Here is a 144,179-nt window from a genome sequence, read left to right as displayed (position 1 = left end):
TAAATTAGGATATTTTAATATTTCCCTCATCAGTCACAAAATTACTGTTTTACAAGACTGCATTCCCTACTTGCAGATTAAAAAGCCAAGTTGCATTTGGTTAAAACACCAGTATGTTCTCCATAATTCTAAAAATTGCAGTGAATTTTCCAGAAAAACTGCAGTACAATTTATATTTCCCTTGCTTCAAAAGACCATAATTAGCTCCATATGTTATTTCAGTAGCATTTATAGATGCTGGAGTCAAACGTAGCATATTAAAAACACTTAAATGAGCTCTAAATTATCCTGTTGAGCAGAGGGCCATCTCCTAAACATGGAGAACTGAGTGATACTGACATTTTGATCTGCTCTGAGTGTCATTTCAGATTGAGATGTGTAGCCTAAATGGAATTTTGGGAATTATCAATTGGTTGACTGTTTAGATAGTCTCAGAGGGTTTGGCCTGTTAATCAGCTAGACTGTCCTGATTATTATTAGAGTGAAAGATCTGATGAGCACCTGAGTATCGGCTTAGAAACTTGCATTATGCCTTCTAGCAACTTTATTTTTTTTTCCCTTCTCTTTCTCCCCCCACCGTGCCCAATTTATCAAAAACTGTAAGTAGGAATATTCCTAGCAAAAGGAAGTATAGAGGGATTCAAATCAGCCATTGCTGAAGGGTAAAGGAAAAGATCCACTTTAAGGAGTCACAGGAAGGAACACTGCTTATTTTTAAATGGAACAGTCTAGATCAGGGGTCAGCAACCTTTCAGAAGTGGTGTGCCAAGTCTTCATTTATTCACTCTAATTTAAGGTTTCACGTGCCAGTAATACATTTTAATGTTTTCAGAAAGAGACCTTCTGTAAGTCTATAATATATAACTAAACTATTGTATGTAAAGTATATAAGGTTTTTAAAATGTTTAAGACGCTTCATTTAAAATTAAATTAAAATGCAGAGCCCCCCCAGCTTGGGCCGGGACCCAGGCAGTTTGAGTGCCACTGAAAATCAGCCCGTATGCCGCCTTCGGCACGTGTGCCATAGGTTGCCTATCCCTGGTCTAGAGCAAGATGTCTGAAGTGAGAGATGAGCATTCCAGTGGTAGAAGGGGATAGGACATGGTGTTGGGTTTCACATGTTATCAAGAAAGTGATATGGCACTTGCTCAATATAAAAAAATAATTGAATGTGTTTTTATGCAATTTCTTTGCTATAAAGAGAAAATAGATTCCTCAGCAAGTAGTCTAAAGTTGTATCCAGTGTATGAATAACTTCTATGAAATAATAAGATTGAATTGTTAATATGAACAAAGGAATCTTTTTCTCTGTTACAGTACATTCCATTGATTTTTCATGGGGTTGCGTAGGTGTATCTGACAACAGATTATGACCCAGATATCTGCTTTAACTACTTCTCACTGCAAAAGAATTGCCTGTTAATTACCACACAGTTTATAGAATGTTAGATATTCAAAATCAGAAAAAGCAATGTTACTAGCCATTCAGCTGAATTACTGTACCCCTGTTTGTGAGTGCCGGAGTTCATATTTTGGGTAAAGATCAGGAACTGTGTTCACTTTCTCTTAAATGAAGCTAGAGAGCCCAGGTTTATTGGTGAGCAGTGAGCATAGCGTGTGGATACAAATGGATGTGGATAAAGGAGCAACAGCAGCACCAAAACTGAGCAAGGGCAATGCTGCTGCAGGACCAAGAAGTGCCCCAAAAATTTGGCTGTGAAAGTTAGAAATGCCTTTGGTCCACTTTAGCTTGTGCAACTGGCTCTTACGCAACACATAACCCCATCTGACCCTGACCCTGCCAGTGTTTGTGGAGCTATATTTTTACTAAGATTAACTTTTTTTTTTCTTGAACAGTTTCTCCAAACTACTTAGTACAATCTAGCTTTCAGCACATGTGTTCCCTTCAGTCTATTGTGACCCGTTCAGCTACAGTTGTCCCCGGCTGTTGGATACCTTGCTGTGGTGCTTGTTGACCTGAAGAATTAGCAGTCCCTACATGTCTTATTTAAGTGTTTGTGCAGCTTTGAGTGCAAGGGGCCCCTCATCCCTGAATTAACACAGGAGTAGCTGGGTGCTTCAGTACCTAGAAAGATCACCTCCCGTGGTGCTGAAACACCGTCCTCTCTAGGCCTCAGCCGTTCTCTGTTTACAGCTGTACTAGTCAAGAGAGGAAGCAAAAATATCCTTCACTTCAGTGGGAATTTAGAGAGGCAACTGTAATCTACCCAAGGAAAATCTGACCAGACTGCTGGGATAAATTCATAAGCCTAATAGCCACCAGTACTCTGGGATGTCACCTCCTACTGGACTGTACCCCTCTAGCACGGACATGGGACACTCGTTCAGTGCTAATCGTGCCGCCTACTTCTGTCTGAGTTCCCTAGTTTGACAGAATCCAAGAGCAGTAGTAGAGGGAGAGGGCTCAAGTACGTGTGCCTAATGCCAAAGGAGTAACTGATAATGTTAATGATTCACTATCATTTTTCAGTCACAGAGATTAAGGCCAGAGGGGATCACCTGATCGCAGTCTGCTCTCCTATACATGCCAGGCTGCCGCCACCACCACCACCCACCCACTAAACTCAACAACCACAGTTAGACCTGAAGTATTACAGCTCCCAGGCACCTAGACTTGTCTGCCACAGGCACAGAAAAGAAACGACCAAATGCACCAATGCCTGGGGCCCCTATGGCAGGGAATTGATTTGAGCTATACCCAGATAATCCTGGCAAATGACCTGTGCCTCATGCTGCAGAGGAAGGTGAACTTCCCCAGCCCCACCCCTCAAGGTCACTGCCACTCTGTCTTGGGGGAAAATTCCTTCTCAACTTCCCATGTGGCAGTCAGTCAGACCCTGAGCATGTGAGCAAGAACCAGCCAGCCAAGCACCCCAGGGAGAATGCTCAGAGCTTTGGCCCACTCCACCTCGTGTCCCATCTCCAGCTGTGGCCATTCCTGATGCTTCAGAGGAAAGAAGGGGAAAATGGCCAGAGGGGATTAGACATATCCACAGTCTGACTCTCTTTAGGAACGCTGCAACATCCTCATCTTCCAAAAACATTTCATCGTAGCATGAAGGATGTACACAACACTGCCTTCTATGCATCCCGCCCATATAAAATTAAACCTGAACCAAATCAATCAAAACAAAAATACCCCAAGTGGAGTTTTTACCCTAAAAAGGGAGAAGTGCCAGAAAGCCCCCAGAGTCCACTGGGGCCTTCACTAGTACTATTGATTTTACATGATTTTCAGAAACTCTACTGATTGGAAGTGATATAAAACTTAAGATGGATAAACCTTATGACAGGGACACCATTCCCCCACCCCCTTAGCATATGAAAAACTGGCTCATACTCTTTGTTCTACTGCTGTAGGCCTTACAGCATCAAATGTCAAGGGAACAATTTTTACAGCACCACAGGAATTAGTATTGGCACAAGTACTATGATAAGATGATGCTCCCGTCACACAGCTGATCTGTGTCACTGTACAGTCAATAGCAAAACTTCCATTTACCTCAGTGGGAACACGCTGAGGCCCCATATGCAATGAAACCAATCTATTCTTGTTCACTCTTTAATAAAAAGAATCCAGCGTCCTCGGCCTAACCTGCAGCTGCTCCAAGGATGTTAAAATGCACTGCCAATGAAACGAAAACTGTAGTCCTCCTAGGCACTCCCACAATATAAATAAAATATAATAATAGTTGAGCAAGTAGAGCTGACGTTATCTGTCACATTGGTATTAGTCAGCACAAGCTTTTTGGGCATCAGGGGGAAGGGCACAAGTTGAAAAGAAACCAAAAACTGGAGGAGCAGAATCAACCAAAGCAAACTCAGCCTCCTATGATTTAAATTCATTCTAAAATTAGGCCGAGACCAGTTGGGCTCTAGCAGAGGTATGGGGTTCAATAATGATACGACATTAGTTTATGTATAGAAATACCCACTTCTGCTTGTGAATATCGCTGGTTCAATGATGCAATGCTGTTCACAAGCTGATAAGGAAACCAGAACTTTAAATCTGTTCCTAAAGTTAAATTGAGGGAAAAAATCAACTGCTTTTCAACCACAGCTTTAAAGTGGCAATATTTTAGCTTGTCCCCCATGTCAGACATTTTCCTTCTGGCTAAGAATCTCTTTGGTGGCAGTGCAGCTTTTAAATGGCTTGTTTGTTGTTGGAGAGTGAATCAAAGTGCCAGGCAAATGCCAGCAGCTGGGCTTAAACCTACAAGCTGGTGGTGAAGACTTTTCTAATTGTTTGGAGAAAATTGTCTTCAGAGGAGGATCTTTCTCTGTGTCTTCTGCACCCACAGGAGAATTTCTGGGAGGTCTGAGGTTAGAGTGCCCTGCTGAGAGGTGGGTGAACCCCTATTCAAATCCTTTGTACCTCTCAAGCGGAGGGGGATATTGAGTCTTGGTCTCACACATTTCTTGTAAATGCTCTAACCACTGGACTAAACGTTGTAAGAGGCGGCCTCTGGAATAGGCCCTGAAGGTAAATGCCTATCTTTCCTGAGTTCGTGGATTGTTCTGGGGCTGAGGCGGGAGATGGTCATCCAGATGCCTAGAGGGAGGCAGCAGTTTGCATGGCCAGAGGCAGAAACTTAGGCATTGAGGGAACTTTTACAGTGAAAATGTAGGGACCAAGTGAGTGTAGGCACCTAGAGTGTTCAGTGGGAGTTGTGTGGATCACACTGGAGCATAAAACTGGGCCGTAGGCTCCTAAACTACAGGCTTAGATACTGAAGTCTTGGGTGTAGGTGTCTAAATACCTTTGTGAATTTGGATCTAAGTATCTTATGAACCCAAGTACCATTTTCAAAAGTGGCTTAGGCACTTGGGAGCCTAAATCCCACTGACTTTCATTGAGACTTCAGTGCCTAAGGCTCATATCTTCAAAGGTATTTATGTGCCTAAATGTATTTCAGTGGGAGTTAGGCACCTATATAGCTTTGAGGATCTGGCCCTACATCACTTTTGAAGTGCAAGTTAGTTGCCAAAATCACTTAGGTGTGTTTGACAATGTTATCCAAGAGATGCTCTAGCTCAACCACAAGCTATGTGGCTTGGTGCAGGAATCAGGGGTGAAATTCTATGACCTGTGTTATGAAGGAGGTCAGACTGAATGATCATAATGATCTCTTCTGGCCTTAAAATCTATGAAAGACTGTACTCTTACCTCTTGGCTTCAGGTGTCTCATATGGCAGTGCTAGCCTGTCTTGCCTCATCTATCTTCTTGTTAGGTCTGTCATTGGAGGAAACAGCTTTATACTGTTTCATCAGTGGAAGAAGAGTTTCTATAGTATTGCACTAACTTTCTGAGAGTTTAAGTTCAGCTGCCCTGAACAAGATAAGAGAGGTTCAAAGTAGTTTGGGATAGAAAGCACCTAGGTGATCAGGAAGTCTATCCCCCTGCAAGGGCAGGAGGGATTCATCTGAAAGAGAGAATATTGGAAATTAAATTGATACTATGCAACATCTTAGCCAATAGGTCAAGAAATAATGATATTACAGCTGAATCATTTCATAACCCATCGACATTTTATAGCACAAAGTTATAGTAATTGTAATATTAAATGCCATTTTCCCCACTCTGCTTTCCAAAGCCTCAAACGGAGCAAAAAATCTGAACATGTTTTTTTCTTTCCCCTAATAAAATATGCCACATGTTGAATGTTGCTAATTCAGCAAAGCCTATCAACAAGAAATAGACATTGTGAGGTTAATTGGGAAAATATTAAAGATGGCAAGTGTAGTTCCTTTGGGCTGTTTTGATACAACAAGGTAAGGAGATAGATTGCAGAGCTTAGTACAATGTTTTTTGAAGGGAAGGCTAGGAAGGGGTTCACTGATTTTTGCCCTACACCAGTGAAGACCATGGAGCAGGGCTGATAATTTAATTTTTCTCTCTTTGGAAGCATCTGGCCTAACTGTGTAATTTGGATGCTGCATAGCACAATGAAATTCAATCACGCAACACTTTCTTTTTTTGGCATGGTTGCTCTCATGGGGATTGATCCTGCTCCCACTGAAGTCAATGGCAAAACTCCAATCACACTTCTGTGTAGCAGTATCATGGCCAGATTGTAAGTGGTATGGGGCTGAGACTGTCTTTTTGTTCTTTCTTCGTACAGCACCTAGTACAATGGGGACCTGGTCTCTGACTAAGGCTCCTAGGCACTACCATAATATAAATAAGAATAATAGTCATACTTCCTTGGGCAAAGACTGAAATAATGTTGTGTGAATAGTGATATTATTTAGCACATAGAGCATTTCACATCTTCAAAACAGTCTGTAACCAGAGGTTGTATTTAGTAACCGATGCTCCATATAAACCTGACTTGTTAGGGAGTGTGATTGTTCTGCAATGATATGGTAGACAGTGGTGAAGGTGGGCCTGGAGAATGGTTTCCTGTGTCCAGTTTTCTTCATTATACCTCATCATTTTTCCTGGCATATTTTAAAAAATCGACTGTGTAACACCTGCTGACTTTGAAGGTGTGCTTGCTCAGCATATTCCAAGTGAGATCTGCTCACTTTAATTACAAATAAGTAAGATTTTAACCTTTTACTCCTGGTCAACTGCAGAACTAAGGCACCTGCAACAAAGTGAACTGAACTCCCTTCTGGCTTGCGCATTCTCAACAGAATTGTTAACCAAGTTGCTATAGTTCAGGGCTACATGCACAACGTACCAGTGACGCCCACTCGTTGATACACGTGCAGTCCAAATGAAGGCAACAGGATTGCACAGATGTAACGAAAGTGATAATTTGTGGACAATTGGGTTGCACAATATGACTCAGAGCAGCATTTGGTGCTGGTATTATAGCTGTTAATGTTAGATTTACTAACACCTCTCTACCCCCGAGATTTATGATCTTCAGCTGCAGCTATGTCTAAAAATGTGTATGCAAAATTCTCAGGTAATCAATCATTTGGAAAAATCTGTTATGAAACTGTCTCTGTCTTATTTCCTTAGTGCCTGAACTGACTATCCTGTACATGTATAGACAAAGGTATTTAAGTCCGGCAAAGCAATCTTGTGCCTTATTCTCTTTTTTTTATTAAAAATTAATTCAGTGTTTGAACTTTAAAAAAGAGAGTGACTTTAAACAGATCAGACTGTTGCATGAATGATCTGTAGAATCATGTACATAATCAAAGTGGAGATTAATCTGTATTCTTTTAGCATTAGGACTTCTTATGAAATCATAAAACGTGTTCTTCACCATGGACATTTTAGAATCGATTTTAAATGTGACATTCGCTGCAGATTAATACATATAGGGTTATAGCAAAGGCTATAAGGAGTACAGGTTTTGTGACGATTGTCTACAATCCTAACACTTTTTTCCCCAAGTAAACTTTTTTTTTTAAAATGTCAAAGCATATTACTTTTCAGTTGTTGTAGTGAAGAGCAATAGTGGGCAGCAGTAAGGTGACAAATAAGAGAACTCTGTGTGCAAAAATAATATAATTTACTGGCTTTCCGGATCTGGAAAAAATGGGGAAAATTCAAAACGTTATTAGACAAAAAGCTAAGAGAGCCCTTGTTACTCACCAATGGAAAAAAGATAGATGCTGCATGAAAGGAGGAACAAAAGAGGGGGAATTCCAAGCACATGAACCTCTTGTGAAAAATGACTACTTAAAGGACATGGGTAGCTCCACAATCGATCTTGTTTTAATGAGAAAATATTTTAGAAGTTCTTTGGCTTGCCACATTTAAAACCCAGGAAGGATCAGAGCGTATGAATGGACGCTGGGACCTATATTTTGTTATTTCTTAGATGTAAAGCTAATTTCAGGGGCAAATTTCATAAACAGTGCCTGCAGTGGTAATGCCTAGCACTCACAGTCCTTTTGTGTGTTCAACGCACTGTACAAACACTAACCAGGTCTGAAAAAGCCCACTGAGGTAGGAAAGGAAGTACTGTCTTGGGACAAACTAATCAAAGCTGCTGCAGGGGGAGGTGTAAATCTTGCCCTCCTGAACCAGCAAAGCCCATAGAACCCTATGAAAGTAGAAGCGCTTTCTGACTCTGCCTTTTGGCAGGAGGTTGAATTCTACCCAGAGTACTTCTCCCAGTAAAGAGCAGTATAACAGGAAGGTGGTGGTTGCCTGAAACTTCCCATCATTTTAGCAGGTGTTGATTCAGCTGGCAAATGTTAAGTGGGTTCTACTGACTTACTCATGTAGGTGGTTCGTTATTCCACTTGGACAGAAGGGAGGTGGAGGTAGTTGTCCTGAGGAGCTAAGATTTGGGTTGAGCTACCCAGGGGAAGTAAACCTACAAGCAGCCAAGCCTGGGGAGACTGTTTAAGCTGAACTTCACCTTATTGTTAATTACTGTGTTGATAAAACCAAATCCTAGGAAGGGGGTGAGTTTGGACTCCACATAAGGTCTGAACTATCTGAGAGTAAAGTAGTAAAGGTTCATGTCCTCAGAGAGCCATGGCATCAATAGACTTTCTGGCTACCCTACCTACACCCTCCTTGGTCTACTTTTAGAGCCGTGTTGGCCCCTCCTGGCTCCTCCCCGAGTATGAGGGACATTATGAAAGCTTTGTGCCAATACAACCTTCCTCCCCTCTTCCCCACCAGCTGCAGTTTACACCAGCAAGATCCTCTCAAACCATTAATAGCGGCATATAATAGCATTGGCACATAACCTCCATTTTATAGAGAGGAAATCTGAGGCAGAGATGTGCACAGACTTGCCTCAGCCCCCTAGTAAGTCAATGGCAGAATCAAGATAGAAATTCGTGAGTTGTCTACTCCCAATGTGGTTCATTCCTCCTGATGAGGCTGCCTCTAGCTTGGGGCATCATCAGAGGGCATGATCCCGTAACAGGAACTGCTAGCTTGGATCCTATGGAATCATATTGAAGTCAGTGCAGGATTGGGCCCTAAGCCACTTCTTGCCCCGTCTTTTTAGCGATTTTAGCACAATTTTAAGATTGCTCAGCCTGTATCAAGTGCAGTATGACTCCCTAAAGGTTTGGAGTATTCTGCCTCCCTAAGGTACAAAATAGCCTGAATTTGCTGACTTTCTGGGTGTGCTGTAAAGCCCATCTCTTTGTGTGGGCCTTGGTGGAGGGCTGAGGCCACTTAGAGTGGGATTTCTATTTAACAGGAAAGTGCAATGGGGGATTTAAGTGGTGTTGGTCATATGACTGGGGATCCAGATTTGTGTGGTACAGAGAAGCAGTTCTGCTTTGGTTAATCTTTGCTTTGTATTTCCTGGTTGTGTTTTTAAATGTCTGTCGAGCACTCAGAACTCTGGATGGATAACCTTTGATGTGCAGTGTGTATAAGACCAAAATCTAGATAGCTAGATAAAGGGGTAACACTTGTATATTTTGAGAAGAACCAGCTCTATCTTGGGTGGGTGCAGGGTGCGGGGACAAGTGCATACACAACATAAATAGACATTTCTCAAACTGAGGTGCCTGAACAGCTGCAGGGTAATATATTTTTAATATTTATACTGTGAAAACATGAAAAGGATTAACTAAAAGAAGAAACTTTTGATCTTGTACACTAATAACCATATCAAAAGCTCTTTTCAATGCCTTTTGTTGAAACATATAAAAGTCATGAACTCCCAAGCTCCTAGTTAAATACATCACAGTTTATGGGTCAAATTATTGCCCATTGTAAGTAACACCAAGTCTGAATTTGATCTATATGTTTAAAGAGATGTTCGTATCATCATAGCTGCTATAGGTTCCAAGAAGAAATTGGATGAACATGTTTAAAAAACTGTGAACACCTTTGAACAAAGAGGCTAGTCCCCAAGTAAGGTAAACATTACCATGCTAATTACTCAGGGAAGCAGAGGAGTGAGACACCCTGGATAATACCTTAGATGGAGATGTTATAAAAAAGTCTTAATCGGAAAAAAGATATAGATGAACCCTTTCTAAATACTTAAAATTATCTTTTGGGATGTGAAATTTCAGTTTGCTATAAACATTCAGCCTTTGGTTTTAGTGTTTATTCAGCCCAATATGTGGTTCTTTCCTTATACATGAAAAACACCCTCCAGTTATTATTATAATGGTAAAACTTCAGTGTCTACTGAAAACAAAATGACACACACACAAAAATAAAAATAAAAAACCACTTAATTCTCTCCTCCTGACCTGAACCAAAGGATTCAGATCTGGAAAGAAAAAGAATTTTCCTACCTTGATGGTTATTTTTTATTGTAGTTGAGTGACTCTGAGAAAGGCAGGACTAATGTTATTATTGTTCCTTGTATTTGTATTATGGTATTAGCTCGAGGCTTCAGCTGAGGTCAGAGTCCCATTGTGCTCCATGCTGTACAAGCACACAGTAAGGGACAGTTCCTGCCCCATAGAGCTTACTGTCTAAATAAACAAGATGGGCAAGTGGTGGAAGGGGACACCAAAACACAGAGAGATGAAGTGACATATTCAAAGTCATGTTACAGGCGTGTATACAGGAGTCTGCATACATGTCAGGTGCCAGTAGATGTTTCTCAGGAATCTGTAGCCTAGTTGCTAGGTTTCGTAGGACCAACACAATTTTCGTTATGTACTGCAAATGGCTTCTTCTGGCTGCTCTTTACATTAACAGGATGGCAGAAGTAAAACAGCTTTGATTACTTTAATTTTTATTGTAGCGGATCAGAGGAATTTCAGCAATGCCTGAGGGCAAGACTCCACTCCTTGCTGCAGGACAAATGCATGGGAATAGCTGTGAAAACTTGCACAAGACCACGTAGCAGGCGAGAACTAAGAATGGAACCGAGATCTGAGTTCTGGAGTAGCATTCCAGCTGCTGCACTGCAGTACCTCTCAGCATGGTCTTCTAGCTTGTTCTCTCCTCCCACGTGATGCTTTGGATCATCCTTAACCTCTCAGGTCAGTAAAAGTATCAGTGAACCTTTCATTAGAGACTCACTCCAGTATCTCCTTACTCGCAGGTGATCCAGATACTAAACCTAAAAAGGTGTGCAATCTCCTGCATTTTCTCAGTCCTTTGGATGCACCTACCTAAACAATCAGCCCTTGCTGACTTTTGTTAATTTCAAACCTCTCTGAGGGAGTCATAGGAGCTTGAGATCAGCACTTCCTTTACAAGATCTGTGACCGAGCTGTCTTTCTCCAAAGCAGAGCGGCTTTGCCCAAAACAAGTGTTACAACAGGGATCGGCAACCTTTGGCACGTGGCCCGCAGGGGTAAACACTCTGGCAGGCCAGGTCAGTTTGTTTACCTGCCGCATCCGCCGGTTCAGCTGATCGCAGCTCCCACTGGCACCAGCACATCCCTTGGCCCATGCCGCTTCCCACTGCCCCCATTGGCAGGTCGCATGCCAAAGGTTGCTGATCCCTGCGTTACAACCTAGCCCAGTACCACTCTGTACAGTGACTAGCCTGTTGGCAGGAATGGAAGAAGAGATGGGTCAGCAAGGAAAGGTATCTCTTGGAGCATAGGTGCTGGAACCAGCAGTGCAGGGGGTGCTACAGCACCGTCTGACTTGAAGTGGTTTCCATCATCTACAGGGTTTATAGTTTGGTTCAATGGCTCTCAGCGCCCCCACTATAAAAATTGTTCCAGTGCCTCTGTCTTGGATGTCAGAAAGCGTAGAGGATAATGTGAGAACTGCCAAAGGCCAAGCAAACCAACAGAAAAAGATTCTTTAGCCCTATAAATAAAAAGAAAACAAGGAAAGAAGAAGTGGGACTGCTAAGCACTGAGGATGGGTTGGACATTAAAGATAACCTAGAGATGACCCAACACCTAAACAAATACTTTGCCTCAGTTATTAATCAGAGTAATGAGGAGCTTGGGGACAGTGGCAGTATGGCTGATGGAAACAAGGATATGGAAATTACTATATCTGAGGTGGAAGCCAAACTCAAACAGCTTAATGGAACCAGATACTCTCCATCCAAGAATATTAAAGGAACTAGCACATGACATTGCAAGCCCAATAGCAAGGATTTTTAATGAATACGTGAACTCAGGGATTATACCCTATGACTGGAGAGTTGCAAATATAATACTCATATTTAAGAAATGGAGGAAAAAGTGATTTGGGAAATTACAAGCCTGTTAATTTGACCTCAGTTGTATGCAAGGTCTTAGAACAAATTTTGAAAGAGAGTAGTTAAGGACATAGAGGTCAATGGTAATAAAATACAATATGGTTTTACAAAACAGCTCATATCAGACCAACTTGATCTCTTTATTTGAGATAACTGATTTACTAGACAAAGAAAATGCAGTAGACTAATCTACCTGGGTTTCAGTAAAGCACTGGATACAGCTGAACATGGGAAATTATAAATTAAATTGGAGAAGATGGAGATTAATACTAGAATTAATATGTGGGTAAAGAACTGGTTAAAGGGGAGACCAACATGAGTTATACTGAAAGGTGAACTGTCAGGCTGGAGGCAGGTTACTAGTGAAGTTCCTCAGGGATTGGTTTTAGGACCAATCTGATTTAAACATTTTCATTAATGACCTTGGCATAAAAAGTGTGTGTGCGCTAATAAAATTTGCAAATGAGACGCAGTTGAGAAGTGTTGCTACTAGGAGGATCAGAGAAATGGAGAACCTACCTTATGAGAGGAGACTCAGGAGATTGGCTTGTTTAGCTTAATGAAACAAAGGCTGAGGGAAATACGATTGCTCTCTATAAATACAGTAGAGGTACAAACACCGAGGAAGGAGAGGAGTTATTTAAGTTAAGGGCCAGTGTTGGCCCAAGAACAAATGGTTGTGAACCGATCGTCAACAGGTTTAGGCTTGAAATTAGATGAAAATTTCTAACCATCACAGGAATGAAGTTCTGGAACAGCCTTCCAGTGGGATTACTGGGGGCAAAAACTTAACTTATTTCAAGACTGTGCTTGCTATGTTTATGGAGGGGATGGTGCAGTGGGGTAGCCTATAATGGCATATGGCCCCTCCACAACTGCTATTAGGGAACATCTCCAGCAACTGGAGATGGGACATTAGGTGGGGACAGATATTACAAAGAATTCTTTCCTGGGTCTCTGGCTGGTGGGTCTTGCCCACTTGCTCAGGGTCAAACTGATCACCATATTTGGAGTTGGCAAGGAATTTTCCTCCTTGTCAGATTGGTAGAGACCCTGGAGTGGTTGCGGGGGTCTTCCTCTGCAGTGTGGCGCCACTTTCAGGTTTGAACTAGAGTAAATGGTGGAGTCTCTTTAATTTGATATCTTTAAATCAAGATTTGTGGACTTCAGTAACTCAGCCAGAACTAGCTATGGGTCTATTGCAGGAATGGGTGGGTGAGGTTCTGTGGCCTGCAGCTTGCAGGAGATCAGACTTGATCATGATGGGCTCGTCTAGGTTTAAAGTCTATGAGAATTCTTACAGAATTTAAAAGAAAAGAGCTTTTCTTTAGATATTATGGACCAGACTATAGATATGTAAAAGAGAATTATATTCTTATTCTACAATTCTATGGGATGGTTATAAAAACCAATTGATCTCTGTGCAACTCGCTAGGGTCAGAGAGCAGTTTCTGTAGAACTCTATTGGCTTGATCCCTATTAAATTCCAGAGGTGACACGAAACTGGATGATGGGGGAGCACAATTAAAAGGGTGTGGGGGACATGTGACCACCCCACGTGTTGCCTCTGCCTTCACCGCTTGACTCACCTCAGCAGGCGGTCTGCAAAGCAGGCACTGGGAAGCTCTGGACTCCAGCGGCAGGGAAGGAGAAGGAGCCCCATGTAGCGAGGGAAGACGGGGACTTGGTGTACACATGGTGAGTGCCGCCACCAGGGGGAAATGCTGCCTCCTCATTGTTAGGCATCCCCGCGAGAGGCATTCAGAAATTTGGTAGGGGGCACATGTCCCCATGCTCCCCCCCCCAACATGTTGCCTCTGTTCAATTCTATAGGTTGGAGTGCACCTGTGCTTGGCCTTGGCCCCTGTACTGGAGGGGAAGGCAGGTCTACCCGTCCCAGCATCTGCCCATCCAGGCCTGAGCTTGCCCTCTACTTCTCCAGGGAATGCACACCTCCCAGGTTTCAACCAACATTCGCCCTCTCAAAGTCTGGTTTACTACAATGTGGTAAAAGATGAACATAAGCATTTTTTCCTGGTTTCACAAGTAACCCATTCCTTGTAGTCCTCTATGCTTAGTCCTCTGTGACTTTCGACTGCAGATCTCTCCAAATGTAAGAAAAGCAGCACCGCTAACAGTAAGCACTGCTGCTGGGCTGCTGTCACATGACCCCTTCTGGCTGTCTTTTGTAATGGTTACAAACAGCTGCTGCCACTCCTGCGGCAGAAGAGTTGGCTTTTCCTCCGCTAGTTTAGGGTTAGGGTCTGTGCACTTTGTTGCATGCTCCCCACTAGGAGTGTGGATGTCAGCAGTGGATGTCATGGAGAGAAGCTTGGCTCCTTGCCAAATAAGAGTTGGGGTCTTCACAGCCATCACACTACCTAATAGGGGCCAGCCAGAATCTTGCCTTAAATATGTAAATATCAGAGCTGGTTGAAAATGGTTTTAAATATCTGATATTTCAACAAAAGGCAAAAATACAGAACATTTGTTCTTCAGGTTTTTTCCCCATCTCTAATAAATGTAATGACTGGGATGTCAGGTCGCCATCCAAACCCTCATTGCAGCAGGGGCAATGTTCTCATTTTTGCAAGACAGTGTGCCCAGTTCTTATTTAGACAAAGACCCTTTTACACCACTCTGATAAAGGAGACTTTAGAGGCACTTGAGGCCCCTCTGTGCTGTCAGAGTGGTGGAAAAGGGCCTTATTGTATATGAGTATCAGTCCCAATGGAACTTGGATTAAGTCAGTGGTAAAACTCATTTATTTCAATAGAATCAGGATTTGGATCTCAGAAATTTGCAGATCATAAGAAGAAACTTGAGCCCATAGTGAAGGTAATTGCCATAGAACTCAAGTACAAGAGGACTTCTCTCTTGTTACTATGGTGTTCTATGCTGTAGTGACTGAACAATACTTTTCAGTACAATCATTTTCCACAGAGATTAGGTAAAGTCAAATATTTTTGAGGCTCTTTATCATGTGTGAAATCTCTTTATCCATAGTATGCATTAGTATTTCTCTCTAAACCAACGAATACACTAAAGCTGAACTCAAAACTTTACCTTCCAGCTGTAGCTGCTTAGCTGCTCCCCTCCTCTCTACTTAAAAACTCTTTTTTAAGGCGAGAGCCTGAGAGAGGTCAGATGGAGCATAAGTGCCCCGCTTTTTTCTTTCATTAGCACAAGTGATGGCTACCCACGGATTCAAATTTGTTTCAGCTCTTACTAGAAGCTCTTTGGAACATGAAGCACGGATTGATTGTCAGTGAAGAGGTTCTGGAATAATAAACACAGAAGTCACACACTAAAGGTTCTGACATGTGATCTGACAGAGGTGATATCACTAACAGCTGACCTATCATAAGACCTTAGGAAAAAAGCCAATGGGAGTCTTATTTTTGAGTTTCTAGTGCACAGCTCCCTGCTAGTTTGTGCTTGGAAACAGATTGACTAACATAATAGAGTGATTTTGTAATCTGTCATAATACCATAAGCTACAGATCCACAGACTTTGACCCCTCACAGGTATAATAAGTCCTTTTATTCAGTGGCACATGCTCTCTTGATGAGGGACAGAGGGTGGGCTTTTTCTAATTATATATCCAAAGCATATGTTTTGCCCAGAAACAAAGCATTATATTCATTAGTAAAATCCTATAAGCTAGATTCTTTTTATTAGCCAGTTAACTAATTGACAGTTAAGAACTTGTATTAATATCATGCTGCAAAACCATGCAGTCACTTAATCTGACAGCTTTCTTAAAATTATAGTAGTGCCCCCCAATGCCACTATGGTTAAGGGTCTGTCAGCATTTCCATTATAAACTGTATTTAGCTCAATGGTAAAAATTCATGGTCATGCCAACTGTCATACAAGATCTCAGCCTAGCAATAATTTATTTATCTTTTAAGGCTGGGGCAGGGAGAATGTTAGGTGGTGGTTTTTTAAAAATCTGTTTAATCTATTTTAAGTGCAAAATATTTTGGAAATTGACTTTTTTCACTCAGTGTTGTCACATGCACATCATTACACAGCTGAAGGAGTAATTTCAGCTACTCAGAGTAACTGTAGCCACTCGGGAGAAAGACCTGAGCATCATTGTTGAGATCTCTATGCATAGGGTTACCAGAGAGCAACTGTGAAAAAACGGGAACAGGGGGTTGGGGAGTAATAGGTGCCTATATAAGAAAAAGTCCCCCAAAAATGGGACTGTCCCTTTAAAAACAGGACATCTGGTCACCCTATCTATGCAGATCTCTGCTCACTATGCAGTGATGGTTAAAAAAGGCAAACCAATGCCAGGCTGCATAAGGAATGGCTTAAAGAATAATACTGAAAGTACTATAATGCTATTGTATAAATGTTTGCATCAGATGGTCTCACCTCTTCTGACTAGTGATTCTCTGTGATGGCCCATGTTTTAAAAGGCTGTCATTGCAGAAATATGTTACAAAGTGTAATGTGTGACTCTGTGATGAGTAATCATAAAGATTCTATAGGATCAAACTGTGCCCTCAGCTACCTATAAAGCCTTAGAATTTGGCCTACAGAATAAACTGGTGCTGATCCATGAATCAAGGAGAACACAGCTTGACTTTCAGAATGCCAGGAGGAGTTTGCGGGACTGGCAGTTAGGAAAAAACATCTGCTTACTCGTAAACTGAGCATATCCGATCTGGAAATCAAACAAAAATACATATAGAACCTCACAATTATAGATTTGAGTCATTTTGAGATTTAAAAAAGAAAGCACTTTCAAATTGAGTGAAAGGGAGGGGAATAGCTTTAAAATACTGTCCCACAGAATGTAGAAATGGTTCAGCCTAACTCCCACTAAATTCAATGAAAGTTTTGCATGCAGCAGAACTGCAGGATTGAGCCAAAGCTGTATTTTGTTAACTGAAGTGGCTTGAGTCAAAATATGGCCACTGCACAAAGGCAGAGAGTATAGTAATAATTATTGTCTGGAGCTGTCAGTCGGCTTGTAATGAACTACCTGGGTTTGTGTACCACTCCCCCCTGCTGGATGGAATATATACAATTTGCTCAAGTTTTTTATATCTACGGGCTGAACTAGAGCAGCTGCTCCATTAGTTTACTGAACAGAATATTATGTTCTGGCACTAAAGGTCATCAGACCTATTCCGGATACCCTGTGTATGCATTTCACTGCTGATCCTGGTGTCTCTACATGTAGGTAGCTATAAACCATGCTGCTTTGTTTTTTGTAGTCTGTCTCTAATTCTGTAAAGATCTTGACTCCTCACTAATAAATTCTGTTGCTACTGCTCTGGTCCTACACTGGGAATGTAATAGTCTGAACTGCTGCCATGATAAATCAACTCGGTTTCAGAGCTCTTGTTGTCTCTACAGCGGAGTGTCTTACAAAAGAGGGTTTCATATTATCTAAATTGTGAATGCAGATTTGCTAAAGCTTTAGGGGATCCAAAGGTCTGGTGAAGCAACATGTGAAGGTGAAATGGAATTGCAGGCACAGTATATGTCAGATGTTGGGGGAGCAGTGGTGCCATTTCCTCACCAGCTTCAACAAAAATTAGCACAGGAGGAAAGGGGGAGAACTCAGTGTGGGCAGAGAGAAGTACAGAAGACCTCTCTACAAGGACATAAAAAGAGGAACGTTTGTATTGTGGAATGGGACAAAGAGTCAGGAGATCTGTTAAAAGGTCTGGAATAGTTTTCCTGCTTCTTTCTCTCTTGATGTCTGAATTTAAAACGTGGCTCTCCTCTGAAAAGTCATTCTGTTAAAAAAAAAAAATCCAACCCACTGTCTCCAACCATAACTTTGCTGCTTGGGAGTAAATACTTATTTTTGTCACAGAAATGACTGACTACATGCAGGGAGCAGATCTGCTGAGCAAGAAGGTGCCATTTTTACAGTCACTTTTTTGGCTGCAAGTCCACTTTAATATTTGTTTAATTTAGTTTTTTAAATAAATATTTTCCCTCAATTCCTCTTCAGACTCTGCAATAATGTTAAATCCAGGCACAAAGTCTTTACCCCTTGTGTATAAAGCAGATTAAGTGCTGTTAGTAAAAATAGAGAGGATAGATAAGTAAGAGAATTTTAATATAACTAAGTCATTAACAAAACCTGTTAAAATCCTTCTGACAACCACATCCATAATGCAAGCTCTTATGAATGACGTTTCCAGTCCTACAGTCTTTTCTCAGGCAAAACTCCCACTGATATCAGACATTGAAGTCAAACAGTTTTGCCTGATTAAAGGACTATAGAACTGGGCCCACTAAGAAGTAAATAAAATGCACGAGAGAACACTTAGTTAAAAAACAACAACCAGAGGAATGCCTGTAAACCCTGTAGCGTTACTTTATTCTAAGCTGTGGTGTTTTGGATCAATACTGTGGAGTGGACCATAACATCATGATTCCTGAGCACTTTTGGTGTAGCAGTGGAGTGAACAATACCTCTAACACTAAGTTGGAGGTAAAAGGAATTGGGTGATAACCTTTTTTTAAAAAAAAGTTATTTTGTGAGTCTCCGTGCAAAGACCATTTGAGTTCTAAACCTTATAATCTGCTTGGAAAATATTTTAACCAAGAGAGATCTTAGTGCCGGATTCAGTTATGTCTTCCCCAATTCATAGGGTCAATCATCAAAACAGATATTGGTAGAAGGACTTTGAATCCCCAGTATTTATCAGCAATGTAAAATTTAATGCCCACTTTTAAAGATTATACTATTTAATAATTTTAGACCAGATTAAAAACGATGGCTTAAAATTGTTAAATTAAAGAAATAAGAGAAACCGAGAAAAAAGGCTTTTCAAGTAATCCACTTACTGCATCTTTGTTGTGCCTATCCTCATAATATGCTTGAGTCTCAGTTGCTGGATTTAACCACAACGCTTGTTAATTTCCAGAGAAGCTGCAGTCACCTCTCCAGCTTCTACTATTGTTGTTTACAATGTTACTTTTCTGTTCCAACTCTTTTTAAACACTTCAGCAAATCCATCTCTTCAAGTGCACAACCCTTACTGGGGTATTAAACTCATTCTCTGGGGAAGCTGCTCTCTTTGTGGGTGAGAAGGAAAGGGGAGAGGGGGAGTTAGTTCCCCCCACCAATGTCTGATGAAGCTGGAGAAATACCTTACTTGGTTGACCAAAAAAAAAGGCAAAGAGAGAAACATCATTCCAAACTCCCAAGGGAATGTGATACTACCAGCACTTTGGGCTGAGGCCAATGAAAAAAATATCAATTAAAGGAACACTGGATTAAATTCTCCAATCCCATAGGAAAAAAAAAACACTGGAAGGGGAAAAGTACTCAAATTCAGACCAGATTCATTCTTGATGTAACTCAGAGGACTTTGCTGGAGTTACACCTGCGATGAATTTGCCCCTTGAGTTTCAGTTTGGAGATTTAGAGGGATTCTCTCTGTCAGGAAGAGTGGTTCATGGCAGTGCTGAGGTAAGGATAGGAGTTACCTTGCAAATTGAAAAGTATATAGAGCATCCTGCCCTAAACGCTGCAGATTGTAGAACAGTCGTTAGGTGTGTTGGCCCTAGGGTGACCAGACATCCCGATAAAATCAGGACTGTCCCGATATTTAGGTCTTTGTCCTGCGTCCCGACTGATCTTTGGTTCAAATGCAATGTGTCCCAATATTTCGTTCCGTCAGCAGCATTTGCCTTTTTAATTAATTAATTAATTTATTGCTGCTCCGCTGGCAGCACTCGGCTTCCCCTCCCCGTCACTGCTCCACGGGCAGCACTCTTTTTTTTGCTTCGCTGGTGCCCACCCTCCCCAGTGTCCCGATATTTTCTCCCTCTCATCTGGTCACCTTAGTTGGCCCCTCCCAGGTCTCTCCCTTCCTCCTGGCAGCATAGTTCACCCAAGACCAGAAGTGTTATTGTCATTGGATCCCATACTGTGGGTGCCCCACTGTCCCCCTCTGCAGGTGCAACATTAGTTGCTAGCAGGTTAGTAAAGGAGCATGCTGCATAGAGCAGCTGTTTTCTTGACTTTGCCAATCTCTCTACCTAGGAACACCCCAAATTTCCTGTTGTATGTAACCACACATTTGAATTGAGGAGTTTCTACAGGCTATGGGGACTATGTCATGGAATTTCTGTTTCCCCACTTCCATTGTGCTGTTTTGCTACCCTCTCTCCCACTGGCAGCAAGACTGGCTGAATCACCCTGCCAACCCATGGAAATTTCACCAGCCTGCAGGAAACTGTGCCAAGGAGAGCTCCAGCCCCTTTTTCTTCCCACATTGGCTTCACCTCTAGGTGTAGCCAAAGCACAGGGGTATCTGCAGAGTACTGGTGGAGGCGGGAGTGATGCTATGAATCTGGTACTCCTGTGCAAACTCTAGAGAGACAGGCCAATGAGGGCACAACTCTAGTTCAGCCTTGATCACCATTTAATCCATGGCTTCTTTGCTAAGAATGCCAGCAATGGTGTCAATATGGTGATGTTCTTAGTGATGTGAACACCTGTCCAACCGGAACTGGTCTGAGACACATTCCTCCTATGGGACAGTACATTTCCCTTCATAAACATGTTTTTCTTCCAAAATATTGAGTTAATCCCATGGAATGCTTGACGACCAAGACTTTTTTTTATTGATCATCCCATGTCACTAGACACTCAGAGGCATTTCTAAAATAAACCAAATACAAAGGCTCTTATTTACTGCTGTTTGCATAATACAGATGCCACTGAGTCCTGATGAAGGTGCAGAACAAAGACCATATTTTGCCTTGCCACTGAAAATCACTGATTGCCTGAGGCAGATCCCTGCATATATATTCTGTGTTGTCTCTACAGTCCTTCTACTAGCTGTAGTGTATCTCTGGTTACAGGTGCTCCTGAAGCTCCTACAAAGAACTATTCTATCAGTAATTTCCATTTCAATAATAAACATGTCACACAAATCTGTTGGGGTTTCTTCTTTTCTCCTCACCTAAATATAAAATGAATGTTAAAGTTTTTCCTTTTTATACAGTGCACTTGCACTAACCCAGGTATAGTAGGTACATTAATCCAGATTCAATAGATTTATATGACGTATTACTAGGTTTTTGAAACTAGAATCATTGTAGAGCTGGCCAATTGTTTGAAATCCATCATCTTCCTATCATTTATTTAGCAGTGGCACGAGATTGAAAGCTTTAAATTTTATATTGTTTTATTGCCATCTGCTGGTCATTTACAACCCTTGAATACTCCGGCTGTTGCAGGATTCTGTAGCACTTTCTTGTAGTTATTTTTGAAGGCGGTCATTAGCTCACAGAAGTTAAACGTAGTGGCATAAAAGCTGAGTGTGTGTGACTGAAAAGGCCCATTGGTGCCAACTGGCAAAGGGCTGTTACTGTTCTTTACAAACAATTCCTGTCACAGACCTGGCAAACTCACTACACCTAATACATCACCCAGGGCCGGTGCAACCATTTAGGTGACCTAGGCGGTCATCTAGGGCGCTAGGATTTGGGGGGCACCATTTTCTTCGGCAGCGACCACGGTGGCTGGATCTTCGGCCACCACGGTCGCTGCCGGCATTTAGGCGGCGGGAGCTAGGGCAGAGAAGCGTGGAGAGGGCCGCCTGCAGCAAGTGGGGGCAGGTGGCGGCACGCAGGGGAACTCACAGTCCCAGCTCACCCCTGCCCCACCTCCTCCCCGAGCACGCCGTGGCTGCTTCACTTCTCCCACCTCCCAGGCTTGCGGCACCTAAGTTGATTGGCTCCACAAGCCTGGGAGGCGGGAGAAGTGAAGCAGCGACGGCGTGCTCGGGGTGTTCATGCTTGTGCACGGAGCAGGGGTTAGCTGGGGCGGGGGGGGTGCCTCAGGGCAGAGGGTAGGGGATGGGGAGCTGCCACAAGGGGGGCACCTCAGGGCTGGAGTGTGGTGGGGGGGAGGGCGCAAGGTGGAAGTTTCGCCTAGGGCGCAAAACATCTTTGCACCAGCCCTGACATCACTTTATGGTATTTATCCATAAAGGGTAGCATGTGAGACCCCTACTGAAAGCTTGTAACTTATGGATAATCATAATCATTTTGAGATGTGTGTACAGGTAATATTTATGGAATAATGCAACTATATGGAAAATTATGCCCCTATGGTCTTAGAGTGAAAGTGGGTCACCAAGGAATCATACGTTTTGATGATGGCTCATTCAAGATGGAGGGAGCTGTCATCCCTCTCTGGCTAGCGGATTATGTAATGTATTGCTCAGTTGTCTACCTTTGCACCAACCCAGAAAAGTCAATGGAAAACCATCAAAGACAAACTATAAACATCAAAACCACTTGGCAGCAAAAAAGAATGATGGGTGAGGGGATCATCCTGCCTGTGAATACAGACAAAAGATGATTCAGTATATCGCAGGCTGGAAAAAGACCTCTTGGGGCTAGCAAACTGCAAAAGACTTAACTTTGGGGTGATGATCTACTTTATTAGATAGGAAAGGTAACTATTAATAACTGTAGGCTCTAGTTTTCATTTTATGATTTTGTTTTGTATGACTGATTGCTTCTAACACTCACGCTTGTGTCTATTTGAATGTCTATTCTTTCTTAAAATAAATATCCTTTTGTTTAACTATAATCAACCTCAAATGCTATATGTGAGAAAGGAGTCACGGGCTAAAGGAAAACAGGTAAACTGCAGTACAGTATTCCTTTGGGAATGGAGTATCTGGGATTTCTGTGGGTATCCAGGAATCAGGCGCTAGATACCACAGGGGGACACTTTGAAGGGACTTGGGGATGAGGGTGCATGTATTATCAATTGGCAGGTCTGATTAGTCCAGAAGAGAGTGCTTGATTGGCTGACAGGGTGGTTGCATTAGGAAGCTAACACCCAGCTGGCACAGGCAAGACTCCCTCATGCTGGAAGAAGGTGGTAACAGGGTGTCTCACAGCCCTGGGTGCCTCAAGAAGCGGCACAGTGTATCCTCTCAATAATAGGCGTGCCTGTTAGACTGTCATTTCCATCCTACTATTTGTAACCTCTTCCCGCAACTCCTGAGCCAGCAAAACCCACTCACACTCGTCATTTTACATACACCTTGTATTTATGTACCCACTTTGTGTCACTGTAGAGGTCCTTCTCTCATGATTAGTACCCTGTGCTGTTGCACAGGTGTAATTTGAAAGGTCATGTGCAAAAAAGCTGAAAATGGCTGGGAACTTAAAATTGGACAGTAACAGACCATGAATCCTAGTGATGACTGAACCTGGTGATACAGTATTGTAAATAAAAAGAACCCGCAACCGTGCTTGTAGCTATTTCCATCACTTCACACTGGCTCAACAGACATTCTAGGCTTTAGAGTGATATTTGGGGTTATTGTATGTACTAGCTGTATTGATTTGTGTGTGGGTTGTGTTGGGAAAATTATATTGATTTGTGAAGGTGGCAAATGAGGGGTACGTGCTGTGGTGAGCAGCTGTGTGACGTTGTGACTATTATGTATGTTGGTTTTGTTTTTGTTTGGGTGATTGTGTTGTCTGTGTCTAGGGAGGATTGTGCTGGGAGATCTGAGTGTTTGACAATTGGGCCAAGTTATTCAGCATCTGTGCTGTTTCCCTCATACAACCAATGAAACTGGTGCATGAAAATTAGCTGTAAAGACAGTGTTTCATTACCTCTTATTACAATGGTCTAGGACAGTGGTTCTCAACCAGGGGTATGTGTTCCCTGGGGATATGCAGAGGTCTTCCAGGGGTACATCAACTCTTCTAGATATTTGCCTAGTTTTACAACAGGCTACATAAAAGATACTAGCAAAGTCAATACAAACTAAAATGTCATTCAACTTGTTTATATTGCTCTATATCCAGAAATGTAAGTACATTTATATTCCAATTGATTTATTTTATAATTATACAGTAAAAATGAGAAAGTAAGCAATTTTTCAGTACTAGTGTGCTGTGACACTTTTGTATTTTTGTCTGATTTTGTAAGCAAGTTGTTTTTAACTGAGGTGAAATTTGGAGGTATGCAAGACACATCAGACCCCTACAAGTACAGTAGTCTGGAAAAGTTGAGAACCACTGGGCTAGGACTCTTGACATGACATAGATACATGCCTTACATCACACAGGTGTAATTTGCAAAGTCAAAATGGTTAAGAAATTGGATGGTAACAGGCCACAAAACCCAATGATGATTCAACCTGGTGATATTCTGAACAAAAAGAGCTCTCAACTATGCTCGTAGCTGCTTCCATTGCTTCACGGTGACTCAACGGACAGTTTAGGCTTGAGTGACACCCAGAGTGACATTCTTGGAGTTGTCTTATATAGATGACTCCTCCTGTAGAACAAGTTCAGCTACCATCTCTGTTGCCATGGTAAGATTTTGGGTTCTCCCCAAAGAGATCCTGAGATCTTGTCACTCGGATGGGCGTCTCCAGGTCTGGTTCCTCATCCCTCTGGCCACTGAGTTATTATTTTTCTCCTACTCCACACCCATCATAATTAAACTACTAGGTGCTCCCATACTATTTAGTAACACAGCAGGCTGGGTGGAAGGGCAAGTCCTGAGAATCTGATCCAGCTGTTCATAAAATGGGCACATTTTGATCTCAGAGCTTGACCAATAGTCCAATGGCTTAATATACTGGACCTTAATATACAGTTCCTTTATCTTTCCGTGACACTGCTTACCACTTCTGCTGACACCCATCTCTGCCACACAGTCACCTGGTCATGCACCAAGGTACTGCATATGACTGAGCTCAGCAGGCCCTGCTGCTTCTCCTTTTCCAAGATAAATACCAGGGCCCACATATTGGCCTCGAGCCTGCTGGCAGGCACTTTCTAGGACAGTGTCTTCTGAGACATGCTGGTGAAGCAACTGGATTGCAGTAGACATTGATCCATGTGAAAACAGTGTTCAAATGAGCGTGTGTGTGCATGCACCACTATTTGTGTAGGTAAATGGCTTTTGACCAACGTGATCCTTGTGCAGTGGAGTGCAAAAAGGAAACCAGACTGGCCACTTGATAAGTGACCAGTTCACCGTGGAATTGTAGTGGGAGGACTATTTGCACCATTAGAACAATTACAGCAGCAATCCACACTCTCAAATGCACTGCTCTGGGGGAGGACCACATAGTTATTACTGGTGGTGTGACTGCCTGTATGTCATGGGGAGGAGCATTCTGTGTGTTGGTGAAAAGGGTGTTAAAGGCATGCTGAGACCAAAGAGTGGTAAGCACACCAAACGTCTCTAGTATAGACATGGCTATCCAGTGGGGGGTTCCTTTGTTCTCCTGTAACATTTCCTCTTCCCTCCTAGGGACCAAGATGGTGCCTTTTCTGCAGGCAGCTAGGCTGTTTTCTCCTTCACTCTAACTCAGGGGTGGGCAAACTATCTGGCCCATCAGAGCCCTTTTAATCCAGCTCTCGAGCTCTCACTGGGGAGGGGGATGGGGCCTTGCTCCACATGTGCTTTGACTCCCGGAAGCAGCGACATGTCTTCCCTCCAGCTGCTACACATGGGGCAGCCAGGGGGCTCCGCATGCTGCCCCCACTGCAAGTGCTGGCTGTAGCTCCCATTGGCCGGGAACTATGGCCAATTGGAGCTGCAGGAGTGGCAGCTGTGGATGGGGCAGCACACAGAGCCACCTGGCTAGCTCCGTGCCTTCACGTGGGAGCTGGAGGCTGGACATGCTACTGCTTCCGGGAGCTGCTTGAGATAAGCACTGCCCAGAGCCTACACCCCTGACCTCCTCCCACGCCCCATCCCCCTGCTCCAGCCCTGATCCCTCTCCTTCCCTCTGAACCCCTCAGTCCCAGCCTGGAGCACCCTCTTGCACCCCAAACCCCTCATCCCCAGCCCCACCCCAGAGCCCGCACCCCCAACAAGAGCCCTCACACCCCCCCACCCCCACTTTCATGAGCATTCACGGCCCGCCATACAATTTCCATACCCAGATGTGGCCCTCAGGCCAAAAAGTTTGCCCACCCTGCTCTAACTGGTCTTCAGGCAGGAAGCATCTGGGAGAAGAGGCTCTTTTGCTTTCCCACTACCAGTCCTCAGCAAAGGGTAAGCAGGAGTTCTGCTGCTGGTTATGAATGCATACAGCCACACAGGTGGACTATGGTAGCAATATCAAGACTCTTTAAAATGTATGAGGAAGAGCTTGGATACTGGTCAAAACCCTAACGTATTTAAGGGGATGGAGGGTCCAACTAAAAGTAACAGTATGCAAGTGCTAGGCATCGCACTGGACACATCTCACAGCCCTGTGACATGCATCCCTGTGATGTCATGTGTCCAGCAGAGCTGCACGTGGACAGCAGGAATTCCTCTTCCCTGCTGCCAAAGATGGTACCTGTTGCTCTCCTGCTTCACAATCAGAATAAACTGGCAGGAAGAATGGAGGTAGCAACAAAGTAAGAACATAATGCAAGCTGCGGCTGCCCTAGAAACTTCCCTGACTGCCAACTCATTCAATTGCCCCCCCCTCCACGCACTACCGTGACCACCAATGTTCTCATACACTGCTTTTCATCAGTAGATCTCAAAGCACTTTACAAAGGTGATTAGTATCATTATCCCTATTTTACAGATGGAGAAACTGAGCAGAGAGCAGGCAACTGACTTGCCCATGGCAGCAAGGAGGCCAAGATGGGACTAGAACTCAGGTTGCCAGAGTCCTAAGCTTTATCCACTAGCCCACAATGCTGCTCCTATATAACACAAGCAGTACTGAATCCCGTGGCACCTTATAGATTAATAGACGTATTGGAGGATGAGCTTTTGTGGGTGAATACCCACTTCGTCAGATGCATTCTCCCATGAAAGCTCATGCTCCAATACGTCTGTTTGTCTATAAGGTGCCACAGGACTCTGCTGCTTTTACAGATCCAGACTAACACAGCTACCCCTCTGATACTTGACAAGCAGTATTGTCAACAACCAATGTTCAAAAATCACAAGTTGGGCTTAAAAATCATTAGACTAGCTTAAAAATAATGAGTTTAAAAATTATCTGGAGTTCTTTTTCCCTCCCTCCCTTCTGATTTCTGAGCCTTTTCCATTAGGGTAACATTGTCAGCCTTTTCTCCACAACTGTGAGGGCTACAAAGGTATTTTTCCCCCTTCAAATGAAAGCTGAGATTCTCATGTATTCATTCAACGCTAATTATTGCAAGAATTGTCAACATTGGATAGGGTTTGGGAGAGAGGAAAACCAGTCACAAAAGCCTGGCGTACCAGTAGCTTGGGAAGAAGGCCAGGAAAGAGAAGGGATGGAAAGGAATGTTTCAAAGGTTTACAAAATCTAAATGCAAAATTTTGCAGAATAGGTGGGGATGATTAAAAAGAATCACAGGAAAAATAAAAACCATCATTGTTAAGCTGCAGTGTGAGAACCCAGCCCTGGAGCAACTGAGCTGAGACTTTCTTCCTTCTCTGAACTGCCTCTCACTGCTGCTGTGACGTTCCACAACACCTTCCAACCCTTTGTTTCTGGGATATCATGCCATATCAAGATTCTCCCTCATGCTGTGATCTCAGTAGCTTCTATTGTGATGTCACTCCTTTCCTGCTGCTAAAATGAAATGATAAATCCCTCCCCTTATGACATTATGCCTCCTGTCATCCCTAATTTGTGATGTCATCACTGCTCCTGTGTAAATGGAACACAGGCCAATCCTGGGAGATATCACAATGGCTGCTTTTTATGGCACTTCAGCAGCAGTGCAGTGACACATGTCCTTACTAGTGGAGCTGGGTGGAGTAGTTTGTTCTTGAGGTATCTTCTATATTAGTCTATGTTAGTCATGTGTGAATGAGCAGTGTCATCAATTCTAAACACCTAAAAATGAGTCAAACTGCATATAATCATAAGATTGGCTTAAATAGTATGACAGCACCAACCCCTTTTATATTATGTCCAACTTCAACCCTTTAGGAGAAGCCTCCCAGCCTCAATTTGAGCATGATCATTTAACATTGAATTTTTAACCTGAAAATACACACACAAACATGGGCCTTTACCAACAGCTCAGAGAGCTATTTACCTCTCCCCATCTCTTTCTTGTTTCATTCAATCTCCTGTCCTTCTTACATTTACTCTCTGTGCCCTTCTGGTCTCCCATTCCTCACCTGTCTCTGTATTTCCCATCCCATCTCCCTTTGCCTTTCCATATACTTCCTTACATTCAGTCTTCCTCCTGCTTCCCACATCCCTCCTGCATCCCACACAGTATACCTACACTGCATAGTTCTTACAGTGGTGTGTAGAGTATAGACACTGCATGTCCCCCTAGCAGAGGTATAAATAGCAGTATAGATGGTGAGGCACTGTTCAGGCAAGTGAAGACATGCAGAACCTTAGGGTATGTACCTTACATGGCTCTCTACACACTCAAGTAGCATCTCCCGCCTACGCTGCCATTTTAATAGTAGTATAGGGTTGCGCTGTTGGAGCCCTTCCCCACTGCTTTCCCCAACAGAGCCTTTCGCTCTGGTGTGTAGGTACATGTACCCTACACGCCACCACCAATGAGCGTACAGCGTAGATGCAGCCATAGTCTCCAATTTCCGAGGCAGAGAGTTGCCATCTTCTCTGGGAGTGATCTAGTCTCAATCCCTATGGAAATATTCAAACACTATTCTGGCAAATGGAAACTAGGGACATAAGGATGGGGGCACTCCAGTCACAAATTGCTACCATTGTGAAATTTCTATTTTAAATTTAGACACAAATAAAGAGAGGTATTTTTGCAGTTTGGAAAAGCATTCTCCAGAGTTAAACCTCAGGCCTATTATAAAATTCTGAATGAAAATATGATTTAAAGATATAATTATTATTATTTATTAAAAAAATACCTCACTACTTTCTGCAAAGGGCATAGGTAGGGCCCTACCAAATTCAGGTCCTTTTTGGTTAATTTCAGTCATAGGATTTTAAAAATCATATTTTCAGCTATTTAAAACTGAAATTTCATGATGTTGTAATTATAAGGATAATGACCCAAAAAGGTGTTGTTGGGGCTGTGTGTCACAAGGTTATTGTAGCAGGGGTTGAGATGCTACCCTTACTTCTGTGCTGCTGCTGGCAGCAGCACTGCTTTCAGAGCTGGGCAGCTGGAAAGCAGCGGCTGCTTACTGGGAGCCTAGCTCTGAAGGCAGAGCCACCAGCAGCAGCAGCAGCAGTGCAGAAGTAAGGATGGCATGATATGGTAGTGCCACCCTTACTTCTGCGCTGCTGCTGGCAGGGTGCTGCCTTCAGAACTGGGCACCTTGCCAACAGCAGCTGCTTTCTGGCCACCCAGCTCTGAAGGCAGCACAGACGTGAGGGTGGCAATACCTCAACATCCCTTTTGAGTCAGGGCCCCCACTTGTAGTGAAACCTGTATAGTGTAGGGTAAAAGCACACAGAAGACACATTTCACAGGGGAAACCAGATTTCACAGTCTGTGATGTGTTTTGCATGGCCAGAGACAGCCCCGCCCCCACACCTGGCCTCAGCCAAACAACAACGCGCCCTTCGGGTCCCAGCCACAGACACACGCCTCCCGCCTCCCGCGCACGCGCACGCTTCCCTGGCTCCCTGCGGGCTCAGGGTTCCAGTCCCAGACACGTCCCCTCCCCCAACCCGCCCTCTGTCAGCGGGCGGGGGAAATGGATGAGCCAATCCAGGCGCAGCGTGCGACGTCACAACGGCTATGGTGGCTGCATAGTGACACGTCTTGCTGTGTGTGGCTCGCGGGGCGGCCTTCGTTCTCGCCAGATCCCGGATGCTGGCTCGGCCCGCGTGAGCCCCGGCGGCGTGAATGAGCGGCCATGGCGGGGCAGCAGTTCCAGTACGATGACAGCGGCAACACCTTCTTCTACTTCCTCACCAGCTTCGTGGGGCTCATCGTCATCCCCGCCACCTACTACCTGTGGCCCCGGGACCAGCACGCCGGTGAGCCGCCCGCCGCCGGGCCTGGCCGTGGGCCTCTCCCTGCCGGGGCTGGGGGAGGATCCCACGCGCCTTCCGCCTCCGCTGCCTGGGGAGGAATCGGGGGTGGGGGGGCTTGAGTGGACCCTTCCCGGCGCGCGGTGGTGAGCGCATCTGGGCGAGCGTGAAGCCCCTTCCCCACTGGGTGCTCTGCAGCTGGGCAGACTCCTGCCCGTGGCCCCGTCCCTGCCTTGCCGTGCTGGAGGGAGGCTCGGGGCGGCCTGGTGCCCCGGGGGCTGCTGAACTTTCCCTGAAAACCGTTAGTGGCCGGAGTCGGTTGGGTGTCATGTAAAGAAACAAACTCCAGCGCTTCAGATCGTCTGCCCGAGAACTCCGGCTCTGCGCTGCTCAGCTACCGCGCGCGGTTGCGGAATCAGTCCTTCTTTCGCGGCTTTCCCGGAGCCTTTCCGGGCTGCTGACCTGACTTCGTAACGCAAAATACTCGTGGGGAATGGGGGGCGAGGTGCAGCAAGGAGACAGCCCTCTCCTGCTGCTCTTACACCGCATGGAGCAAAAAGGGCACAGGCACAGGTTGTGTTGTTTCCCCTCTTTGCAGGTGACCTTTAAATGTCCCAGGTGGATAGGGTTTCTCTGCATCCTGTGGGAGTTTGCTCTTCCACAGGCTGATAGATGTGTGTGTTTCTCTTGAATCCGTTATTTTCATTTTGTTTTTATACATCTGATATTGTTCTCCATCCTTAGCAGGAGAGAGCTGTTCAGGATTTTGCATTCTGACAGTATGAATTGCACAAAAATAGGGTGATTTTGACTGTGAGATAAGGATATTAGAATGAGAGAAACAGTATTGCATTTTTCTAGTCCTTTGTACAGTTACTGTTTATAAGATGAGATGTAATGGGTAATATTCACATAATACAAATAGGTGACATTACTATTTTTTATAATGAGTGTCCTGTAGCAGGAAAATTGGGGATTTACTGTATCTGTTTAGTGCTTGAAATAAATTAAAGCCATATTTTTTAACAGTATATTTTAAATTATTTCTTTTGTTCTTTGTTTCCAATTAAAGGGAAGCCTCACTGATGAAAGGAATGCTGAACAAATAAGCCTCTGCTCCTAAGAGTATATCTGTACTGCAAAGTAAAGGCATGATTGTAGCACTGGTAACAATAGCAGTGTAGTTGAGGTGGCACAGGCTTCAGCATGGAGTAGCAAGCAGAGTGCAAGTCCCTTAGGGAGCCTCGGTACATACTCTGGTTGTTAGCCTGTGTTGAAGCCCACCATGTCTACATTGCCATTGTTACCCATGCTAGCTAAAGTTAATACGTGTATGCTACCTGTACTATAGTCACACACCTTCATTTGCATTGTAGACATACTCTAACTCTGCTAGGCAGAGGTAAACAAGAAAAATAAAGGTGGAAGGATTTGCAAGCTTGGCTTTATGAGCTAAGATGTGAAAAAATTATCTAAGTTATTTCTGTCTTGGTGACAAGCCTAGGCCTTTACCAGCCTCAGTTGTTAAGGAGGATGCTGTCTGTAGTTTTGTCTTTGGCTAGTAAGTGTTGTATAGTTTAGATATTTTGTTTATCTCTATCTTCTATTCATCCCCAAACCTCAGCTGTGGGATTTATTTTGAGTCCTTCTCAAGTTTGCTTAGATCCAGTACCTGGGTCTCTTACTTTTTTTTCCAAACAGCAGTTGCATGAAACTGACATGGTTGTTCATAGGTTTCACAGTTACTCTTCAGAACATTGTGAGCAGCTGCCATACTGTCACTATTATTAATGTTTCATAGATTCATAGACTCTAGGACTGGAAGGGACCTCGAGAGGTCATCGAGTCCAGTCCCCTGCCCTCATGGCAGGACCAAATATTGTCTAGACCATCCCTAATAGACATTTATCTAACCTACTCTTAAATATCTCCAGAGATGGAGATTCCACAATTTCCCTAGGCAATCTATTCCAGTGTTTAACTATCCTGACAGTTAGAAACTTTTTCCTAATGTCCAACCTAAATCTCCCTTGCTGCAGTTTAAGCCCATTGCTTCTTGTTCTATCATTGGAGGCTAAGATTAACAAGTTTTCTCCCTCCTCCTGATGACACCCTTTTAGATACCTGAAAACTGCTATCATGTCCCCTCTCAGTTTTCTCTTTTCCAAACTAACCAAACCCAATTCCTTCAGCCTTCCTTCATAGGTTATGTTCTCAAGACCTTTAATCATTCTTGTTGCTCTTCTCTGGACCCTCTCCAATTTCTCCACATCTTTCTTGAAATGCAGTGCCCAGAACTGGACACAATACTCCAGCTGAGGCCTGACCAGCGCAGAGTAAAGCGGAAGAATGACTTCTCGTGTCTTGTTTACAACACACCTGTTAATGCATCCCAGAATCACGTTTGCTTTTTTTGCAACAGTATCACACTGTTGACTCATATTAAGCTTGTGGTCTACTATGACCCCTAGATCTCTTTCTGCCATACTCCTTCCTAGACAGTCTCTTTCCATTCTGTATGTGTGAAACTGATTGTTCCTTCCTAAGTGGAGCACTTTGCATTTACCTTTATTGAACTTCATCCTGTTTACCTCAGACCATTTCTCCAATTTGTCCAGATCATTTTGAATTTTGACCCTATCCTCCAAAGCAGTTGCAATCCCTCCCAGTTTGGTATTGTCCGCAAACTTAATAAGCGTACTTTCTATGCCAACATCTAAATCGTTGATGAAGATATTGAACAGAACCGGTCCCAAAACAGACCCCTGCGGAACCCTACTTGTTATACCTTTCCAGCAGGATTGGGAGTCATTAACAACTACTCTCTGAGTACGGTTATCCAGCCAGTTATGCACCCACCTTATAGTAGCCCCATCTAAATTGTACTTTCCTAGTTTATCTATAAGAATATCATGCGAGACCGTATCAAATGCCTTACTAAAGTCTAGGTATATCACATCCACCGCTTCTCCCTTATCCACAAGGCTCGTTATCCTATCAAAGAACGCTATCAGATTAGTTTGACACGATTTGTTCTTTACAAATCCATGCTGGCTATTCCCTATCACCTTACCACCTTCCAAGTGTTTGCAGATGATTTCTTTAATTACCTGCTCCATTATCTTTCCTGGCACAAAAGTTAAACTAAGTGGTCTGTAGTTTCCTGGGTTGTTTTTATTTCCCTTTTTATAGATGGGCACTATATTTGCCCCCTTCCAGTCTTCTGGAATATCCCCCGTCTTCCATGATTTCCCAAAGATAATAGCTAGAGGCTCAGATACCTCTTCTATTAACTCCTTGAGTATTCTAGGATGCATTTCATCAGGCCCTGGTGACTTGCAGGCATCTAACTTTTCTAAGTGATTTTTTACTTGCTCTTTTTTTATTTTATCTTCTAAACCTACCCTCTTCCCGTAAGCATTCACTATATTAGACATTCCTTCAGACTTCTCAGTGAAGACCGAAACAAAGAAGTCATTAAGCATCTCTGCCATTTCCAAGTCTCCCATTACTGTTTCTCCCTCCTCACTGAGCAGTGGGCCTACCCTGTCCTTGGTCTTCCTCTTGCTTCTAATGTATTGATAAAAAGTCTTCTTGTTTCCCTTTATTCCCATAGCTAGTTTGAGTTCATTTTGTGCCTTTGCCTTTCTAATCTTGCCTCTGCATTCCTGTGTTATTTGCCTATATTCATCCTTTGTAATCTGACCTAGTTTCCATTGTTTATATGACGCCTTTTTATTTTGTAGGTCACGCAAGATCTCGTGGTTAAGCCAAGGTGGTCTTTTGCCACATTTTCTATCTTTCCTAACCATCGTAATAGCTTGCTTTTGGGCCCTTAATAGTGTTCCTTTGAAAAACTGCCAACTCTCCTCAGTTGTTTTTCCCCTCAGTCTTGATTCCCATGGGACCTTAGCTATCAGCTCTCTGAGCTTACCAAAATCTGCCTTCCTGAAATCCATTGTCTCTATTCTGCTGTACTCCCTTCTACCCTTCCTTAGAAATGTTACTCAGCTGCAGCTTGGCAAAGCTATATAAGCATCAGCAGAAGCACTGGAAATGTCTGCTGACTCAGAAAGACAACATTGCACAGCCATCATGGCTAGGAACTGACTCTTTCTCAAAATGAGAGCTTCAGTTCTTCAGAAATCAATACCTTAAGTTTTTCACTGGTGAGTGAATTTCTCAGGCCCTGGTCAGTTGGACTGTAGGCTGGATCTACACAATAATTGGCAGACATGGTTGAGTGTCAAGCACTGCTTCTCACTGACGTCCCCTGATCTGGCATTGTGGGGAGAGCCTGCTGCTTTCAACATTTATTTTTTTGACAAAACAATATTGGGAGTAATTGATTGCATGTTGTTAAGGCAGGTGGTAAACTCAGTTGACTGTTCTCCACACTAACAGGGCAACAGCACTCCACAGTGGTTATTTGGAGGAGGGGGGGAAATGGAGGAGTGGTGTTTGGTATTGTCCAAGTGCAGTTAAAAATTCTTTTGTGTGTGGATATGCTCCCAGTCTGTGTAAGTGACTTGGTAGTGATTAAGTAGTGGACTCCAGCTCACATGATAGTTTGTGTTCTACATAACCAAAAAGTTGTTGTGCCTATAGAAAAAGCCAATTGGATACTGTACAAATAGCAGTCCACCAATTTTCCAATGCCTTTACTTTTTGCTTCGTTGTATACTTTCAGTTGTTAAGAGTATTGTGCTTGTTTAAACTTAGTGCAGGGAGTGCACTAATTCTGCAGTGTTTCTAGTGCACTCATCCGAAAAACTAGTGTTCCTCAGATAGCTTTGTGTGTCTGAATCTTTTGCATGTGACAATTTGAATTTGGTGTCCACTACATGTAATCTGTAGACTATAATAATGGTAGGCTTTAAGAATAAGTTATCATGTAGACTTCATTTTAAAACCACAGGATGGTGAAAAGTAAATGCTGATTGCTTAATCTTGGCTTTTCACTCTTAAAACCAGAGTGACAATCATTTTAGTTTTCAGTAAAATATGTAGAAGGCTGAGCTAAGGAGATGCTTTAAGAAGATAAAGTAAAAACTGATTTTCACTGCAGGCTGTCACAGAGTCTCTTATGAGCACCTAGACTTTAACATCTGTATTAACATCTATGTCCTCTCTATAGAGGAATATTTTCCATAAACCTAGGGTCTTTTAATAAATGTTTGTAGAATGAGATGAAAATACATATTCCTTTGTGTTACAATGTGAATACGAGCGAGGAATGACATTGGGCCCAAACCGTTGTTGTTCTGCCCAACCATTTAGAAAAACATTTAAAACAATGTGAATAGAGTTCAAGTGGTTAAAATTGCTATGAAATAGTGTTTCTGCAGTTTCTAATGAGAACAGTGTAAAAATATTTGAAAGGCCACTCAGTATTATTGGCATGAAAGTGACTTGTCCCTCTCTTAAACATGGGATAAGTGATCATTTTGAGATGCTTTTATGAGGAGAATGCATCCTGACCCCAGCATCAAATGTTTACTACCTGTGGGCCTTGAGGTGTACACAGGAACCTGTAGATCTACAAGAATAGAATTAATACGGTATCTCATCAGCTTCCTGTTTGTTAAATCTTGCTTTAATTAAAGATTTTAGTGCTTATGGCTTTATAGATTACCTGTGATGGCTAGACTATTCCAGTCTCTGACCTCACAAAGAGCAAGTGTGGGTTTCCAGGACATTTTGGAAAAAGCCTTATGAAGTACAATTATAACCAACACCGGGGAAGGCAGTTATTTCTGTTTCATTGCTCTGGTAGTCTCAGCTAAAATGATAGGACAGTGTATCAGAAAACATAACTAAACATGCAGGTAACTGGTTTGAAGGAATGATACTATAAAAGAGGAACTCTTCTTGCTTCCCCACATCTCTCTCAATGCTTATTATGATGTTTCCAATGCTGTTTTAAAGAGTAAACTACTTAGTTATAAAATGCAAGTTGAAGGCATCGAATTACAATACAAAACCAACAAAAAAGATGCATTTGCCTAACATACTGGGTTATCTATTCTTGGGCATCCAGCAAGAATACTGTGGCAGAAATTACTTTTAAGATTGTTTTGAACAAAGGTCAACAAGAAAATAAATTACTCCAAGTAGTGTTAATGGTTTAAAAAATGATCTGTAAAATAAGGAGGTAATTACAATTAGAGTTTGGTGCAACTCCAGAAGACTTTGAAAGCCAATTTTCATCTACTTTTCCATCTATCTTTTTAAAGGCAAGAATAAAGATAGAACCAAAGAGCTTGAAGGGATAGATAAATATCCCTCAGAGTCCATTGATATTGGATTTGTTCTCAAAGAGTTTGGTTGCAGGGTTAGATAGGAGTTAAGTCTCAAAATCCAGGAAGGAGATGAAAAGCAAGAGGTGAATAAGCCTAGTTGTTGGCTAGTATACTGGCTGGCCCGTTAATGCTGATGTGTTTCTTACTGAAGTGATGTAAGATTGACAGTGCTCACCTAGTTATCAAAGTGAAACACAACATGATTATATAGACTGCCTACCTGTTCTCTAACAGATGTTTGTATGCTCTTGTTTGTGATGTTGCAGCCTGCTATCAATGCAATTTTAAACTTGGTTAGAGTGCTGTAAGCACACATACCTAAGGTTGCGAGTCTGTCACGGAGGTCACAAAAGTCAAGATTCTGTGATTTTTCTGAGACCTCTGTGACTTTGCAGTGGCTGGTGTGGCTGATCCCGAGACTGCCCGATCAGTTGGCCCCGGGGGCTTCCAGAGCAGCAGGGGTCCCATGGGCAGCCCCAGAGCAGTGGTCCCGAGGACCGCCTTGGAGGTCTTTGGTGCATGGTCCTGGGGGGCCTTGGAGCAGCAGGTGGCTGGGGGGCAGTCAGCTCCTGCTGTTGGAGCAGGGGCCAGCCATCCGCCCCTGCCCCCTCTCCCCCAACAGTGGGGCCCCAGGAACAGCTAAGATTTAGTCAGGGGTATAGTAAAAGTCATGGACAGGTCACAGGCCGTGAATTTTTGTTTATTGCCTGTGACCTGTCCGTGACATACTAAAAATACCCATGACTAAATCTTAGCCTTATACATTTTTGTGATGTGCTATGTGGAAAGAATAAAGTCTTTGTTCTGAAGATTATAGGCTAACTTGAACAAAACAATACATGGGACAACAGTTCAAGCGCCTGGAAACATTATACCCTCTCCAGTGGGGAGATGAATGTAAGCAGAAGAGAGATTTGAAGGAGGAGAAACATAGTACAGGAGAGAAGGGAGTCTGTTAATCATAGGGGATGTCTGTTGCTGATCACAGTGGAAGAACTGAAGTTGATCTGTAATGACTGAAGAGGGATAATTGCTTATTTCTTTTCCAGTTAAAAATCAATATAAATGTACTTGCATAAAATGGATAATGAATGTACAGCTGGACAACTTTGTCATAGAATTTCTTTGCAATGTATTTTAGATGCATCCACATGCGAACAGTTTATAGTTGTATGTGCACTCACTTATTTTTTTATGAATTTGTTCCTCAGTCAAATGTAGTTACAAAGTTTTCCTCAAGCTCCACTGTGAATTGACAGGTTTCAGAGTAGCAGCCGTGTTAGTCTGTAAAAGAATAGGAGTACTTGTGGCACCTTAGAGACTAACAAATTTATTTAAGCATAAGTTTTCTTGGGCTGCAGCTCACTTCTTCGGATGCATCCGAAGAAGTGAGCTGTAGCCCAAGAAACTTATGCTTAAATAAATTTAGTCTCTAAGGTGCCACAAGTACTCCTGTTCTTTTTACTGTGAATTGAATCACTAGTGAAACCAACATTTATAGATATTTTTAGGGTATGAAATATTTATTAAACCTTTCATAATGCCCTTACATGCATAAGGAAAAAAAAATAAACCCAACCACCTCTTTTGTGATCCAGCTCTGCGTTTGAACTGGGACATAATAGTCTATTTCTTGTGGTTGTGATACTGCAGAATGGTGGATTTTAGGGCATTTCAGTGCTGTGTAGCTAGGGGAGTATAAAAAGACAATAGATTCTTCACAGGGTGGCCTCTAAATATTCCTAGTTGTTTGTTGCACCACCTTGTGTTGCTCAGGTTCCCAACCTAGTGGAAAGCAGCACCCTCCTTTGACAATGTCTCCATAAGTACTGTCTCTTGACACCAGACATTAGGAGCTGAGGTTATAAAAGTGCACAGAAAGCCCCACTCCTTCGGCTTCTTTCATTGGTCCCCGCCCAAAAATTGAAAAATGTAGAAGTTCTTTGAGTGTTGTTAGGCTACTTACCAGTAACTTTCTTTATATAGCACTTTCTTCTGTAGGTCTCAAAATCTAGTGAAGTAAATGAGTATTATCTCCTCCTCAATGATGTGGAACTGAGGCACAAAGGTTAAAACCTAGTTCAGTGCCATACTGTAAATCAGTGGTGAATAAAACTTGGATCTGATTCCTCAGTCTGTGCCTTATCCACTAGACCATGTTGCTTCCAAATAAACAGATGAATTCCATCCTTATTTTACCACCCTCATTTATGTGTGTTTGTGCATAAGTGTTCGATGAGGGCAAACAGAAGCAGAAAATGGGGACACCTGATATCAGGAATTCAGAAAACTTAGATTTTACAAGTTTTACATATTTGTTCTTAATCCACTGGTGAAAAATGGCTCATAGCACTGATAGTTCAGGGGCTACCAATATCAAAAAATTTAAATAAAACGGACAGGTTTCAGAGTGGTAGCCATGTTAGTCTGTATTAACAAAAAGAACAAGTTGTGCTTTTGGCACCTTACAACTTCAATACCCACCTGCTGAAGTGAAGAAACAGATTGACAGAGCCAGAAGAGTACCCAGAAGTCACCTATTACAGGACAGGCCCAACACGTTCAGCCTCCAACTAAAACTTCTCCAGTGCATCATCAACGATCTACAACCTATCCTGAAGGATGATCCCTCACTCTGAGATTTTGGGAGACAGGCCACTCCTCTCTACAGTCAACCCCCCAACCTGAATTAAATACTCACCAGCAACTACATACCACACAACAAAAACACTAACCCAGGAACTTATCCTTGCAACAAAGCCAGTTGCCAACTCTGTCCACATATTTATTCAGGGGACACCATCATAGGACCTAATCACATCAGCCACACTATCAGAGGCTTGTTCACCTGCACATCTATGAATATGATATATGCCATCGTGTGCCAGCAATGACCCTCTGCCATGTACATTGGCCAAACCGGACAGTCTCTACAGAAGAGAATAAATGGACACAAATCAGATGTCAAGAATTATAACATTCAAAAACCAGTCAGAGAACACTTCAACTCCCTGGTCACTCAGTTACAGATGTCAAAGTCGCAATATTACAACAAAAAAATGTAAACAGACTTGAGTGAGAAAATGCAGAATTGGAATTAATTTGCAAACTGGACACAATTAAATTGGGCATGAATAAAGACTGGGAGTGGATGGGGCATTACACAAAGTAAGACTATTTCCCAATGCTAATTCTCTCCCCCCCCTCCCCAACTGTTACTCTCACCTTCTTGTCAGCTGTTGGAAATGGGCCATCCTGATTATCACTAAAATTTTCTTTTCCCTCCTGCTGATAAAGCCCACCTTAATTGATTACTCTCATTATAGTTAGTATGACAACACTTCATTTTTTCATGTTCTCTGTGTATATATGTCTTCCTATTGTATTTTCCACTGCATGCATCCGATGAAGTGGTTTTAGCCCACATAAGCTTATGCTCAAATTTTAGTCTCAAAGGTGCCACAGGTACTCCTGTTCTTTTTAAATAAAACTGTTAGTTCTCATTAGAAAAGGTGTATACATTGCTCTGTGTTCATGTGGAAAACCTGCATTAAATTCCTTGATCTGATCTTGTGCTCCCATTGGAGAAGAGCTGCAGAGAAAACATACTCTGTGTTCAGGGGTTCTCACAATAAAAGCTTTGGTGGCCTCAGAGTGTGACCATCAACTCTTGCTCGTGGCTTCTCTGACACTTTTTCCTAAAATACTTAATTAACTTTAGGAAAAACAAATAAATATGCACATACACATGTCCAAATCAGTGTAATTTATTTATGTAGGGCTCTTTGCAGACTCAATAATAAAAATAATGTACAGTTGTCTGTGTTCTTTACTGGGTCCAAACAGAATAGAAACACAAGGTGCTTGCATGTTCTTGTCTTTTTTTGGTTGATTTTTTTTTTTTGGAGGGGGGGAGGTTTTGCTTTTTAGAAATGGCTTACTAGCTAGTAACTCTGTTTCTGTGAAAAGTGATATTTGTGTTTGTTAATATCACTTTTCACAGCAGCAGACTTGCTAGGAAGGAGGCAGTGAAAAGTGATACTTGTAACAGACTTACTCAGCCCTGATAAACCAGAGGACAGATTAAGCCCTGGATGGGGAGGTGGGTAGGGAGGCAGCAGTGGCCAGAGGCGATGTGGTGGTGAACCTGGGGCCGGAGCCCAAAGCCCCACAGCCTTAGGATGGAAACTGTTGCTGTGTGGCTCAAGGACAGAGCCCACACCCCAGAGCTGAAGCCAGAAGCCTGAACCCCACCACCCCTGGGTAGGGGGGGAATTCTCACTGGCTGCCTGCTCCTCTGGTGTTCGTGGATCCATTGCTCCCCACCACCTCCCTGTCCTCATTCGCCACTGAGAAGGCTGTGGCCACAAGAAAAGCCCATGGTGGCTGCATTTGAAAATGCTGGTTTAGGAAGTGCTTTATGTTGCTCAGTACTGAGCAGGTGAGCCAGTCTGATGTACATAATGTTTCTGTGGTTATGTTTACACTACTGCCTCTGGTTTTAATATCCTGGGCATGATGCTTATACAAAAAGTGGAGCATGCATGAGCACTACGTCAGGAAAGCACGAATGGGAGCACTGGCCGCTTCTGTGTACATGCATTAGAATCTTTCTGCAGACAAATCCTGACCCTGGTACAGTCCAGTGACACTCCTAGCAACCTGATAACTTGGAGGGGCTCTGGGGCTTAGGACGGGGAGAAGGATAGGGCTGCTTTCTGCTGCAGCTGTACTTCATCTTTCTGGTTCCACTCCCTTTCAAGGAGGTTGGCCTATCCTACTGCTATTTCCTTACAAAGGAGTGTGGGGTGGAGAGGTCACTTACGTTTACTTTCCTGACACATAGCCTCTTCTGCTTTTCCCGTGTCCTGCAAAAAGAGCTTAAAGCAGCCAGGTTCTATCTGAGCCCGTAGTCGGTTCTGGATGGTGAAAACGAAGGGGACCCATTCACTGCCTCATGAATTACTTCCAGGCACCCTTGAAGTGTGCAGTGTTGAAAGGGGGCTGTGCCAGTCCTCCTCCCCAAGTTATGTAAGAGTCTGGGGAAAGAGACGCTTACCTGTCCCCATACTCAGACTCGCTTTGCTGCTCTTCCTGTTAACCACCTTTTTTTCGAGGCCTGGAGAAAAATGTGTTGCTATGCTTCCTTGGGGCATTGCGCAAGCAGTAAGATTCTATTGTGCCAGATAGCAAAATGGACTAGATGTGACATGCTGTCAAAGGCAGAAAGCAAACAAATGAAAAACTAGAGTTTTTTTTTTCTTTATTTCAGGTGTTGTAATTTTTTTTGCTATTTGTAAAAATAGGTTAAAATATGACTTTTTTTTTAAGAACACGTTTTAAGTTTCTGTAGAAGAAATGTACGTTCAAGAGTAGGGTTAAAATTCTTTTCTCGGTGTGGGTTGGCAGAGGCTAACATCAAATGAAAGAGATGCACAGCGTGTAGAGGAGCAAGATGGCATATTGCATTATGATGGCCACCTCACTGGCCTATATTAGAAGCTGTTACAATATCAGCCACTTTCCACTATCTCTTGATAAAAGGTGGAAACTTTTGAGCACAATACAGAGATCAGATCCTCAGAAAGGGGGTCTGCAAGCATAACTTCCATTGTAAATTTCAAGAAATCTGTGCTTCATGAATCTCATTGAAGCAACTTAAAATGGTATTTTAAGATAAAGAATAACTCATGCAGCTGTCACAAATAAGTATTCAGTGAGGGTCAGTGCTAATAAAGTTAAAACTGAGGCTTATAGTGGAATTTTAAAAATGAATGATTTGGAGGGATAAAGGGAGAGTTCTAGACAGATGGGGGGTGGGGGATGTCACAAGATGAAAATTACCATTCTTCCAGAAACTGAGTCCTCATGCTAAGAGTTGCAGAAAATTAGCACTTTGAGTGTCTACAAATTTTCCTTCCTTCAGAGGCTTTAAAGCATAACTTTTTAAAATTTGCTTGCTCAAAAGGGTTTCTCTTTATCCTTACATGTATATTAGGAGTAGTTTTTGAAGATAGGGTGATACTTGCATTCCTGCTAAAACATAAAAGGATTTGTGTGCCTGCGCCACCAGAGTGCTGTAATGAAATTATCTCCTTTATTTAAAACTTCCTTTGCACAGAAAATTCTTATCACAGCGGTTTAAAATCTAATAAATATCTGATGGGAGTGAGAATTCAATCTTAAAATAAAAAAATACTGAGTCTGGTTGGTTCAAGTATTCAAAACTAGATGAAGTAATTAGTAGAGTGGAAGAAGAGAGATTTAAACTTAAGTATATGATGTGACATTTTGACATGATCATGACCAATAAGAACTCCTGTTACATATAATGAAGAATTTGAAGGAGGCATAAATGTGCTGTCCAGAGAGGCAGGATAGTCTAGCGGATTAAACTAGGAGTCAGGAACTGATGCATTCAGACTTCTGGTGTGGCCTTGTGCAATCTCAGGCTGAGTCCACATGGGGGGACTTAATCACTTGTATTGTATTGGACCCAATCTTTGAATCCCATATACTTCCAAGCCAACGAGGTTTGAGCAGCATTCAGACATTCTCTAGTCCTGGCCACCCAGGCACACTGTCAGGATGCAGACTCTGTCTGGCATCCCACATTTGGCTGTGGAACCCATCATTAACACAGGGCCTTGAGATCAGTGTTGATACTCCTAAACCTCCCCATGCATGCTCTCCCAGAGTCCACCCCTGCAGGCATTCTAGGTTATAGTGCAGTCCTTTGGGGACTGTGAGACAATTTTAAAGCAAGGAACAGTTTTAAAGGAAGGAACCTCTGGTTTTCTTGGCATAGAGGATTAACAACAGTTAATGGTTCTATCAGAAGCCGAGGCTGTTTGTTTGCATTTAGGAATTACTGTAGTGCCTAGGGGCCCTAGACAGGGACCAGGACCCTGTTGTGCTGGGCACTTTTTCAAACGCGGAACACCAATGGAGTAGAACTATTCAGTGTTGATTCAATGTTCCTTGGGGCCTTGTAATGTCTTTCCATCATAGTACTTTGCTACATGTCCGTTTACTACTACCAGATTATGATTTAATTCACTATCAGTGTTACAAGTAAAAATAGCATAAAACCAAATGGAATTTGTGACTGGAAACCATCTTCCCCAAACTGTCACACAAGTCACTTACTTTGTTTCCCTATAAGAAAATTGGGGAGAATACCTACGTCACAGGTGCATTGTGAGAATTAGTACTAAGTATTACTAAAAAAAAAAAAAAAAAAGAGATAAAGGATGAAATTAGGTACTTCAGAGTAATGAAGCAGATCCTCCACTGTTTGCAGGGTGGGAATCCTGACTGAATCTTTAATATTAACTTTGTAGGAAAATGATATACTTAGGTCTGTCAGTTTGCTATTGTGAGAGATCTGACTTGTCAATATATACTGCTCTATTCAGTGGAAAAAACTGTTAATGCAGAATTAAAGTTGCTTGGTGGTATGTTGTCCCCTTGCTGAACATTGAAATGAACAAAACTCAAACTTCTGAAAACCAGGAAATGCATGGTTAAGATTGCCCAGGCAACCTTAACTCTGTCATATTTCAGTAATGCCTCAGTACAGTACAGTACAGTGAGCTGTGCTCCCAGTGCTCAGAGCTAATCCCCTCGTGGAGGTGGATTACCAGGAGTGCAAGGATAGCTCTCTTCACACACGACCACACTTGCACTTCAAAAGCGCTGCCGTCAGAGCGTTCCTGCAGCAGCACTTTGAAGTTTCTAGTGTAGACATACCTTAAATCGCTCAGGCATGTGAATTTTTCACACCCCTGAATGTAGTGAAGCTGATTTAATTTTTTAGTGCAGATCAGGCCTAAACACTTATTCATAAGGTGAAAACAACCTACACTTATGCTAATAAGCGTAGCAGAAATCACACCTTTCCTCTCCCCAGCTCCAAGAGGCTCTGGTAGGAGTCAGGTCTTCAAAACCCACAAAGGTCTTTCTCTGTGGCTACAAGTTCATAACAGCTTTAGCTCAGAACAAGCACACTCATGCATAGTTTAGTTTTTCTTCTGTGCAGTTTGGGCCTTTGATCTTCAGGTTCTGGGAACAAGTAATCAATAAACAATGGTCCCTTTCTCAAAGTGTAGCTTCAAAAGGAGGAGTTTTGCATAACTGGAGGTGAGAATTGGCATTCAGCTCCCTCTAGAGATTCCCCAGGTAAATACTTGATACTGTTGGCCCAGATATCTATTCTCTCCTGGCACATTGTTCAATACAGTCCTTTGACCTTCATAATGCTTCCAGAGTTCACATCCCATCTCCCTCTTAGAGAAGTTACGTGCTGTCCTGGCCCACAATAATATGTAACCTTTTTAATTAATACAATAAACTCCAAAGATACTTAATTATGTTTAAGGTTTTGCAAGGATATTGTGGGAAAGTGCCATATCTGTCACTCCCTGCTAATTATATAATGTATACAATTCTTCACTGAAGTGATGCATTCTGCATCCTGAAGGTACACATGCAGCTCCTCCCTTTGTTCACATGCATTGTGTGTGTGTGTGTGTGAGAGAAATTATAGATATCCTCAATCATAATCACAGCTCTGTCACATATCACAATAAAACCCACACATTGCCTCACATCACTAACACACCTTTACCAAGCAGGCCCAACTACTGCCTCCACCTATTAGTGTAGGTATACTTAACAGCCAATACACTGACTTGTGCCTGGAGTGTATCCAAAATATTGCCATTGGCTACTGCCCGTTCCATGGAACAGAGAGAACATGGTGTGAGCAACTGTTTTTATTCCTTTTTGCTATTTAGTAGTGTTAGATGAAATCTTGTAGGGGTGAGTGAATGGGTTGTAAAACGAGGTGAAGAGCTTGCACATTTAAGCAACTGTGGAGTTGGCAAAATACAGGTATGTGTGTTAATAGGGCATATGACACATTGCTGAAAGACAATAGAGTTAAAGTTACATGGGCAACCTTAACTGTGCATGTCCTAGTTTTTAGAAGTTTAAGTTTTGCTCAGCTCGATGTTCTGCAGGGTGGTGACATACTACCAAGCAGCAACTCTAATAACCTTTTTGTCATTCAATTTACTAGGTTTTTTTTTTTGAACAGGAGAAAATACGTTGTTAGGAGTTAGTCATTTAGGCAATTTATAAATATCACGTCCTGCAATTTGTGTACTGAGCTAGCCACTCCCATCAGCTGTGCCCCACTAGCCCTGCTCCAGCACATCAACCTATTCAGTGCATTCCCCCCTCCAAGCTGTAAGTGGGTCTTCCCACCACAAGCAGGGAATTCATCTCCCTGAAGTCTTCACTCCCTGGTGTGCACACACTTCTGTTGCTGTTAATTCCCCCTTTTACAGTCCGACATGCATCCAGCGGCTGGAGCAAAGGAAAACTGTGGTACAGTGGAATAGCTGTGTGCAAGAAGGTTGGCAGAGCTGGGAGTTTAGGGTAGTTGCAGTATGCTTACAGATCTTGCAGGTTGTGGTGCACTGGCAGAGCTGGAGGTTGCAGAGGGGTTGTGTGGGGTGCTGGCAGACCTGGGGCTGCAGGGCACCTGGGGGAAGTTGCAGAGCTGGGGAATGCCCTGGCTTTCTTATGAGTCCGCAACCTCTTTCATCTCCCCTGCTATCTATCCCTATTCATCATAGAATCCTGGACACGTAGGGCTGGAAAGGGACCTCAAGAGGTCATATAGTTTAGCCCTCCTATGCTGAAACAGGACCAAATACACCTACACCATCCTTAACTGGTGTTGTCCAACCTGTTCTTAAATCCTCCGTTGCCGTGGATTACACAAACCTCCCTTTGAAGTATGTTCCAGGGCTTAACTATGCTTCTAGTTAGATATTTTTCCAAATATCTAATTTAAATCTCCCTTGCTAAAGATTAACCCCATTACTACTTGTCCTAGTTCAGTGGACATGGAGAATAGTTGATCACCAGCTGCTTTATTACAGCCCTTAGCATACGTCCTTCCTTCGGTTGCCTTTTCTCAAGACTAAACATGCTCTGTTTTTTTTAACCTTTCCTCACAGATCAGGTTTTCTAAACCTTTTCCCATTTTGGTCACGATTATAGAGATGCTCCCACAAGAACATAGGGAAGACCTTAAATCCATAGTGTCTGAAGGACAGTTAGTAGCCCAGATGTCACTACAGGCTGCGTTAGATGCTTCTGATGCAGTAGCATGCTCAATGGCCACTTCCATAGCTATGCTGCTGCTCTGCTATTTTAAGCATTGCTTCCAGTTTTTAAAATATAGCTGTCCTAAGGGCTCTAAACTCCATGTACTTTTCTGAATAATCTTGAAATTTGCTGTGTCTCATGGGACTGTGGAGATCAGACTAGTGGTCAGAATTTGACATCCTTTGGATAAGGGTTTCCTGAGAGAGAGACCCCATTAAAACACCCAACCTCCTCTCACTGTCCCCCGAACCCTAAAACCAAGTTGTCTACAAAATCACCTTGTTCTAAGACTTTTTTGTGTGTGCACACGCCATGGGCTCAAATTAATCCTCTAATGGTGCCCAAACTGACCTCAGCCATTCAGGATTTATCTCAGTCTATCCCTTTGGGAAATATTGGGATGGAAAGGAGTCTGTAGAAGCATATCTGACAGAGTCCCAGAGTAGCTGAAAGATACAGCATGAACCCCAGCCATACTCATTGACTGTGCTTTCAAGCCTGCAGTTTTGTTTTTTTAAAGTTGTGAAAAACTGATTTTTATTTTACAGAAATATACAAACTTTATTCTCTCATTTCTCCATCTTCTTCTACTCCTCTGAGGTACAGGACGTTGTTACATCTTATCAAAACTTCACCAAGGTGCCCTGACAATGCACCATCTATGTATTCTTCTGTGTTTGCAAGCTGCATGTTCATGTAGCCATCAGCAGACACCAGGTAGCCCTTGTACTCCATCCCCAACATCAGCTTCACCATCACCGGCTTCCCTCTCAGCCCATTCAGGAAGGGCTTGGGGTTCGGGGGGAAGCTCATGGTAATGCAGCCTGGCACAAGGCAGCTGTTTAAAAAAAAAAAAATTACTCGCAGGGCCGCACGTGCATCCTGTTCCTATTGGGAACCACTACTAAAGGACCCTCCCTCAAGCCTAAGGGGGGGATCCACAGGACCTGGAAACCACACGTGCGCCCTGTTGGTAGGCATGCATGTGTGACTGCTGGGCATAAATATAAAGTAAACAATGAAATAAGGTTTTGGGTTTTTTTGGTTTGGCATGAGTGGCACAGCTTTGCCAGATGTTATAACTATTTCATAACTAGTAAATCCTTGTGTGTATTGTTAGCTTCCCATATGCTGCAGGGTACCGTATTGTTCCTGAAAAGTTTACTTCAGAAAGTGAGAGTCCATTAGTCAAGGGGTTCCTCAGAAGGTGAAGAGATGAAGGACTTGGTATACCATGATAGGGAACAGCTCCTGATGCCAGTGAAGGGTCACCTCACCATTGACTTTCTCTTCTCTCAACTATACCCCCCAGACACTCACAAAAGCGAGGGAGGGGGATGCCCTGAGCCGTTCGGGACAGTGTCAGGCCCTTATCTAGGGTTGTCCTTTAGCCGTGTTACCATGTCACAAAGGCTTTGTTTGCCTTACTTTCCCAACCCTTTTGAAGTCTACTTTTGATACAGCAGGTTGTAGTGAGGTGTTCTATAGAGACAGCTCCTTTGTGGGAATGTGCTGGCTCTTAAGGGCCTTTGTGTCTGTTCACACAGGGAGGATGCGAGGTTTCCTTCAAGGGGGTTAAGGAGTGGGTCTGCTGTACTGCGCTGCTAGTCAAGGATGTGACTAGCATAATTGATTAGGTCTGTTGGTTGCTGTAGTAGATTTTACCACCTACTTCCATTAGGTTGACTTAGGCATCCACATAGCCTTCTGTACCTAGAGAAATATTTTGAAATCTGGTAATGGGAGCCAACTTCCTTGATGTTAGGGATTTCATCCTTAACATCATAGTATGTGTCCTGGAGGAGTCTCATGTCATGCTGTCAGTGTCTAAGATCTCTGCCTCTACCTGTGTTTTCTCCCTTGTGGAATCTGTATGGGGGTTGTGGCAGCCTGATCCTTCTCATGGACTTTGGGATATATCTACAAAGTAAAGGTGGACTGTGAAAACTGGTGACAAGGTGAGTCTTGGGGATCTGATGGCAGCAGTATGAGGAGTGTAGTATGTTGCCTGCTTTTATAGCTGCCAAGCATGGAGACTGGGTGTGTCATGGATTGAATATTCATTCTAGTTAACTATCTGCAACCAGGTCCTCTGGGATAGTGGAAAGGGGATGGGAGAGAGGAGGAAAGGGAAGAACAATGGCTCTTTTGTGGAAACATGAAAATGGTGTCAGCATTTCAGCAGAGGAAAGCAAATGCAGAATTACTGCTTGTGGCCAAGAGGGTACATGAGTCTGTCCCAGTATGTGAATGGGGTAGAGATAGTCTTACAATTCTTAAAGAAGCTCTGTTACCTGTAACTGATTTCTCTGCAGTAGAACTGTGTGGATGTAAACTGCAAAGATTAATATCTCACTCAATATTGCTTACCTAGGCTTTCTGTAAAGCCACATGGTACTGTTCTGATGCCTTTCTGTGTTACAATTCCTGAAGTATGTGTGTCATCTCTCTAATATCCTGGGACCAACATGGCTACAACTACTTCTTTACACTCTCATGCGTTTCTGCATTGCTTCCATGGGATGTGAGAACATGAGTGGAAGAGTGGGCTTGGGCTTATATTGGGATGAAAATAGCATTTCGTGGGGAAGTGGGTGAAACCTTATATCATGGCAGTGATGTATGAGGTAGAAAGTATGGTGCATACATGTTGGATAATGCCAGATTCAGGTGAGTATTGTTTCCTGAGCTTACTTTAAGTCAGTGGTTCTCAAACTTTTGTAGTGGTGACCCCTTTCACATAGCTAGCCTCTGAGTGCAACCCCACCTTATACATTAAGAGCACTTCTTTATATATTTAACACCACTATAAATGCTGGATGCAAAGCAGGGTTTGAGCTGGAGGCTGACAGCTTGTGACCCCCCCATGTAATAACCTGGGACCCTCTAAGGGGTCCCAACCCCCAGTTTGAGAACCCCTGCTTTAAGTGGTCTGTCGAAGGGGGAGAGTATTTGAGAAGTAGCTCCTTGCAAGAGAAATGTGGTGGCTCTTAAGCTTTTTTGTTTGCCTCTGGAAAACCATAGGGAGAAGTTGGGTTCCTGGCCTATTCAATACTTCTTGTAAATGTACCTTGGAATAGGGCTGCCCATACTCAAACTTCTACTGCCATAGGTTAGGCTAGTTGATCTCCAGTACCAACAACTGTTTAGTGAGGCTTTCAGTGATGACTATAGTTTCAACATCAGACAATTTGTCCTCTATATCGTAGTCTGTTTTTATGGCAGTTGGGGGAACCTTCTCCAGACCCAGGTCATGGCAAAAAAGATGTCTCCCTCTGAAAGCTGCCATATCTTCTTTTTGTCTTGTTGGATCCATCTGGGGGTTGTTGCAGCAGGATGTTTCCTTCAGAAGTCCAGGAAGCAAAGCTGCAGTGCAAGCATTGCAGAGAAAGGTGATTTGCAGGGATCTGGTTGACTTTATAACTGCCAAGAGAGGAGAAAAGCCTTGCCTTATAGAAACAGGCTCATAGGCAGTACAGTGCTTGAATCAGATGGCATGAACCCCTCAAAAAAACCTTTCTTGAAACTGTTCATGTGATTAGGCTTAGGACACTACTGTCAGAAAACCTTTGCACATAAAAGTGAACACTTTACACCTTTGCGCTGATGCTTTCACAATGTTTCACAATGCCAGAGTGCGTAGGGCAGGGAGGAGCATTCTTTGCATACTAACAGAGTGTGATTTTATTTATTTATTTATTTTGGCCAGGTACTCATGAAACTCTGTGTAGATAATTTAGTTCTATTGCCCTCACAAAACTAATGTAGCATCAAGAAGTATTCTCATGTAAACTTACACCTACTACACAGGAGATTGTGAAATGTTCCTTACAGGCCTTGAGTAGCCATGAAATGATGGGACAGACCATCACATGGTCCTTGCTTAGCAATCTGAAGCATAGTTCTGACAGCTGTCAATCGCCTGCACCACTTTTCTCCCTCAACAAGGTCTCCCACTTGTCCAGCTCTATATACCCATGTATACCAGCCTTCTTTCTTACACGGTGCGGAATTTATAATGCTGAAGCTATTACGTGCTGAAAAACAGTATTGAAATACTGACGACTGCAGTATATCATGAGTGACACAGTGCAGGGATTTTTCTTTATGCTGTGGAGGGGAGGATACCTCTACTGAAATAAGAGGTAGTGGGTGGTGGATGGAGTGTGTTGCCTCCACAGTGGGTGCCAAAACTTTTATTAAAACAAAATCTAGAAAACATATCTAAGTTAAGATGATAGACTTAATTTGATTTGACAGTGTTTTATTTTTAGATCATATCACACAAGTTAGTCTCAGTAATGGATTGGAGTTACGTCATTAAATTAATGCCAAAAATAATTAACCATTTGTACATTTTAAGGAGTATAAGAACATGACTGTCCATTTGGGTATAAATCCTAACTAAAGAATTTTACCATAGTCAATCAAATCTATAATTTGAAGCTGATTAAATATCTTAATATTGAAACCAGTTATAAAGCTTCCTTCTTAGCCACCACATAGGAATTAGTCTGACACTTTCCTCCCCTCCGTACCCCTCAGAGGAGTATTAAAATACAGACTTTAACAGAACTCTTGATAGACAAAAGTTTAACTTCCTATTTATCAGAAATTAGAGATGATGATCTCAAGTCTTTCAGGACTTTTAAACACAGAACACGCTGTAATGAGTGTCTTTGAGACAATATTTAGGGCTCTTTAAACCTGAGGAACTCCTTTCAGGTGCCTTCCCTGGGTTTGTTTTATGGATACTCATACCACATGCATGCACACAGCTACACTTACTTTCACCCCTAAAAAAAAAAAAAAGGCTGGGACATCTCCGGGTTAATAAATAAATAAATAAATAAAACAACCCAGGGTAAAATATGGAAACTGGAAAGATAAGATATTTGTGTTCACAAGGGGTTCATGAACTTTTCAATGTTTGCATGCAGCCTGCTGGACACTTGTAGAGTAGGAGTTGGAATGGCAGTTAAGGAGTCATACAGTGATGTTCTGCTGGCACAATGTTTCCCACTAGTGGGCTGCCTCTGGTGTAGGGAGAGACTGGTCAGAGGCTGGAATGACTTGTGGCTGTTGAGACTTCCTCTCCCCGAGGAAATCACCCTTGGAAATTCTGGAACTTAAGTCTTCCCTCAGTTTTCTTGTTGATCAAAAGGCAAAGATTCTCAGTGTTACCTTTGATTCGTATGATTGATGAATTTTTCTTGTTCCATCCAAGGTCTTTGAGTCAGTCAGATATGAGGCCATTGTTAACAAGCATCAATGTTGGAAAAGTCCCTCTAAGCTAGAAATTAAAAACACATATTTTGCCTATCACAGTGACTCTTGGTCTGTGACCCTGCAAAAATGAGAAATCCAGACACGTAAAACCTCTTTTGAGGAGGCTGACATGGTCTTATTTGGGTGAAAGGTCTTAAGATGATACTGTGTCAGTAGTTTAGGGAAAATTCAAAAGGAACCCCTATAAAAATTACTAATAGGAAAAACTCTAGCTTAACAAAACCTGTCACTCAGTTTTATTTTTGCTGATAAATTAATATAAATTAAAACATGACAAATTTCATCATCTCCACTTTTTTCTCTGCTAATCTAAATATAGACAGATGTTCTTGTTCTTGCAGATTAAGCAGTTTGTTTCTTGTGAAATCTACATCATGATAGAGAAAAGTTACTTTAAAACTAATCAAGAAGCCCATTTATAATATAAAATTAATGCTATAAAAGGTCTTTACAGCTATATACAGCTTCTCACAATGGGTGGGATTCTCTTCCCAGCAAAGCCATTATGGGGTTCCATAAACTGTCTTCACTTTCCATCACAGTGTACTGCCTTTCCTGAAACCTATCTCACACCACTAGCTTGATCCCAGGTAATACCAAAATATAATTAAAGCTCTTTTAATATAGACAGATTGCTCCCACTCTTGGGGAAATATTTGTACCATTGGTTTGCCCCACCCACTCTGAAATGTTTGGGGAAGCTAGCCTCCTAGTTCTTTGCTATTTATTATGACATTTGCCAAACATCCTGTCAACTGGAACCTCATATTAGATGCTCTGCAGGTATATAGGCAGATTTCTGCAAATCTGCAGAGATCTGCTTTATAATCACAGAACATGTTTGCGGATCAGATGCGGATACAAATGTTGCATCCATGCAGGGTTCTACATATAGGTAGGTACGGTCTCTGCCCGCAAAGAGCTACAGTCTAACTAAAAATCAGACACACAAAGTAAGTGTTACAAAGAGGAAGAGAGTAACAGTATTTGAAGGTTTTTAGTTCTTCCAGTGCTTCACTCAAAAACCATCCCCAACTCTCACTCCCCAGTTGTATTCCAAGATCCATTTCATATGTAATCTTCTTTTTCTGCCCCCCATACTGCAGCTGATATCAGAGGGGGAGACCATTTGCCTGAGTAGACTAGCTTTAAAACTGTAAATGTGAGACTTATAGGGCATGGAATAGACAAGCTTCATCTCCTGACTTTGTTTCAGCAGTGATTCTTGTTTCAAGATGCACAAGAAAAAAAAATTGGTTCCTGTAGTAGGTAGCGTAGCAACAATCCAAGTTAAACTCTTTCTTACTTACAAATTTGGTACCATTTAAATGCTGAGGAAACAAATATATAATTCACTCACTGCTTTTTTGATTATGAAGCTCTTTCAAGTCTCAAACTGGAATTGCACTGCAAACTCCAAGATAACGTAGCTCACTTGTCACTTTGCATTTGACGTAAATTCTGTTTAAATTTTAACTAGCTTTTTTTTTTTCAGAGCAAATTCGATTAAAAAATATAAGAAAAGTATATGGAAGATGTCTGTGGTATCGTTTGCGACTATTAAAACCACAACAAAACATAATTCCTTCAGTAAAGTAGGTATTTTTTGTTTGGGTAACTTCTCATTTAAATTACTACTGTAGTTTGTATTTTATTTTATTTTTTTACATAAATTTGAAGTTTTAATTAAAGCAACTGGAACTAGTTCTATAATAAAGTAATAGCTTTCATAACTTTTTAAAGAAAGGCACTATTGGAATCTGCTACAATTGCATAATGAAAAGTTGTTAATGCTTAATATCTAATAGGGCTTGAAATTCAGAGAGAAGCTACTCATGTCACAGCTTCTTAAATTCCTGTTCAGTTAACCTAGTAGACCTCAACAGTAATCAACAATTTGACCTGGATCTTATCAATAATGGAGCAGAATTCTGTTGTCCCTTCCCTCAAATTAGCAATGCTATTGATGTCATTCAGTTAATACAATACATAGAAAGATGTTCAAATGTTTTGCTCGCTTAAATGTAATGCCTGTGTTCTTATCCCCCGCTGTTTGTTACTCTTTCTCACATTTCCTCCTCTCTCCTCCCCTTCACTTCCCAGCTGTTCAGTTTTATTCCTTTTTTTCTGTATTTTGCTTTTTTTTTTTTTTAAAGCAGAACTTGCATTCATTATTGGTGCAAAATATTCTATGTAAATGAGGAACAGAGAGACTTTCTTGTTTGTTAATCTTTGCTGTTTTTTGGGGGAGATTTTTTGATGTGTGGGAGCAGAAGGGTGTGGAAGTGGAGAAACTGTCACTGTTTTGCCCGTCTATGTAAACAGCAATAAAAAAGCCCAGTCATTCAGCAGACCCATTAGTGTCTACAGCCAAGAGTATTTGTTCTAAAATGGTTTTTTTTTTTTTTTTTTGGATCTCATTATTTAATGTAGGATTCTTAAATTTAATTATATATAAATTAGCTTCACAAATTACTTGTACAGTGTTATGTTAGACGTAAAGATGATTGTGTGTATTTTATTTTACCCTTCATATTCTTTCCAAATAGGAAAGCAATTCTTCTTGCTGGATGGGCGCTGTTCCTGTTTCTTGCATACAAAGTTTCCAAAACAGACAGAGAATATCAAGAATACAACCCTTATGAAGTCTTACATTTGGACCCAGTAAGTAATAGTGCCCTTGTTGGGTAATGCACATTACTTTAATATGTCATACTTAGGACTTGCTTTATATGTAAAATTAAGCCGGAGGAAATACTAGTGAGGGCCTCTGTGAGGGTTGAAAGCATATCTCAAGATGCAGTGAACATTGCTAGTGTGTATTGCAGAATAGTGATGCTGCATTAGCTTAATTTTTAATTTGTAACTATAATACCAAAGTCCCTTCAAGTCTCTGATGCCCTTATACAGTATATTGAGATGACGATTTCAGTTTTCATCTTTTTTGAATGACTCACGTGATCATGCTAAGCGTTGTCTGAAAAAATTTCAGAGCAAAGACCAGACTTATGTGGACTGTGCTGGAGATAATATTGTTATGGGCTGTGGGCAGTCATGCATATTGACAACATAGTAGACCTACCAAGAGAAGTTAATCGGAGGTGCAATATTGCACAAAAGCCCTTTATGCACCTTAAAATTGTGGAGCAGTTTTGGTGGTGCAGGCTGGGTAAGCTGTATAAACAGTCCCTACTTCATATGGTTCACATCTGCCTGTTGTGTTCTAGTCTCTTTCTTCTTAATGTAAGGTAAATTGTGCCATTTACGGAAGACTGCTCTTGAGGCACTTCCTTCTTTGTTCAAAGCTACACAGAACTGTTACAATGGGTACTTCAGCCAGTTTGTGGTTCGGGGGCAGAACCAGACACGTCAATCACTGGCAGCAGGGGAACGCGCTGCCTGCTAAAGTTCCTTCCAGTAAATCTTTGAGTAATCGTCTACATGGATTCCACTTGTGGTGTGCATATGCCCCATGCATGCAGAATTCAGATTTTTTGACCACTGTGCCTCACCTGCATTTTAGATGTCCTTGTGTACCCCCCCCCACCACACACACACACCTGAGGGCATAAAGAGTGGTGTAGATCCAATCATCCCTCAGTTCCTTCTCACTGCCCATGGCAATGAGATGGAACCCCTGCAGTGTCTGCCTGGTATTGCTGTTGAAGGAAAAATGTTGCAATTTTCCCTGGTGGTCAGGGACTCCTTGTTTCTAAGTGGGGGGAGATTTTCACTAGAAAGAGTGGAGTAACTATCCAGGCCCTTCACAGGCAGCCAGATGCAGGCAAGCTTTCAAGTCAGACCTCTCCTTTGAGCGCACACTTTCTCAAGTGGCATGAGAATAACAAAAATAAATATGAACTGTGATCTGACACTGAAGAGTCTCCACAGGATTTCAGAAGCAATGCAAATATGGTGAGACAGTGTTGCACGTTTGGTTCCCCTCAACATAAAAATCCCACAGCCTAAGGGCTTCTCCTTTTGGGGTGAAAAAGACATTGGGATTTGAATCTGTTTCATGCAGGTATATGGGACTTTGATCCATGGGATCAGATGCTCTGGCAGATCAGTTCCCAGCTATCTTAGTGATACAGTGGGAAACTTATGGAAAACAGGGTATTCAAAGTCATCAGAAAATTCAACTCGCAGTCCTGCCAGACACTATAGAAAGGAATATAGGTCATGTGGCAAATTTAAGGGATCTGTGAAGTGTTTCTTCCTGTTTTACCCCTTTGCATGTGGAAGCTAAAACAAGTGCAGGGTGAATAACTGCCCTCCATTGCCTCAGATGCAGGTCTCCCAACCAGCGCTGGCTGGTGTTAGATCCCCAATTGATGCCAGGCTTTTTCCGTTTGGGAGCAAAAGAGTTACCTATATCTTTGACCAAATGAGGTCACTATATATTGTCCAGAGGGAGTACCCAGTGCAGCTGTGCTACAATTACAGGAACAGCTTTGTCCCATTCCCAACCTCCTCAATCCTGGAAAGGTCATGACATGAATGAAATCATCCATCACCTACTTCAGATCAGAGTATTACAACCTGTTCCCCATCCTATTTCTAGCCTGAGAAAATCAGGGACAAACAAAGCAGAGTCCTGTCTGAAACATCTAAATAGGTTCCTAAAGGAGGTCCAACTTCAAAGCATTTCCATTTTCAGACAGTCTGTACTGTGAGGCATTCACCCCTCTCTCTGCTGGCTGGATTCAGAACAAAGATTGACAGTTAGCCTGTGGCCAAGACCACCCCTCTGTGGAGCACCCCTGAGTTCTTTTCCTCTATTTTTGGGCAGACTGTAGACCTATTGGTCTTCTCTTTATAACAGTGCTTATCAGGATAGGACATAGTCACATTCTGATTTTTTCTTTTAATTGGAGATGCCTAAATTATTATTATTTTTATTTTAATGCTCTCTGTTTGCTGTGGGTGTCTGAACCAGATTTGCCTCAGCCCCTGTCCTGCAGGATGTATTACTGCCAGAACAGATCTGTTTTCCCCATCTTTCATGGCGGTGGCAGGTAGGGAAAGAGAGGGTCACAAATGCCCTCAAATCTGTCGTTTTCCTGTTCAGGACTATTAGGACCAGATTGTCTAGCTGCAAAGAGGATCCAAGAGCCACACCAAAGGGCAACCCAAAGGTGCAGGGGTGGACCAGGTCCTTATGTAGCCCTCCAGCCATGGGGCCTAACCCGCTCAGCCGATATGAGGGCCAGATCTATGCCAAGCCAGGAAATTGGACTATGGAGTGGACCCACACCCTAGTTGGTATGCAGTAGGCAGCACAGGCAGATCTCCTAGGCCAGAGCCTTCCGTGGGGAAAAGCTGCAACTGCCTGTGATAAACAGATCATCTGCTTAAACTCCTCATGTCTGCAGTGCAGACTGTTGGGAGAGGGATGGGCAAGTGACAATTCATTTTTTTCCCCACTAATAGCTCCATGGGAATTACCACCCCCCTCAACCTCAGTATTGCCCTTTGAAATAATGAAGTGGTCGCACTTCAGTCCAGGTGGACAGGCAGGTTACATGCCAATGGAGCATCTTCTGACAAAGGAAACAGCTTTGGAAGGAGGGAGGGATTTTTTCTATCTGCCCCCCTACCGAACCCATCTATCTCTACTCGGGAGATGGCAGAACACTTTGGAACAGGGGTGAAATGTGACGTTGCCTTAGCCAGCCTGCCCGCAACCCAAAAAATTTATTGTGGCCTGAATGGGACCTCAAGGTGGAAACCTGTGGCTACATTCACCAGAAAAGGCAAGAAAATAAAAATTAAACAAAAAATCTGCAGGTTCAAAATGCTGCTCAGTTCAGACTTTAGCCTTGAGTTGCCCATTACAAGCAATGAGAAAGGTGTACTTGCAGGGACTGTGGCACTTACATAAAAGGGAAAATCAAAGAAGAGGGACTCTTCCTCCTCTAGCTCATCCCCAGTATATTTTAAAAAAAGAGAGAAAATTTTAAGGTTCATAAGATTAAAAAAGCGAAGAGATCAGAGAATGAGAGGCAGATGTGAAATTCTTTCTCCTCTTTGGAGGATGGGCAGAATTAGAGGAGGACTTGAAAGAGAGGCTTTCCCTCCGCAGGTATTTAATCATTTGTTATGGAAGGTGCTCACCACCCTGAAAATGCTGCCTGAGACTTATGAAGAGCTACCAATTCCAGAGTAATCCAAGAAAACCACTTAGAAATATTTTCAAACTAAAGCAAAGAGAGAAATGTGTTCCACTGCACCTGGTATTTGAAGAAGTAATCAAGGCTTGGGTGGGCGTTTTCCTTCTCTGCAGTGGAGCTATAGAGCTGGTACCAGTGTGAGAGATTTTGGTGGAGTATACTCAATATTCTGTATGTTCCCAAAGAAGGATGCGGGACATGAGCCATAATACAGCTCAAGTCCCTCAACAAATTGATGGAAACACTAAAGTTTATCATCATGGCTCTGTTACCGTGGGATTTCTTGATTGCCTTAGACCTCAAGGAGATCTACCTACATATGCCATTTAGGGAGAAGTGCTGAAAATTTCTACATTTCTGTTATAGTGGGATCATTTCAATAGAGAGATCTCTCATTCGGACAAGTGATTACCCCACGAGTCTTCACAGAGATCTTGGTGGTCTCAGTTGTTCTTGGTGGATGTTAGAGATGGGGATGTGGCCTGTCTTGCCCGGTGGGTAGAGCAGGAGGCGGTAGCTAGAAATAGAATTCCAAGGTCAGAGGCCAGAGTTGAGGATTAGAGCCGAAGACAGAAGTCAGGAACGGAACTGAGATTCAGAGATGGGTTACCTGGAGCAAGACAGGATGGGAGAAATGCAGGGGCTGATGCTGGAATAAGGAGGAGCAAGGCTGGCAACAAGTAGACTTCCCATCAGTCAGGCTGCCTACTACAGGTTAGTTGTGCTCATAGGTTGCCGGTAGACTGGATCAGCTGCAGGCGTGACTCCTGACAGCGGGTGTGGAGCGGAGACATTCATCCTTACTTAAAGCATATCATCTGGTCCTTGTCCTTTCAAATGCCTTTTGGGATCTAGAAGAGATTAACCTTGTTACAAGACTGTGGTTTTCTGGTGAATATAGTGACTCATCTCCAACCATCTCAGCAACTTCTGCATTCAGAAGTCATTCTGGACACAAGTATCAGAGGGGTAGCCATGTTAGTCTGGATCTGTAAAAGCAGCAAAGAGTCATGCATCTGACGAAGTGGGTATTTACCCATGAAAGCTCATGTTCCAATACGTTTGTTAGTCTATAAGGTGCCACAGGATTTTTTGCTGCTCTTTCTGGACACAAAGGTGTTCACTTCAGAGGAGACACGACAAAAGAGCCTCTCCTTACTTCACCATGTGTCATCAGATATCACTAAAAACTCTGGCGCAATTCCTCAGTATGTTAATTTTATGTGTTGACGCCTTCCAATGGGCCAGATTTTATATGAGAGTGCTCCAAAAATTCCTCATACCAGAGTAGCATAAAATTCCAACCAATCAGGATTGGAGAGTCACCCTTCTTAGGTCAGTCACTTAGTCCCTCAAATGGTGGATTCCAGCAGGGGTATCTGATGTCAGAGCTGGTGAGACTTGTTTCAGCCTCTGCTTTGCCTCCTAGTCTTGTTCTTTCAAAGGAGATTGAATGGCATACACTGGATGTAAGGAGAATTTGTGTTTCTGTGCACTTGAGGTAGATTTCATCAGAAACCCACAGCTTTCTTCATCTTATCACTCGTCAGTCAAAAGGCAAAAAAAACAAAAAACCTGGAGTGAATCCACCAGGTAACATTTCTGCCCAGGAGGTAGTTGAACCCTCAGAATGGGCAGTAGTGTCTTGTGCTTCATATGAAGAAATTTGAAAGGCAGCTACATAGTCATCATGGTTAATGTCCTTTCTTCTTTTAATATAGCTTTTTTGGGGGGGAGGTAGGGGAAAGGAACTTCAGAATGTGCTGCCACAGCAGTAATCTGGGGTCAGTCTTCCATGTATATAGTTTGAATCCTCCTCCTACCCTAAAGGTGAGTACTGGTTTGTACGTCTAACAGTACACACTGCAGGACATAGGGAGGAGGGGCTGGTGAGAAAAGAACATTTCCTTCTTACCTGTGAGCTTTCTTTCTAATAATGTCCTACATGTCTTCTGGTCTGGTCCACTTCCCCAGAGATTAACTAGTTTCAGAATTGAAGTAATTGGTTCTCTGTGTCTGAGAGCCAAATGCAAATTTTTAGCAGTACCTTGTTTCAGTGTCCATAGTGTGTGTGGGGGGTTTGTGCATTCTGAATTTCAAGATCCTAAATTCAAAGGCACTACCTGATGATACCTTGTCACTGTTGAGCATTTTGAAATATTAGTACTTATTACAACCCCTTCTGATTCACAAGCCAGGTGACAGTGAAACCACTTTAATTGAATTTCAATTATTTTTTAATTAAATTTCATACTAATATTTTGTATAAGGAACATAACAAATGTACCTCCTAGCTAATTAATTCTGTATTAGCAGTATAGCATGCTGGCATGCCCCCTCCTCCCCCTGAATCTAGACAAAAGGCATGGTTGCTTCACTGGGATCACTCTGAAACCAGAGTGTAATGAAAATATAGTACACAAGGCCCAAGTACAAGAGATCCTCAAAGAAGAATTGAAGTTAAGGATTGCTGCAATGAACAGAGAAGCCATCAGTAAGAAGCTTGAGCTGTTCTAAACACCCAGAGGCAATGCTAAACATTGTCCATGGTAGAGTGGCATCACCATCACTCAGTGTAAATGAACACACTTGGAATTCGTGAAATGCAGGCATTTGAGTGTAGCTGTCCCATATGGTTCTATGATACAATACCAAGGATTGTAGACACTAGTAGTGACAAAGCATGTACAGGTCAGTCCAGCAAAGATATTTGATGCTAACCTTATCTATTAAAGAGTGATAGACTTAGAAGCAAGTTCACAAGGGCTTGACATCAATAATATTTTTGTCATAAGATTTGAATCTTTTACCAATATTCACTGACTTTGGTGACCTGAAGATTGCCATGGCTAAGTCTACCTAAAGAAGCAGCTGTAGACAAGGGGAGTCAATAAAACATATTCACAAGAAGGTACCTGCACAGTCATTAGTGGTTCTGCAATTCTTTGGGTAGTACAGGTGTTTGTAAGTAGTGTCATCAAGGACTCTGTGACCAATTTGAGTCTATATTGAACACTAGCTAGCAGCAGGTGATCTATACCTTGTCTTTGACAGGTACAAAAACTTCAGCGCAGAGTGGCACAAGATCTAGCAGAGCTACTGAAGCAAGCAGAGTGCGTCAGTTCAGTAGAAGTACACAGTTACCTCCACAGAAAGTTGTCTTGATAGTTACTGAAATTCAGAAACAATTGATTGACATCATTTATAAAGAACTCATTTAAGACAAGAAGTTTCACCAGTGACACACACACTAAAGCGCAAGCTAATAATAAAAGGTAGAGACAACACCCCAGTTGAAATAAACCAGTGAGGTGTGGCAATCAACAGGGGAGATACAGCCACCTCACATGAGGAAGCTGACAACATCCTTGTACAACGAATTGTGATTGCAAAAGAGAAACTGGTGGGAATATCCGTATTATCAGATGATACTGATGTTTGTCTTGCTCTTGCGCCATTGCCTTAAACAGTCTTTAGTGAATATGGACCAGTGAAAAGAGAGCTATAACAGACATTTGTGCCACTTCAGAGGAACACCAGAACATTGTACCAGGACTGTTAGCTGCCCATGTACTCTCAGGCTGTGATACAATAGTTTCCTGTTTTTTCCCAGTAAAGGCACTGTGCTGAAAATTCTGTGAGTTGGATACTGCCTCTCTCCATGGTGACATCAATGTATAATGGGCAGCAAAAACTGGCACATGTACCACGTGAAGGCCAGAACTCAGTTCCTTATCACCACCAACTGAAACATTTATAAGAAATGTAAAATGAGCACATCTTCAGGCATATATGTGGGAAAGGTGCTTTGGCCCCAGACGCTCCACTGCAGTACAGATGGATATGTGATGACAGTTCCAAGTCTGTTTTCAAAAAACTGTACCAGACAATTTGTGCTTGCTCCCAGATACTCTGAAGTTAATAAAGTGCTCTTGTGAGGGTGATTCGCCTTGTAAATTGGAGATTTGGCTGTAGCAGCAACAAACCAGCATGTACCATATTCTGTGGATGCCATGGAGGTGTGGTGTGTTGCAATGACTTGACAAAATCAGCATTAGCATCTGCAGATGAAAACAGCAATGACAAGAAGTGACATGTATTATTCATATTGGGACAATCAGTTGTAGTTTGAATGAGAGGACACTAATAATTGTGCTAAAATTATTGTAATTTGTTGAATACATTTCTAATTTGAGTATTTTTCACATTAAAAAGTGGTTACTGTATTGAATGAAAATTAGTCTGTGCTATACCCCCAAGTCTCCTCTTATACCCTTATTATTCACACATGTATTATTGATATTGCAAAAATTAAATGTTTTTCATATATTAGAACTCTTCTGGTTTGATTTTTTTATGCCCCATTTCATCCCACCCTCACCACACCTCTTGCGTAATCTTCTTGATTATGCAAGAGGTATGGTGAGGGTAGGGTGAAATGTTGGTCTTTCAACATGCTTAAAAGCGATAGTGTCATCAGGCAGATTCCAGTGCATGATCTTGACATACAAAATGAAAAAGCATGGACCTTAAAGCAAGGTTGACAACAGTGGCTGCTGGACTATCTCCTCTGTATTCCAAGATGAGAATGGAAAATAGATGTTTGCATAGAGGAATGTTTGTCTGTTTGCTAAATCTCTGTTAGTAGATTCAGTTAGTGTTTTTTAGTTTTGGGAAGCTATAGTACTGGGGTTTTCCATGGATGGGCAGTCCTGGCCCCAGGCTGGCCCATCCCTCTGTGCTCTGTCTCTAGGCAGCAGGGAGAAAGGGAATGCGCCACAGAAGACTGTTGACCATAAGTATTAGAAAGGAAATTCACAGGTAAGAAGGAAATCTTCCTTTTTACGAGCCCACAAACAGTTCTTGCATTTTGCAGATGGATGGCGTCATTTTTCTTTTCTCAACTTTGGTCATTACCATTTGACCTGACCTGTGTTCCCAGGGTCTCTTTCAGGATCGTGGTGGGCAATAATATTGGCTTTAGGTAAGAAGGAAATTCGCTTCTTTTCCTGGAAAATGTTCTCATCAAGGTTCTGTACAGTGGCAGAGTTGAAGGAAATACACAAAATAATGTGTTTCTTGGAGTGTTTTGGATTCAAGACAGACACATGGTGCCAGGGAAGTTGATCATAGACCTGGGTTGAGGAAGAATACAGTCGGGTACAAGAAGATCTTATCTCAGAAGAATGTTAATAGACGGTGAAGATGGCTATAATGGAAACAAGCGGTGTCACAGAAACAAAAATACAGTTCTTGTTGTACTTTATTGGGAATTCTGATGTCTCACATCGGCATGCTTTAATGATCCAGAATTCATGTTATACAGTAATTCTGGGCATCCCCTTTGCATCTTACTGTATCTCATCCATTGGCAGAGATCAAGCTCCGGTTGTATATTCTCTGCTCGCTGGTAAATAAAGAGAATCAGATTTTGTTTTTTAAGGGGATCTTCCTGTTTCAGTTCAGGAAGTAAGTACCAGAAATAGATAGCATAGCACCTACCGGCTAAAACATAATGATTCAGTGAGATTGTGGCGCACGGTTTCCTCCATGAATAACAGACATGCTCTAGTCATGACAATCAATATGTCTGGGAAGGCTTTTAAATAAGCAGGAAGAACATGATTAGCCCTACTCCAGAAAGAAAATTTCCAGTTCTGGGTGGAGCAAGGTTTCCTATTTCTTTGTGAGAGCGGACAGATTATCCATTGTGTTAGGGCACTTGCTTAGGACTTGGAGACCGGAGTTCAATTCCCTTCTCTAAGTGACTTTGAGCAAGTAATTTAGCCTGTCTGTACCTCAATTTCCCATCAGTAAAATAGGGATAATTATGCTCTGTACCCCACAGGGATGTTGAGGATATATACGTTAAAAAATTAAGTGCTCAGATACTTTGATAAAGGAGGTGCCATAAAAGTACCTTAGATATAGATATGTGCTCTACCCATTAATGGAGAAGATGAAAACCAAGCCAAGCAGAGGTTGGATTGGCAGAGTGGCACCTGCACCCAGAAATATCTAACTTAGTGAAAACCCATGTTGTGTGCTGCTGATTGCACAGGTAACCTTAATTCTGGCACCTCCTAACTTTTGAGTACTTAACTTTCCAACCGTAATGTTCTTTTAATGTAGTTTTATGCAATTTCCTACGTTTTTGAAAAAGCAAACTGAAAAAACTGACTTAATCACGTGTCATGATGTTGACACCCACATGGGTTATCAGTAGGGTTGTCATCTTTAGATCTACCACGCAGGTCTCTGCTACTAGAACTGGTGGAGTAACTGATAGCAATAGTAAGTGATCATCAGCCTCCAGCACTAGAAGGAGATGGGGCACTTTGCAAGTGGATTTGGCCGATATTTGCTGACAGAGGAATCCTAAGACTCAGAAATCTTCGGTTCTACTTCCAGGATCTTGGGCTCTAGTGATCGGACTTTTCTGCTCATTTTCCCCAAGTTTTGACTTTGCAACTCTAGTGTGTGTGTGTGTGTGTGTGTGTGTGTGTGTGTGTGTGTGTGTAAAGAATCATCCTGCTTCCCATCCTGTAGGTTTACTGCTATGATAATCCCTTTGTAAGGAGTCTGTGGACCTTTAGCATGAAGTAGAATTGGAAAATATATTAGTACTTACCTGAAAACTATACTTTTCTTTGAATAGTAAGGTTCACAGATCTGACACACCGTGGAAAGAAATGGATCATCCAGAACAGAGATGAAAATAATCATCCAGAAATTTGAGTTTGTCTTCATAACTGGAATTTACCATGCTTTGTGGCAGGAGATACTGTTCGTTGTCCTCAAAATATAGTTAAGATAATCTACTAGTTCCGTGCTATGGAAGCTAGCTGAACTAGAGGGAATTTTGGAGTGGGGGGTGGGGCATTCCATTCTTTCCAGTGACTGACAGGTCTGGTTCTGCACCCAAGCTGCAAACGAGCTGAGGTACCCATTGTAGTGGATCTGTTGCACTTATTATCCAGAGACAGGAAATCTTGAGGTAAGCGCAGATAAGTGTTTCTTGATCACAAGATATGTTCAGCTGAGTGTTAGATTTATATCAATTGAAGAAAATCCTTTTTTTTGTTTTTTGTTTTGATGGATGAACAAGATCATTCAGACAGCCCCTTCCAGCTCTGTCTTCTAAAAATTTTTAGTGTTAAATTGCATCACAGGGTTTAAATTCTGCAGGTTTAATAATATTTGGCTTTTTAAAAAAAGGAAATGCTTTGAATGTATGTTTTGCTATATTTATGAAAGCCGTTTGAATAGAACTCCCTATCCTTATGCTGATTGGTTCAGAAAAATACTGCAATCGAAGAGAAACATGTAGAATAGGCTTTTTTGGTGTAATGTGTTTGGTAATACAGTACTAACATGAAGTTTTTCTTTTAAGGGAGCAACTGTATTGGAAATTAAAAAACAATACCGTGCGCTGTCACTGAAATACCATCCAGATAAAGGAGGAGATGAAGTTATGTTCATGAGGATTGCAAAGGCTTATGCAGCGTAAGTTCCTGGCTGTTTCGCAGAGTAGGAGCTTGGTGTAGGTAGGTGGGAGGGAAATCAAAATATAACCATAGGATATCAGCAGAGACTGACTTTGATATCGACTAATTCAGTTAAATACATAATAAAAGTCAGCTGCTTTTCAGTCTGACAACTGACTCATTTAATATCCAACTGAATTGTTTCTAGCAGTATTTGTCAATATACTCTAAAATGCTAATTTGATTAAACTTTGACTTCAGGTAGAAAGTATATCACCATATCAACTATGATGTAAAGTTAAAATTGTGTTGAACAAAATGAGTACTGTCTTGCTTTAAACTAAATTTCAAAATTGCCGTAAAAGGTTAATTATTTGATATCCGAGTTTTGGTTTTGAAGCATCAGTGTACTGTTCATTTTCATCTGGTAATAAAGGTAGATACAACTAAAGGGAAAGATTTGTTTCAATTCTTCTGCTTTCATCCACTAATGGAGACATCTCATTTTGGTCTCTGACTCATTTAGATGGGGCTACTATAAGGTGGGTGCATAACTGGCTGGATAACCGTATTCAGAGAGTAGTTGTTAATGGCTCCCAATCCTGCTGGAAAGGTATAACAAGTGGGGTTCCGCAGGGGTCTGTTTTGGGACCGGTTCTGTTCAATATCTTCATCAACGATTTAGATGTTGGCATAGAAAGTACGCTTATTAAGTTTGCGGACGATACCAAACTGGGAGGGATTGCAACTGCTCTGGAGGACAGGGTCAAAATTCAAAATGATCTGGACAAATTGGAGAAATGGTCTGAGGTAAACAGGATGAAGTTCAATAAAGATAAATGCAAAGTGCTCCACTTAGGAAGGAACAATCAGTTTCACACATAAAGAATGGGAAGAGACTGTCTAGGAAGGAGTATGGCAGAAAGAGATCTAGGGGTCATAGTGGACCACAAGCTTAATATGAGTGAACAGTGTGATACTGTTGCAAAAAAAGCAAACATGATTCTGGGATGCATTAACAGGTGTGTTGTAAACAAGACACGAGAAGTCATTCTTCCGCTTTACTCTGCGCTGGTTAGGCCTCAACTGGAGTATTGTGTCCAGTTCTGGGCACCGCATTTCAAGAAAGATGTGGAGAAATTGGAGAGGGTCCAGAGAAGAGCAACAAGAATGATTAAAGGTCTTGAGAACATGACCTATGAAGGAAGGCTGAAGGAATTGGGTTTATTTAGTTTGGAAAAGAGAAGACTGAGAGGGGACCTGATAGCAGTTTTCAGGTATCTAAAAGGGTGTCATCAGGAGGAGGGAGAAAACTTGTTCACCTTAGCCTCCAATGATAGAACAAGAAGCAATGGGCTTAAACTGCAGCAAGGGAGATTTAGGTTGGACATTAGGAAAAAGTTCCTAACTGTCAGGGTAGTTAAACACTGGAATAGATTGCCTAGGGAAGTTGTGGAATCTCCATCTCTGGAGATATTTAAGAGTAGGTTAGATAAATGTCTATCAGGGATGGTCTAGACAGTATTTGGTCCTGCCATGAGGGCAGGGGACTGGACTCGATGACCTCTCGAGGTCCCTTCCAGTCCTAGAGTCTGAGTCTATGAGTCATTTCCTTTGGAACATTCCCTCAGCGTCTTCTTACCTGGCTTGTTCTCCAGACCTTTGAATTTCATGCTGCCTTATTTCTTTGATTTAATGGCCTTCTCAAATTGCCCTAGTAGTTTTTAACTGACTCTCGCTAAATCCTTATATACTGTAAAATGACCATTTAAGATGAATTGTGTATTAGAAGTGGGTCTTAGAGCAGGTTTTGTTGCAGAACAGGAGACAGAGCTTTTACTGGGGCCAGTCCAAAACTATGGAATAAACTCCCACAGGAACTAAAGACCATCACAAATCTCTTCACCCTCTGCCCTAAGTGCAAGGCATGTTCCTTTGATCTTGATTTCTCTAATATAAGCATATACCATGTGTATTTAAAACAAAACAAAAAATTGAAACAAGCACTCCATTACATGCACCTCTACCTCTCGGGGGAAAGGATGAGAGAACAAACACGTGACAGATGTTAGTCATGTTGTTTAATGCACTACTGGAATGCACTCAGATGCTAAGGTGATGAGCCCATGTTAAGAACTTGTTATAGGATAGAGTAGAAGACAATTTTCTGTGTTAAATGCTTTTCTGTGTTAAATGATTTTTTTTTTTTTTTTTGGACAAAATTCTAGACTGTTTAATAGGGTGTTTTGAGGAAAGTTGTCCCTTGTTTCAATGGTAAACTGCCTAATTGACAATTGCTAGCCAGGTGGCTTGTTACAGATTCAGTAATATCCTGTTTGAAATCATTGTTTCAAATCACCGTTTGAAATCTGTAAATTAAGCACAGCTAGAGTACGTAACAGTATGTTCATGGTGGAGCCAGAGCAGAGATACCAGATGGTGCCCCAAAAATTGGTGTCCAGCGAGTAGTCTGGCAGAGGGGGTTTATAAAATGTCCTGCCTTATCTGTATTCAATGTGTTGCCAAAGCTGTGGATTTTGAGTGACTGCTTTTTAAAATGAGTCTGTTTTTGTTTTTGCTCAGTTTATCTGGTATTGTTTGGACAGCTAGGATTAACTTCCTTGGACTCAGTGTCTGTATGATACCAAATTAATGGAACTTTATAGCTGAGAATTTAAACATATGTCAAGATAGTTCTGCTTTCCAGAATGACTGTCATATCTCTTGCACATACATAATTTGTATTTGTCTTAATATAAATTGTGCAGCATGACTGAGTTATTGTTCTGTGGGACCCATAACCTTAAAATTCTTGACTTGTGCATTTAATTTCTCAACCAGTAACATAGTTTTTGTGCTGAATTATGTGCAATGTGAGTTTCAGATGGATGAGTCTCCAGATGTATTTATATAGCTGAACCTCTGCACCCTAATGTGGCTCTTATTTTTTAAAACAAGTCACTTATGTACATGAGTTTCAAACACACACAACTTTATTTTAAAATTAGTTTTTTTCAGGTCAGAGGAACCTGTCATTGAGCTGCGGAATTGCCTAGAAAAGCTGTAGCTGTTGGGGGTGCATGAGTGATTTTGCATGAGTTGATGTTAACACTTCGCTCTGTTTAAGGAGGTGCACCTCCAGCTACCCCAGTCTTCTTCTAAGTAATAGAAAACTAAATGGAATGCACCTTTGTGTCCTTAGGAGAGATTATTGTAGTCTAGTTCTTTTAATATTTGTGAATAGTTTGTGTTAGTGTAGAATAGAATAGCATGGTGTATGTAGCTGCCTGTTTGGTGTATCCTGAACCCTGTAAGTGCATCAAGAACTGCACTTCCTGCTCTTCAGTAATTCTGGAGACAGATGCTCATATCTGAGATCTTGTGTGTATTACTCTGGAAAGTCTCCTGGTAGGGACTATACCAGCCTCCATGTCAAAGTCCTGTAAGGTACATCCCAGGATGCAATTTCTCATCCAGGGATCAGTGCCACTCTCCTTATTGAGTCAGCTAAACCAAAAGTGGCATCAAAAACCTCACATGGATGATGCCCAGACTACTCACTGGATACCAATTTTTTGGGCACCATCTGATGTCTATGCTCTGGCTCCACTTTTGCAGGTCTCTCCTGCAATCCCTCATGGTGAGAGAAAGAAGAAAAGGAAACATTTGGCCTTACTAGACAGCCATAAGCATCATCATCATCATCATTATTCCTCCTCTTACCTGCATCTGATAATGTGAGGGCCTTAGAGATTCTTGACCTGCATTAATGTCACCTGCCTTCAATGCTCCTTTGAAGCCAGATGTATTGTCACTTATAAATCTGGATAATTCACTTTTGCAGACCCTGGTAACGCCATCAATATTTCCGTGCCTGAGGAGGGGTCTTCCATCGAGGCTATGCCTCTGTATGCAGTTTGACTTGACAGTTACTGACTTTGGTTTCCGTCCAGAATGTCCTGAGGAATATGGGATCCCTTTGAAATTGAACCTGGAAGGCCCACTACCTTGTTCGATAGACCCCAGTCACCTTTCTTTCCCTAAATACAAAAGTCTCTGAAGGGCTCTCGTTCAGGACCTTCTCCAGCTCCTCTTTTGGCCACGCAATCAGAACTCCCTGCTGGAAGTTGCCAAGCCTAACCTGGTGATGAACTCTAGCACCCTTTCTTTGCTTGACGCCCCTGCCTCCACTGATGTTCATTTTTCAGTTGCTGCCAAATTCAGCCCCATTGGATCCACAAGAGGAATTGCTTTTATCGTGTGAGTGGGATGAGACCCCCCACTCTGACGGATGGTACAAAGCTCCTGTCAAAGAATGTACGAATGGTATCTCGCTGGAGGATCAGGATCAGGACTAACACCTCATAATTTTCTCCACCTGATAATCAGAGGCAATTCCAATTGCTTTTGGAGAGAATGGCTAATACCTTCCAGTATCAAGTGGATGTGTTGGCACTGGAGTAACCTGATCCCTTCTTTGATATTTTTCCAGCTACAAACTAAAGAGAAGCAGGCCATCCCTATCATTTCAGGTGTCCTACATCTGATCAAGGATATTTTGCTCTCTCTTTTTTCCTTTCTACTAGCACCCAGGGGAGCTCACAGGATGTGCCTTGTGCCAAGTGAGAAGCATCAGTTTCTACTCCAACACCCTGGAGCTAATACCATGATGGTTCCACAGCAGAGGAAGCAGCCAGAGGTAACAAAGCTTCTCACTCTGCCCCTTCAGAAAGGGAAGAATGCAGACTAGGTGCCTGGGCAGAACAATTTAAGAAGGTGCCTCAGGTTAAGATCTGCAAGCCTCCAGAATCCCAGGAAAATATTAAAGACCTTCCTTTCACAGGCGTGGGCCTCTTCAGTGACAGGACTGATGACACTGGAAAAGATTACCACGAAGGTTGCTGCCATGTCCTTGGGCACGTCTCGGTCCATATCCTCTATTCTAAGGAGAGCTTCCTACCTGTCACTTCATCTCCAAAAGTGGTCCCTGTCTCTGCAACAATAGCAGATGCAGCCTCAAGGAGGCAATGATTGCCTTCTTCCAAAATGGCTGTTAGCAAACTGTCATAACAGAATAGGAGTCGGATACCTTGTTATACATCAGCTCAGTCTGTGACATCAGTTTCCAAGCAGCAGTTTTGATGGGATGGTCGAGAGCTGCATGATGAAATCTATTACTGAACCAGTCCTCCTGCCCTTCTCTCTCCTATTTTCATTGTCTAGTGCAAGTTACTTTAGATTGTTGCGTACCAGACACAATCCACGATGGTTACTCCATTCAATTCTGCACCAAACCACATTGCTTTCATCCCCCTCCCCTCCCCTCTCTCTCTCTCTCTCTCTCTTGCGGAACCTATCTTTTATAAGAAAGTCCTGCTAAAAGGAAGTGAGTCCCCTCCTACAGAAGAGAGCCATAGTGGGAAATGTCAAGAAATTGATCAAAACATTCAAGTTCAGGATACTCATGCCAGAAGACATCATTCCTTACTTTTTCAGGGGGATTGGTAGGTGGCTCTTAAAGGAATTCTACTACTTTCCTGTGACAGTCAAATGCACACACTTCAAGTTTCTCAGGTTCCATGTGGGCACAGGTCCATTACCATTTCAGAGTCTTCCATTAGGATTATCTGCAGCACTGAGAGTCCTTCACAAAGCCTCTCTCATTAGTAGCTACATATCTCAGATGCTAGGGCATGTTCAGTTACTTGTACATGTGCAACTGGCTCCTAACGGCCACTTTTATCACAGAAGAGAGATCCTGCTGACCTTATATGTGCAACTTCTTGCAGTCTCTGCTAAGCAGCTGAGAGAAAATCATCTGTCCAATCTGCACGGAGTATCACCTTCACTGGAGCAATCCTAGACTCAAGTCAGGGCCTTTCTCTCAGACGAGATTCCTAAAAATAAGACTCCTTGATAATCCTCAAACATGCAGTACAAACCACACAGTTCCTAAGACTCCTAGGCCTGAGAGATTTCTTGAACTCTGTTGCATCTTTTGATCATTAGTATGGCCCTGCCAAATTCACAGCTGTGAAATTAGACCTCCCCCATGAAATCTAGCTATTTGAAGGGAGCAGGAGGGGCAGGAATGGGGCAACCCAGCCAGTGGCTCCTACTATTTGCCGGGCTCCATCTGCTAGTCTGCCAGGCTGGAGAGGGATGGGACTTTCTCTTCCTCAGCACGGCTGCTCTTGGCGGGAGATCAGCCCCACCTCCAGGTACCTCTCCAGCTGCAGGAAGCTCTGTGGTTGCACTGTCTTTAGAGCTGGACTCTGAAGGCAGCAGCCATGGAGATTCTTGCAGATGGAGGATGTTCCCGGAGATGGAGGTGGATCTGATCTTCCCCATGCTGCTGGGAGTGCCCCACCCTGGGGTTCCTAGCTGCTAGTCCCAGCCAGGCTGGGAGGGGACAGGACTTTGTCTTCTACTCCCCGGCCGCTCTTGTAGCAGAAGGTAAGGAGATCAGACCCTCCTCCAAGTACCTCCCCGGGCTGCAGGAAGCACCATGGCTGCACTGCCTTCAGAGCTGTACTTCCTGCTTCAGAGCTGGATTCTGAAGGCACACAGAAGTCACTCTCAGTTCTGTGCACACAGATAAGAGTCTCATGAGAAATTCCTGCTGGTGTGGAGCAGACCCCTTGTATGTCTTCTCTCCCATCACCTTGATACCCAGGGTTATAAGGAAGATGAGGTTAGACAGAGCCAGCAACTTGATAGCACCAGTGTGGCTGTGCCTGCACAGGGACATCTTCTGCAGATGGCGAGGGAACAGTCATTACTGATACCTCTGTTTCCAGACCACCTATCTCAGCAGAAAGGGAAGGTCCTACATCCAAATTCAGAGACTCTCCCTCAAGTAGCGTGGAGGAGATTAGTTTACTAATTAGCATGGACTGCTTCTATACATAGAGGATTCAGGCCATTATTTTACATTTTAGAAAGAGTTCTTCCTTGAGGTATTACGAATAGGGTTGGTCAAAACATTTCCATTCAAACAGTTTTTTACTTAACACATTTTTTTCGTGAAAAGTGTTTGTTTTTCATTTGAAAATGTTGATATTTTTGTCAGAATATTTCAGCTGAAAACAAATACTTCAGCCAAAACTGGGAGTTGTAATTTGCTCCTCATGTATCCATTCTCCTCTAGGGGCTAGGATCTCCATCTGGACTACATCTCCCATAGTGCAACAGTGTCTTATGAGGGAATCTCTGGCTGTAGTCCGCTGTGGGACGCCTAGTCCAGTTGGGGTCCCAACCAATAGAAGAGGATGGGAAACAAGAGGAGCATACTACAGCTCACACTTTTGGCTGAAGTATTTGAGTGTTCAGTAAAAAATTGAAATGTTATGTGGAAAATCAATTAAAAGGTTTCATTTTCATCAAACTTTTTTGCAGAAAAGAACCCTTTTCTGGATTAGCTCTACTTGTAAACAGAAACGGAAATGATTTAACATTCGGAGCTCTAGTAAAGACTGTCTCAACTGGAAGTCCTGTAGTTCTAGAGTATCTGTTACCCCTTAGGTCTCAAGGTTCAGCCTTAGCCTCCTTTTAAGGTTCATTTGGCAATATCTGCTCACTGTGTTTTTAAGAACAAACCTCTTCTCTCAACCTATGGTGTTCAGGTTCCTTAAGAGGATAATGAATGTTTCCCTACCATCAGAGAGAGCCTCCAGTGTCTTGGTACTTAAATCTTGTCCAATCAAAGTGTGGTCTGTTTTTTTGAGTGCCTCTGCTGTTCCCAGTTGAGATAGTATCTCTTGGATACCTCCTCTTAGGTAGCCAAGTCCCTCATCTAATTTAATAAATTAAACTAACACTTAAGCTCTTCCTGGAAATTTAAGCAGCAGACTGTGTGCTCTTGGTATAAAATGTCACATTTTGCATTAATTTACCTAGGCTAGTTTCTTCAAAAGGCTTTTGTTTTAAAGTACATGTAATATCACCAATACCTACTTTTGCGTTGTTATGAATCTTCCCTGGCTTTGAACGTTGAACTTACTTTTATTTTGGCCAGCATGTATTGATGTATAGCTTTTAAAGCTTATACTTTCCCCTCTCCTAATTAACTGAAAACATTACTACAGAATTCTGTGCCTTTCCAGGTGTGAGGAGCTGAAGATTAAGCGTAGAATTCAGATTCCTGTCTTCTCCTTTGTTACACATTCTGCTACTTTTAGGCCATCAAACCAAACCAGATCTCAAATGTATTTAATGGGGCTTCATACCTCTTTTTTTTTTTTTGTTTAAATCTGTATTATTAATGATGCAGAGAAACTTACTGTACATTCTACTAACTTGCTAACTTTTCTTTAAAATTAGTTTAACTGATGAAGAATCTCGAAAGAATTGGGAAGAATTTGGCAACCCAGATGGGCCACAAGGTAATAATTATAAGTGATATTTTTACTGTAGTTGTTGAGCCACAACCTGTGTAGTATCTCAGCATAGTTGAGTCAGACTCATTTCTCAGTGTATGTAAAATAATTTTTTTAATTTAGCTGAAGAAACTTGTCGGTTCTCAAAATGTAAAATTTTAGAAATAAGGGTTCTGTGATAGATGGGAAACCCAGAAAGGCTTTGCTAATTTAGAATTGTTGTTAGAACTTTGTTTTAGACAGTCTGCCAATTTCAGTAAGTATCCAGAGAGAATTACCAGTAATTAACAGGATAGAGGGCGTGAGTTGCAAACAAAAAAAAGTAATCTTCTTCTTTTTAGTTGTCTTATAAACATTTCAAAAACACTTTCAGTGCTAGTAACCTGTTTTCTAATGTTTCTTTATAACATGAAGATCTGCTAAAGAGAAATTACAGAAAGCTGTTTACTTCATTATAACCTGTAATCTTTAAATGTATGAACAGAGGTCTTTCATGAAGTTGGACAATGTTATTCCAAAAATTCATGCCTGTACACTGTTATGGTTCTATACTGCCAGCACTTTGTGTTAGAACTCCCATTGATGTCAGTGGGAGTCAGATGTCTTCCCTTCTTAATACTTAAGGGTCAGATTATGCCACGTTTACATTAAGGTGCTACTTCATAACACGAGTAAAAGTGACAAACAAGCCCTCCATAAGGTGCTCAAAGTAATATTAGAACTGGTCACACTTTTTGTATTGTAGCATTCAGAGTATTAAGATATAACTTCCAGAACACAAACCTTTTAATACCGATTTAAAGTGCAATAGAAATAGGAAAATGTCAGGAAACTCTCAGTTAAGATTTCCCACACTAACAATAACTTGTAAGTACAGTATATTGTTACAGTGGAGATAGGTGAATAAAAAGAATGCCCAAACTTTACCTTATCCCACAAAAGGTGAGAGTGTTGCAACTCTCTTTCCAGGTGTGATGGGGGCTCAGAGGACTGGGCGACCTTGTAGTTAGTGCACAGATACTGCTCTCCCAGCCTATCCACCACCCTTTGCCTAGGCTTCTGTGCATTTTTTTTAACCTGTTCCTCCAGTCTTCGAGCATGGTCAGAAGCTCTGGAGGGTTGGGGCTACCTGGGCCGAGTATTTCCTTTTAACCCCTTAAGGCCTAGCGTGGGGTTTGTATACCCCATCACACCAGGCTCCAACAGTAATGACTTTCCATCATGTATAGTGTGCTTCCAAAACCTAACATGCCACACTTTCCATGTTTCCAAATACTTTGTACAGTCTGGAATGTGACTGCCAGGGAAGCCCAGAGCAGGTCTAATTTAACATGGGCATTGCAGTTACCTGGGTGATTGGCTGCAGATGCCATCAAAGATTCCTCTCACTAGAGAAGAAGGCATCAAGCCACCTCCAAAATGACTCTAGTAGATCACAAGGCATTGGTACCAAAGACTGAAGCCCAGTGAGTGGCCCCTCACCTCTGTTTCCCTCTTGAATTCACAGTAAATTCAATACAACCTGTCCTCAGGTACATCACGGTTTATTAACCAAGCCACACTTTAAAAGTCCCACAACATAATCCACATCAACTACATGCACACAATCTTTAAAAACCTGGCTCTGTTTTCACCATCCTGGTGTCTTACACCAGGCCTGGACTCTTTCAGTTGTCATCTGTCCTTCCACCAGGACAGCCAACCTAGGCCTTCCTTCTGGGGCACAACCATGCTCTTCCCAGTGGGAGCTCACCGCCCTTCCTCTGGGACCAAGCTTCATGGCAATGAGATGCTAATGGGTAAGCCCCTCGGCTACTCTCTCCCTTCAGCCCTCTGCTCCACTTTAGAGGCAGCAGGCATCTTCCTCTGTGGCTCCTTCTTGCCTTCAGCCCTCTGACCCTGGTTCTCTCAGACAGAAAATCCTTTGTTGTTCTTGTGCTTTCAGCCCTCTCCCAGGAATCTCACTTCCTGACCAAATCAGTCTGTTTTGACCCTTTTAACTCACTCTTATGTTTCTTTATAGTTTCCCAGATGCTGCTCCGCACTCTTAATTAGCTCAAACAGGGAGCACCTGAGCAGGAATAGGAGAGCTGAGCTCAGTTTCAGGCCAGCCATCCTGTTACAAGTCGCTACTGATTTTATTTTGTGAAGGTATGGAAATGGGCATTGTGTGGATAGATCATGAGTTTGGAGACTTAGACTTTGCAGAAGACATCTGTCTGATAAATAAATCAGTTGCAGATATGCAGTGAAAGACAGATGTTCTCTCAAATTCTGCCAAACAAAAGGTCTTATCAGGAAATAAAAATTGAAGTTAGGAACATTCATTTACCTGCTGATGATTTTACCTACTTGGAAGGTGAAGCTGTGAGAAGCTGTTAATAAATTTATTTATCTGGGTGATGTCATTCACCATAGTGCATGTTTGATATAAAGTCCAGAATAGATAAAGAAAGTACAGTATCTCAACATCTAAAAACAGTATGGCACTCCAGTGTGATTAGCAAAAAGACCCAACTTAAGATCTTTAGAAGCAACATCCTAAGCATCCTTGTATATGGGACAGAGTCCTAGGGAAAAATGAATCTAACTAGGACAAATTGAACAGCTTTCAGTGCAGGTGTCCGTGTAGAGTGTTCAAAGGTAAAATGAACTTATAGAATAAGCAATGAACAGTTCCTAGAATGGGCACAACTACATACAACAATGCAAGTAGAAAAGAAGAGAGAGACATATCTGGGATATCTTTTAAGAATGCCTGATAAGCTACCTAAACTAGCATTTCATTGGCAACCCAGCAAGAGATGGAGATGCTGACCAGAGGCACACTCCATAGCACAATAACGGCTGAAGTGGTATGATTAAGCCCAGCAGAGTGGTGATTGACACTATTTGACTTCTGTCGTATGTATCTGATGGTGCGGGACTGATGAGGATCTAATGTTGTTTGGTAGCTTAAAAAAAAGGTAGGGCTAGCACCATGTGACCAGCCAGATTGCCACAGACCACTTGTGGTCGATACACTGTAGTTTGAAAGCCAATATTATAATGAATGTCTACATGATGTGAGTTGCGGCTGGTTTGGAAACATTTAAATGAAAATTTCTAATTTTGGTTAAATGCAAAGTTACAGGTGAGAACTAACAAACCTTGTTGGATTTTTTTTTTTCCTACTGCACAGCTTCTCCCCTCAGTCATGGCTAAGTGTAATGTTTCCCACATGTGGAATGCAATGTTGTTGCTGGAGACTTAAGGAGTAAGTCCTGCCCTTCAACTCAGGACAGCTCAATTACTGCCTCTGGTGGCTAAACAGACTGGTGGGTCAGTTTCTCCTGACCACTTTGTTGTAAAACATTTTGTATTCCTTTTTGTGCAATAGGAAATTAATTTCAGCTTCTAGCTCCTCTCCTGAGCCAAGGAATCACTTGAGACAGTTAGAAACTCACTGTTTGTTTTTCCAGTACAGCACCTGTTGAGCAGGCCCCTTTGCCCCCCACAGTGACAGCAAAGAAGCCTTGTAAGCATTGAGTCCAAGAGATGTTATAGGCAGCTTTTCAGGATCCTCAAAGGGTGAGATATGCCCTGCTGCCACAAACAGCCAATAATTGCTTTGCTAGTGCACGAGGCTTTGAGCTGCACATTCGTGACTGGCCCTTGAACCTATCCGAAGCCTTTCTCCACCATGGGAAGGTTTGACCAAGAGTATGAGCATTTGAAAGAAAAAGAGAACCCATTACATCCTGCAAAGTAACTGGCAAACTCCAGAGATTTCAGATGCCAAAAAATCAAAGCATCTTCATTGTAAGCCAGCCAAGTGAGGAAATGCTACACATAAATTTCATTCTCAATTATAGCCATTCACACCAAAAGATTTTCCTATACTTAGGGCATGGCTACACTTGTGAGTTAGAGTGCATTAAAGCAGTCCAGTGCGCTGTAACTCATGGTTCATCCACACTGGCAAGGCATGTAGAGCGCTCTGACTCCGCGGCTAGAGCGCTCCTGGTACTCTACCTCGGCAAGTGGAATAGCGTTTGATGTACCTCTCCTGGAGTGCCGCAGTGCCAATGTGGACGCCCTGGTCTATTAATGTGCTCTGATAGGCCTCCAGAAGTGTCCCACAATGCCTGTTCTAGCCATTTTGGTCATCAGTTTGAACTCTACTGCCCTACCCTCAGGTGACCAGCCATCAGACTTGCCCTTTGAATTCTCTGGGAATTTTGAAATGATCTTTCCTGTTTTCTCAGCCAGGTGTGGAGTGCTCTCAGCAAATCTTTCCAGGTGACCATGCCTCCATGCACCAGGCAATCTCCAATATGGAGCAACGATGAGGTGCTGGACCTCTTCAGTGTTTTGGGAGAGGAAGCTGTCCAGTCCCAGCTGCACTCCAGCTGTAGGAATTACAGTACCTTCGGGTAGATATCAAGGGATATGATGGAAAAGCGTGTGACAGGTTGGATCACAGAAACCCCCTTGGGGCTGCCAACTGATGTGCCAAGACTACTTCTGCCACTGCTTTCCCTGCCAGTTTGGGACTCCAGCAGCCTGTCTTGTTGACCCAGACACACCAGTCTGCTCCAACACAGACCCAGGGTCTGAACCATGTGCCCAAAAGCTGCAGACTTAACTGAAAGCAGTTTAAGAAGTGTTCTTGTGTTTATCACTCGGATGCCCAACTCCCAATGAGGTCTAAACCCCAAATAAATCTGTTTTATCCTGTATAAAGCTTATATAGGGTAAACTCATAAATTGTTTGCCTTCTGGAACACAGAGAGAGATGCACAGCTGTTTTTGCTCCCCAGGCATTAATACATACTCTGGGTTAATTAATAAGTAGAAAGTCATTTTATTAAATACAGAAAGTAGGATTTAAGTGGTTCCAAGTAGTATCAGACTGAACAAAGTGAATTACCAAGCAAAATAAAATAGAATATGCAAGTCTAAGCCTAGTACAGTAATAAAATTGAATACAGATAAAATCTCACCCTCAGCAATGTTTCAGTATGTTTTTCACAGACTGGAAACCTACCTAGTCTGGGCACAATCACTTCCTCTGGTACAACCCTTGTTCCAGCTCAGGTGGTAGCTAGGGGATTTCTCATGATGGCTGTCTCTCCTTTGTTCTGTTCCACCCACTTCTATAGCTTTTGCATAAGGCAGGAATACTTTGTCCCTCTGGGTTCCCACCCCTCCTTCTCAATGGAAAAACACCATGTTAAAGATGAGTCCAGTTCAGGTGACATGATCACATGTCAGTATAAGACCCCAAGACTTCATTCCTCCCAGCCTGACTCACAGGCAGGCCTGCCGGCAAATAGAGCCATCCACAGTCAATTGTCCTGGCTGATGGGAGCCATCGAGATTCCAAACCACCATTAATGGCCCACACTTTGCGTAATTACCATAGGCCCTCAGAGCTATATTTCATATTTCTAGTTTCAGATACAAGAGTGATATATTTATACAAATAGGATGACCACGCTCAGTAGATTATAAGTTTTGTAACGATACCTTACAAGAGACCTTTTGCATGAAGCATATTTTAGTTACATTATATTCACACTCATCAGCATACTTTCATAAAATCATATAGAGTGCAACGTCACAAGGGGCCATGACCGGAATGCACTGCAATGCAGGGTTAAAGTGAAGAAGCTGCAGAATGCCTACTGCAAAGCCTGTGAGGCAAACTGCCATTTCAGTGCTGCCCCTGCAACCTCCCATTTCTACAAAGAGCTGGACGCGATACGTGGGGGCGACCTCACCTCCACTCCGAGTCCCACCATGGGCACTTCAGAGCCCAGTTCAACAAGGCAGGAGGAGGAGCAGCAAAGCGGCAGTGAGGGTGCTGAGGCGGAGGAAGACACCTTGGAATCCCTAGATCCATGGAACCAGGAGCTGTTCTCAAGCTAGGAGGAAGGTAGCCAGTTGTCGTGGTTGGTGCTTGAGAAAGCACAAACACCAGAAAGGATGCCTGGTAAGTGGCTTTTATTTTAGGGAAGAAATTATTCAGTGCGGGCTCTGGGGGCGAGGAGGGTTAGGGCTGCATGCATGCCTAGATGTGGAAGAGGGCATTGATGTGCTCTCTCACATTGCAGTAATCTGCCTCAGTGATCTCCTCTTCAAAGGTCTCAGACAGAACTTGGGCAATGCGCTTGCGCAGGTTTCTTGGGAGAACCACTGTGGTCCTTGTCCCAGTCAGGCTAACATGTCCGTGCCACTGTGCCATGAGGGATGGGGGGGGACCATTGCTGCACACAGGCAAGCTGCATATGAGCCAGGGCGGAAGCCACATTGTAGTAGAAGACCCTCACTTGCTTCCCAGGCCACCCTCAGCAGCGAGAGAACTTCCAGGACAAACTCCTGTGGAAAATGTGGGGACAGTGTTCAGTATAGGGGCTCCCTGAAGCTGTTGGCTCTTCCCACAGCACAGAAACCCAGAGGACAGTACAGCCATGAAACAGTCATTCCCTCTGGATTTCCTCTGGATCCCTACTGCTTACTCACCATTTTGGGGCTCCCGTGAGTTATGTGCGCTCGCTTGGGGACAGGCAAATTATGCTATTTTGTAGACTGTTTGCCCTCCTTAAGTATGGGGGAATCATTGCTCTGTCTGGTGTGTGCCTTTACAGATACAACCTTGAGATATCAGCCATCCATGTTATCACCGTCCGAGAGGCTGCAAAGACTCAGGAAGAGGCCACGTAGAAGCAAAGAAGACATGCTGCATGAAGTAATGCAGCAGTCACTTAATTAGAATCTAAAGGTGCAGGAGTGGAGGGAGAGTAAAAGGAGGATCTGCCAGCAGAATGTGGATCAATGTGGATTTTCAGCACAAAAGTGCGGAGCTTCAGCAGCAAAGTATGGATTGGCTGATAAGCATCATGGAGCTCCAAGTGTACTTGATCCAGGCGCTCATAGCTATGCAGGCAGAGCTACCGCGCCTGCTCCCCCGCCGCAGCCCTTGTCCCAAAACTCTTTTCCTTGTGCCCCCATATCACCTCCAACCCACTTTCCCCAACATCTGAATCCTTATCGCCACCAGCTGCCTCCAACACCTGTAGCTTCACCATCCAGCCCTGAAAATTACAACCCTTACCCGCTGCACTCAACCCCCATCACCATGCAGTATAGCCATCCTGAAGTGTAGCACTCATTGCGCAGCGCTCCAGACCAGAAGGCTGAGTATGATAACAGGACATATGGAAATCTGTGATTGTACCATTCCCCACCTCACCTCTTTGCCCTTTCTGTTTCCAAGGCAATTGTATTTTTTTTCAATAAATGAATTTTCTTTTCAATAAATAGATTTTTTGGCTTTGAAAAAATTCTTTATTATTGCATAAAGTAAAAGATACCTTAGCCCAGGAAAGCAACAGGCACTGCAAGTCAGAGTAGCAAATACAGATTCCTACTAACATTAGAACCACTGCACTTCACTCCCATGCAGGGCACCAGACATTACTGGTGGCTTTCAGCCTCAAATTACTCCCTCAAGGCATCCCTAATCCTTGCAACCCCTCATTAGGCCCCTCTAATAGCTCTGCTCTCTGGCTGTTCAAATTCAGCCTCCAGGTGTTGAACCTCCAAGGTCCATGCCTGAGTGAAGCTTTCACCCTTCCCTTCACAAATGTTATGGAGGGTACAGCACGCGGATATAACCACGGGGATGCTGTCATCGGCCAGGTCCAGCTTCCCATACAGAGAGCACCAGCAGCCCTTTAAATGGCCAAAAATACACTCCACGCTCCATTCTGTGCTGGCTCAGTCTGTTGTTGAACTGCTCCTTGCTGCTGTCAAGGCTCCCTGTATAGGGTTTCATGAGCCACTGCATTAAAGGGTAAATGGGGTCTCCAAAGATCACAATGGGCATTTCAACTTCATCTACAGTGATCTTCTGGTCTGGGAAAAAAGTCCTGGCTTGCAGCTTCCTGAACAGGCTAGTGTTCTGAAAGCGGCATGTGTCATGCACCTTTCCGGGCCAGCCTGCGTTAATGTCAGTGAATTGCCCACAGTAATCTACAAGTGCCTGGAGAACCGTAGAGAAATACCCCTTCCGATTAATGTACTTGGAGGCTAGGTGGGCTGGTGCTAGAATTGGAATATGCATCCCATCTATCACCCCTCTGCAGTTAGGGAAACCCACTTGTGCAAAGCCAGCTGCAATGTCATGCACGTTGCCCAGAGTCATAGTTCTTTTGAGCAGGATGCGATTAATGGCCCTGCAAACTTGCATCAACACGAGTCCAACAGTCGACTTTCCCACTCCAAATTGGTTAGCAACCGATCGGTAGCTGTCTCGAGTTGCCAGCTTCTAGACTGCAATAGCCACCTGCTTCTTCACCATCAGGGCAGCTCTCAATCTCGTGTCCTTGCGCCGTAGGGTGGGGGCAAGCTCAGCACACAGTCCCATGAAAGTGGCTTTTCTCACCCGAAAGTTCTGCAGCCACTGCTCGTGATCCTAGACTTGCAGGACGATGTGATCCCACCACTCAGTGCTTGTTTTCCCCAAGCCCCAAAATGGCATTCCACAGTGGTGAGCATGTCCTTGAATGCCACAAGCAACCTCGTATCATGTGCGTTACTTGAATTGATATAGTCATCGGAGTTCTCACTGTCAGTTTGGATCTTAAGGAGTAACTTGACTGCCAAACATGACGTGCTGGTGAGACTTGTCAGCATATTCCTCAGCAGTTTGGGCTCCATTCCCGCAGACCGAAAGGGAAGACAGAGCGCACAGCACAAAAAATGTTGAAAGATGATGCCAAATGTGCATTGAAGCAGAGGAATTGCTGGGATGCTAACCGATGCATTATGGGGCATTGGGACAGGACCCAGAATGCCCCGCACCTCCACCTCCTTCATGCAAGCCAACGCACCAGAATGGGAAGAGATGCTCTGTGGGATAGCTACCCATAAAGCACTGCTCCCAATGATGCTGCAAGTGCCGCAAATGTGGCCATGCCAGTGCACTTGCAGCTCTCAGTGTGGACAGACTGCAGCGCTTTGCCTACTGCAGTCTCCGAAGGTTGGTTTAACTCAAAGCGCTCTACATCTGCAAGTGTAGCCATGCTCTTAGAAAGTAAAATGTGTTTAGTGGCAAGCAAGTGGCTTGTCATTTAGGGGTATGATTCTCACTTGGAGTGAGACATCTTGGGTTATGTCGTGGTCAAGACACTTTATGTGAGTGGTGATGAGCAATATCTCCTAACTCAGTGATTGCAAGGAAGCGGGGTTACCCTCATGCATAACAATCAATCATCTCAAGCAGATCACCTCTGCATCCCAGTTTACAGCTGTGAGGATGTTTGAGAAAACATTGGCAAAAAAAAGTAGCTGAATGTGTAGAAGCTACATCCCTCACTATCAAAACCAGCATAGCAATCTATTGGTCACTACCAACACCAAAGGTATTCAAGGGGAAAGATTGTAAAAGACGTTCTATTAGGATAGTGCTAGGGGTCTGCTGTAGACCCCAGGATCAGACTTGAATATGGATAGAGATCTCTTTAATATTAGAGAATAATATTTTTGGGGATTGTGCCATAATGGGAGACTTTAACTTCCCAGGTATAGATTGGAGAATAAATCCTACTAGTACTGGTTGGGCCCAATTATTCCTGGATGTGATAGATGACTGCTTTCTTCATCAAATTGTCACTAAACCAACAAGAAGTGATGAAATTTAGGCTTGTTTTTGGTAAATAGTGGGGACAGGATTGAAAAGTTAGTTTTAGGAAATAACCTTGTATTGAGTGATTATTTAAATTAAATAGAAGGATAATCAAAACCAGGCCTTAAACTGTTTTTGTTTTTGTTTTTAATTTCAAAACAGCAGACTTTGGGAAATGGAGGGAATTAGTTAAAGAAGTCAACTTGACTGAAGAGCTCAAGGATTTAAATGTGGAGCAGATTTGGAGTTTCTTAAAATCAGCTATATAAAACCTGTCTGAAATAAGCATCCCAAGTAAGAGGAAATAACTTGTAGCCACAGCTAGATGAATAACCACCTCAAAAAGGTTGTTAGGAGTAAGCAGGGAGTCTATAGGGAGTGGAACAAGAGGTTGATCAACAAAGAAAGCTACACTGTGGAGGTTAAAAAAATGTAGGAATAAAATGCAAATTGCTAAAAGTCAAGCTGCAATAGCCATCACCAATGAAATTAAAAATAAAGAGGGTTTTTTTTGTTACATAAATAAAAAGAGAATAAGGGAGGATGAGATTGGGCCACTATGCAGTTGATGGGAAGGAGATTATATATAATCTGGCTATGGCCCAAGAACTAAATGAATACTTTGTCTCAGCTTTTAATAAGGATGATAATATGGAATATGTGCAGGAAGGCAGTATCGCTGATGGAAGCGAGTGTCTAAAAATTGAAATTACCACATCTGAGGTAGAGGAAAAACATAAAGAGCTTGATATGATCAGGTCAGGGGGACTGATAATTGCCATCCCAGTATACTGGTTTGTGAGATTCATTACAAATCCCTGCTACCAGATTAGTAATCTGTCTATTGGGAGGTAATATCTTAAGAGTGGTGAATAGCTAATGTGATACCTATATTTAAGAACGGGAGAAAAAGTGGTCTGGGTAGTTATAGACCTGCTAGTCTGACCTCAGAAGAATGCAAGGCTTTAGAACAAATTGTGAAGGAAAGAATAATTAATTTCACTGAGATAAATGGTAAAGGTAATGTAATGCAATTTGGGTTTACTGAAGGTTCACCCTTCTTTGAGAAAATAATTGATCATCTTTTTTAGATAAGGGAAGTGCAGCAGATTTAATATACTTGGACTTCAGTAAAGCATTTGACATGGTATCAGATAAGAATTAGTTATATTAGGGAAGTTGGGGATCAGTAGGAGAATTGTAAAGTGGATAAGAAAGTGACTAAAGAGTAGAAGGCAATGGATTGTGCTGAAAGGTGAGTCATTGGACTGGAGGGAGGTTATTAGTGAAGTCCCTCAAGGATCTGTATTGGGACCAAGCTTATTTAATATTATTATTAATGACTTTGGCACAAAAAGTAGGAGTATGCTAATAAAATTTGCTGATGAGGCATCATCAATACAGAAGAGGATTGGAATATTATACAGGAAGATCTGTATGACCTTAATGGCTGGAGTTACAGAAATGGGATGGAATTCAGTAGTACAAAGTACAGGGTCATGCACTTAAGGTCTAATAATAAAAAGTCCTGCTACAAGCTGAGGAGAAAATTCTTTCCGTACCCTACATATGGCAGTCAGTTCGGCTCTGAGTATGTGAGCAAGGTGCAGCCCAAGCATTTGAGAGCGAAGGCTCAGTGTTACTTCAGAGCCCTGGCCCATTCTTCCCAGTGTCCGATCTCCAGTCACAGTTATCCATGATGCTTCAGAGGAAGAAGATAAAAATGTGCACTTAAGGTCTGATAATAATTTCTCCTGCAAGATGGAGGTGAGTCAGTTGGAAGCAACAGATGAGAGATCGGGGGTGTGGGTCAGTCACATGATGGCTGAGCCACCAATGTGATGTGGCTGTGAAAATGGTTCAAATTAAATCCTAGGATGCATTAGGCATGGCATTTCTAGTATAAATAGAGAAATATTAATACCATTGTGCAAGGGACTGGTGAAGACATTATTTGGAATACTGTATATAATTCTCATCACCCATGTTGAAGAAAGATGACTTTAAATGGGAACAGGTGCAGAGAAGAACTACCATGATGATCTGGGGAATGGAGGGTTTATTTTATGAGAGGACACTAGAAGAGCTTGGCTTGTGTAGTCTAGCAAAAAGAAAGTTGAGAAGAAGGGATGTGACTGGAGTTACAGAAATGGGATGAAATTCAGTAGTACAAAGTTCAAGGTTCTGGAACAGCCTTCCCTGTAGGAGTTGTGGGGTCAAACAACTTAACTAGCTTTGAAAGAGAGCTGGACAAATTTGAGTGCAGTTGTATGATGGGATTTCTTGTGATGGTAGGGAGCAGGGCTCAGTTCCAGTTTATCTTATGTTCTTAAAAGCTCATGCTTCAGGGTCTCAGCCAGCCATGTGCTGGAATAAGGATGAGATTCCCCTCCTCCCCCTCAATGTATTTAGCTTTTTTTAATCTTCTTCCCCTGAAACATCAGGGATGGTCACAGCTGGTGATGGGACATTGTATGGAGTGGGCCAGGGCTCTGAGGTCACTCCAAGCATTCTGCGTCTCAGGTGCTTGGCTGGCTGGTTCTTGCTCATATGCTCAGGGTCTAGCTGACTGCCCTATGTTGGGCTGGGAGGGAAATTTCCCCCAGGTCAGATTGGCAGTGATCTTGAGGAGGCTTTCGCCTGATTGTGCAGCGTGTGGGTGACTTGCCAGGGTTATCTAGGTATTTCACTTGATCATTTCCCTGCCATGCCATTGGTGCCCCCATAGTCTCTCCTGTTCTCTGCCTATGGTGCTTAGTAGTCTAGTCTTTTGTGGGCAGCAGTATTTTTTCATCTAATTTCAGTTATTGGGTTGAGTGTGGTGAGTGGTGGGTGGTGTTAGTGGACTGGGTGGGATATAGAAGTGGTCAGCTAGAGGCAAGGACTGTAGAGAGACTCTCTGAATGGAGGTGCTCTCTAGAGAACTTCTCATCTAAAGAGGGATTGTTGACTCTGGAACCTGTGCCAGGTCCATCAAAGCCCAGCACTGAAGTATCCTTACAAACTCACCGTGGTCACGGATCAGTACTGGTATTAATGACACCAGAGGCATATGCAGCCACAATAGAACTGCTTAACCTTTCGGTACCTGCATCCCTGGCAGTGCAGGAAGGTATTCAATCAGTATCAATTCTTTGGTTCCTACTCCGCCTTGTGAGCAGCATGCAGTGTCATTACCATTCAGCTCTCGGTACTTCAGAAGCCAATGCAATCGAGGTACAAGCCAGCAATGATATCCCTGGTACCACCGTCTCTGGGATCCGGCCACCTATCTCCAGTTCCAACGGGCTCTGCTCCCCCACTATGAGAGGACTCAGTCGTCTTCGTCAGACTTGGTATTGTGGTCTTCTGTGTCCCTGTCTAGGTGGGATGCATAACCTCTGTCAGAGATTTGGAGGTCACAGATCTCACAGAAGTCCCAGTAGTGGCTGCCTCGTAGTGGGCAGTGGCATGGATAAGGGTGGATCCCAGGGCCACATTCTTCTCCTAGGACTTCTCTTCACCCACCTCAGTTAGTTTCCTTAAGTGTGTACTGAGAGCTTCGGCACCTCAAGCGATGTTCTCTGGTGTTTAAATACCAGAATCAGTACCAAGCAGCTAGAAGTTGCTTGGGCAGCTCCCTCACCACAAGACACAGAGCAGGCATTGCTGTTGCATCATCTTCCTTATCACCAGATAAACCTGTAGAATCAGTACGTGACTCACCATCAAAAATTAGGGGTCCACATGTTCCAGTACCTGGATGATTGGCTGGTCAAAGGCTGATTCCAGACTCGTGCTTTCCAGTATATCCATCATCCTGTGCACATTCAGTGTGCTGGAGCTCCTAGTAACTTGGGACAAATCAATCCTGAAACCAGTACAGAGAATAGAATTTATTAGGGTGGTCTTACACTTTATGAAGGCCAAGGCTTTTTTACTGCAATTGCGGTTCAAAGCACTATGGGGCTTAGTTATAGAATTGAAGGCACATCCTCTGACCATAGTGTGCAGCTGCCTTAGATTCTTGGGACACATGGCAGCGTGTACCTGTGCAGTGCAGCACATCGAACTGCACCTCAGAAAGCTGCAAGGATGGCTTGGTTCAGTGTATGCCCCAAGTTGCCATCATTTAGATAGTGGTTTGACTGCCAATGTTAGTTTTGTCTCTGGACCGGTGGATGGACCCTCAGGAAGTCTGTATGGTAGTCCTCTTTGTTCCCCATAAGCAATACTCACTTTAGTCACAGATGTATCACCCCTGGGCCGGGGGTGGGTGGGGAAGGGGTGGAGATGGGACAGGACATATGAGATTTGTAGGTCTTCAGAGATCTAAAAACTCATTTAAGTGTCAGCGAGTTGCAAGCTGTTGGTCTAACCTGTTCAGACTTCCTTCCACATATCAAGGGGAAAAAATCTGCTAGTCTTATGTGACAGCACAGCGACCGGTTTTCTGTAAAGCGGCAGGGAGGAGTGTTTTTGCCTCAGCTATGCCTGTGCAACTTTTGCGTAGCCAATTTGATTCACCTGAGAGCCGCTTACCTTCCAGGGGTGCAGAATAGATTGTCAGATCAGCTGAACACATCCTTCTCTGATGGCCATGATTGGTCGCTGAGTCCCGACATGGCTGGATCTGTCTTCCAGCTAATGGGGACTCCTCAAGTAGACCTTTTTAGTAACAAAGGCCAATAGGAAATGCCATCAGTTGTGTTCCCAGGGAAGTCTTAGCCAAGACTCATTGACAGATAAGTTCCTGCTGTCTTGGAAGAACTCCATCCTGTATACCTTCCATCTGATTCCATTACTGCCCAGAGTTTTGTCCAAAATCAAGCAAGACCAGGCTCACCTCATAGCACCTGCATGGCCTTGGCAACACTGGTATTTGATCCTGCTACGCTTGTCACTCAGACCTCCACTTTCTCTCCTGTTTGACCCAGACATGATTCATAGGACCATAGACGCCTGCTCGATCCCAACCTACAAGCCCACAACTTGACAGGTAGATACTTTATGGTTAACACTGTTAGAAAGGGCTTGCTCTTAGTATGTTCAGGAAGTACTTCTGAGTAATACTTCTGGTCCCAACAGAAAGATGTCCCTCTGGAACAGGCTCCCATCAGTCACATATTAGATTACCTTTTGCACCTAAAACATCTACATCTGGCAGTTACCTGTATCAGAATACATCTGACAGCTGTGTCAGCTTTCTACCCCTTAGCGGACAGTAGATCCCTTTTTCCAAGCCCCATCACCATTAGGCTTCTTAAAGGTCTTGGGCAGATTATACCCATAGTACATGATCCTGTTCCTTCATGGGATCTGAACTTGGTGTCGACAAAATTAATGGGGACCACATTTTGGACCTCTTAACTTTTCTGCTCCCTAGCTACAGAGGTGTTATTTTTAACTGTGATTACCTTGGTGAGGAGAGTGGGTGAATTGAGAGCCTGGGTATCAGAGCCTCCCTGTACAGCTTTTCATAAGGATAAAGTTTACCTCCACTCTCGCCCTAAGTTCCTGCCAAAGGTGGTGTCTAATTTTCACATTAACCAGGCAATTTATTTACCGACTCTTTCCAAAGCCTCACTCTCATAGAGATGAGGAGAAAATTCATTTGTTAGATGTGATGGGAGCTTTAGCTTTCTACATCGACCTGTACTAAGTTGTTTAGGTATTCACTCCATCTGTGACCATAACAAAACTGCACTGAAGGACCAGCTAGTTTTCTTTCAGATAATTTAATCCTGGATTTCTTTGTGCAGTCATTTATGCTACAAGTTGGCTAATGTGACTCCACCAGTTAGGACGTTGTCCCATTCAACTAGTGTGCATGCAGCATCACCAGTTTTTCTGCCTAAAGTACTTATTCTGGACATTTGCAAAGTGGCATCTTGGTCATCAGTGCACACATTTGCTTCTCATTATGCTATAGCCCATCAGTTCAAGAGAGACGCCACTTTTGGATGTGTTGTTCTCCAGTTTCTGTTGAAGTAGATCCCAGGCCCACCTCCAAGTTGTTCTGCTAGTGAATCACCTACAGTGGAATAGACATGTAATCACTTGAAGAAGTGGTTGCCTACCTTTCCATAACTATTCTTCGAAATGTGTTGTAAATGTCCGTTTCGTGATCCACCCTCCTTCCTTTCTCTACTGGAGTCTATGCGGTAAGAAGGAACTGAGAGGAGCGGGGGACAACTCTCTCCTCTTATACTTGCACATGATGGCAGAGGGCACTCAAACCGTCTTGATGAGTATCACTTAGGAAAAATGTTCTGACAACTGTGCACAGAGCACACACAAATCTATAGTGGAATAGACATGTGCAGCACACCTTGCAGAACAACAATTATAGAAAGCTAGCTAACCATTTTTTTCCCATCAGAGTATTACTGTACTGTAGGTGTTTGTACCACTGGAAGCATTATGAATCGGACAACTGTATTAAACTATTAAATCCTTCTATTTACCTATTCTTTTTCAATGTATTTGTACATCTTGCACAAAGTTATTGAGCCAAAATAGTTTTGGTGAAATTTTCACAGCTTCAGAAACTCTTATCAGTTCTCTGCATCCTTTAGTAGACATATTTCCAAAACCTTTTTAGTTGACTGAATTTTAGGATTTTGTTGGTAAATTCTGACATGGAGACAACCTTCTCCCTCCACCCACCCTCTTTTACAAGTCCCTCTGATTTTAAAAAAAAATTCCTTGCCATTTGTAACAGGTTTGTTTTCTCTTATTCTTTCCAGCTACGAGCTTTGGTATTGCTTTGCCAGCTTGGATTGTGGATCAGAAAAATTCTCTCTTGGTGAGTTAATGTAACTTTATGTAATATCCCATAACACAGCCTTAGGCATTAATCCTGCAAATATGTTAAGCCCATACTTAACTTTATGCATGTGAGTATGTATTGACATATCAGATGTTTCTACTTTCAGGCCCATCATCACTCATTTAGAGTGTATCATTCTTCCCTGTTTCCATGGAGCAAATTTGAGAATAAGAAGTGATGATAAAAAAAGCTTAATTGTAATCTTTTTGGGAGTATAGTGCTAACACATGCAGAAATGATATTGACATGGTAGCCTGGTCATTATACCTTCTATAAGTGTACATTTGCTGTTGCATAGAATAGCTTAAGTCATAGAGTCATAGGACTGGAAGGGACCTCAAGAGGTCATCTGGTTCAGTCCCCTTCACTATTGGCAGGACTAAGTATTATCTAGACCAGGGGTTCTCAAACTGGGGGTTGGGACCCCTCAGGAGGTAACACAGTTATTACTGTCCGAGATCAATGCAGGTTCGAGTAAGTATTTGATTGAGAGAGGAAAATCAAAACGTGACAGATTGAAATTTCAAACCACGTGGCTGTTTATTAACGAGGATAAGTTGCAACTTGGGCCAGGGAAGAGTAATTTTATCAACTAGAAATACTATCAGAATAAAACCATACACAAGTTGAAACAGTCTATTTACATCCAACAACAAGAAACCAAACGATTTATGATCAACTACTCACTAAAATCCAAAGCAGATGCACAAAACTGAGTAAACTGTACATGCATTAACCAAATATTGTAAAATACACCAACCAACCACAATAGCAATTAATACAACAATTTGGCTCTCATATACTGTATACACAACTTTGCACCAAGTAAGGGAAGGGAAAAAGGGAAGGAAGAAGCTAAGCAAACAGAGTATTTACAGAAATTAAAATGCACATACCATACTCCAAGCGTGACTGACCAGCAGTACAGACACCGAGAGCATGACGAATTGGTGGGAAATAATCCAAAAAACAAAATGAAATGACACAACACGAGCCGGCAAAATCCGGAGGAGACCCTGGCTGAAAGGGTGATCAGGCCTTGCAGCTAACATGTGGATAGTCCTGCCGTTTTTGGTGCGAGACGTTGTTTTATTTGAAGACTCTTACTCGTGTCAGCGTCTGATTGGTCCCTAGCTCCTTCGCCTTCCAGGTTCCGAGCTGGTGCCCTCTACGTAAACAGGATCTGCACCCGGCACACTACTTTTTTGCACACGACACCCTACTCTTTTGCACATGGCACTAACTTGACCCACAATTGACCAGATAGAAGGTTCGAGAATAGGTACACGGTACTATAATGTTGCACACCGCACCATAGAGTAGCGCATGGCACTACGGTGTTGCACACAGCACCAATGTGACCCCTTGACCGACAATTGGCCATACAGACTCCATGTTTGAGCATAGGTTTAGAGTTGTGACAATTACATGGGGGATCATGAGCTGTCAGCCTCCATCCCAAACCCTACTTTGCCTCCAGCATTTATAATGGTGTTTTTAATTTATAGGGGGGGCGATCAGAGATTTGTTATCTGAAAGGAGTCACCAGTACAAAAGTTTGAGAACCGCTGATCTAGATCATCCCTGACAGATGTTTGTCTAACCTGCTCTTAGAAATCTCCAATGATGCAGATTCCGCAATCTTCCTAGGCAATCTGTGCAAGCACAGAATCAAATATACATGATTTCAACTTCTTGTTCTTTTATATAGAGATGTAGCATTTAATTTCTATACAACTTACTGTATCCTAGCAATTCTGCACCCACAGTTTAAAAATCCTTTCTGTTACATTACATTGCTACACGTTAGTGCTGACCCTTACCTACTTGCTCAAGAATAGAATAACTAGATGCCTTTCCATAAAATCACTACTTAGCAGACAACTTTTGGATAATTAAAACAACCCATCCAAGACAACAGATAGGCATTTTAAAGAATGTACTCATACAAAACCCTTACTGTATTTAATTGGTGAAAAATTCTGAATGAGATCTTGCTTCTGATCCATTTAGCTGTTTTAGCCTTCAAAATCATAAATCTCAAGATGTCTCCTACAGCAATAAATGTAGCTAATTAATGCATATGTATGTAACAAAACTTCTTGGATGAAATATAGTTAGTAATAGACTGGTGTATATCAAATATCTTTCTTTTTAGGTTTTGCTGGTATATGGACTAGCATTTATGGTTATTCTTCCAGTTGTTGTGGTAAGTATTACCTTAACTAAAGGAAAAAAATCTTTGTTTTTATGAATGGTGGGGAATGAGGAGCTCAAGTCTTATTCCTGAAACAGCTTTGTCTACAGTCTAGTAACTGTTTGCTTCCATTTTAAGTGCACTTGCAGAAAAGCTTTTATGAAAAAGGATGCTATACCATGGTGCTTAATTCTGTTGAAATTTATGACTCATTGTTTGTAGAATTTGCCCATCCCTTTGTCATGTATTTTTATGTATACACAGTATTGTCAGCCTCAGTCAGAAGTCATGAGTCAGGTCCTCAGAATATTAGCTGAAACTTGAAATGTTTGAAAACTGCTGGATTCTTTTCATCTGCCTCTTGGTATTTGACTTTTCAGAATTCATTTTGTCAGACTTTTCAATGAAATTCTGAGGTTCTAAAAACTTTTTAAATGAAAGTAGGGATTCTCAGGACTCCAAGAGCTGGGATTTAAGAAAAAACATTGACTATCCTGAAAGTTTACAACACTATATATTCTGCTGCATAGCTTCTTTCCTCATTCCTCACAACTGGGGAATACCTTTCATCTATGGCGTTTGAAGGCAATTCAGGGTTGTTGGTGAGCCTCAACCTTGAACAAAGGCCACTCCAGGGATGGAACAAGTTGATGGTTCAGTTTCTCTTGATAACTTTGTCTTATAATTTTAATTTTTGTTCATTTTTGTGTAGTAACAATTTTATTTCAACTTTTCAGTTTTATGTGAAAGCTTTCTCTCTCTCTTCCTTGGACTCTCACTGTGAAAACTCCCTTTGTACTCTCCTTTTCCCATGCATAGAGTTTTATATGGAATTTTGAGACGCTAGGTACTACTACACATGGCCAGCTTACAGGCAGCTCAGCTCCACCCCTACTGATGGCAGGTGGCTACTGAACCAGATTGTGGGCTAGGGAGAGACCATGCTTCTGCTGACCTTATCTGCCCAACAGAGCAGCACTAGATTGTGGCAGGATGTAGGAGGTGGGGGAAAGTGAGCAAGTGGGGGGTACAAAGAAGTGAGTGTATGTGATAGAATGAATACATGTGGTGATTATTTGTATTACTGTAGTACCTAGGAGCTTCAGTCAAGGACCAGGACCTGATTGTGCTAGGTTCTGTACAGACACAGACCAAAGGACTGTCCCCACCCCAGCAAGTTTGCAATCTAAATATAAAACAAGATACAATAGGTGGAGATAGATGGGGGTGTACAAGGAAACAGTGAGATAATATTGGTTATAGGGAGGGGAGAAGACTTGGGTTAAGGGTATGGAGAGAAGCGATGGGAGGATAGGTGAAAGTACGGGTAAAGAAAAGAGAAGGCAAATGCATAGAAAACATAAACGGGAGGATTGGGCACCATTTTCTCTTTCCCCTATCTGTCAAAATCACATAAGCACCCCTCCTTTAGAACAAGTAGCATTCTGTTTTATTCCCCTTTGAAAGTCTGGTCACACTAGAAACGGTGTTCATGTTTCATATCTGAACTACTTTTGTTTAAAAGTATTGTAAACATTTGCACCAGTTCAAAGGTTCAATGGGACCTTTATGAATCTGTGTACAAATTCATCAGACTGTTGAGCTTAATCTATTTTGACCATTCATATTCTACTGATATTACAAAGCTGTCTTGGCCCATCAAAGACCATAACTGGCTTATTTAAAAACTCTTTGTTCTGCAGAAGCCAAAGTAAAGGGCACAGTGAAGAAAATGTGCTGTAAATGTGTGTGTAGGGACTGAGAGTAACCTGTGGTTGTTAGGAAGCTTAGGTGACTAGCTTTCAGCTCTAGTGACTGGTTTGTATAAGTTTCCATTTTCAAGTCCGTCTCTGCAAGAAAAAGAGCTAGAGAAATTAAAAAACATAAAAGCTGAAGTTGTTGTTTACATTTGGAAGTCCCCCAAATTTGGAGGAAAGGGAGGGGTGGCTATAAATCTCCTAGGCTAGAAAGGCTCAGCTGTGATGCTAATACATTAGATAAAAATAAATTTTCAGAATTATTTTACCTAATTTATACTGTTGATTATAGATTTCTTGAAGAATAAATGCAAAACAGTTAGTTTGTTTCTAGCCCCTTTCACCTTCTGGTTGACATGAGCTAACACAATCTTGCAACCTTTGGTTTATAAACACTTCAGGGGGATATTTTTGGTAACTTTTTAAAAATGTTAGAATGACCTTAGTCTTAGAGTTGGTAAAAGCTGATTTTTACAAAACTGAAATTGATCTGACATTGTTCCATCATGACTATGTTAAGATGACAAATTCAGACTCTTTATGGTGAATATAATTTTTTTGTTTTGGATATGAATATTGGAGGTTGGTTCTGAATAAATCCTGAACTGAACAGCAATTTAGTTGTGTTTTAATGTATTATAGTATTTTATAGTTATAATTAAAAGATTAATCCTTGACACAGTATATCCTTATTGAATGTCTTAGGGTTCTTGGTGGTACCGATCAATACGCTACAGTGGAGATCAGATTCTCATCCGCACAACTCAAATCTATACATATTTTGTTTATAAAACACGAAACATGGATCTGAAACGTAAGTAAAAAAGGCGTGGAAAAACAGGGTGAAGTTGGTTAAAGGTACAAAGTTGCCTTTTAAACTCCTTGGGGGTTCACTCTTCATTTGAATACCTCAGTGCTTATATGGGGTGATTAACGTAACCCCATTGTAAGGTTGGTTAAACGGAGGCACAGAAGCTGACTTGTCCATGATTACATGTTGAGCCAAAGCCAAACAGGATTGTAACCTAGGTCTCCATGCCCTCTTTACTCCTGCTGTAAACATGCTGTCACTCATAAGATTACTGTTGGGAAAATTCCAAATACTAAAATTCTGGGGACCTAGAGTATTTTTAAACATTTACATTACCAAAGAGTATCAGAGGGGTAGCCATGTTAGTCTGGATCTGTAAAAAGCAACAAAGAGTCCTGTGGCATCTTACAGCCTAACAGACGTATTGGAGTATAAGTTTTCGTGGGTAAATACCCACTTCGTCTGACGCATGCATCTAATGAAGTGGGTATTCACCCATGAAAGCTTGTGCTCCAATACGTCTGTTAGTCTGTAAGGTGCCACAGGACTCATTGTTGCTTATTACCAAAGAGTTAAATGTAGAATCAGAGGCACCAGACATAATATCATAGCCAAAGTTTCTGTTGTCGTAAATATCTGCTCTGAAAGACTTAAACCTTGCTCCATACCAAAACATGGAATGTTCTTTTCAGATGACTTGTTCATTCAGTGTGTATGGTATGCCTAATTTTCTGTCTACTCATACTAGGATTTTTAAATAAAAAATCTTTATAGATAAAGTCTGCAGAACTCTCACAATGGGTCTAACCCCTTTGGAGGAAGAATCAGACCTATCAATCAAAGCAGGGTGATAGTTACTGCACCCTTGAAGACCTGGTTAGTTTCATCTGTCTAAAATAGCTGAAGGGTTTACCAGACCTGCTAGAGCAACCAGAAAACATAATGATTAAAATGGGATCCTCTTTATTCTTAATATTTGACTTCCTGGATGCTGAGAGTTACTGAGGTGTTGTTTTGCCTTGAGGGCTCTGGAACAAGATTGCTGGAAACACCCCTTTTGGTACTCCGGTAGCTGATTGCGGCATTTCTAGGTAGGCTGTCTGGCAGGAACATCTCACAGGCAAACAGAGAAACAGAAGATTTCAAGGAAGAGCGCAAAAGTGCCTTCATTAACCAAACCCTGCTCATGCCATGGGTTGGCCATGTCCCACTCACTGCTTTTTCACTCTCCTCCAGCTGTAGAGGGATATGAGAGAGAGACAGAGAGCAGCCCCAGACATGGAGTAACAAGCAGGCTGTAGGGGGCCTCTTGGCTGACCAGTTCTTTCTGACCATTTCCTCTGCCCTCTTTAGCAAGAAGTTAATCAGCCCTTATGTAACATTGCCTTGCTCACTTTGGGATTTAGTGAGATAACAGGGCTTCCCTATGTGAGGGTTTCCTCTGACCCTCTTTGAACCTCTGTAAAGTTCAAGGAGCCTATTAAAGGTGTGTCTTCACAGCACAGTTCTTGAGTATTATCCCTAACTTGGCTCCTGTCCCCACACACGTCTCTAGCTCGAGTTAAATGGTGCTTTAAGATCAAGCTAGTAATACAGTGAAGATACAACATCTTGAATTACAACAACTCATCATCTAACCTAATCTGCCAAATGTCAGTCAAATCATTCTGTGTAACTCGAGTGGTGTTTTGAAGCGTGGTTGCTTTCACTGGAACTAGGCTAGCTCGAGTGCAGTTAGCTTGAGTTAGTACACTCAAGCTAACTTGCAGTGAACTCCATCCATTAGAGATCATCTCAAGAGTGAACCTTTCCAGAGTTACTTATTTCTATAGTACAGGGGCAGTTCTCTCTTCAGAATTCCTTTTCATTGATATCCTGTTATCTTAGAACATGGAGGCCACTCTCCCTCTGTGCTACAAAGAAATGGGGGAAACCCTGTAAGGTCAGGCAGAAATGTGAAGATACTCAGCAGTAGGAAGTTTTTATCTGAATTTCTTGTTCTACCTAATAATCTGTGAATTAAAGTTTAAAGGAAATAGCTCGACAGAGCAGCTTTGGAAGCATCTCAAACTGGCTCGGTCTTCAGGGGTGTGGCTACTCCAAACCTGTCATAATGACAAGTCTGGTTCTGCCTCAAAGGAACTGCAAGCAGGGGAAAGACGTATTGTAATGGATCTTCAGTCTGTCCTGCTCGAAGAAAGGAATTTTTTGCATAAGTTATGATATATTTTCTATACTCTGTGATATGTCAAAAGACAAACTTCCTAGCAGTACAGTAGAGAGAAACTAAACTCTCCCTGCTTAACCCATGCCCTGAAAAATACCTAGAGGAACAGATATACCTTACAATATATGCCAAAGGCAGAAAGGAAAAACTTATTCTGTCGGGCTGACTGGGGAAATAAAGTAGAGAACCCTCCCCTGAGAGGACCAAGCCTCCAGGCTCAGAGAACTAGGCAGTTGTCAAGCACAGGTGGTGAGCACAATTTCCTATCTAAATCAATCTGACGGGCTCTACTAAAGTTTATCATTATCTGTTTACTGTTACCATTGTATTGGAGCACTTCACAATCTAATGTATTTATCTTCACAATATACTTGTGAAGCAGAGAAGAGCTACTAACCCCATTTTATAGATGGGAAATTGAGGCACAGAGAGGCCAACTTACCCAAGGTCACACACACAAGTCTATAGCAGAGCAGGGAATTGAACCTAGTTTTCTTGAGTCCTGTGTTAGCACTCTACCCAGAGGACCATCCTAAATGAGATGAAGTCAGCATCGTAGGTGGAGTGGATGGTATATGGGTCAAAATTAACACAACTGAATAAAGAAGAAAGGACAGAGTTGTGAAGGGCCTTGGAGTTGAGCATTGTCATAACATTTCTTCCCAGATCTGGACCTTAGCATCCAAAATATGGGTATTAGCATGAAAACCTCCAAGCTTAGTTACCAGCTTGGACCTGGTATCGCTGCCACCAGCTAGGAATTATACAGTGCCTAGCTCACTGTGGTCTTCCCAAAACCTTCCCTGGGGGACCCCAGACTCAGATGCCTTGAGTCTTACAACAAAGGGAAATAACCCCCTCCCCTTGTTTCCTTGTTACTTCCTCCCAGGCTCCCCTCCCTGGACAACCCTAGGAGATTCCCTGCTTCCAGTCTTGGAAACACAAGTACCGAGAGATCTAATCTCTCTTCCCCCTCACCCAGAGGGTATGCAAAGTCAGGCTTAGTAACTCTAACACAAAGAGATTTTCCCCCTGACTTCTTCCTCCCACCAATTCCCTGGTGAGCTGCAGACTTAATTCCCTGGAGTCCCCACTAAAGAAAAACTCCAACAGGTCTTAAAAAGAAAGCTTTATATAAAAAGAAAGTAAAAGCCATTAAAAATAGGCTTTGTATTAAGGTGACAATATACAGGGTCAATTGCTTAAAGGAAAAAAAATGAATAAACAGCCTTATTCAAAAGAATACAATTTAAAACATTCCAGCAACTACACACATGTAAATACAAAAGAAAACAATATAAACCTATTGTCTTACTATTCTTGTACTTACAACTTGGAAACAGAAGATTAGAAAGCCTGAAGATAGAAAAATCACTCTCAGAGACGAGAGGGCACAGACCCAAGACAAAGAACAAACAACTCTCACCCAAAACTTCCCTCCACCCAGATTTGAAAAAGTCTTGTTTCCTGATTGGTCCTCTGGTCAGGTGTTTGGTTCCCTGTGTTAACCCTTTACAGGTAAAAGAACATTAACCCTTAGCTATCTGTTTATGACAAGCGTATGAAACTTGAACTCAGTGTGGTTCACTATTTCACTAGGAGGGTGGTGAAGCACTGGAATGGGTTACCTAGGGAGGTGGTGAAATCTCCATTCTTAGAAGTTTTTAAGGCCTGGCTTGGCAAAGCCCTGGCTTGGATGGTTTAGTTGGTGTTGGTCCTGCTTTGAGCGGGGGATTGGACGAGATCAGTGGTTCTCAAACTTTTGTACCGGTGTCCACTTTCACATAGCAAGCCCCTGAATGTGACTCCCCCCTTATAAATTAAAAACACTTTAAAATGTATTTGACACTATTATAAATGCTGAAGGCAAAGCAGGGTTTGAAGTGGAGGCTGACAGTTCGTGACCCCCCCATTTAATAACCTTGTGACCCCCGAGGGGTCCTGACCGCCGGTTTGAGAACCCCCTGGACTAGATGACCTCCTGCAGTCTCATCAACCCTAATATTCTATGGTGGCAAACTAGCCTCTTCTATGCCTGAGTTCTCTCCCCCATCTGTAAAGGGTATACTAATACTTATGCATCTTTTTGTAAAGTATTTTGAAAACTATATAGTAAATGCAGTAATAAACATTTGTTACTACTAAACTGAATTTTGTGAGCCCACTCTGTACATGTGTCCTGCTGTGCTGCCTATGCATCTTCTAATGCTGCCTATGCATCTTCTTAGCAATTAAAATGTTTCTCTTCCCTCCCCTTTCTTGAGGATTAAGGGACTAAGGGAGGAGATGAGTTGATCATCACTGTGGGCAATGAGAATACTGTATGACTAGGTGTTTTAAATCATCAGAGTTGCTTTTCTTCATGCTAAGGTCCACAGATCCTTTACAATAGGTACTTCAGTCTGCTTGCCGGTTAGGGGCAGAACCAGACTTTACAGTCACTGGCAGAAGGGGAATGCTTCATCTCCTGAAGTCCCTCCAGTTTTTCTGATTCTACAGTGGCTGCTGGCTAGACCAGGCTTCTCTGCTGCAACGTTTTTCTGAAGGAAATTCCAAATTTTATTTTGAAAATGATGGGTCTACAATTTTTAACCTTGGTTTTCAAAGGGGTCCGCGCCATTCATTTGAAATGTTTTAGGGGTCCACAAATGGGGGCAAAAAGGGTTGAAAACCACTGTTGTAGACTAACAATTAGACTCAGTAAAATATCTGCGTAATGTCCAGCCATGTCCTATGGCTGCATTTGCCTTTTGAGGGATTGTCCCCTCAGTTCTGCTTTGCCTTCAGGGGTGTTTGTAGCAGCTGGTGCTCCTGTAGACTGCAGGGAGATACGTAGGCTAAGACAAATCAGAGGTGAAAGAAAGGTTCTCTGTCTCCTGTTTCACCCTACTCATATCTGAGATCTCCAGGGGAAGCACAGACTTATCTGTCCCTTGTGGATCCCATGTCATCAGGCTTGGCAAGATTTGATTTAAAATAACAGAAATTGGTAAATATGGATTTCAGCTGTCACACTAAAATCAACAACAAAAAATCCAATGGTAACAGTTGGCTTGAGTGCAGGACACCTATCCCTACTTTGTGCCTGTAAGGTTGGGTGTCACTGGCCTTGGGGCAGCTCAAGGAGCCCTCTGCATCCCCCTGTCACAAGAGTGAGAGAGATGTGCTGTGACAGTGAAGCTGCAGAGGGCTCTTTGCACTGCCGCAAGCCTGTGACACTTGATCCCTGGAGGCGCAAGGTGTGGGGAAGGCTATGTTCCCAGCAGAGCAGAACAGAGACCCCGTGGGAAAAAAAAAACAGGAAATAATATCTGGCCTTTCTCCTCACTTTCATGGAGTGCAGCAGAGTGGATAATCCTCAGTGTCTGGTTTCTCCTGCTCACCTGTAGAGAATACAAACTGAGGATAAATGCAGAAAAAGACCAGATCATAGACTTGTGCTGATTGCTCTAGGTGTGTACCTCTCCACCCCTTCAGGAAAGAAGGCCAGCAATCCAGAACAATTATAGAATCAAATAGTAAAATATATTAAAAACTAAGAATTGAAGAAGACTTTCAGGCAAGAGTGTATTAAGTATTATGAAACTACACTTAGGAGGTGTGCAATTGCCCTAGGCAAGATCTAGCTCAGGGGTAGGCAACGTCTGGCATGCGCGCTGAAGGCGGCACACAAGCTGATTTTCAGTGGCACTCATACTGCCCGGGTCCTGGCCACTGGTCCGGGGGCTCTGCATTTTAATTTAAATTTAAATGAAGCTCCTTAAACATTTTAAAACCATTATTTACTTTACATACCACAATAGTTTAGTTATATATTATAGACTTATAGAAAGAGACCTTCTAAAAACATTAAAATGTATTATTGGCACTCGAAAGCTTAAATTAGAGTGAATAAATGAAGACTTGGCACACCGCTTCTGAAAGGTTGCCGACCCCTGATCTAGCTCTATATCCTTTCTCACACGCCTTGGGAAGGGAGCACTTGATGTCCAGAGGAGTATCCATCGGAGCTGTGTAAGAATTAAAGGAACAACTTTTGTTCCATTCACTATCTCTTCAACCCCTGAAAGGCTACATCATAATGGAAATCATCCATCTACTTCAGATTGGAGCTGACACTCCCATCCTGTTTTTAGCTTCAGAGAATGGAACAAGCAGAGCAAGGCCCTGTCTGAAACATCTACATAAGTTGCTAAAGGAAGATTGCCTTCACACTATTTCTATTTTACCATTGTCAGACAATTCTTATGTTTTGTAGATGAATGACAGCCTTTTTCTTTCCCTGACTTCAGTTGCTACCATTTGATCTTACGTGAGCTTTGCAGCATCATGGTAGCAATAACGTTGGCGTTAGGGAAGATGGAAGTTCAGTCTTCCTGGAAAATGTTCTGCCCAGGGTGTTCTGTACAGAGAGAGAGCTGAAGTAAACACACTGAGTAATACAGTTCCTGGGGTATCTTAGAATCTAGACAGTCTCTCTCTGTCTGTCTTTCTTGTGTGCATGCGAGGGAAGACAATCATAGGCTTGGACTGAGGAAGAATACTATCTCAGGTACAAGATCTCATCTCAGGAGAATGTTAACAGAAAATGAAGATGGCCATATTGGAGAACAAGTGGTTTAACAAACAAAATTTCATTTCTTATTGAAGCCTATTGCAAATTCTGATCTCAGACAGGCATGCTTGAATGATCTAGAGTTCATATGCTACCTATCCAGTAATTCCAGATATCCTCTGCATCTTGCCCTATCATCTGTTGGCAGAGATCTAGCTCCAGTTGTTTGTCTGCTGCCACAACTATTGAATGTAGAGAGTCAGATTTTTATTTTAAATGGATATTTCCAATTCAGTTCAGGGAATGGGTGCCAGAAAGAAAGCACAGCATCCATGAGCTGGAACACAGTGATTTATTGAAGTCTCGGGGCACTGCTCCTTTCATGGAAAACAGATCTGTTCTGGTTACGACAGTCAATTTGTCTCATAGGGTTTCATAACTGGGAAGAATACAATGGACCCGACCCCACAGAGAAATTCTCCTGTCCTGAGTGGAGCAAAAGTTTCCTTTCTCTATGTGCACTGCCTATCTAGGGGGAGATGAGCACCAAGATATACATGGTGGAAGTCAGATTAGCAGCATGGTTCCTACATCCGGAAATATCTCACTTATCGTCAGTCAGTTGGTTAAGCTGGTGATAGACCTATTTGCATCTGGAAACAGCTAATAAAGTGCACTGTGCCCTCTCTTTGTGTCAGGACCTGTGATATGAGGTGGTGAATGACCTCTCATAAAGTTGGACAAGGTCCCAGCTATGTGTGTCTTCCCCTTTTCCACTGCTTCCCAGAACAGTACAAAAGCTAGAAATGAGAGAGTAGCAGTGATACTGTTTCAGCCTTTCTAGCTGAAGAGACTATAGTTCTCAGGCCTGATTAACCTAGCATTGGATCTTCAGATCTCTGAGATACAGAGATCTGAAGCTTCAAATCTAATCCTCCATCTGGGACCAAACAGGTTTAAAATGAATACTTGGATGAAGTGACTGTTGCTGTCATGCACCTCAAAAGAGAAAGCAGCAAAGAGAATTTATTCTTCTAGCTGGTACATATTTTAACTACCATATTAAACCAGTTCCTCCAGGAGGGCTTTATTGTGGGTAAAAAGGTGTAGTCTCTGTTGTATAATGTTCCCATCATGTTCACAAAAAGGAAGCTATGGACAAATCCCAGGACTAGGTGCTACCTGAGGGCATCAACTGCATTCCACAAGATCACAGAGAAAAACCTTGGAACCTCCTTCTGCTTCTTACAGCAATACCTAGATCAAGCCCCTGCAGGAGGTGTTGTCATATTTCCTATCTAGTAGGCTAGGCCTTCTGATGGCTGCATTCTTCAATCAGCTGGGTGTGTGTTTGACGTCGGAAGATATCTCCAACGTACTTTCAATTCAGACAGGTAGTCCTCACCATTGTCAGCATTCATTCCCTAAGTAAATTCAAGAAATATTTCTCCTTTGGTTAAGCATCAAAGTACAGTCCTTAGGAGCCCTAACACTCTCTGAGATTAATCATGTCTCCTCTGTTGAGATCAGCTAGATGGCCATATGACCATCAATACACAAATTCATCTAATTCTGCATATTGATCATCCAATTTTTAGCCAAAGCCATTTCCTTTTATTTGGCAGACGTCTTCCCCTGGGCACTAAAGTATGAAGAAGATATTTATATATAATCTACCTCATTTCGGATATCCACATATAAAGGCTGATTCTACTGTGTGCATCCTGGAGAGACACTATCTAAATCCCATTGTAACAGTTCTGTAGACCTTAGCACAAAGAATAATATGAAAATGTATCTGTTTACCTGAACGTTTCCTTTCTTCAAGTAATAAGGTCCACAGGTTTGTCCCACCTTGGAGACAAATGGATCATCCAGAGCAGAGATGGAAATTGACATCCAGCTATTTAGGTGTGGTCATTAGGTGGAATTTACCATGCCCTGTAGCAGAAGAAATTTTATTGTTTTTTCCTCCAAAGTATAGTTAACTCTCTAATGTGGGAAATTAGGTTTGAAAGGAAATTTTCAGGTAAGGATGGCTAAATCTTCCTGGCTTCATTAAAGTAATTCCTGCTGTCCATGTGTAAGGAATTAGTTTTTAGAACTACTTTTTACTGCAAAGGGTTCATCTAATTTAATCATTAAAAAAAATCTAGTACTTAACAATATTTGTTTTAGAATTAAAGGTTCCCAGAGACGCTTGAAAAAACTAATCTAGTCACTTTATCTTGGCTTCAGACAGAAGCATCCCAGTATAGAGCTGACTCTGAATTTGAAGGATAGGCAGCGTAGCTTTACAGAATGTCATGCCTGTGTGTTGTAAATGTTCAAAAGCTTGAGGACTTGAACCTTATCTTGCATGGCTGGGCCTATCTTCCCATTCCTGGCATTGCAACCAGGAACATGAGGATCACAGCACCACTCTAGTTTGGCCAGTTTAAGTCAGAGTGGTGGCATGATCCCTGCACCAGGCTGCAAAGCCCAGACTGAGGAGCTGGGCCTAGCTCGACAGGACTGGAGTCACCAGTTCAGGGTGATTTCTATGCATGCAGAAATCCCTTGCTAAAGCTTGAACAGAAAATGTCAAGTGAAAACAATATTTCCCTCCCCCCCCTTGTACACCACCTTTTTGAACTTTAGGGGGTGCAGAGAGACAGCCTTATGCAAACTTCCCCTCACATTAGAAGACTCCCTGCACAGCAGCTTCACCTGCTGTCAGGGAGATGGGACCAGAGACTTTTGCTGTCTTTGAGGCTGCAACTATGTGACAAGTCTACTTCTTTTAAAACCACCAGCATGTCCTGCTAGATGTGATATCATGTGGAAAGCCCACCTTGGAGCCCACCTTTGACTGATTTTTGTCAGGTGTTACACCAAAGGCAGCTGTAACACTGGAGGCAGTACTGGGTCTACTGAATATCTTACTCAGAGTAGGGACTTGCTCATGATGTGATGAGATTGAAATAGCTGGGAGTTTTCTGTTTGAGGACACTGAGAAGTCACTTATCTGGCATAATGGGATCTTAATTTCAGGAAGTGAAATTCTAGAACTTTGTGTTTACTTTGTTGTACTTTGTCCCCAATTATCTTTGCAGGGCTTGTAATGGTTTTAGCAGGAGCCTCTGAATTTGACCCTCAGTATAACAAAGATGCTACAAGCAGACCAACAGATAACATTCAGATACCTCAGGTTAGTTAATCCTGAAAGATTCTTCACTATTGTGAGAACCAGAGACTTAAAAGGGTGAGTTGCTTAGGCTTTTAGATTGACTGGCTGGTTGGTATCCATCCAGATCCTCAAAGGTTCTGGACCCACATTGCTTATTGAAAGAAAACTATATTTAATAAAACACTTAAAGAAAAATAAAATCAAGCAATATCACCAAAGCTAAGCTCCTTTTAATAATATTAAACTAAACTGAAAATGAAGCATTACAACAAATCCGGATCAACAGATCAAACAAGTTAGTCCATATTGGATGGGAGTTAAGTCATCTAGTTAGTTATATCAAATTAACACTAAAAATAATCAATCCTTAAATTCAAAGGAATAATTTAAGAAGTTGACTATCTCTTCGGTTACAAATGCCAACTAAAGAATTTTATCAGACAATCAAATCTATAACTTAAATCTGATTAAGTGTCTTCATACTAAAACCAAATTATCATCTAATGTCTGAACCACCATCTCAGAGCCAATATAAAGCTTCCTTCTCAGACTTCAAATCTTGGGAAGTGACTAACCCTTCTCTCCCCTCTGGGTCTCTATAAGGTATTATATTGGAACTGTGCAGCTTGTTCCAGTCATGTTCAAATTAGGTTCTCCTTAAGTAGCATCAATTTGGAAAAGTTCATCTTAAAAAATTACTGATTTAAAAGTCTTTTGCATACCTCAGAGATCGTTTCCCGTGTGTGTGTGTGTGTGTGTGTGTGTGTGTGTGTGTGTGTGTGTGTGTGTGTATATATATATATATCTGAGGAAGCTGGCATGGTCTTATCTGGGTGACAGGTATTAAGATGAAATTATGTCACCAGTTTATAGAAAGTTTAATATAAAAACCTTATAAAAGTAGCTGATTGGAATAAACCCCAGTAACAAAGCCTATCACTCAACATTAGTCAACAAAATTAAAAATAAATTCAAGCTTTTTTTTCAGTTTCATCATCCCAGTTTCTTCTTGGCTAATCTAAAAACAAATATTCTCATTCTTGGAAACGAGGCATTTAAGGTATAGTTCTGTTTTGGAACAGGGCTATAAATCAAACATCTGTTCTTCTGCAATCTTCATCTTGACAGAGAAAAGTTACTTAAAAATTTGTCAAGATGAAACCCATTTGAAATATAAAGTTTAAATTTGTATATAAGGTCTGTATATCAATACAAGCTGTTTTCCTTGCGCTGTTTATCATTTTGGTTCTAACATAGCCATTTGTATGTGTAATTATTCTGTTTCCTTTAGCTAATCAGAGAGCTTGGAAGCATTAATTTAAAGAAGAATGAGCCTCCACTTACCTGCCCCTACAGCTTGAAAGCCAGAGTTCTCTTACTGGCTCATCTTGCCAGGATGAAAATTCCTGAGACACTTGAAGAAGGTAATTATGATTCTCCTTTTTAAAAGGCTCTTTAGGAATAAAGGCATCACATGTTACATTGTTTATAAACTTGCTTGTTTTGGTCCAATTAGACACTTTTTGAACATTGTCAGTTTCAGGGTTAACTGCACCTTTGACCCCCACCCCCTTCTTGGTCCCTCTTGAGGCATCTACTTAATGTTTTAGGCTTTCCAGCTGTCACCTCTCTTCAGGTGGAGAGCTGAATCTTTCTCCTTTCTGACTGGGAGCTGCACAGCCACCTGTCTTGCACTGTGATATCTCCAGCAAGCCAGTGTGCTCATGCTTTGCTTTCTCTTTGAGGGCTACGAATATCATATTGCTAGCAGTTACACATTACCACACAGCTTTTCTAAGCAAGCACCTTTATTCTTAAGGTAAAAAAGCATTATAGAGAAAACACATTAAAAACACTAAAAGTTCCTATACACATGCTAAAAGTTTACCAGAGGCCACCCATTGGGACCGTAGTAGGCCGAAGTCTCTCCAACCCTTCCACCAGGGTAGAGGCCCTTGGCCAGGAAGGGCCTGTCCATTTACTGGATCAGAAAGAAGGCCCTGAGTCAGTTTAAACACAGCCTTTTTATATCAAACATCCTCTTTGTTTTTTGGTCTCTGGAAAACTCAGTTTGAGCCAGTTTATGCGAGGCTCCCCAGAGGATGGTATCTCACTGGAGATATTTACAACCTACGTGTTCTACTGTAATCGCCCTTCACTGTTTTTAGTTCTTGGTGGAGCTGTGACAACCCTCCCTACCCAGAGCTGCATACAATATCTGCCCACAGAAATACATAAACTTAATACAATATGGTTCCCAAAAGGTATTGTATGAGATGGCAGTATGTGTCACACACAATAATCTATATGCTATGTGAAACTGTTTCAGAATAAACATATCTTAAACTGACTGCACTTGTGGCTCTCATTTTTTTCCTCCAGCTAAGCATGGAATGCTCATACCCATGTTTAAAATGTAGATCGCTGGTGTTTATTTCAATCAAAATGAAAATATTCTTTTGAAAAAGAATAAAATTTGAAACTCCTAAAAATGAGTAGTAGGTAGAATTATACCACCATATTGGAATAAATCCAATGTGGTGGTATAATTGCTTCCCCAAAATTTTAAATTTTCTTGGCTTTGGTGATTTTTTTGAGAGGGTGTATGGAGGTGGGGAGAGACGGAGGAAGAAAAGATCAGAATTCTAAAATGGTAGCTGTATTAGAAGGTCATATATCACATTTTTTAAAAATGCCCTTTTTGTGTTGCTTCATGTATGCAGGAAGCCTAAAAGCTGTCTTTGGAGGTCAGAATAGATTAACACAATGGTCTCCTCTGGATTTACAGCATGTACTTTATAGACATTTTTTCTTCTGCTTGTTTTTTAACTTTAGAAATATCAGAAATGTACATCTGATCTCCCCTATGTTCAATGGAGGACTTCTTGGCAGGTCTCAGATGTATATTGCAAGTTTCATGCATTATAGCTTAAGGAATGTGGGTGTTTTAAACTTGAACAAATGCATCCTTTCAAACAAGTATCTGTGAACCATTGGAATTAGATGTGTTTAACAAAAGTGAACAGTTCTCCTTCAAGTGATTTCACACATCTATGTTCCACTGTAGGTCTTTGTGCCCTCGGTGCATTTGTGTCAGACTTCTGCTAGCTGTACCATCAGGTGGACTGGCCCCACTATTCTCGTGTGCCAAGATGAGGGAATAAAGGGGCATGGTCGCCATCTCCCTCTAAATTTCTTATTGACTGTAGTGAGAGTTGGAGCTCTGTTGCTCTTGAGCTTTGGTTAGCCAGTCTTCAAAATAAATAGTTATGTCGAACATCATTGTAGCTTAAGTTTAGTGTAGTTAGTAAAGTAGTTAATTGAGATTTAATGTGTGGCAATCCCCAGGTTTCAAACCATGTGCATGGCTGTGATCCTTGTTAGTGACACATTCAAAAAGTTGCCTAATCTGATTAGGTAGGGAACATGTGAGGGACAAATGTCCTATTTGTCCCTCCTTCCCAACAAGAACAAAGGGCTTTCTGCCTTTAAAGTATATCTTCTCAATAAGGCAACATGTGCCTCTTCACTGACTGAATCTGATGGTGAGAGGCTGGAGAGTTGATCCAAAAAGAGTGCCATGCAGCTGCCTCAGCCTGAAATCCAAAATTGAGTGAGAAATGTCATTCATCTTCTTCTGCAGCCTCCCTGAAGCATTCAAAACCCTCCTGGTTCAGAGCATGATGGACTTTCAGAGTCTCACTCTTCTTCTCACAAAAAAGGTCTGAAAAAGTCCTCCGGTGCAGAGGCAAGGTCTGGTTGTAAGCACTGATGTTGTCTGAGCTCCACTGTTGATTCTGGCTCCACTGAGGCAATCTGTCGTGGAATGTTTATATGTGCAACACATATTGAAGAACAATTATTATATGTGTAACTAAACATCTTATTTAAATTGTCTGGCTAAAAATCCCTTTCCTACTCAGTTTCTCCATTTTCAATCTGATTCTTGTGATGTCATAATTTCTCTAGTTCTCTGTAGTGTCTTCCAACATGATGATGATGACTTAATTTCTGCTGTAAAATACAAGTAGAAAAAACTTTGATTAAAAACCTTTCAGGCCTTGATGTGGAAGAGTCAAAAAGAGCATAAGCCTATTTTTTCCCTTAGGAGGTAACCTTTAAGGGTAATATTTTTTAAAAAGTTCTTTTAAAATGACATTCTAAATGTTATTGTCTGACTTTTATTGACATGTGTAACCTTTGTGAGACTTCTTCTATAAATGCTTCTGAATTGTTGGAAGGCGGTGGGAGTTGAGTGTGACCAGCATCTGGCAGATTCAGACCCATTGTAGTTTAAAATACATGTGTGTTAGACAGTGGCATGGAGAGAAGAAAAAGAAATAGAGGATGGGACTGAGTAGGTGATTTTATAAATAACAGTGGACAGAGGTGGGATGCACATAGTTAGAGAAAATAGTGAGTAAGCAGAGAATTTGAGTGTTTTATCAAATCATTCATCCTGCAGATCAGCAATTTATCCTGAAAAAGTGTCCTGCTTTACTTCAAGAAATGATTAACGTAATCTGCCAGTTAATAATAATGGCACGTAGCCGTGAAGGTAAGGAAGAAATCTTATTATATTGTATTTAAACTAGAAAATCTCACTCTTTATTGGACCTGCCTTTAAAGAGTTGCTGAGCTTATGGGAAAACATTGCTATTGTATGTTTAGATATTTCTCATCCCTTTATGTCAGTGGTGGGCAACCTATGGCCCATCAGGGTAATCTGCTGATGGGCTGCAAGACCATTTGTTTACATTGACCATCCGCAGGCATGGCCACCCACACTGCCAGTGGCCATGGTTCGTTGTTCCCAGCCAGTGGGAGGCTCAGGAAGCGGTGGCCAGCATGTTCCTGCAGCTCCCATTGGCTGGGAACAGCAAACCGCAGCCACTAGGAGCTGTGGGTGGCCGTGCCTGCGGACTGTCAGAGTAAACAAACGGTCTCGTGGCCCATCAGAAGGTTACCCTGATGCGCTGCAGATTGCTCACCACTGCCTTATGTTCTCAATGGAAAAGATCTTTCTGAATAGTTACACCGCCCATGCTCCGCATTTGCACTGTAAGGGTGTGTCTACACTTGGAGCTCGGAAGCAGACATAATCACATTAGCTCATATTGAGATAGAGTGTGGTAATACAGTAATTCCTCACTTAACCTTGTAGTTATGTTCCTGAAAAATGCGACTTTAAGCGAAACGATGTTAAGCAAATCCAATTACCCCATAAGAATTAATGTAAATAGGGGAGTTAGGTTCCAGGGAAATTTTTTTTTTGACAGACAAAAGGCATTATATACATTTTAAATAATTTAAAACAAGCAATTTAATATAGATATTACATGGGCTGGCAGTCCCCCATCAGGTTGCCTACGCCTCTCCTCTCCCTCCCCGCACCTCCCACCTGCTGGCAGGCCCCGCAGATCAGCACCTTCCCCCTGCTCCGCCCGCCTCCTGCCCGGGGCAATCAGCTGTCTTGTGTTCAGGAGGCTGGGACGAGGAGCGAGGACACGGTGTGTAGCCTCCGACCTCCCTCCCCTGCCCCTTGAATGCCGCAAGCCAGCTGATTGCCGCAGGCAGAGCAGGGGGAAGGTGCTGATCCGTGGGGTCCGCTGGCGGGCATGAGACGCTGGGGGTAGGGCATAGGGGAGCTGATGGGGGGGCTGCCAGCCGTGGACAAAGTAGGCGGCCAAACAATGTTAAAGCGGAGCATTGCACAACTTTAAACGAGCACATTCTGTAATGGAGCAGGGACATAACGTCAAAACAATGTTAAGCGAGAGGACGTTAAGTGGGGAGTTACTGTACAGGCAGTGGTTAGTGGTGGCCCAGGCTAGCCGCCCTTAGTACATACCAGTGGGGTCCGGGTAGGTTGTATCTGTTACCCGAAATTGGGCCGGCTAGTAAGCTTAGGGAGGATTAATGACCCACCAGAGTTTGTCAGAAAGCAGCACATTTCTTATACTGACAGCTAAGCTGAAAAGAAGCAGGGGCAGGGGTTCACACTAACACTCGCATACTCGTACTCCCAGGCCTGGCATTGGAGATGTCAGGATCCTTCAAGGTAAGTGTCCCACAACGTAGCAATGGTGCAATGAAGGTATGTCTTCCCAAGGCACAATGAAATGCAACGCGGCAAACCGCTGACCAGAAGGTCCGGGCAAAGGGCCTTTACGAGAGATACAAGTTTGTCAGTGCACTACTGAGCACATGGCCCTTTTTCCTTTTAAGGATCTGCTCTGCATGGCCTGTGACTAGAGGTGACTGGGCCGTGTCTGGTTGGTCACACTCCACTTCAGACAGTGTCCATGCATTGGGTGTGTGAGCGCTGCTTAATTAGAGTCCCAGACACTTTGTCTACCTGGGAGCTCTTTTGATCTTGCAGCTGTTCAGGCAGCCCATTCATTCCACAAGCATTCCAGGAAGGAGAGGGAGGGGGAAAGCCACTTCAGGGGTATTCAAAGGGGGCGGTTTAACAGACCTTTTGAACATGCTGGTTATACGGAGCATACAGATCACTGCTGCTCCTACAACCGTATTTGGGCAACATACTTGAGCCGCCATCCATGCTACCCTGGCTGCACTGCTATTTTTAGTGTGCTAGCTTAAGCAGAGCTATCACAGATACATATATGTGAGCTGGGAATCATACCTGGCTCCAAGTGTAGGTGTATCTAAAACAGTGAATACCCCCCTTTCTGTGTTAGAACCCTCCCCTACACTGTCTTGTGATTGATTAATACCTGATGACCCCATATCCCTGATGCATTGTGGCATTGCCATTCAACAGTGGAGTTACAGGTCTCTGGAAAATAACAAGTGTATTGAGATCCACCCTCAATATCTGATCTTACCCCTTCGGTGACTCTTACGGTCTAGTCAGCATTTCAGTTATAAGTGCTCTGTCCTCTCCTTCAAATATAAGTATTAAAACTACTCTGCAAGAGAAGAATCATAAGTATTTATAACATTGCAAAAATTTTCCTTTTTTACTTGTGGCTTAAAAAACACTGGTAAAGCATGACCAGTTCTTTTGTGCACTTCCACCCAACTATGGTTAGGGCCCTTATTAACATTTACAAAGTGTGTATATAGAGTATATGTGGGACATTTATAAGCATATTTTTCCAGTTTGTTTTTAAAAGAATACCAGTAACCTCCCCAAATTAATCTTTCAGTTAATTATTTTGAAAATGCTGCTCTCTGGAGGGATTATGCAGAAATATTCTAAAGCAAACTAGTTAGTTTCTGTTATCACAAGAATTTGTAATCCTGGTGCTTAATCCTTTTTTATTAAAAATTAGAACTGAAAGCTGTTTGTCTGTAATCAATAGGCAGGCTAACCCACCTCTCTCCTTGATGTCTTGACCAACCTATAATGGTTAGGAAAGAAATCATCCTCTCATACAGCCCTTTGACTAGTTTGGCACAACTTGAAGAAAGAAAATTAACAGGCACTATACTGTAATCAATTTTATAGGAAGATGGCCATCAGTACTAGGCTCAAATGGTAACTATAAGCTTTACAATGCAAATGACACTTTCTTTATACTGTAAGGTACATCTTTCTTTATGAACTTTTTAAGTTGCTGTGCTGATCAATATATTTTAATTTAACATGTAGTGTTATACATGTCCAAAGTATATTGGAAAAATATGTAAAAAATGATCTTGTAAAATTCATTCTCCCCAAGAAAGGGAGTTTCGTGCTCCATCATTGGGATCTTTGGAAAACTGTATGAAGCTTTCCCAGATGGCTGTCCAAGGGCTTCAGCAGTTCAAGTCTCCCCTTCTGCAGCTCCCTCACATTGAAGAGGACAATCTTAGGCGAGTTTCCAATCATAAAAAGGTATAAAACTACAGATAATGCTCAGTCATTTTTATCTTTCCATTATCTCCTTTAATCTGCCTCTGTCTCTCACTAGGCAAACTTATTAATAGTTGACAGAATAAAAAGCATTTGTTCAGGAATGCAATATATCATGAGTCCTTGTGCTTTATGTTCCTTAAACTGTATCCCTGTTTGCCTTAGAAATAAAAAGGAGAGTGACTATTCACCACAGGTTAACAAAGGTTATGATCTGTGGTATGGGTAAGCATAGGATATACTGGACAAAACAGAACATCTTTCTTACTTTAGTAAGATCAGACTGTGCCCTCCAATAAAATATAATCTACAGTTTTTTGTGAGAGTATAACTGAAATATCAAACTTCTGAGTTAATTGCATAGTTCCTGAACCTATTTCTGAAGACAATACATTTTAGATACGATTATGGAGGAGTATCAGAATAAGAAAATGTAACAATTAATGAAACAGAAATTTAATTTGTACTTTATTTCAAGGTTTGTAATCCTTTTAGTGGGAATGAATCAAACAGTTTGCTTGTGTCAGCGCTGCTGTAATACACAAATGATTACATTAACTAGAGTTTAGTTTTGTGCAATGTTCTTTTGTAGTATTTTTCTTTTTTCTTTTTTTAACCAAGTTCAAAATCAAAAGTATCCAGGACATGGTGAGTTTGAAAGGTGCTGATCGCCGCAACTTACTGCACTTCCTTGAAGATGAAAAATACGATGAAGTTATGGCTGTGTTAGGTAGTTTTCCACATATCACCATAGATATAAAGCCGCAAGGTAAGATGGGAGGTCGTTTCATTGCTGTATGTGTCATCCCTCTTGACAATTTGATAGTCTGCCAGCAGTAAGCAGTGAGGACTCTGAAACACCAATTCCTTACATTATTTATGTAACCTGGAAAATGGCAGACTTTCCTGAATGACAGGCTCTTGCACTTCGGATTTATAGTCTGAGGAAAATGAAGTATATTAAAGCATCATGCATATTTCCAGGCCATCAGCAGTTTCCTCTAGAGGGACTGATGTAGCATTTAATTGTTTGATTTAGCATTGAGAGAGCAGCGTATAATAATGGTTGAGATGGCACTTTATTTTTAAACCTTTGTATCCCTTGCCTTGTAACATTAAAGAAAAAGGATGGCCAAGGATTTCATGCTTGTGCTTAACCCAAATATCAAACTATAAATTTTTTATTTGAGACATAAAATCGAGATCCAGGTCATTAAAGAGTTGAGGGTATTTTTGTGAGAGGAAAGGTGTGTTAACCTTGTGTGATGAGGGTATTCTGCTTGGGATAACCGCATAGTACTTGGCTAAAGTTCACAACAGTTTCAATTGCATATGTTACTTTCCTTCGCTTGCTCTCTGAAGTTATTGTGCTGTTAAAGATTGCCTTTAGGCTGCCTTTTAGTGGAAGGTGAACTGTTCATTGGTCGCCTTCCTCACAGGGAAGTTGAGATAAAGGTCTGAAATATTTGCATAGAATGGTCTTTCAAAATTTGTGTTTTCCAAAATCTGACACGTTTTGTTCAGCTAGCCTAATGTTGGATTTAGCATATACACAGTCCTCAGTAAGGCATGTGTACGTGGTGAACTTAAGTTTCAAAATGTAAAAATAAGTAAAAACAATATACCGTGCACTTTCAAATCAGTATCTTTCCTTTACCAATGGTTAGTGGGCACAAGAGTGCTGTTGTTAATTGTATTCATAATTGTCAGAGAGTCCTTGACAAACTTGTACCTCCTCATGTTGTGGCAAGCTATGCCTCCCCACGCACATTTTTGCGTTTGACAAATACACATATTTAAGAAGTTTTGCCACGGAGGATTTAACTTTTTGCTCCTCCCCAGATTGACTGTTTTTACTTCTAATTATAGGTAATGGATGTGTGGAAAACTATTTGAGGAATGCTTTTATTTTTCATACCAGAATAAAAATGTAGTAGTTTTCAGTCAGTAGACTGAACATTCAACATTACTGCATTCTAAGATATGAACCCGTAAGACCGCTGACCATACTACAGGTCTTCTGATCAATATTATAGTTAAACTATTCATTGCTGTTCCTTTATTTTTTCTCTCTCTTTTTGAAAAGGAATTAAGTGCATGACTCTTAATGCACCTTTGAAATTGAGATATTAATCATTCAGAGATCAGGAAAATCATAGTTATGGTTCCCAGAACAACCGTAACAGTCCCCTTGCTCATATGTGGTATTTTATAATATGAAAGTTTTATGTTTTAATATACAATGCTACATAGTTATGGGTGCTGTGGGAATCATAACTTTGAATATCCTAACTTTCCTACAAGTTAAATCACAACCTCAGTGTTTACTTCGTGTAGTTTTATGCAATTATTGCTCCTCATTCTGTTAATGTATTCTAGGTAATAGAGACTGTTTACAGATGCAGATGAAAGTCTTCATTCTTGCAAATATTTTCAGATTGTTTTCTGTTAAATATTCTCTGGAAGATTTGTGATTACACTCATACTTTTATCTGTCACTGAAGTAATGCTTAATTTAAAAAATAAATATGAAACTGCTTAAGAAACAAAGGTTAAATGGAAGTATCCCTTTTCTTTTACCTTAGTTTTGGATGATGAAGACAGCAACAATATTACAGTGGGATCGCTAGTCACTGTTTTGGTCACATTAACAAGGCAAACAATGGCAGTAAGTAGTCAAAGTATTTACAACTTTGGATTAATTGCAAATGCATCATGATAACCTAGAATGTTTTGTTAGGGGCTAGTTTCTTGATAATTTTGTGGTAATTGATTTAAAAACACCGTGCTTGAATCATGCTCTTCCATTGCAACAAAAAAACTTCAAAAACAGACTCCAACGAGAGACGGCTGAATTGGAATTAATTTGCAAAATGGACACAATTAAATTTAGGCTTGAATAAAGACTGGGAGTGGATGGGTCATTATTACACAGAGTAAAACTATTTCCCCATGACATACACCAGGACTCTCCTGTGTTTGGTACTGTACAAACACACAACAGAAGGCTCAAAGAACTTCCAATCTAAGTATAAGATGAGAGAACAGATGTATGCAGGCAGATGGGGGAGCGGGGAAAAAAAAAAAGAAAAAAAAATGAGACAGTATTGGTCAGAATGGTAGGCAGTGGTTTTTGCACACTAGTTGCCTACTGTTGGCAAAATTTTTCTAAGCATCACAGCAAAGGAGAGTTTTAAGGAGGGATTTGAAGGAAAACTATAAGAGAGCTTTGCAGATGTTTTCCAGAGTGTCTCCCAAGTGTGTGGGGCAGCATGAGAGACTCTTGCTGACAGTCTCAGCGAATTGGTCACTGATAGAATAGGTTTGGCAGTTGAACTGTCCTTTCCCCTTCAGTGGGGTCCCTTCTGTTTTAGGTTCAGGTGTAAAGTGACAACATGGTTTAGGGACACTTTTTCACCATTTCTGTACTTCCTTTTCTAAAGATAAGACTTCTGTTTTCTTGTTGTAATTCTTCTATCCTGGAACTCTAAGTTCAGTTAAAAGTGGGCAGTAAAGGGTAGAGAAAAGCCATCTCTCTGTCCATGGTTCTTATAAGTATTGTACATGAGCAAATGTGGAAAAGCAGTTCACCGCAGCTGAATGCAGAATGTTCACCTAAGCTATGTCTGCACTTAAAACACAACAGCTGCAGCTGCGCTGCTGTAATGCTTCAGTGTAGACATTCACCACAGCAACGGGAAGGTTCTCCTGCCATTGTAGTTCAGAGGTGGGGAAGCTTTTTTCTATCTGGGCCACAAAAAAAATCAGTCACGGGCCACACACAATCCCACAGGGGATGCGGAGGCTCGGGGCTTCCCCTAGGTTTCAGGGTGGGGCCAGAAATGAGGGATTCAGGGTGCAGGAGCTGGCTACAGGCTGGTGCAGGAGCGAGCTATGAGCTGGGGCAGCGGTTTGGGGTGCAAGAGAGGGTGAGGGCTCCTATTGGGGGTGCAGGCTCTGGGGTGGGGCTGGGGATGAGAAGTTTGGGGTGCTGGAGGGGGCTCCGGGCTGGCGCAAAGGGGTTTGGAGTGTAGGAGGGGCTCAGGGCTGGAGCAGAAGGTGGGATGTGTGTGGGGTCTGGGAGGGAGTTAGGGTGCGGGGGGGGGGGTTCCGACCTGGGGCAGGGTGTTGGGGTGCAGGTAAGAGTGCAGGCTCTGGGAGAGAGTTTAGGTGTGGGAGGGGGTTCAGGGTGCAGGCTCTGGCTGGGTGATACTTACCTGAGGCGGCTTCCGGTCAGCATCGCAGCGGAGCTAAGGCAAGCTCCCTTCCTGTCCTGGCTCCGCACTGCTCCCAGAAGCAACTGGCATGTCCGGCCCCTAGGTGGAGGGGCCAGAGGGCTGTGTGCACTGCCTGCACCTGCAGTTGCTGCTCCTGCAGCTCCCATTGGCTGCTGTTCCTGGCCAATGGGAGACAGTGCTGGGGGCCGGGGCAGCATGTGAAGCTTCCCAGATCTCCCCTCTTCCTGCAAACTGCAGGGGGCTGGAGAGGGCAGCACCGAAGCTCAGAGCTTCCTGCCTGCAGCGCAGAGACATGCTGCGGGCCAGATTAAATTAGGCAGCAGGCCGGATCCGGCCCTTGGCCTGGAGGTTCCCCACCCCTGCTGTAATTGATCCACCTCCCCAAAAGGCAGTCTAGTGCTGTCTACCCTGAGGGTTAGGTCAGCATAGCTGCATCTCTCAGGGGTGTGGATTTTTGATACACCTGAGAGATGTAGCTATGCTGGTGTAAATTTTCAGTGTAGACCAACCCTCAGTGTATGAAGACTACAAAGAGGGAATACTGTCAGTAGGGAGAAGCACTGCCACATTCTTATGAGCAAAGAGGCTCAGGCCTTGTCTACACGACACCGTTTTGTCGACATAAGTCAGCTTTCGTCGACAAGACAGTGGACGTGTACACACTGAAATGTTCCTCCCACCAATGTAACACCCCAGTGATGCTGACATAATAAAACCACCTTGACAAGAGACATAGGACTTACGTCGCTGTAGCTAAGGTAAGGCAGTGTCTGTGTAGACATTGTGTTCTTTACATCCACTGTTGCCTGTTGTTCTTGTCAATTTTATGATTCCTGAGCCGTGAAATTGACAAGAAATCCAGCTCCCCAGCCTGGCTGCTGCCAGATCTCTGCTCCAAGCTCGGCTGCCATCCAGGCTTCTGGCTTGGTCTGCCACCTGGGCACCCCGCTGGCAGCCGTGCTGCCCTCCAGGGTCCTAGCTCCCTACTGGGAGCACAGCAGCTGACCAGACTTCCAGTGTGGATCTTCCTGCCATAGGCAAGAAACTCCGGGCAGTTTCCCCTGCCACCGCACCTCTTCTCTGGGAGCAAGAAGGCAAGAAGCCCCCAGTGGCTGGTGAGAAGCCCTGTGCTACTGTCCCTCAACACCTGGCTGGGAGCGCGGAGGTGAGATGCCCCGAGGGGCTGCCTCCTTGCTCCCGGCTGGGAGCTGCACGAAGCTGAGAGTCCTGGCTCTCAGTCTCCCACATTGCCCCTCTTCAGTTGATGGAAGTGCTCCTGGTTAGGCCACACTCCTGGTGAGGCCACACACCACTGACGGAGGATAGTATGGACATCAGCCACCAGGGTAATTTGATGCAGTGGCTGTTAGTCAACCTAACGTAAGACAACTGAAGACTGTAGCGTAGAAATAGCCGTAGGCCATGTCTGTGCTACCACTTTTGTCAGGAAAACTTACGTCACTCAGGGGTGTGAAAAAACACTCCCCATAGCAACATAAGTTTCCCCAGCATAAGTGGTAGTGTGCACAGTGCTATGTCGGTGGAAGAGCTTCTCCCTCTGACGTAGCTACCACCGCTCATTGGAGGTACTTTCATTATGTCGATGGGAGAGCTCTCTCCAATTGGCATAGAGTAGCTATACGAACAATCTTACAGCGACACAGCTGCATCAGTACAGCTGTGCCATTGTAAGGTCGCTAGTGTAGACATAGCTGTAAGAATTCTTAAAGAAACCTCTCTCATCTTTTGGTCTTTTGTACATATGCAGTGAAGGAGGCAAAGAGGATGCCAAATTATACATGTAGGAACATATAAATAACAGGAAATCTATAATTTGTATAGCTATAATATTATCACCTTATAGAATACCTTAAAGAAGATAAACTGTAGTTGCTGAATGGGTGGCAGTGGTTGATGCTACATTTCAAAGTCTAAACATCTGGATTGTGTGATGTTTGAAAAATTTTCAGTTTTTAAAAAAATGTCCTTAACATTGTTTCTAGGTTTAAAAAACCTAGATGAGCTCCATATAAAATCCCTTGAGGAAACTAATAATTCTGTCTTTAGAGCAGGGTTTGAATTGTGTGTAGTAAATAAAGCCTAGGGCCACACATTAAACAAAGAGGATAATACACAATATTGAATAGATGTTCATCAGTGGGGCATGGTCCATTTTGTGCTCTGAATGAGGCGAGGCAGGGTTCCTGTAAAACCCAGTGGTATGTGATCATGAAATTGAAGATGGTGTCATAATCCACACTCTCAAGGGGGCTGAATTTAGGTTGTACAGGCAATCTCAATTCTGGCATTTCCTAACTTCTGAGTGCTTGACTCTACAACCTTAACAATGTTTAACATAACTTTGTGTAATTGTATTAAGTATGTATGAAATAAAATTGAGGAGATCTAAATCTCATTGGTAAATAGAGTGTTTTGGATAGTTGTATGTTTAGGCACATAAAATATGGACTAATACAGCAACTTAGATGAATTTGCTGTGCGCCATAACCGTGACAATATGCACTAAAATTCAGTCACTTTTACCATGGCTGCAGTGGGCGCGCCCCTCCCCCCCCCCCAAAAAAAACAAAAAAACCCAAAACCACACACACACGAAAAAACTCCAACCTCTTTAATCAGGTTTAGTGGTATGTTTAAACTTACTATGGTTGAAAAAGTGAACAGATATTAGTGTCCAAAATTTGAGTGTTCATTGGCAAAGGGGAGCTGTGGAGCCTGCACGTGGGACAGGGTGGGGATAGTGCACCTAACCATGCCTCTGCCTGGGAATAACAGAGACATGTTGCCACTTCCGGGGAGCCATGCGGAGCCACGCTGACCAGACTATAAAAAGCACATTCAATGAAGATCAGATGTGCCAGTTTATAGAGCTTGCTAGTTGGTAAAGGGCCGGATAACATAGCTTTTACTGTAAATCTTTCAGCACAAGACAACCCTGTAATTATTCTGAGAATTTTTTTAATAGATGAACTATGCTAGTATTGGTAAAATCCTATACAAAGGGTTGAAATTTTGCTTAATCTGTTTCATACTGGTCAATTAGTATCTTATGGTTATCCCTGAAAACAGAATTTTCAATAATGAACAGAACCCCTCAGATTTAGTCTAGTTAAATTTACTTTAATATCTAAGTGACAGTTTAATTCTCTAAGCATCAGTGCAGGCTGGCACAGACAAAGATTAAAACTTCATTTCCTCCCTAATCAGGAAGTGTTTGAAAAGGAACAGTCCACCTGTGCAGCAGAAGAGCAACCTACAGAAGATGGGGTAAGTTGAGAATTAGACTGTATTACAGTGCCTCTGCTTCCTAGTTGAAGAAATGAACCTTCATTCAGATTTTGAGTGACTCATTCATGTACTTGTGATAGATTTTTTCACAAAGTCCTATACAAATAAATATCCAGTAGAACTTAGCTTCTAAAGTAGGATCATATCTTAAAACATTTGAAGCATATGAAGATGACTGCCTCAAGTTAAGTATCAGAGGGTAGCCGTGTTAGTCTGGATCTGTAAAAGCAGCAAAGAATCCTGTGGCACCTTATAGACTAACAGACGTTTTGGAGCATGAGCTTTCGTGGGTGAATACCCACTTCCTCAGATCTGAGGAAGTGGGTATTCACCCACGAAAGCTCATGCTCCAAAACGTCTGTTAGTCTATAAGGTGCCACAGGATTCTTTGCTGCCTCAAGTTAAAAAATTTAGAATAGTTTAATCTGCTTACTATTTAACCACCATGTTTTCTTACAGCAAGGAGATGCCAACAAAGTTAAGAACAAAGGATGGCAGCAAAAGAATAAAGGAACCAAGAAGGCTTCAAAATCAAAGAAAAAGAAACCTTTGAAAAAGAAACCTGCTCCTCCTCCATTGCAGCAGCCAAAGCAGCAGAAGCAAAAGCAAGCTAATGGGGTATTTCATTGAAAGATGTTAAAGCCAGAGGGGACTGTTAAATCACCTAGTATGACCTCCTATATATCTCAGGCCATTAAATTTGACCCAGTTATCCCTATATTGAGTGCCATGAATTTGTGTTTGTCTAAAGCACGGGTGGGCAAACTACCGCCTGGGAGCCACATCCAGCCCTTCAGACCTTTTAATCTGGCCCCCCAGCTCCCGACGGGGAGCGATGTCTGGGGCTTGTCCTGCTCCGCATGTGCTGAGGCTCTGCACGGCTCCCAGACGCAGCAGCAGGTCTCTACTCCAGCTCCTACGTGTAGGGGCAGCCAGAGAGCTCCGTACCCCGCCTGTGCCCCAAGCGCCTCTCCCTCAGCTCTCATTGGGTGGAACCGTGAACATTCATGGCCTGCTGTACAATTTCCATACCCGGATGTGGTTCTCAGGCCAAAAAGTTTGCCCCTCTTCTAAAAAGACATCTGGTCTTGATTAGAAGGCTTCAGGAGATGAAGAATCCACCACTTCCCGTGGTAGTTTGTTTCAGTAATTAATCACCCTTATTGTTAAAAAATTTGAATTTGTCTGGCTTCATCTTCTATCCACTGATTCTTGTTAGGCCTTTCTCTGCTAGGTTAAAGGGCCCTTTCGTACCTGATATTTTCCCCTAGGAATGTACTTATACACTGTAATCAAGTCACCTCTTAATTATCTTTTGATAAACTAAACAGATTGAGCTCCTTAAATTACTCAGCATAAGGTAGTTTCTTCAACTCTCAAATGATTTTTGGGGCTCTTTTTGCACCCTCTCCAAGTTTTCAACATACTTTTAAAAAATGTGACACCAGAAGTGAATGCAGTATTTCAATATTGTTCTCATCAATAAAAGAAATAAAATAATTTATCTATTCCTATTCCCTTGTTTATATATCCAAGGATCACATTAGCCTTTTTTGCAACATCACCGCATTGAGAGCGCATGTTGAGTCACTTGTCCATTATGACTCCTAGATCTTTTTCAGAGGTAGTGTTTTCCAGGATACAGTCCCCCATTTTGTAGGTTGGGCTGCATTCTTTATTCCTAGGTGTACAACCTTCCATTTGGCTATATTAAAAAACGTTTTGGTTTGATTTGGCCCAACTTAGCAAGAGATCCGGTTTGCTCTGACTGTCCTGTCGACATTTACCACTCCATCACTCTGTGTGTCATCTCTGAATTTTATCAGCTATAGAGTTTATATTAGATCATTGATAAAAGTAATGAATAGCATTGGGTCTAATACTGATCCCTGTTGAACTCTACTAGATACATCCCCATTCTATGATGATTCCACATTAACAATTACTGTTTGAGGTCTGTTAGTTAACAAGATTTAGTCAATTTAATGTGCTTTATTGGTAGTGTATAGGGCTCATTTTTAATCAGAATGTCATACAGTACTAAGTCAAACCCCTTCCAAAGTCTAACTATATTACATCTATGCAGTTATCTTTATCAACAAAACGTTTAATCTTAAGGAATGAAATCAGGTTTGTTTGACAAGACCTGTTTTCCATAAAGCCTTGTTGACCAGCATTAATTATATTTCCATCCTTTAATTCTTTAATAGAATCCCATTTCAGCTTTTCCATTACTTTCCCTGGATTGATGTCAGACTAACTGGCCTATAATTACCTGGGTCATCCTGCTTCCCATCTTCTGATTATTGTCACGCTAGCACTCTTCAAGTCTTCTGAAATTTCCCTGGCATTCCAAAATGTATTAAAAATTAACATCAACAAGCCAGAGATCTATACAGCCAACTGCTTTAAGACAATTGGGTGCAAGTTGTCCAGGTCTGCTGATTTTTAAAAATATTTATTCTTGGCAAATGTTAAATAACATCCTGTTTAGTTACTATGGGACTGGAATGTGCATCATCTCACTTCTTTCCAAATACAGAGCAGAAGTATTTATTGAATTCTTCCACCTTTCTGCATCATTAACTATTTTACCATGTCTCCCGAGTAATGGGCCATTGTTAGGTTTTCTTTTGTTCCTAATATACTTAAGGAATTTTGTTTTTACTGTCCTTAGCCCTTCATGATTTGGATTTTTTTTCTTGATGTCATTAGTTTCCTTTATCAGTGTCTACAATTCCATAACTTTTAATTTATACCAGTTGCTATCAACATCCCTTTTTTGCATTTGTTTTATATATGAAATTGCTGCCTTCGCTTTCTCATAGTACCAGGATGGACTTTACGCAAAGTCTTTCTTGATTGTAGAATGGTTGCTTTTTGGCCATCTAACCAAAGTCTTCCTAAAGAACTCCCAGTTTTCATTCACCTTTTTCCTCCCAATCAATTCTACTCTTACTTTTCTTCTTCTTTGGAAAATTATTCCTTTTTGAAGCACTATGTTGTGTGTATTTTACTGGTTGGGACTGTTCTCCATGATCTGGTTACATTCAATACAGGTAAACAATCACTGATCCCAAGGCAACTACCAACTTCCAGTTCAATGACTAGTTCATCTATAATTGCCACGGTGAGGTTCACAATAGTTACCTCATGTTGGGTGCAATAATTTTTGTGTTAAAAAATTATCTGACTTTTAGAAACTCCAATGGTGTTTTGGTACTGACTGCATGAGACCTGTATGTGTTTCCCAAATTGAAGCCCCCACAACAGTGTTTTTATGAACACATTAGAGAGGTGTGTAAGGAGTAACTCTCCCTCTGCTCTGGTTTGATTTGCTTCTTCCTGAGCTTTGTTAGTGAATTGGGAGCGTATGGATGAAAGGTATTTTTGTTCAACAGTTAAAAAAGATTAGCCCAAATACTATGGGAATGACAAACATGACTGAGACACCAATTCTTAGAGAAATTCAATTAGACCGTGACATTAATGTTGAAGAAGATACAGGGGAGGAGAAGAGATGGTTCTCTTTCAAATGATATATTGCTGTGTAAAAGGTGTGTGCTGTCCCTGCTTGCCCCGTTGTGGCCATGTGCTTTGCTGTGGATGCGCCTGATTAGGTTATCAATAAAATTAGCAAGGCTTTTATGTATCAAACAATGTCCCTTTTAGAGGGAATCACTTATTAATGGAAAATGTAATAAATTCAAGTAAGTCCTTTACCTGGGCTTCTTACCTGGATGGTGTATTTCATCTGAGTTTCAGTCCTGCCTGAGTCTATTCATCCCACTCTCAGGCACTTAATCTGCAAGGCACTTTCAGTAGTGTTTCCTTTAATGTAGCCAGGCCTCTGCAGGGCCTTCCTGACTACAGCTCTTCTCCAGGCAGTGCGAAGCTCCTTGCAGGCTGGGCCCCCTACAGCTATGTGGGAAGTTCCTCCCTAAATTCCTTTTCATGGGAATTCTCTTGCTCTGTTCCATGGGAGCTCTTCTCCCTTAGGAACACTTGAGTGCTGGTAACCTTTTATCAGGTCCATGTGCTTGTTAGCCAATTAGATGCCAACCAGCCATTTAAGCAATAAATTATTTACAGGTGGGCTGAGATGGGCTCGTTCTCCTTACGCCCATCATGGGTAGACTGGGCCCTAACTCCCCTTAAAGGGGTTAACTGCCCAATAACATGTGAATACAGAACTGGATTTTTAGAGCACTTCACATATTAGTAATGAAAAGTGTATATAATTGGGGACTCACAATAGTGAACTAAAAATTGGTAGTTTCTAAATAGTGGACAAATATCCCTGCTATTAAGTCTTTCAGTATTGCTGTCTCTGACATCACAACTCTTTTAGTATTTTAGGATGTTAATTCCCCCTATATATCAGCCAGAAATTGTCTTGAAATCTGTTTTACATTTTGTTCAAAGAACCCTATCTGAAACAATGCAGTACCCACATGGCACTGCAGTGTCACATATTAGGTACTAGTCCTCAAGTGAGACTTAAGAGCCCATGGCCTTCGGACCTGGAGCACTGGAATGCTGCCCATGGGAATAACAGATCATTTTGTTTTTGTTTAGGAAGTTGTAATAAGGGAGGAAGAGGAAGAACTTTCTGATAAAGGAAGTGAGTCTGATGAAGAAGACACTAACAGGGACTCTCAAAGTGAGAGAGATGATGGAAGTGAAAGAGACTCCGACAGAGAACAAGATGAGAAACAAAACAAAGATGACGAAGCTGTAAGTCTCATTTTGTGGTGAAGGGTGATTTTGCCTCTGGAGTTGTGGGGAAAACACATTTGTATCTCTTTAGCAACCACCTCAGGCTGAACAACACAAGGATCTAGTTGCATTGGCTCTCTCAGGAGAAAATCCTATCAAGCCTTCACCTTCCAGTGTGAGGGTTGCCATGATGCATGTCCCTTAGTGCTGTGTTCCCTTACAGAAAGGAAAGAGAGAAATTTTAAAATTACAGGACAAGAGAAATGAAAACTTAAACATTAGCAGAAGAATATACTAATGTTTTTCAACTTAATTTGACAGTTAATCAACTCTGATGCTGTGAGATTTTAGTATAAAACCTCCCCTTAAATTTTAAATCCTTGATGCACAGTAACTATTATGCATTGTACAATGCATTCTACACACATATAGCAGTGGGAGAAGTATGTGTATGTATATAAGTTTGTATATGACGTTTGGTAAGTTACAATTATTGTGAATTTGGGTTGTATTGGCTCCAAGAGGTGGTTGTGCTAGGGTCTCTCACAACAAAATAGTAGCCCCTTCTCCAGAGATCTTACAGTCTAAGTATAAGATAAGAGAGAACGGTTGGATGCAACAAACAGCGTCAGCACAAGGTAGTAGTGAGATAACTAAGTGTCTTGAACAATGGTCGTGGCCAACCAACTGCTTAGCCATTGATTAGTATTTTGTAGGCAACACAGGAAAAGTAAGTTCTGAAGAGTGATTTGAAGGAGAATAATGTAGTGGCCTTGCAGATTTTTACAAGGAGCGAGCACATTTTCAGAAGTGTCCATATGGCTGGTCTCATGTATTTTGCTGCCATTTGATTTTTTAAGTATCAGGCTTTAGAATTTGAACCCTGTCTACACTTGCTTGTTTTTTGTACAATATGAAGTTTAGCACTGGCATTTACCATACTGTCTGTGTGCTGTTCTTGATGTGCTGGGATTTCATTTTTAATAGGAGAAGAGATAACTAAAGTAACTCTTTAAATCCTTGTTGTCTTCAACAGGAGTGGCAAGAATTACAGCAAAGTATACAGCGAAAGGAGCGGGCCCTTCTGGAAACCAAATCAAAGATAACACATCCTGTTTACAGTCTTTACTTTCCTGAGGTCAGCAATAGTGAACTTGATTAGAGCTGTGACAAATGGGAAGTAATACAACCAAAGTATATAACTTAATAGTTTAGAATTTATATACTGCTTTAAAGTTAAAATTCTAATTTTAAAATTGCTAATTTATACAGAGCAAAATTGCTGATTTGCTTGAGATTTGTCTTTATATTAAAAAAAAGCTACTTCCAGTATAACTTTTTTTTTAAAACTGAATTTTTCACTGGATTCTCAAACTTCAGTGTGTGAACTGTCAAGTCCTTGTTGAGCAGAAATGATATAAAACTTCCACAATTAACTTTTGTTCTCCTCCAACTGAACTGTTGCATATAAATTGATCACAAAATCATATCTGTCAAAGTCTGTTGCAGAAAGCTCTGCTTGGATGGTGACTTATACCCCTTTTCTCATTCACCATTCTCTTTATGGAGTGGTATAGCAGAGCAGCAGTTCTGCTGTCGTTAAGGTTGATAGTCATCTTTCAAACAGTAAGTGGCTATCCTAAATAGTCTAAAACCCCTATGCTGCTTCAGATTATGTAGAAATTTACTGTGCATTATGGGAGTATAGGGTAGCATTAGTGGTCCAATTTGGGTTTGTCTGAGCAACAGGGTCTCTAAGATAAAGCCACTTTAAAGTTAGATGTTTACAACAATCTCCTGGCGATTCTAAAGGGGTTTTGTTCAGGTGAGGCTGATTGACTGGCTGTAATCCTCCCCAAACTGATCTCACCTGCTCAGAATTGACCTCAGTTAGTGTGTGGCCCCCACTGCCTCTTTTGGGAAGCAATGATTCGGAAGCTATTGCAGGTTAACTTTAGACAGGTCAGCTGGAGCCATACTGACAAGCCAAAGAGTGAAACATGCATGTGTAGCAAGGCTAGAGCTTGTTGCAAGCTGGAGGGTTTGCAGTCAGCCTTTGTTCACTCTAACTGGGTAGCTCAAGATGAGATGCTGAGCATCTACCTAAGCAACACACATCCACTGTGAGCTTAGGCCTTACCATTGGCAGTTCTGAGAGAATCTGTGTTGTGCGCATTAGTTCTCTGCCTTCATTCTGAAGAGGCTCCTTCTGGAAGTTTTGCCCAAAGACTAAAGTTTCTGGGTTAAGAGCCAATATTTTAAAGTGCTCTAAAATCCACAGGGAATCTGATTTAGAAGTATTGTGAAAGCAATTCACATTAATTAAGTAGAGGGAAAATGAAAGATACTAGTAAGAAGTTAAGGTAGTGTAATCATGACTCAGTGGGACTGAATGTGATTAGAGGAAGCAAGTCACTGAATCATCTGGTCAAGGAGTTAACTGTACACAGCCCCCCGGATGTGCTCATAACATTTTCAGATTCTCAACTTTTTTAGTGCAGAACTAGGGAATACGGGAGGTTGAGGGGGTGGAGCAGTGCAGGCAACGGAAGTAGGGTTGACATGGTGCAGTGTCTGCCCCTTTGTCACTTAGGGCTGTGCTCTGGCACAGCTACTGAGGGCCCAGCACACCGCTAGGCAAAACCTTATTAGTGTAAGGGATCATCCCAACACTGTTTTTGAAAACCCAGTTTCAGTGAGTAGAATTTGAACAAAGAACGGGGTTTCCAAAAACATAACTTTCTATGATTCCTTAACAAACAAGGGATCATCATCAAAGGGACCATTTGGTCTTAAGGAGCTCAAAAGTGTTGACACAGCAGAACCATAAGATGGGAAATTGAGTATTGTTGGGTTAAAAGCACTCTCCATGCCAGTTACCAAGCTTAGCTGATTTTAAAGCTTTTTAATAAGAAAAATTTAGGACAATTAATTAAGCATAAAGCAGTTAGATGTGGATAGCATAAAGATCAATTATCCAGTCCCGGGGCATAGGTAGGCTTTCTGTCATCATTAGATCCATGCTGGTCCAGTTTGTTGTAAGTCCTGTGGTGCTCCACCCCTATTTATTAAATGTATACCATTTATACATTGTCTCGTAACATTGCACAGGTTCAAATTATCAAAACTACCTCAGTTATAAACATTTCATTTAAATTTTAATACCTTTTTACTTATTCTGCTAAAACTCCAATTGATACCTCATATCTATTTTTTTAAACATTGTTTCCATGTATTCATTATTTCATACAACAGTTATCTTGTTGTTTATTTGCTTTTTATGGCCTTGGAGTTGCTGGTTAGTTCTGCCCAGTCAGTGTTTATCCTCCCTACTCTGTCTTGCTAGTAAATTACACATTGTATGGTTCGCTTCATCCTGTTATCCACACATATCATATCTGCTGTAGATAAGACACAAACAACTTTTTCATTTTTTTCCAACCTTTGAAAACTGTCAAGAAGTCACATACAGACAGCAGAATAGGTAGGTAACAAATCTGAGGAACTGTCACAGATTGAAGTGTCACTAGAGGAGGTTTTGGAATTAATTGATAAACTCAACATTAACAAGTCACCGGGACCAGATAGCGTTCACCCAAGACTTCTGAAAGAACTCAAATGTGAAGTTGCGGAACTATTAACTAAGGTTTGTAACCTGTCCTTTAAATCGGCTTCAATGCCCAATAACTGGAAGTTAGCTAATGAGACGCTAGTATTTAAAAAGGGCTCTAGAGGTGATCCCGGCAATTACAGACTGGTAAGTCTAACGTCGGTACCAGGCAAATTAGTCGAAACAATAGTTAAGAATAAAATTGTCAGGCACATAGAAAAACATAAACTATTGAGCAACAGTCAACATGGTTTCTGTAATGGGAAATCGTATATTACTAATCTATTAGAGTTCTTTGAAGGGGTCAACAAACATTTGGACAAGAGGGATCCAGTGGACATAGTGTACTTAGATTTCCAGAAAGCCTTTGACAAGGTCCCTCACCAAAGGCTCTTACGTAAATTAAGCTGTCATGGGATAAAAGGGAAGGTCCTTTCATGGATTGAGAACTGGCTAAAAGACAGGGAACAAAGAGTAGGAATTAATGGTAAATTCTCAGAATGGAGAGGGGTAACTAGTGGTGTTCCCCAGGGGTCAGTCCTAGGACCAATCCTATTCAACTTATTCATAAATGGTCTGGAGAAAGTGGTAAATAGTGAGGTGGCAAGGTTTGCAGATGATACTAGACTACTCAAGATAGTTAAGACCAAAGTAGATTTTGAAGAACTTCAAAAAGATTTCACAATACTAAGTGATTGGGCAACAAAAAGACAAATGAAATTTAATGTGGATAAATGTAAAGTAATGCACATTGGAAAAAATAACCCCAACTATGCGTACAATATGATGGGGGCTAATTTAGCTACAACGAGTCAGGAAAAAGATCTTGGTGTCATCATGGATAGTTCTCTGAAGATGTCCATGCAGTGTGCAGAGGCAGTCAAAAAAGCAAACAGGATGTTAGGAATCATTAAAAAGGGGATAGAGAATATGACAGAGAATATCTTATTGCCCTTATATAAATCCATGGTACTCCCACATCTTGAATACTGTGTACAGATGTGGTCTCCTCACCTCAAAAAAGATATTCTAGTACTAGAAAAGGTTCAAAAAAGAGCAACTAAAATGATTAGGGGTTTGGAGGGGTCCCATACGAGGAAAGATTAAAGAGGCTAGGCCTCTTCAGCTTGGAAAGGAGGAGACTAAGGGGGGGATATGATAGAGGTATATAAAATCATGAGTGATGTAGAGAAAGTGGATAAGGAAAAGTTATTTAATTATTCCCATAATACAAGAATTAGGGGTCACCAAATGAAATTAATAGGTAGCAGGTTTAAAACAAATAAAAGGAAGTTCTTCACACAGCGCACAGTCGACTTGTGGAACTCCTTACCTGAGGAGGTTGTGAAGACTGGGACTATAACAATATTTAAAAGGGAACTGGATAAATTAATTGTGGCTAAGTCCATAAATGGCTATTAGCCAAGAAGGGTAAAGAATGGTGTCCCTAGCCTCTGTTCATCAGAGGATGGAGATGGACGGCAGGAGAGAGATCACTTGATCTTTGCCTGTTAGCTTCACTTCCTCTGGGGCACCTGGCATTGGCCACTATTGGTAGACAGATACTGGGCTAGATGGACCTTTGGTCTGACCCGGTACGACCGTTCTTATGTTCTTAATAATTCCATTTTACACTTTCTTATAACACAATTAAATATATATATCCTTCTCTAATGTTGTTTAATATCCGTTTGTCTAATACAGTTCATTATACTTTTCTTTATAGCACCTTCTCCTCCTGTGACATACATGGAGGGGAAAGAAATGGAGCTATCTGCACCCTCTTCCATTCCCACCATACTCCCCTACAGATATACCCCACTTGTCTTGCATCACCCAACAATTCCCGTTTCACCAGTGGCTCCCCTTCCCTGTACTGCTTTCTGATCAGTGAAAGGAACTCAGAACTCCCCTTGATCCTCTTGCTGCCCCCATCAGTGGAGAAGGAACTTCAGGGTCACCTTTCCCCCTCAATGCTTATGCTTCTAGGCGGGAAATGGAGGTCAGAGCACTGCAGGATGGTGTGGGGAGGAAAGGAACATGGTCAGAGTTGTACAGTATAGAATGTAGGGGGGCTTCAGTTCTGCATCCCACAGCCATGCATCCGAACCATTACTGTCCCCTCTTTAAAATACACCCCCACTGATTCCATGTCAGTGGCTGCACTGTTTCTTTATCTTCTGCCCAGTTCCTCAACCTTTGGGGCCCCTGTTGATGCCCATTCCTCCATTGCTGGGGAGGGAGGACTGGGCTCTGGGTTGGCAGAGAGATGAGATGATTCATGGGCATTGAAGTCACTAACATGCAGACGATGTCTTTTGTGTCCTATATAATCATTTCCAAGGAGTCAGCGGTAGTGGAATGAGGAGAAATGAGCTTTAAAACATAGGGGTACTGAGAAGTTATTTTTAACAAAAATAGGAAATTAACTGCCCAAAAAGTTTAATTCAGACTTAAGGTTGTGCAGTGATGTCTAGTGCTGTTTCAGAACATCAAGTTACCTACGCTCAAATCTCTGAAAACCAGCAAATGAAGAGTAACAATACACACTATCTCCATAACACAACATTAACTCTGCCCTCTTCAGGTGATGCCCCGACACATCAATAGCACATACTAGTACCCTACTCTTACAATTGCTACAAATACTGCGGATATAGATTGCACTGGGTACTGAGCACAAAACAAAACTTGTGTTAGAGCAAGGCTTAGTGAACAGGAGCTGTCTAAACTCAAACCCTGAGCCTGCACAAATCACTCCAAAGTTGCTAAATGTTACCACCCCTTCACCATTGCCAGGAGTATTCCGTCCGAGACATTGCTTTCACTTACCCCACTCACTATTCACAGATTGCAGTCATGTGTGCCATTGGACTGCTGAAATCCCCATGATGAGAAGCCCCCGGTGCACTGCTACTGGCTCATCTACACAACAGAACATTGGCATACATGATCCCTTGAGGTACACATACACCTCTCCTCATATCACAGTTACAAGTCTTCCAACTCCAACTAATCCATCCACTATTCAGTGCAGCTACATCTAACACAGTGAATGTAGCTGGAGTGTGTGCAGATAAATGCTGCAAATCAAATCTGAAGTTTTGTGCAAACAATGACACCTCGTAGTCCTTCATGTGCTACTTATGGCACTACCTTTACTGAACAATTCCCAGTTGTTATTGCCAGCTCAAGGGAAAGAGTTAAGGTTACTTTGTGTGGGTGGCATATATTTTAACTCTGTATTTCCTGGTTTTCAGAGGTTTGAGCGTGACTGAACGCAACATTCTAAAAGCTCATGAGTCAGCACTGAGCAAACTTAACTCTGCTTTTACAAACTTCTTGGGCAGCTAATTAATTTTGTTTGCCAGGGCTGTATCTTCACTTTATACATATTCCTAAATAAATAAATCTCTTCTGTTCCCTCAATCATAGATCCAAAAACTGCACAGATTGTGGCTTTGACATTTTTAGGTAGAATTATGCCCCAGTATTCCAGCTCCATGAACATACTGGTTCCCTGGCATGCCTGCACTTGTACCCATCTGTTAAAAGGCATTTTGCCCACTGCATAGTAACCTGCCAGGTTCAAGTAGACATACACTGTCGAGTCTAACCAATAATCAGTTTGGAAAGAATAGGAAGATGACACCTCTCCTGCAAGATTATCCCTGTGTGACAATACCAAATTAGGATTGCATGTTTAATTACAAGGAGTTGTATCTGTCGACCCCTGTGAAAGTTATAGCAATGAATGTCTCCTGGTTTTTTACCTGTTACCATTGTCTAAAATTGTTTTTAACACCAACTTTGTGGCACAATCCATGGCCTAACAACTATATCTATTGCTCAGCTGTATGTTAGAATGTAAGGGAAAGAGGTACAACATGTAAAAGGTCAGGATGGTAATTGGCCACCTCCATAAATATTTGAACACAGTATTACAATGCAATACCTAAAATATTCATTGGAGTAGGGATTGGAATCCAACTCTCGCCGCTCACATATGAGTGCCCTAAGCCTATAGAGTCATTCTTGCTCTTTCTGGACTATTGTATATAAAGTATTTCCTACAAGATAGAACAGCTTCAACAGGAGTTACTGAGAGTGAGCCACCCCTAGAATACCCCATAACTCAGTGGTTAGAGTACTCTCCTGGGAGGTGGGATACCCAAATTCAAGTCCTTGTTCCGCATCAAATAGAGTGAGTATTTGAACCTGGGAGTTCTGCATCCCAGAAGAGCTCTCTAACCATTGGGCTATTGTTCATAAGGGGGGACCTCTCCCTTCTCCTGTGTTTTGTGAATGGTGCTGAAGTCCCTTGTCAATCTAGCCTGAAAAATCAAAACATTTCATTTCATTTCCTGACTTTTCAGCTAATCAAAATTGACATACATTCTCAAAATATTTTGGTTGACCCAAATCTGCATTGGTCAATGAATAATTCTGGATGAAAATTTTCACTCGTCTCTACTGTGTTTCTCATAATTCATAGTGCATACTTGGCTCGTACTTTAGTTATCCATTGCTGCATAGCTGCCACTGACTCTCATGTACTTAAGTGCACATTTCTTCTGCATAGGATCCTTCTTCCCTATTGAAAATTATTTGAAAATAGTAATCTGATCTTGAATTTTAATTATTAAAATAAAGAATCAATCTGTCCTCAGTATCCACATGTGACAACATGCACATAGGAAACGTAATAAAAATTTAGTATTTTTTTTAAACTTATAGCAACAATCTAAACCTTTAAAAATCAGTTTATGGATAAGTTCCTGCATGTCCTGTCTTCAGTGACTGACCCACAAAACACACAAAGCCGTGCTACTACCGAGTGGAGATGCAGACGCTTTCCCACTGATTGATATACTTAGTGTTCAGTAATGTGATAGGAATCCAGGAATCCAGGATTTCTGTTGGTGGTATTAAAAAATAGATTCTGCTCTTTGTCCCGTGTGTATTTTAGTGGGATTTCTGTGATTTACTAGTCTTAAATTACTCACTTTAAAAAGTAAAAGATAACTTGTAATCGACTATAATTTTGTAACTTAAATTTCAATTTACTTGATTACTGTGCAATCCTGTAGGCTTCTGAAATATCTGCAAGCAAAAAACGTAGGTAAAATAGTAGTTGAGGTTGAAAGTATTTCAGTGAAGTCCAGACATCATTTCACATTCTACACTTCAATAATAAAAAATGTCTCCCACCTATGGAGGTAGTCCAGTGTTGCTAGAGGTTCCAAGCCTAAGCTCTGCCCTTCAGCGTGGACCACCAGCAAAGTTCCTTCAAAGCTGTAGAAACACTCCAGCAACCATTCATTAGCACTGAAACAACTTTCATATAAAGTATGTATTAAGCATAAGGCAACAATATGTCTGTCTTCCTCTAGAGAGAGATTTCAATTTGTTGCATATTGTATTGCGACTGTTTACCAGACCACCAACCTGAGATGAATGAGGAAAAAAATTGCTTACAGAAACTGGCATTCTGGTTTCTCCCAACCATTTTGTTTTATAACCAGAAAATACTATATGCCTTCCCCTCTGTTTTCTCTAGTATAGTGCCTCTTGAGTGGGCTGTGTATGCTCTGTGTTTACACTACATGGCATAGCTATGGTGCTGCAGCTGTGCCTCTGTAACACCAAAGAGTAGACTCTTTCTGCATCAATGGAAGGGGTTTTTCCATCAGTGTAGTTAATCCACCTCTCCAAGTGCCGGTGGCTAGGTTGCCAGAAGAATTCTTATCTACCCTAGAGGTTAAGTCAACCTAACTGTGGCACTCAGGGTGTGAAATTTTTAATAGCTCTGAGCGATGTAACTAGGTCAATGTAATTTTTAAGTGTAGACCAGGCATCAGTAACCTCTTCCTCTCCAATGTGCATTATGTACTGTAAGTTTTTAACTCTTACAAGGGTAGTTTATTCTTATATTTATGTCTGCACTGTAATAAATTATTATGGTATACCAGGCCTTACAAAATGTTACCTCTACTTACTTATCTTTCATATTATTTTTTTAACAGGAAAAACAAGAATGGTGGTGGCTGTATATTGCAGATCGGAAGGATCAGACATTAGTATCTATGCCATATCATGTGTGTACACTAAAAGATAGAGAAGAGGTAACGTATTTATAGATTTGAATATTAAACACTTAATTTTAAATATTTATAAAATACTTTGAAGTGATTTACATGAAATATTAGTATAATTGCATAGCATATTCTGAACTATAATGCTGTGTTTCCATAATCTTTTTTTCTTATGTAGAGAGAGACTAGATACAGTTTGTCTTCATCTGACTGATAAAAGTAGGCTAGGATCTTACATTACTGTAAAACTTCGTGGAGAGGAATAACTTTTGAGCAGTTTCGTTCTGGCTTCTTCTCTTTCCAAAACTGAGGTTGAAAAAGTAGAGTTTGACTAGTAGGACCTGTGATTGATTCTGGCATGAAAAGTTGATGGCCAGCAGGATTCATGTGCATAGATAGCTTTTGAATAAAACTGTTAACCGTGGGACAGCTAACATTGATGACTTCTCTGTAAAACAGATATTTAGTGAATTAGTAATTTCAGCAGTTGGTGTTGAATGTTGATATTCCACAGTGTTATATTATTGATGTTATACTTCTGTAGAAAAATTAAAAGTTGGAATATTCTTCTTGAAATGCTATAGTGTTATAAAATAACTGTTACATGAAAAGAATCAGTGTGAGACAAATTACTTAATTTCATCTGGGTGGTTTTTGATCTCACACAGCATGTGGGGATGTTTACTGTGTTAGGGCTGACCTGATTTCTAAGGTCAGAAAAGGATATGTGAATGTTCTATTACTTTGTTATACTACATGGGTTAAACTAGCAATGATTTAAGTCATTATAAAGTATTTCTGAAAATGATGTCTTTTGCTTTTTTTATTGCTTACATCAGTTCATCCTACAGATTTCACAGAACTTTGTTCTTTCAACTAGATTTTATTTATTATTGGAAATAAAACTTAGATGAGATTTTTCAAGTTTGTTTGCCCATACTACCAAAGGCAAAGCTACAGGGCCAGCTTTACGCCGATTTCCCCGATTCCCCAGAATCAGGACTTATGCCTAAGGGGTCCCACTCCAGGGGTCTTCAGCGGCATTTCGGCAGTGGAGGGGTCCTCTCTGGGGGTCTTAAGTGGCATTTTGGCGGCGGAGGGTCCTCAGTGCCACGGAAGACCCGGAGCAGACCCCCCGCCACCAAAGTGATGCCGAAGCCCCGGATCGCCGCCTAGTATTCCAATTGGGTCCCACAGGTCATAAAGTCAGCCCTGCAAAGCTAAGTAGTAAGTGCAAAAATCATCCAAGTTAAGCAATTATATGCAGTTCAGCTCCCCCTGTGTTCACTCTTAGCACTTCACCTTTTTTGTTTTTCTGGGACATCTGAGCAAATTCCCACTGCCACAGAAATATCTACTTGTCGTTACAATTATTGATAGTTGCTTTTTAGTTGTTTAAAAGTAGAATTGTAAAATTTCTTTCATCACTTCGAATTGTATTAATTCCTCCCTTTTAACATCCTATTGAATGTTTAATCCTTTCACTCTGCATACAAGAAATAAGTTCTGCATTTTTACTTAACTATATTGCTAATTAAACTGTAATATGATATAGCAAGTGATAAGGTACATGAAATACTTTCCACAGACTAACTATTAATCTCTAATTTTACTATCTTTTTTTATCTTCAGAAGTACAAAATAACTTTTTTTCTAAAACTTTTTAAAAAAAAATTTAGGGTCATTTTTCCAGGACAACAAATAGTAAAAATGTGATATAATGATAAAATTAATCCTTTGCTTCAGCTATTATGCTTAGATATCCCCTCTCTTGGTACCCATTTGTGGCTAATAGCATGCATCTCTTGCCTGTATTTTACTATGCTGTGGCTTGTGGACAAAGTAGCACCCTTAAGTAACTTAACTGAAAATCACTATTATTTTGTGATATGTACTACATGTTAAAGTACAGAAGCCAATTATAAGTTGTTCACACACATCCTTTGAAGGTCTGCTCAGAATAAAAAAAATTTGAAATTAATTATGTTTTCTAGGTAGAACTGAAGTTTCCTGCACCAGGCAAACCTGGAAACTACCAGTACATGGTTTATCTAAGATCGGATTCGTTTATGGGTTTGGACCAGGTTAAACCATTGAAGGTGATATTTTAACACTAGTAGATTTCTTGCTGTAAATCACCTAGTACCGATGTTAATGTGCACATAGCTAGGCAGAAGTGAGGCCGCATGAAAACACGGTCTTTCAGGTTTAGAGTCAACAGTTCTAAGGGTTAAGATTTCAAATCTGAACAATCCTTTAGTGTAAATTACTTGCCTGATATAGGAATGCTAATATAGACTCTCTTTGACATTTAAAACAACATTATGAATCACAACCAGTTTTTTCAGGAAATACTAGGCATGTGGTCACAAACAGCAATTTCATTTTATGAAAAAGAACGAGGAGTCCTTGTGGCACCTTAGAGACTAACAAATTTATTTGGGCATAAACTTTTGTGGGCTAAAATCCACTTCATCAGATGCATGCAGTGGAAACTACAGTAGGAAGACAGACACACACACACACAACATGAAAAAATGGGTGTTGCCATACCAACTCTAATGAGACTAATCAATTAAGATGGGCTGTTATCAGCAGAAGGAAAAAAAACTTTTGTAGTGATAATCAGGATGGCCCATTTCCAACAGTTGACAAGAAGGTGTGAGTAACAGTAGGGGGAAAATTAGCCTGGGGAAATGGTTTTTACTTTGTGTAATGACCCATCCACTCCCAGTTTTTATTCAAGTCTAATTTAATGGTGCCCAGTTTGCAAATTAATTCCAATTTCTGCAATTTCTCGTTGGAGTCTGTTTTTGAAGTTTTTTTTGTTGGAGAATTGCAACTTTTAGGTCTGTAATCGAGTGACCAGGGAGATTGAAGTGTTCTCCGACTGATTTTTTTAATGTTATAATTCTTGACGTCTGATTTGTGTCCATTTATTCTTTTGTGTAGAGACTGTCTGGTTTGGCCAATGTACATGGCAGAGGAGCATTGTTAGCACATGATGGCATATATCATGTAGATGTGCAGGTGAACGAGCCTCTGATAGTGTGGCTGATGTGATACCTATGATGGTGTCCCTCGAATAGATACATGGACTGAGTTGGCAACAGGCTTTGTTGCAAGAATAGGTTCCTGGGTTAGTGGTTTTTGTTGTGTGGTTGCTGGTGAGCATTTTCTTCAGGTTGGGGGGCTATCTGTAAGCGAGGACTGGCCTGTCTCCTGAGATCTGTGAGAGTGAGGGATCATCCTTCAGGATAGGTTGTAGATCCTTGATGATGCACTGGAGAGGTTTTAGCTGGGGGCTGAAGGTGACAGCTAGTGGCGTTCTGTTACTTTCTTTGTTGGGCCTGTCCTGTACTTGGTGACTTCTGGGTATTCTTCTGGCTGTGTCAATCTGTTTCTTCACTTCAGCTGGTGAGTATTGTTGTTTTAAGAATGCTTGATAGAGATTTTGTAGGTGTTTGTCTCTCTCTGAGGGATTGGAGCAAATGCAGTTGTATATTAGAGCTTGGCTGTAGACAATCAATCGTGTGATGTTGTCTGGATGAAAGCTGGAGGCATGTAGATAAGTATAGTAGTCAGTAACTTTCCAGTATAGGGTAGTGTTTATGTCACCATCACTTATGAGCACTGTAATGTCCAGGAAGTGGATTTCTTGTGTGGATTGATCCAGGCTAAGGTTGATGGTGGGATGGAAATTGTTGAAATCCTAGTGGAGTTCCCCAAGGGCTTCTTTTCCATGGGTCCAGATGATGATGTCATCAATGTAGCGCAAGTAGAGTAGGGGCGTAAGGGGACGAGAGCTGAGGAATCGTTGTTCTAAGTCAGCCATAAAATTGTTGGCATACTGTGTGGCCATACAGGTACCCACAGCAGTGCCGCTGACTTGAAGGTATACATTGTCCCCAAATGTGAAATAGTTGTGGGTGAGGACAAATTCACAAAGTTCAGCTGCCAGGTTTGCCGTGACGTTTTCAGGGATATTGTTCCTGATGGCTTGTAGTCCATCTTTGTGTGGAATGTTGATGTAGAGCAGTGTACTTTTGTACTGGTGACCCATTTCACATCACAAGCCTCTGAGTGCGACCTCCCCCCCCAATAAATTAAAAACACTTTTTTATATATTTAACCCCATTATAAATACTGGAGGCAAAGTAGGGTTTGGGATGGAGGCTGACAGCTCGGAACCCCCCAGGTAATAACCTCACGACCCCCAGTTTAAGAACTCTTGATGTAGAGGATTTCTACATCCATAGTGGCCAGGATGATGTTTTCTGGAAGATCATCGTTCCCCTACTGTTACTCACACCTTCTTGTCAACTGTTTATAATGGTCCATCCTGATTATCACTACAAAAGTTTTTTTTCTCCTGCTACTAACAGCCCACCTTAATTGATTAGTCTCGTTAGAGTTGGTATGGCAACACCCAATTTTTTCATGTTCTCTGTGTGAATATATATTTATTTTCCACTGCATGTATCTGATGAAGTGAGTTTTAGCCCACAAAAGCTTATGCCCAAATAAATTTGTTAGTTTCTAAGGTGCCACAAATACTCCTCGTTCTTTTTGCTGATAGAGTAACACAGCTATCACTCTGAAACCTGTTCATTTTATTAGTCACCCAGTCTCAGATAAGTTTATATATGTATTTAAATATACAGGTGTGCTTTTGTCGTTGGAGATTTCCCCCAGAATTCAGATAGTAAAGAATATTCTTTTTCAGAATGTAGACAAACAAAATGAATGAGAAATTCTAACACACCGCACTCCCCAAAACCAACTTATTTATAATTTTATGTGATATAAGAAGCAGGTGATCATTTTTCATACTTTTCTGATTGGTATTTGCTGTGTCTCATTCAATCACCTTTTTTCTTCTTTCTCTGTCTCTGTCCAACCACTCTGTGCAGCTGGAAGTTCATGAAGCTAAACCAGTGCCAGAAAATCATCCACAATGGGATACAGCAATAGAGGGTGATGAAGATCAGGAAGACAGCGAGGGCTTTGAAGATAGCTTTGAGGAAGAAGAGGAGGAGGAAGAGGATGATGATTAAACAGTACTATTAATTAACTACAACATTTGCATACACTGCAAACTTTTGGTCTAACTGTGGAACTGTACAATAAACAAGAAACACAGTGCAAAAGCATTGAGAAGCCTGAGTTTAGTTTCTCTTTACCAAATGTGAGTGCATTATGTAACTGCTCAGTGAAGGTCAAACAAATGTTATGATTGGTACAACGTGGAAGATGCTTATGGCTTGCTACAGCCATTAAATGCAGGATGGTGCATTTATTTCAATTAAAAATAAAATCTTTTTTATTATAAATGTCCAAAAGCGTGGGCTATGTATTGTCTGATCAATTTAGGGTCCAATAAAATAAAAGGTACTATTAGCTAGGAGCAATCTTTAAATCAATTTTTCTGCATTAGGAATTTATCTTGCAAAATGTTTAGGTATGATTTACATTTCAAGTCTCCGTTGATTGAAACTACATCTGCTCAAGTTTCAATCTTTGTAAATTCTGTGATACTTATTTTATATTTTGCAGTGATACAGCTCAAATCATAGCTTTAAATCTTCTGTTTTTCTTATCTTGGTCATCACAAGTTGGCATCATACCTCTGGGAACATTCCATGTAGTCCTGGGGGCTGCCTTTTAGGACTCTACTGCCTTTTCTTCATTGCCCAGAATTATCATGCAGATTATGAACACTTCTCAACACGGTCATAAGATGTTATTAATGGCTTAAAACATTTTTAAGCCTGTACTTCAGCAGATCAGTGCAGGATCTGATTCTTTTGATAAACTATGTCTAAAAATGAGTGTGGAACCATACGTTACACAAAGTTGGTAGCTTATATGTAATACCTTTTGTAAAAGGTTCACTCTGAAAGTTGAAATACATTCTTAATTCTTATCTACCTGACACTGTCAGAAAACTTTTAAGGAAAAACTAGTGTGCAGAGGAGGCATGTTTTGTATCAGTTTTGAATTCCTAACAATAAACTGGACAAAATTTGATGACTCTTTGCATTTGTAATAGTGTGCATCCCTTTCTTTTTTTTTATCCCTGCCACAGGGTTGAATGGGGTCAGTAACATGGAACACACACTTTATTTTCCAAGCAAATATTTACGTAAGGGGTGGGGCTCCCTATGTGGCTGCTAATGTAGTGGGTATTTCGGCACAGCTCAAGCAAAGTGCTTATAGTTTTCCCACCCCAATATAACTAGTAAAGGTACTCTGTATAAATATGATTACAAATGTCAATCATGTAAAAACGGGTATTTCCATTACTAAGTGCTGAAGAACTACAAGACTGCAGTACCATAATACATATTGTGACAAACATAAGGTTGTCTTACAGGGAAATTTCCACCCTATGGAAGCCACCCAAAGGCCAAATAGCTGCTCGCTAATTTGTAATCTTGTTTATTAAAAAGGGTTGTTATTTTAAATGCAAATTTACATTGATATAGTCTTAGTAAAATTTAAAGATATCCTAAATGTGAATATACTATCTCTTCTGGAGTATAGCACTTCATTAAGAAAGACAGTCATTTGCTTATGTCACAGCAGCAGTGTGGTAGCTGCTTAGCAGATAAGTATGAAGATTGGACTCCTGCGTGAAAGCCTGTTTCAGTTTAAATGGCTTGTCACCTTTTAACACCAGTGGTGAGCATTCCTGTGTACTTTTCAGTTTGTATGGGTTGGGATTAATTTTATTGTCTACTACATTATGCAGATAGGTGATGCAATAATTCTTTCCCAGAGAGTTCCAGTAATTTGAACTGTGAAACAGACATTCCACTGTTGAAAGAAATGAGAGAAGAGGAATCAGACCTGCTGTATCAAATAAGCAAAATAAAATTGTTAAACTTAATTTAATTATGTTAACTTCACCTGGAAAAACAATTTACTGTAACTTTTCATTGTGCTTAAAATGCAGGAGATGGTTTAGAGAATCTGGGATAGGTGATGTATTCCTTTATGCTAATATTTAGGCACTTAATTTCCTGACATTGGGAACTACGAGGTGCTTAGCATTTCACTTCCCTACTTTTAAAAATCTTGAGTTTAATATCTTCCAAGGCCTAACACACAGAGAAGAAAAGATTGCATTAAGAGAAAATAAATCATTAAACTCTGATCCAACCATCAAGCATATTTACTTAGAGTTGATAATATGGAAGCATTGGAAGTACTTGGAAAGTTAAAACCTACAAACTAGGTTGAATTTTGTATTTATAAAAGAAAAGTCAAATGCCTTAAATTTCCTTTGAGTAAAATATTGGTCTAAGTGTATCTACATTGAATGAACATAAGTTGATAACTAATGCCGAGAAAACAAGCAATGGTCAAAATGGTCACTGAAACTCTTAGATTCATAGACTCTAGGACTGGAAGGGACCTCGACAGGTCATCGAGTCCAGTCCCCTGCCCTCATGGCAGGACCAAATACTGTCTAGACAATCCCTGATAGACATTTATCTAACCTACTCTTAAATATCTCCAGAGATGGAGATTCCACAATCTCCCTAGGCAATTTATTTCAGTGCTTAACTACCCTGACAGTTGGGAACCTTTTCCTAATGTCCAATCTAAATCTCCCTTGCTGCAGTTTAAGCCCATTGCTTCTTGTTCTATCATTAGAGACTAAGGTGAACAAGTTTTCTCCCTCCTCCTGATGACGCCCTTTTAGATACCTGAAACTGCTATCATGTCCCCTCTCAGTCTTCTCTTTTCCAAACTAAATAAACCCAATTCTTTCAGCCTTCCTTCATAGGTCATGTTCTCAAGACCTTTAATCATTCTTGTTCCTCTTCTCTGGACCCTCTCCAATTTCTCCACATCTTTCTTGAAATGTGGTGCCCAGAACTGGACACAATACTCCAGCTAAGGCCTAACCAGCGCAGAGTAGAGCAGAAGAATGACTTCTCGTGTTTTGTTTACAACACACCTGTTAATGCATCCCAGATCACGTTTGCTTTTTTTACAACAGTATCACACTGTTGACTCATATTTAGCTTGTGGTCCACTATGACCCCTAGATCTCTTTCTGCCATACTCCTTCCTAGACAGTCTCTTCCCATTCTGTATGTGTGAAACTGATTGTTCCTTCCTAAGAGGAGCACTTTGCCTTTGTCTTTATTGAACTTCATCCGGTTTACCTCAGATCATTTTGAATTTTGACCCTGTCCTCCAAAGCAGTTGCAATCCCTCCCAGTTTGGTATCGTCTGCACACTTAATAAGCATACTTTCTATGCCAACATTTGAGTCGTTGATGAAGGTATTGAACAGAGCCGGTCCCAAACAGACCCCCGCGGAACCCCACTTGTTATACCTTTCCAGCAGGATTGGGAGCCATTAATAACTACTCTCTGAGTACGGTTATCCAGCCAGTTATGCACCCACCTTATAATCATAGAATATCAGAGTTGGAAGGGACCTCAGGAGGTCATCTAGTCTTATAGTAGCCCCATCTAAATTGTATTTGCCTAGTTTATTGATAAGGATATCATGCGAGACCGTATCAAATGCCTTACTAAAGTCTAGGTATACCACATCCACCGCTTCTCCCTTATCCACAAAGCTTGTTATCCTATCAAAGAAAGCTATCAGATTGGTTTGACACAATTTGTTCTTTACAAATCCATGCTGGCTATTCCCTATCACCTTACCACCTTCCAAGTGTTTGCAGATGATTTCTTTAAGTACTTGGTCCATTATCTTCCCTGGCACAGAAGTTAAACTAACTGATCTGTAGTTTCCTGGGTTGTTTTTATTTCCCTTTTTATAGATGGGCACTATATTTGCCCTTTTTCAGTCTTCTGGAATCTCTCCTGTCTCCCATGACTTTCCAAAGATAATGGCTAGAGGCTCAGATACCTCCTCTATTAACTCCTTGAGTATTCTAGGATGCATTTCATCGGGCCCTGGTGACTTGCAAGCATCTAACTTTTCTAAGTGATTCTTAACTTGCTCTTTTTTAATTTTATCTTCTAAACCTACCCCCTTCCCATAAGCATTCACTATGTTAGACATTCCTTCAGACTTCTCAGTGAAGACCGAAACAAAGAAGTCATTCAGCATCTCTGCCATTTCCAAGTTTCCTGTTACTGTTTCTCCCTCCTCACTGAGCAGTGGGCCTACCCTGTCCTGGGTCTTCCTCTTGCTTCTAATGTATTGATAAAAAGTCTTCTTGTTTCCCTTTATTCCTATAGCTAGTTTGAGCTCATTTTGTGCCTTTGCCTTTCTAATCTTTGCCCTAATCACAGTGTGAAGCAGAAATACAGATATTTTAGGAGATGATA

General features: G+C 41.8%; 2 protein-coding genes across 2 annotated transcripts; one reads left to right on the top strand and one right to left on the bottom strand.

Annotated features, from left to right (window-relative positions):
* Positions 1 to 29,757: 29,757 nt before the first annotated feature.
* On the top strand, positions 29,758 to 140,885 carry SEC63 (SEC63 homolog, protein translocation regulator). Its single transcript, XM_030556062.1, has 21 exons — positions 29,758 to 30,015; positions 53,278 to 53,377; positions 54,332 to 54,446; positions 65,349 to 65,461; positions 73,765 to 73,826; positions 90,222 to 90,280; positions 92,463 to 92,513; positions 94,964 to 95,072; positions 104,947 to 105,041; positions 106,312 to 106,444; positions 109,486 to 109,578; positions 112,712 to 112,866; positions 113,506 to 113,653; positions 115,470 to 115,552; positions 120,351 to 120,410; positions 120,891 to 121,049; positions 125,010 to 125,168; positions 126,187 to 126,288; positions 134,787 to 134,885; positions 136,850 to 136,954; positions 139,769 to 140,885. The coding sequence occupies exons 1-21, from the start codon at positions 29,892 to 29,894 to the stop codon at positions 139,910 to 139,912; spliced, it is 2,268 nt and encodes a 755-aa protein (XP_030411922.1). The 5' UTR covers positions 29,758 to 29,891; the 3' UTR covers positions 139,913 to 140,885.
* Positions 47,055 to 47,321, bottom strand: LOC115648439 (small nuclear ribonucleoprotein F-like). The gene has a single exon (XM_030556063.1). The coding sequence runs from the start codon at positions 47,304 to 47,306 to the stop codon at positions 47,055 to 47,057; it is 252 nt and encodes an 83-aa protein (XP_030411923.1). The 5' UTR covers positions 47,307 to 47,321.
* Positions 140,886 to 144,179: the final 3,294 nt, after the last annotated feature.

This window comes from Gopherus evgoodei, chromosome 3 (genome assembly GCF_007399415.2).
Source record: "Gopherus evgoodei ecotype Sinaloan lineage chromosome 3, rGopEvg1_v1.p, whole genome shotgun sequence".
Classification (NCBI taxonomy): Eukaryota; Metazoa; Chordata; order Testudines; family Testudinidae; genus Gopherus; species Gopherus evgoodei.
The sequence above is the reverse complement of the archived record's forward strand: the minus strand, read 5'-3'. Positions and strand labels throughout refer to the sequence as shown.

Excerpts from the sequence above, each read along its gene's own strand:
- SEC63 (XM_030556062.1), top strand. The coding sequence starts at position 29,892 with ATGGCGGGGCAGCAGTTCCAGTACGATGACAGCGGCAACACCTTCTTC. Across the intron at positions 90,281-92,462 it reads ATCAGAAAAATTCTCTCTTG|GTTTTGCTGGTATATGGACT; the intron begins GTGAGTTAATGT and ends CTTTCTTTTTAG. Across the intron at positions 134,886-136,849 it reads CACTAAAAGATAGAGAAGAG|GTAGAACTGAAGTTTCCTGC; the intron begins GTAACGTATTTA and ends TATGTTTTCTAG.
- LOC115648439 (XM_030556063.1), bottom strand. The coding sequence starts at position 47,306 with ATGAGCTTCCCCCCGAACCCCAAGCCCTTCCTGAATGGGCTGAGAGGG.